The sequence below is a fragment of the Giraffa tippelskirchi genome, chromosome 4 (genome assembly GCF_054371585.1).
Source record: "Giraffa tippelskirchi isolate mGirTip1 chromosome 4, T2T-mGirTip1v1.2.pri, whole genome shotgun sequence".
NCBI classification, from domain to species: Eukaryota; Metazoa; Chordata; class Mammalia; order Artiodactyla; family Giraffidae; genus Giraffa; species Giraffa tippelskirchi.
The window spans coordinates 45,351,664-45,495,842 of record NC_137278.1 but is presented as its reverse complement, the minus strand read 5'-3'; positions in this window follow the sequence as shown (position 1 = coordinate 45,495,842).

The window sequence follows — 144,179 nt, the reverse complement described above, 5'->3', positions numbered from 1 at the left end:
AAATGATCAGAGATCATTCTGTCAATTTTGGGATTGCACCCAACTACTGAATTTTGGACTCTTTTGTTGACCATGAGGGCTGCTGCATTTTTCTAAGAGATTCTTGTAGACGGTAGTAGATGTAATGGTCGTCTGAATTAAATTTGCCCGTTCCAGTCCATTTTAGTTCACTGATTCCTAAAATGTCGATGTTCACTCTTGCTATCTCTTGTTTGACCACTTCCAATTTACCTTGATTCATGAACTTAACATTCCAGGTTCCTAGGCAGTATTGTTCTTTACAATATCGGACTTTACTTCCATCAACAGTCACATCCACAACTGGGCATTGTTTTCCCTTCATCTCCATCTCTTCATTCTTTCTGGAGTTATTTCTTCACTCTTCTCCAGTAGCATATTGGACACCTACTGACCTGGGGTGTTCATCTCTCAGTGTCATATCTTTTTGCCTTTCATACTGTTCATTCAGAAAACTAAGATCATAGCATCTGGTCCCATCACTTCATTGCAAATAGAAGGGGAAACAATGGAAACAGTGAGATGCTTTATTTTCCTGGGCTCCAAAATCACTGCAGATGGTGACTGCAGTCATGAAATTAAAAGACGCTTGCTCCTTGGAAAAGAAAGCTATGTCCAACCTAGACATCATATTAAAAATCAGAGACATTACTTTGCAACAAAGGTCTGTCTATTCAAAGCTATGTTTTTTTTCCAGTAGTCACGTATGGATGTGAGAATTGGATTATAAAGAAAGCTAAGTGCCAAGAATTGATGCTTTTAAACTATGGTGCTGGAAAAGACGATTCAGAGTCTCTTGGACTGCAAGGAGTTCCAACCAGTCAATCCTAAAGGAAATCAATCCTGAATATTCATTGGAAGGATTGATGCTGAAGTGAAACTGCAATACTTTGGCCACCTGATGCAAAGAACTGACTCATTGGAAAAGACCCTGATGCTGAGCAAGATTGAAGCCAGGAGGAGACAGGGACGACAGAGGATGAGAAGGTGGATTGCATCACCAATTTGATGGACATGAGTTTGAGCAAACTCCACTAGTTGGTGATGGACAGGGAAGCCTGGCATGCTGCAGTCCATGGGGTTGCAAAGAGTCGGACACGACTGGGCAACTGAACTGAGCTGAGCTGATTATCAGTTAGGGCTTCCCAGTTGTTCCTAGTGGTAAAGAACCAGCCTGCCAATGCAGGAGATGTAAGAGATACAGGTTTGATCCCTAGATCAGGAAGATCCCTTGGAGGAGGGCATGGCAATCCACTCCAGTATTCTTGCCTGGAGAGTTTCATGGACAGAGGAGCCTGGCAGGCTGTGGTCCATAAGGTCACAAAGAGTGAACACAATTGAAGCAATTTAGCATGCACACACTCAAAATAGTCATGTTTAAGTAAGTTCAAGTTAACTGATTAAGGAAATTAATTATATTGGAAATTTTCCTTCACCTCTACCATATAGTGTATCATGATCATGGGAGAGAAAACCATCACCTCTCGCATGTTTTATTGATTAGAAGAAAATTGCAAGTCCCTCCCTCTCAAGAGAAGGGAATAATAAAAAGACACATATCAGTAAAGTCCATCTTTGAATTCTATTAAAACAAAATAGTTGCAGCTTGTGAGTTATTGTGAAGTGGTAGAGGGAGGGCTATATGAAATTGGATAAAAAGTTTTAACACAAGATGTGAGTTAATGGGGCTTCCCTGGTGTCTCAAACAGTGAAGAATCTGCCTGCAATGCAGGAGACTTGGGTTCAGTCCCTGGGTTAGGGAGATCCTCTGGAGAAGGAAACAACTCCAATATTCTTGCCTGGAGAAATCCATGGACAGATGAGCCTGGTGGGCTACCATCTATGGGGTCAACTGGAATTATAACAGATGTAATGAACTGAGGCAGCTGGTAGATGTTTGAGGTTCATTAATGTGTGTACTTTGTATATTCCTACTAGCTGTCTCAGTTCAGATGTGTACAGCTTTCTGCATTCAGCTAGTATTTCTCATAGATGAAATTATGCATAAGTAAATGCAAAATTCATATTATGCTCAGATTGTTTGTTAATATATTAGCTGTGTTGAAACTAATGTGCATCTTTAAAACAAACATTATAGTAGAATGAACTATACGTATTTATCTTTCTATTGCCTTCAATGCCTAAAAGAATGTTGGCTTAGAATAAAAATTCTGTAGTAGCTTCTAAATTGAGTAGAATTGAAATAGCCTTTGGAATTTGGGAGAGATACACAAATGGACTTTATTTCAATCCATCAGGTCCTTGCTGAGCTGTGATCATGGCTCCAATGAGCCAAAGAAAAAGAGAAATGGGATGAGTATGTGGTTTATCTACATGAATATGCAGAGCTCATAGAGAACAAATGAGAAAAGTTCAGGAAAATATGTTGTAAAGGTAGAGCAGTGCACTTTGGATACTTGAGTTCTCATTTAAAGATAACCACTCTGATCTCTAATATGTGTGTTTTGCCTTGGTTTTAAAATATGTGTTTGGTACAAGAGAGTTTCTGAGAGTAAAAGATTTTCTATAACAGAAGCTTTCAGAAATATGTAAATAGATTTCTCACTTGATGTTTTGTAAATTGCTGCCCAGGTATCAAGGCTCCACTGTAGTTAAGACATTTCAGATTGTCCCCTCAATAGCACTTCCTCTGCAGAAAGACGATCAGGAACCTAAGCAAAAACAGGCTAAGTGTCAAAAAAAGCTAAGTCAAAAATATTTTATATCTCTGTAACAACAATACTAAAGATACCACATGTGCTAATGTGTGGGTCAGGCTTCTCAGATGGCTCAGTGGTAAAAGAGTCCACCTGCCAATGCAGGAGACAAGTGTTCAGTCAATGGGTCAGGGATCAGGAAGATCCTCTGGAGGAGGAAAGGACAACTGCACACTTCCCTATTCTTGCCTGGAGGACAGAGGAACCTGGAGGGCCTGTAAAGTTCATGGAGTCTCAAAGAGTCGGATGTGACTGAGCAAGCATGCATGCATGTGTGGACCATCTTATGTGACTATTTCAGGAATGTAAAAAAAAAGATAAAAAGAAATTTGTCTTTGAAATTGACTGATGACCAGATACTTAATCCAAACTAGCACCAAATTATCACTGACATAACTGAAGATATATGAAATAAGAATATTTCTATTAGCCTTTGTGAAATGAAGTAAGGTAATAGCATCAAAATAAGACAAATTTGAGAATTTTGTGCATAATACTAATATGGTGGGATTTGGCTAAATTAAGTGCCAAACAAGCTATAATTTAATAAATGCAAAGAAGAAGACTTCCTAGAATATATGGGGTATGCATGAGGTGAAAAAGATAAATTGTGCTCTGTACAAAAAGTATGGGGAAAAACATGCAGTGGTTAAGAAATGTAAGAATAAACATGAAAAAAAGAGAAAATTGTTTATAAATTATTGAAATAAAAGTGAATTCTGCAAATTTTTATTAATGAAAGTCAGTGAGTCCCAAACTAATTCAAAAGCAACAATTAAATGCTATTTGCATCTAAAAGAAAATGTCATTGAACAATAATATCAGAGGGATGAATAATTACATATATAGGTAATACAAACAGAAAAAATAATGCCACTGACAAACACTAGATAATTTAGACAAAATATAATTCTGGTGAAAAGCAGTTATATTTCCTTCTGAAAATAATTACAAAGTGCCTAGTATAGTCAGTAGTAGAACAGAGCTGAGCATCTAACCTATCAGATCCAGACAAGACACTTAGTGGTCTTAGCTTACGGTCAGTGATCGCTTATCTAGCAGTTTAGTAGCCAGATTTCATCACTTTGTCCAAACATTTCTGTCATAGTGGTCATGGAGTTATACCATAAGCATCCCCCTGCTCTCCAGAAGAAGCAGCTATAATCAGGAATAAACATGAGTTCAGTTCAGTTCAGTCACTCAGTCGTGTCTCACTCTTTGTGATTCCATGGCCTGAAGCACCCGAGGCTTCAATGTCCATCACCAACTCCAAGAGTTTACTCAAACTCATGCCCATTGAGTCGGTGATGCCATCCAACCATCTCATACTCTGTCGTCCCCTTCTCCACCCACCTTCAATCTTTCCCAGCATTAGGGTATTTTCCAATGAGTCACTTCTTTGCATCAGGTGGCCAAAGTATTGGAGTTTCAGCTTCAACATCAGTCCTTCCAGTGAATATTCAGGACTGATTTCCTTTAGGATGGACTGGTTAGATCTCCTTACAGTCCAAGGGATTCTCAAGAGTCTTCTCCAACACCATACTTCAAAAGCATCAATTCTTCTGAGCTCAGCTTTCTTTATGGTCTATTTCTCACATCCATACATAACTACTGGAAAAACCATAGTCTTGACTAGATGGACCTTTGTTGGCAAAGTAATGTCTCTGCTTTTTAATATGTTGTCTAGGTTGGTCATAGTTTTTCTTCCAAGAAGCAAGTGTCTTTTAATTTCATGGCTACAGTCACCATCTGCAGTGATTTTCGATCCCCCCAAAATAAAGTCTGTCACTGTTTCCACTGTTTCTCCATCTATTTGCCATGAAGTGATGGGACCAGATGCCATGATCTTAGTTTTCTGAATGTTGAGTTTTAAGCCAACTCTTTCACATTCCTCTTTCACTTTCATCAAGAAGCTCTTTAGTTCTTCTTCGCTTTCTGCCATAAGGGTGGTGTCATCTGCATATTTGAGGTTATTAATATTTCTCCTGGCAGTCTTGATTTCAGCTTGTGCTTCATCCAGCCCAGCGTTTCTCATGATGTATTCTGTATATAAGTTAAATAAGCAGGGTGACAATATACAGCCATGATGTACTCCTTTCCTGATTTATCCAGTCTGTTGTTCCATGTCCAGTTCTAACTGTTGCTTCCTGGCCTGCATACAGATTTCTCAAGATGCAGGTCAGGTGGTCTGGTATTCCCATCCCTTGAAGAATTTTCCAGAGTTTGTTGTGGTCCACACAGTCAAAGGCTTTGACATAGTCAGTAAAGCAGAAGTAGATATTTTTCTGGAACTCTCTTGCTTTTTCGATGATCCAGCAGACATTGACAATTTGATCTCCGGTTCCTCTGCCTTTTCTAAAACCACCTTGAACATCTGGAAGTTCATGGTTCACGTATTGCTAAAGCCTGGTTTGGAGAATTTTGAACATTACTTTACTAGCATGTGAGATGAGTGTAATTGTGTGGTAGTTTGAACACTCTTTGACACCGCCTTTCTTTGGGATTGGAATTAAAACTCATCTTTTCCAGTCCTGTGGCCACTGCTGAATTTTCCAAACTTGCTGGCATATTGAGTGCAGCACTTTCACAGAATCATCTTTTAGGATTTGAAATAGCTCAACTGGAATTCCACCACCTCCTCTAGCTTTGTTCACAATGATGCTCCCTAAGGCTCACTTGACTTTGCATTCCAGGATGTCTGGCTCTAGGTGAGTGACTGCAGCATCGTGATCATCTGGATCATGAAGATGCTTTTTGTATAGTTCTTCTGTGTATTCTTGCCACCTCTTCTTAATATCTTCTGCTTCTGTTATGTCCATACAGTTTCTGTCCTTTATTGTGCCCATCTTTGCACAAAATGTTCCTTTGGTATCTTTAATTTTCTTGAAGAGATCTCTAGTCTTTCCCAGTCTATTGTTTTCCTCCATTTCTTTGCACTGATCACTGAGGAACGCTTTCTTATCTCTCCTAGCTATTCTTTGGAACTCTGCATTCAAATGGGTATATCTTTCCTTTTCTCCTTTGCCTTTCACTTCTCTTCTATTCACAGCTATTTGTAAGGCTTCCTCATACAACAATTTTGCCTTTTTGCATTTCTTTTCCTTGGGTATGGTCTTGATCCCTGCTTCCTGTACAATGTCATGAACCTCCACCCATAGTTCTTCAGGCACTCTATCAGATCTAATCTTTTGAATCTATTTGTCACTTCCACCGTATAATCATAAGGGATTTTATTTAGGTCATACGTGAATGGTCTAGTGGTTTTCCCTACTGTCTTGCTAATGTGTTGTTCTAGAAATTGCAAGTTTTGTTAGCCAGCTTGTAATAGCCTCGTTGTACAGCCTTGAGCAATTGTTTAGCAGTATAATTCTCTGCCCACCTATGGCTAAAGCTACCATAAAATTCCTGGATTTTTAAACATTTTAAATAAACTTTGGAAGAAAATAATCAATTCTTAAAATATGAGAGTTAAATTTTCATGCTTGGTGTTTGGATGATATTGCAGAATGAATTTTTTCAGTTTGATAATAGCATTGTGGCTATATATATATATACATATATATTTTTTTAGTGTATGTATCTTTTAGAAATTCTGTAAACACAAGGACAGGAGAACCTGGCAAGTATGTGAGAGAAACTGGTAAGGGAGCACATGAAATAAGGGTTGTCTTTGTTGATAACTGACTGAGTGGAAGACTTTGAGGGATTCAATAATTTTTCTACTTTTGTATATGTTTGACATATTCTATGATGAAACAAAAAATGAACCTGATATTAATGAGCCATCAAGCACCTAGATCTTAATTTCCAATGTTCTTTTCAATAAAAAGACACAGGTCCTCTTGTGGAAATGGCTGATTATTTTGGGCTGGAGCAGTAATATAAAGATGAGCATGAAACATCTTGTAATGCTAGAAGATAAGGAAGTAATCAAAAATCAAAACAACTAGGGCATGTCAAGGGGACACAGAAACATGAAAGAAACCCAACTGCCAAATCTGGAACAATTTGAGCAACAGCAAAAAAATAATGTGACCTACAGTATAAAATCAATGTCCATGAATCTACACTGATATAAAGAAAACATTAGGCAGATGAACAAATGGGAGAAAGAGACAAATCTTCCAAACAAAAGAATTTCAATCCATTTATAGAGATATTGACCTGAGTTTGATCCCTAGGTTGGGGAGATCCCCTGGAGAATGGAATGGTTTCACCCACTCCAATATTCTTGCCTGGTGAATTCCATGGACAGTGAAGCCTAGGAGGCTACAGTCCATGGGGTCACAAAGAGTCAGACACAACTGAGTGATTAACACACACACACACACACACACACACACACACCTGCTCTAGGAGATGAAATGAGGACATTAGGTGAAAATAGTGAAATTTAAATAAAGTACAGAGTTCGGTTAATAATATTATACTGAGACTGGCTTCAGTTCAGTTCAGTCGCTCAGTTGTGTCCGACTCTTTGCGACCCCATGAGCCGCAGCACGCCAGGCCTCCCTGTCCATCACCAACTCCCAGAATTTACCCAAACTCATGTCCATTGAGTCGATGATGTCATCCAACCATCTCATCCTCTGTCATCCCTTTCTCCTCCTGCCCTCAATCCTTCCCAGCATCAGGGTCTTTTCCAATGAGTCAGCTCTTCACATCAGGTGGCCCAAAGTATTGGAATTTCAACTTCAACATCAGTCCTTCCAATGAACATCCAGGACTGTTCTCCTTTAGGATGGACTGGTTGGATCTCCTTGCAGTCCAAGGGACTCTCAAGAGTCTTCTCCAGCACCACAGTTCAAAAGCATCAATTCTTCAGCACTCAGCTTTCTTTATAGTCCAACTCTCACATCCATACATGACCACTGGAAAAACCATAGCCTTGACTACATGGACCTTTGTTGGCAAAGTAATGTCTCTGCTTTTTAATATGCTGTCTTAGTTTTTACCAATCTACTAACATAAGGTAGTAAAAATAGGGGAAACAGGGTGAGTGGTATATGGGAACTCTATACTTATCTTTGTACTACTTTTCCATAAGTCTAAATTTATTTTAAAGTAAAGCAAATATATTTAAATGGAAAACAATCAAAAAAGACACTAAGAAAAATGTTTCAAATATATGAATTAATGTTAATATGGTAGAGATATGGCCTAGAATAATGGTGTTTTGGCAAATGAAGTGGAAGGCAAAGACCGTTTGTTGAGAATTCATCAAAGGGCTGAGCTAGGTGCTTCGTTTTACATACCATATTTTACTTGCTGCTTTTCCATTCTTGTATATTTTGACATATAAGAAAACACCTCTAAACCAAAAACCCAGCTCTAAATAGCTACCAGCTGAGTCCCCCAAATTACAAATAAATCAAATTGACAATTTTTGAATGTTATTAGAGCTTACATATCACCAAATGTGGCAGGTATGAAAATGAAGTCTTCTCCAGGTTTTTAAACTAACTGCTAAAACCTCAATGTCATTCTTTTGCACAAGTGCAAAGCCTTCAGATTTTTATGGGAAACTAAACTTTTATTTCAAAACCAGGCATTCTCGACTGATTTTATAAGAATGTCTATAGTCTAAAACTGTGCTGAAGCACTGCAAGTATTGTGACAGAAACCTCACATTAGTTTGGATGTAAAGCAGCTTATCTGAAACTAGCAGGGAATATGTCAAATTTTATCCTTTTGAGGAAGAATGTTTTTATTTCTATTGAAAATGAAGAGAAAAAAGAAAAATGTGGAATGGCTACAAAATGACCATTTCCATCAAGACTACAATGTCATAAGTATCTTCTGCAAATTAATTTTTATTATGTAGATGGTAGAAAAGGATTTTGAATTGTTCTTTTGAAAGAGCTTTGTGACAAAATCTCTGGAATTAAAATTCAAAATATTTATTGAGAGTTCATTGTAGTAAAACAGTGGACCAAGTCAGAGGAAATAACATTTCAAGAAAGTATAAACGAGTGAAAAGATAATGCAAGTTTCTCAGAATTTTCACAGTGGAGTTATTGTGGTTATTGCATATTTTTAGCACTGGACAGAGGACCAGAAAAAGACAGGACAAGAAGACAGACTTTCTGTCATATTGACATTCAATCTTACAGCCAATTCTTATCAGAATATGCTTATTTTAAAAACATGTATGTTTAGAAACATATATATATATACTTCACATATATGTTACTGGGCTTCCCTTGTGACTCAGCTGGTAAAGCACCCGCCTGCAATGTGGAAGACCTGGGTTTTATCCCTTGGTTGGGACGATCCCCTGGAGAAGGGAAAGGCTACCCACTCCAGTTCTCCGGCCTGGAGAATTCCATGGACTGTATAGTCCATGGGGTCACAAAGAGTCAGACACAACTGAGCAACTGAACTGAACTGAACACATTGTGAACATTACTTTGTAATAGTAAATGTTCTTTGTAAAGAAGATTTACTCCTTTGTGATATTACATCAAATGGATATGCAATAATTTCTAATTGTTACCTTCATTTTGCAAATGTTGGGTTTTTTATTATTTCATTATTTTTAAAATATGCTGAAATGAACATCCTTTTCCATAGATCTTTGACTTCGTTCCTTATTTTAATTGGATTATTTGCTAGAAGTGCAATTGCTCATTCATTTATTCACAAACTATTTATAGAAAGTTATGATATACCAGGAACTATTCTATAATTTGGCATACAAGATAGAACAAAACAATGCTGTTACCCTAATAGATACATATATTAAAGTAAATATAAAATGTAATGCTAAGAATGACTATTATTATTATTTTTAATAAATTTATTTATTTTAGTTGGGGGCTAATTACTTAACAATATTGTAGTAGTTTTTGCCATACATTGACATGAATCAGCCATGGGTTTACATGTGTTCCCCATCCTGGACCCCCCTCCCACCTCCCTCCCCATCCCATCCCTCTGGGTCATCCCATTGCCCCAGCCCTGAGCATTTGTCTCATGCATCGAACATGGAATGGTGTTCTGTTTCACATATGATAATGTACATGTTTCAATGCTATTCTCCCAGAACGTCCTACCCTCACCTTCTCCCTCAGAGTCCATAAGACTATTCTATGCATCTGTGTCTCTTATTCTGTCTCGCATATAGGGTTATCATTACCATCTTTCAAATTCCATATATATGCATTAGTATACTGTATTGGTGTTTTTCTTTCTGGCTTACTTCACGCTGTATTATGGGCTCCAGTTTCATCCATCTCAATAGAACTGATTCAAATGTATTTTTTTAATGGCTGAGTAATATTCCATTGGAGAAGGCAATGGCACCCCACTCCAGTACTCTTGCCTGGAAAATCCCATGGATGGAGGAGCTTGGTAGGCTACAGTCCATGGGGTCGCTAAGAGTCGGACACGACTGAGCAACTTCACTTTCGCTTTTCCCTTTCATGCACTGGAGAAGGAAATGGCAACCCACTCCAGTACTCTTGCCTGGAGAATCCCAGGGGCGGCGGAGCCTGGTGGGCTGCCGTCTATGGGGTCGCACAGAGTCGGACACGACTGAAGCGACTTAGCAGCAATATTCCATTGTGTATATGTACCACAGCTTCCTTATCCATTCGTATGCTGATGGACATCTAGGTTGCTTCCATGTCCTGGCTATTGTAAACAGTGCTGCGATGAACATTGGGGTACACGCGTCTCTTTCAATTCTGGTTTCCTCGGTGTGTATGCCCAGTAGTGGGATTGCTGGGTCATATGGCAGTTCTATGAAGAATGACTATTATTTTGAAAATAATTAAACGAGATGAAGGAATAAAGACAGTGACTGAATTTAACAGCATGAAATGATGAGACTCTTGCTAGGTATTTTACCTCTCTAATACTTCAAAAGTCCATATTCTACAGCCACAAGAAAGTTATTAAAGAACATTCAAGAATTATATTTAGTATGGAGATCATGCAAAAGTTAGTGTTCTAAGTTCTGGAGATTCTACAGTGAACAATGATCTTGCTTTCATAGATGTTGCTATTTAGTGGATTACCATTTGTTATATTTGTTCCTGATATTTGACCCTACTTTTTCTGTTGCCTCTTAATTTATTCATTAATTGCTATAATGGTCAGAAGTTATAAATGCGTATGTAGTTAAACCTATCAATTGTTTCAATAAATCCATCTGTAATTTTAATAATATTCCTATTATTCACCATCCTCTCTGTTCCCTTATCTTCTTGTTTCTTCAATAACCCAGGCATGAGCTCACCTTAGGTGTTTTCCATTTCCATGTTTCCTCTTTGTGGAGTCTTTCTCCAGAAATGTTTAGGATTTATCCCTCACCTCTTTAAAGTCTTTGTTCATATGGCGTCTTCATAAGGCCTACCACGGACAGTCTATTCACAACTCTTAAACCATACACCATCCACATTTTTTATCCTTTCTCTCAGTAGTATTTATCATCTACTGTTATAAGGTACAGTGTACATAGACATGTTGTTTATTTGTCTTCCTCCCTTCCACTAGAATGTAAGCTCCTAGAGGACAAGTATTTGTGAAGTTTTGTTCACCTGTGTATCCCCAGCATCTCTCTCTGTATATATACATATTTGTTGATGAAATTATTGAAGTTCTTTTCTATCTTGAGTTTGTAAACATTCACCTATACTTCACTTAAATTTTTAGTTTTATTTCAAACTATTATTCATTTTGGTGTAAGGAGTTAGCTAAGAGTTTTATAGTTCTTCAAATGTGGAATTAACCAGTCTTTCAACACTGTTCAGTTCAGTCCAGTTCAGTCGCTCAGTCGTGTCCGACTCTTTGCGACTCCATGAACCGCAGCACGCCAGGCCTCTTTGTCCATCACCAACTCCAGGAGTCCACCCAAACCCATGTCCGTCGAGTAGATGATGCCATCCAGCCATCTCATACTCTGTCGTCTCCTTCTCCTCCTTCCCCCAATCCTTCCCAGCATTAGGGTCTTTTCCAATGAGTCAGCTCTTCGCATTAGGTGGCCAAAGTATTGGAGTTTCAGCTTCAACGTCAGTCTTTCCAATGAACACCCAGGACTGATCTCCTTTAGGATGGACTGGTTGGATCTCCTTGCAGTCCAAGGGAGTCTCAAGAGTCTTCTCCAACACCACAGTTCAAAAGCATCGATTCTTCAGTGCTCAGCTTTCTTCACCGTCCAACTCTCACATCCATACATGACCACTGGAAAACCCATAGCCTTGACGAGATGGACCTTTGTTGACAAAGTAATGTCTCTGCTTTTAAATATGCTATCTAGGTTGGTCATAACCTTCCTTCCAAGGAGTAAGCGTCTTTTAATTTCATGGCTGCAATCACCAGCAGCAGTGATTTGGGAGCCCAAAAAAATAAAGTCTGACACTGTTTCCACTGTTTCCCCATCTATTTGCCACGAAGTGATGAGACCAGATGCCATGATCTTAGTTTTCTGAACGTTGAGCTTTAAGCCAACTTTTTCACTCTCCTCTTTCACTTTCATCAAGAGGCTCTTTAGTTCTTCTTCACTTTCTGCCATAAGGGTGGTGTCATCTGCATATCTGAGGTTATTGATATTTCTCCTGGCAATCTTGATTCCAGCTTGTGTTTCTTCCAGCCCAGCGTTTCTCATGATGTACTCTGCATATAAGTTAAATAAGCAGGGTAGAGCAACAGCTGTGATGAATATCTTTAATTGACTAAGATGTAAGAAATTCAAGATTTCATCTTATTCTTTTTCACTTTTTATTCATCACATTTAATATTACATCTATTTACCAAAGATTAATAAAAGGTGATTTTGTTATAATGTTATATGCTCTGTAGAGAATACACACAGTGCACAAATTCCATGAGAAAATTCCACTTATGCCCAATAGACTTAGTAATAAAAATAAGTATTGGTTATCATACAAACTGTTACTTTATTTGACATATGAAGATGAAATTTGAGGTGTACAGGTATTGCATGACAACATATTTTTCTTCTATCCACTCACAAGTTTAAGTTTCAGAGAGCTAAATTTTCTCTACCTGCAGCACAGAAGGTAATTGCATTATCAAGCAACCTTTCCACACCATCCCACTACTCTGACCTGGATAAACAACTAAAATTCAGCTCAAAGCTTGCCTTCGGATCTCAGGTTGTCAGAGAATCTGGGCTCTTTCAGACTAATTAGTGCAATAACTGTAGAGTTGTCTAAACCACCACCTCCTTTTTGAAACAACCTAAGAGGGAGGGGCCTGGTAGGCTGCAGTCCATGGGGTCGCTAAGAGTTCAGACACGGCTGGGCAACTTCACTTTCGCTTTTCACTTTCATGCATTGGAGAAGGAAATGGCAACCCACTCCAGTATTATTGCCTGGAGAATCCCAGGGACGGGGGAGCCTGGTGGGCTGCCGTCTATGGGGTCGCACAGAGTCGGACACGACTGAAGTGACTTAGCAGCAGCAGCAGCAGCAGCAAGAATGTCTATCTTAGTTAAGTACACTGGGCACTCTCATCAGAATAATCTCTTTCTCAGATTCAAAACAATTAAAAATACAGACTCCACAGATTTCTTCTAATTTCTCTGTCTTGAATGTATAACCCATATTTTTTGTACAATGGCATTAGTTTATTAGAAATCGCTTTGTGTAATTATTTAGCTCTATCTTTTATGTATAACTAGTATTGCCAAATAATGTGCCTCTGGTACAAGAAACACATCATATAAACCATGTATAGCAATTATAGTCCTTAGAGTCATGTCAGAATGTGTCCAATAAACACTTGCTGTGAAATTAAAGGATTTGAAAATCAGACTGACTCTTAGAGATTTGATGAGATGACACTTTCATAAACTAAGTAAAATTATAAACAGATGCAGTTTTAACTAAAGTGATTCTCTTTTGCTGCTGCTGCTGCTGCTGCTAAGTCGCTTCAGTCGTGTCCGACTCTGTGCGACCCCATAGACGGCAGCCCACCAGGCTCGCCCCGTCCCTGGGATTCTCCAGGCAAGAACACTGGAGTGGGTTGCCATTTCCTTCTCCAATGCATGAAAGGGAAAAGTGAAAGTGAAGTCGCTCAGTTGTGTCTGACTCTTCGCGATCCCATGGACTGCAGCCTACCAGGCTCCTCCGTCCATGGGATTTTCCAGGCAAGAGTACTAGAGTGGGTTGCCATTGCCTTCTCCGGATTCTCTTTTGAGAAGACCCTAAATAACTGACATGTAACTTTTATATTTTGAACTAAGTAAACTTTTGCCAAATATAGCATACTTAATTTTTAAGATTTTTTGCCATATCATGAATAATTGTACCTGAGATAAGCCACATGGATTGTTCAAGCCTGACAACTTTTTTCACACAAAAAATAAAATTTTCAGTGCCCTTGCCAGGGTCAGGTAGAAATTAAAATGTCTATAATTGATGGAAACTGTTATTTTTATATATGAAACAATATGCTTTTTTTTACTTTAATTTTAACTAATTGTGACTGCATAGGTTATGATACTTTTTATCTAAATAATAGAGCAAGTGATTTTTTGGCCACCCCATAGGAAAAACATAACAGAGGCCAAACTATGTGTGTGTGAGCTGCAGAGAAACTCTAACCTAGTGTAAGGCATTTTACATACTCACATTTTTCTTGGAATTTTCCCATAAAGGATATTTTGTGGGGTTCATCTATGTAATAGATAATGATCTTTAACATCTTTGGGACAAGTCAAAGTGTTTTTCCAAGGACGTGGACTTGGCACTTATCCAACTCTGTATTCACATACACTAGCACACAAACCTGCTGAGCCTTTTATTTACCCTGTAAACCTGACAGATGTGATCCCAGTGAGGTTCCACCATATTATACAGCTGAGTGGAACCCATATGTTATTGAAAAAAGAAAAAGAAGAGAAGAAAATTAATTCAGTTGTCAATGTAAATAATTGGGGTTCTGTTGCTACCCTTCCTAGTCTGCCCAGAAGTTAACCATCTTCTTAATTACTCATAAAAAGAGAGAATTGGGCTTAAATCCACCAATATATTTTTGCATTGTGTTTGCCCCTATGGCTCTTTACATTCCATTCAGATGGAGTGATGAAGGCACAGATTGTTGTCTTAACTGTACAACCTGAAGAGTGTGCCAGGTTTAGAGACAGATAACGGACAGACCTAGAATTCAAGCAAAAGTAGAGAAGTATTTAAATCTCTAACAATATGTCTGCTTCCCTTTGTCAGAAAACATGACTGGAAGGGAAAAAAATTCTGAGGATTGCATTTTTTTCAATTACATACCCACTGACAGAAAGAATGAAAAATTTTAGCTTGATTTGTCACCAAGTCTGCCTTTGTTCTGAGAATCTATATCAAAATGAGATATTTGTGACTTTGATTTATAAATTGTATAGGCTACATAAATACCTCACAAAACACTATTTTTATTATGACCTCTTCTTCCTCTTTGATGGATAAATGGCACTGCAATGAGAATAGATTCACTAGTAAAGAACTTACAGGTAATTTATTTTGTAAAGTTTTTTTGAATATGAAGTATTTTTATCCCTAGCAAATCAGTCTACCATCTTCCAAAAGTTTTATATGGAGTTGGAATTATAACACAGAATGCTGTAAAAAGTATATAGGTTACAAATAGAAATGCAAATGAATTGCTAAAATTTTGTAGTGGGAAAATGTCTACCTGGCTCTTTTAAATCTGACTGTTTTTTTCTGACTGCATTGTTTGCCAAAGCATTTTTCTTTGTTTCATGTGAAAAATGGAATATCATTCTTTAATATTTGGTAAGTGAAATTTCTAAGGAGGTGAAAGTTGCAGGGTTGTAATTTATTTTAAGAGATAATATTATAAAGCTTAAATCAAGTGTCACTAATTGTCATTATTTTTAAACATCTAGTACAGCTATTTGTATTTGTGCAAATATATTGGATTTCCAATATATTGTTTATTCAAACAATGTCTGTGTGTGTGTACATATATATGCACCTATATATGCATATAAACTTATATACACATGCACACACATATATATATACGTGAAAGTGTAGTCACTCAGTCGTATCTGACTCTGCGAACCCATGGACTGTAGCCCGTCAGGCTCCTCTGTCGATGGTATTCTCTAAGCAAGAATACTGGAATGGATTGCCATTCCCTCCTCCAGGAGATCTTCCCAACTTAGGGATCGAACCCAGGTCTCCCACGCTGCAGGCAGATTCTTTACTGTTTGAGCCACCAGGGAAGCCAATATATATAAACATACATATATAACATATGTATGTATATCTCACACAACACAAATATTTATATATAGACATTTGTTAAGCAAGCTTACAGTCAAGTGTTTAAAACTGTTTGCTGAGTTGAATTGCTACTTTAATAAAAGAATAAAAAATGTAACCAAACTATTGCAAAAGATTTATAATAGTGATTTTTTAATAATATCTTCACCAAATAGAATTCAGTCTTACAAAAGAGTTAACACTTGGCCCATTTTGAAAATAGAAACATTAAGGTATTTTTCCAACAAGATGTTATTTAATTGCAGCCACCATATTAAAAATCAGGTGATCTGCTTCTTTGAGTTGTTGTAGCAACCTAACAGTCAAAGTTTCAATTGATTATGACCAAGCTAATTAATAAGATGAATTAAACATATTATCCTCAAATGTGGTCAGCTTAAAATCCATAAGCAGACACGGCCTCTGTCTAGATATAAAGTATCAAATGACTGAGTGCTTTCTACAAACAAGAATCAAAGAATTCCAGGTAATGAAATGTGATATGCTATATAGTCCAGTTATCCATCAGTGCCTGAATTCTTGCTAATAAAGTATTTTTATATGATTTTCTAGCATGTGAAAAAATAAACACTGTCTCTCAAGGAAACTGACTTCACTGTAAACACTCTTTGATTTTAGAAACAGCAGTTTTAAATAGCCAAAGTTTATCTCTCTTTAAATTCTGTCCACTGGTCATCTTTGCATGTCTTTAACAACAGATATTCGGAGAAGGCAATGGCACCGCACTCCAGTACTCTTGCCTGGAAAATCTCATGGACAGAGGAGCCTGGTAGGCTGCAGTCCATGGGGTCGCGAAGAGTCGAACATGACTAAGCGACTTCACTTTCACTTTTCACCGTCATGCATTGGAGAAGGAAATGGCAACCCACTCCAGTGTTCTTGTCTGGAGAATCCCAGGGACAGAGGAGCCTGGTGGGCTGCCGTCTATGGGGTCGCACAGAGTCAGACACGACTGAAGCGACTTAGCAGCAGTAGCAGCAGCAGCAACAACAGACATTAATAAAGACATATTAATAAAGATCATTTTTACATAAAATTAAATATTGTTTTTTCAGTATCAATGCACAATTGAATTTAATTAGGAGAGTTACAGTTGATTGGACCAGATGTACTGTAAACTTGCTTGAACTTAGACCATTTAAAATCTCAAATTTCTCACATGACAGATGACCCACATTTTATAGGGAAAAGTTGTTGACTGCAGGGTGGCTAATGACTAAATAATAAAAAGTATCTTTCTCCTTTCTAGTGTTAAACATGTGAAATGTACAAGCACAGTGCATACTAAATTAAAACAACTCTTTTGAATCTTAGAGTTGGGTTTTTGTTTCTTTTTTTTTAATGCTTGGGATCTAGAGATGAGTCTACAACTTTTTAATGGAAAAAATAAGGGCAGTTATTAGTTTATAAGCTGAAAAATAATTCAGCCAGAGTTAATGTATAAAGTAGATAAATAAAAATCCATATACTATTTTTAGAGTCACAATAAGAATTGATATACAAAAATGGAATGGCTATTTCAAATTTTAATGATATATTAGTTGTCTCTTTTGAAGGAGGGAGGTAGAATGGCAGGAATGAAGAACAGGAAAGAGCATAAAAATGTGTTCGATTTTGTGTATAAGAATTTGTTAACAAAAATGTTCTGAGCCAAATATGAAAATCGTAGGCACTATATGTTACTTTTGAGCCCAGGTGGTGCTAGTGGTAAAGAGGAATATCCCCTTGGGGAGGGCATGGCAGTCCAATCCACTATTCTTGCCTGGAGAATCCCATGGACAGAGGACCCTGAGGGGCTGCAGTTCATAAGGTTGCAAAGAGCTGGACACAACTAAAGCTACTTAGCAAGTACACACACATATACATACTAATTATATTATCTTTTGTGCTTTTTAAAATATGTGTGTCTCATTATTAGAGAAATGCAAATCAAAACCACAATGAGGTACCATTTCACACCAGTCAGAATGGCTGCTATCCAAAAGTCTACAAGCAATAAATGCTGGAGAGGGTGTGGAGAAAAGGGAACCCTCTCACACTGTTGGTGGGAATGCAAACTAGTACAGCCACTATGGAGAACAGTGTGGAGATTCCTTAAAAAACAGAATAGAACTGCCGTATGACCCAGCAATCCCACTGCTGGGCATACACACCAAGGAAACCAGAATTGAAAGAGACGCGTGTACCCCAGTGTTCATCGCAGCACTGTTTACAATAGCCAGGACATGGAAGCAACCTAGATGTCCATCAGCAGATGAATGGATAAGGAAGCTGTGGTAAATATACACAATGGAATATTACTCAGCCATTAAAAAAATGCATTTGAATCGGTTCTATTGAGCTGGATGAAACTGGAGCCCATTATACAGAGTGAAGTAAGTCAGAAAGAAAAACATCAATACAGTAGACTAATGCATATTTATGGAATTTGAAAGATGGTAACGATAACCCTATATGCGAGACAGAATAAGAGACACAGATGCATAGAACAATCTTATGGACTCTGAGGGAGAAGGTGAGGGGGGGACGTTCTGGGACAATAGCATTGAAACATGTATATTATCATATGTGAAACAGAACACCATTCCAGGTTCAATGCATGAGACAAATGCTCAGGGCTGGGGCAATGGGATGACCCAGAGGGATGGGATGGGGAGGGAGGTGGGAGGAGGGTTCAGGATGGGGAACACATGTAAACCCATGGCTGATTCATGTCAATGTATGGCAAAAACCACTACAATATTGTAAAGTAATTAGCCCCCAACTAAAATTAATAAATTTATTAAAAAAAAATAAAAAATAAATAAAAATAAAATATGTGTGTCTAAGGATAATGGATTCCTGGGTTGGGAAGATCCCCTGGAGAAGGAAATAGCAACCCACTCCAGGATTCTTGCCTAGAAAATCTCGTGGACACAGGAGCCTGAAAGTTTACAGTCTATGGGGTCACAAGAATCAAAAACAACTGAGCGACTAAGCACACACACAGCACAAGGATAATGGAAATTATAATTTTTTCTTATACCGTTATGCCTAATAGAGATTTTGTTGTTCAGTTGCGAAGTCATGTCAGACTCTTTGCAACCCCATGGACTGGAGCACGCAACGTTTCCCTGTTCCTCACTGTCTCTGGGAGTTTGCTCAGATTCATGTTTATTGAGTTGGTGATGCTATCTAACTACCTTTCAGTAAAAAAATAATAATTCATTTTAGTACATTCCCCAGGCCTTTAAACTAGCAAAAATTATTTAAAATTTTTTATCTTAATGCAACGATGCAATGTTTTAGATAGTTTTGTGTCTCTGGCAGTTAGATGCCCAGCACTAACATCGAGTACTTCATTAGCTTTTACAAGTGTTTTTTGAGTTGAGACATTTTAAATGAACAACTTTTTAAAATAAGGTGCTGATATGTCAAAAATCAATCCAAATCATACTCATTTCTCAGAAGAATACCTCCCATTTATTCTAAAATCTTTACCTATACTATGTTCTTCACTGTGTGTGTATATAATTATCTCTAGGGAAAGCACCAATTAGACTTTATAGAGAGTAGATTCCTTGGGGACTGCTAGAGAAAAGCTCATTAAATTTAATTATTGTGAAGATGGCAACAAGTTAAAAAATGAGGATTTTTTTTTTTTTTAACTCTAAACAGTATTCCAAGTTAGTAAATTCTCTTACTCAAAATGTTTTCCCATGTTGCTGCTGCTGCTAAGTCACTTCAGTCATGTCCGACTCTGTGCGACCCCATAGACGGCAGCCCACCAGGCTCCCCCATCCCTGGGATTCTCCAGGCAAGAACACTGGAGTGGGTTGCCATTTCCTTCTCCAATGCATGAAAGTGAAAGTGAAGTTGTTCAGTCATGTCTGACCCTTAGCGACCCCGTGGACTGCAGCCTACCAGGCTCCTGTGTCCATAGGATTTTCCAGGCAAGAGTACTGGAGTGGGTTGCCATTTCCTTCTCCGTTTCCCATGTTAGCACTACACTCCATTTGACGGTTGTTCAGCAGCAAGTTGTAGTTTTGGAGTTCTCACAGGAGAAGGTGAGCACACATCCTTCTACTCTGCCATCTTGAACGGATTTTGTCATAGTGTATGGTTGAAAATGTGTGTTTCTTTCCCATGTTAGCACTACTCTAAAGAAACACACATTTTCAACCACACACTATGACAAAATCCGTTCAAGATGGCAGAGTAGAAGGACGTGTGCTCACCTTCTCCTGTGAGAAATCCAAAACTACAACTTGCTGCTGAACAACTGTCAACTGGAGAATGTTGGATCCCACCAAAAAAAGATACCTCACATCCAAGGGCAAAGGAGGAACCCCAGCAAGATGGTAGGAGAGGCAAAATCACTTTTAGAATCAAACAACTTTCCTTCCAGAGACGCTCAAAGGGCTCAAACAAACCTTGTGTGCATCAGGACCCAGAGACCCCACAGAGACTGAGCCAGAACTGTGTTTGAGTGTCTCCTGCAAAGGTATGGTCAGCAATGGCCTGCCACAGGGGTAGGGGCTCTGGGTACAGCAGACCTGAGTATGGCATAAGCCCTCTCAGAAGAGGTCACCATTAACTCCATCACAGAGCTACCGGAACTTACACAGGACTGGGGAAACAGACTCTTGGAGGGTACAAACAGAAACTTGTGCACACCAGGACCCAGGAGAAAGGAGCAGTGACGCCACAAGAGACTTACCCAGACTTGTTTGTGAGTGTCCACAAGTCTCCAGTGGAGGTGTGGGTTGATGGTGGGCTGCTGCAGGTTCAGGGACAGTGAATTGGGCAGTGCATGCATGGAACCTTTTGAAGGAGGTCGAAATTATCTTCATTACCTCCACCTTAGTTTGGCCTCAGGTCAAACAAGAGGGAAGGAACACAAACCTCACCTATCAACAGAAAATTGAATCAAAGATTTACAAAAGAACTATACAGAAAAGATCTTCATGACCCAGATAACCACGATGGTGTGATCACTCACCTAGAGCCAGACATCCTGGAATGAGAAGTTAAGTGGGCCTTACGAAGCATCACTACAAACAAAGCTAGTGGATGTGATGGAATTCCAGTTGAGCCATTTCAAATCCTAAAAGATGATGCTGTGAAAGTGCTGCACTCAATATGCCAGCAAATTTGGAAAACTCAGCAGTGGCCACAGGAATGGCAAAGGTCAGTTTTCATTCCAGTCCCTAAGAAAGGCAATGCCAAAGAATGTTCAAACTACCACACAATTGCACTCATCTCACATGCTAGCAAAGTGATACTCAAAATTCTCCAAGCCAGGCTTCAACAGTATGTGAACTGTGAACTTCCAGATGTTCAAGCTGGATTTAGAAAAGGCAGAGGAACCAGAGATCAAATTGCCAACATCGTTGGATCATTGAAAAAGCAAGAGATTTCCAGAAGAACATCTACTTCTGCTTTATTGACTATGCCAAAGCCTTTGACTGTGTGGATCACAATAAGCTGTGGAAAATTCTTAAAGAGATGGGAATACCAGACCACCTGACCTGCCTCATGAGAAATCTGTACGCAGGTCAGGAAGCAACAGTTTGAACTAGACATGGAAAAACAGACTGGTTCCAAATAGGAAAAGGAATATGTCAAGGCTGTATATTGTCACCCTGCTTATTTAACTTATATGCAGAGTATATCATGATAAATCATGCGCTGGATGGAGCACAAGCTGGAATCAATTTTGCCAGGAGAATAATCAATAACCTCAGATACACAGATGACACCGCCCTTATGGCAGAAAGTGAAGAAGAACTAAAGAGCCTCTTGATGAAAGTGAAAGAGGAGAGTGAAAAAACTGGTTTAAAGCTCAACATTCAGAAAACTAAGATCATGGCATCTGGTCCCATCACTTCATGGGAAATAGATGGGGAAATAGTGGAAACAGTGTCAGACTTTATTTCTGGGGATTCCAAAATCACTGCTGATGGTGATTGCGGCCATGAAATTAAAGGACGCTTACTCCTTGGAAGGAAAGTTATGGCCAACCAAGATAGCATATTAAAAAGCAGAGACATTACTTTGTCAGCAAAGGTCCATCTCATCAAAGCTATGGTTTTTGCAGTAGTCATGTATGGATGTGAGAGTTGGTCTATAAAGAAAGCTGAGCACCGAAGAATTGATGCTTTTGAACTGTGGTGTTGGAGAAGACTTTTGAGACTCCCTTGGACTGCAAGGAGATCCAACCAGTCCATCCTAAAGGAAATCAGTCCTGAATATTCATTGGAAGAATTGATGTTGAAGCTGAAATTCCAATACTTTGGCCACCTGATGCAAAGTGGTGACTCATTTGAAAAGACCCTGATGCTGGGAAAGATTGAAGGCTGGAGGAGCAGGGGACGACAAAGAATGAGATGGTTGGATGGCATCACCGACTCAATGGACATGTGTTTGAGTAAACTCCGGGAGTTGGTGATGGACAGGGAAGCCTGGCCTGCTGCAGTCCACGGGGTCGCAAAAAGTCGGACATGACTGAGCGACTTAACTGAAATGGGAGCATCTAAAATTTATACTGTAGTCTACTTTTAATGAGTAACTAGTTTAGCAATCTATGTTAGTTTTACCACATCATCTAGTTAATGATATCTCAAGGAATTGAATATATTGAATTAAAAATTTTCTGTTTCTGCCATAATTATCTCTGCCTCCTGGTATTATTTCCACCTATTGAAAGGGCAAGAAGCGTGACTTTTTTCTAACTAGTAGAATACAGTAGTTGATGGGCTATTACACATGGTTGTAACTATTGCTTTGGTAACTAAAAGCCTGCTACTGTTTCATGAGCTGTGCTGTGAAGTGATCTGGGTTGTAAGGAACTGAGTGCTACCTCTGACATCCAGCAAGGAATTCAGTCTATATTCACACAGTGCCCAAGGATTTAATCCAGTCAATAGTTACGTAAGTAAATTTTCAAGAAGATTCTTCCCCAGTCAAATCTACAGATCAATCCTCAATACCTTGATTGAAGCCTTGTGAGAGACTCTGAAGCAGAAGACCCAACCAAGCCATTTCTGACCCACAGAAATGGGGAGGCAGAAAATGTTTGCTTCAAGCTGCTAATTTTGAGATAATCTGTTAAGCAACACTAGATAACTAATACAATTTACTTTTGAGTAAAATATCAAGGTACTGATCCAATGTTTAAAGGGGATAATCTTGTCTACAATCAAGAGAAAGTAGCTGCAATAAACAAACATTAAGCTTTTTCTCTACTTTGGAGTAGGTTAAAAATAGAGTCACGAAACCCCATTAAAATTATCATAAAAGAGTTACATAATTGTGAATCAATAAAAGTAATAAAAATGGAGTTATTAATAGAGGTAAATTACAATTACCTTCCAAAATGTCTTTGCATACAACAAATGGTTCGCTGAATGTCACTCTACTTGCTTATAGATCCCCTTATTGAAGTGCTCAGTGTCACCTCCAGGAAGCCACCTCTGATCTCCAGGGTCCACGTATGGTCTTGGTTTCATTTGCCCTCGCTGAGAACTTACTGTTTATGGCACCTACACAGCACTGAAAATATTCTACTGATAGTATCTTGTCCCTCTAATATGCACTTCTAAGTGAGTGAAACTTCCTGAGGGCATGTATAATATCTTTTACCTATCTACTACCAGCATAATATATAAACATTTATGACAGACAAGACGCTCAAAAATCTGTTTTTGAAGATTATGTAGCTGATGTTGCCAATAGAAATAATTTATGTCTCTTCTATTTCATAGTGTAGTGAAAGTTGCTCAGTCGTGTCCGACTCTTTGCAGCCCCAAGGACTGTAGTCCATGGAATTCTCTAGGCCAGAATGCTGGAGTGGGTAGCCATTCCCTTCTCCCAGGGATCTTCCCAACCCAGGGATCAAACCCTGGTCTCCCACATTACAGGCGGATTCTTTACCAGCTGAGCCACAAGAAGGAAAAAATTCAAGTAACAAAAGTTTTCAAGGCATAAGGAAACCCATTTGCATCATAGTAGAAAATTAGAAAATTTGTTTAGTATTTTCAGATCTAGACACTCCTCAACACTGGTACATTTCCCATCATCTAGTCAGTCACCTATGTATATGTAGCGTAGTTGTTAAACCAGCTCTGAAAAAAAAAATAGCTAGTTTCTCTCAGCAATTATTGACTTTTCCTCTGGCATTCAGGCTGGTAATTAGACTAACACTTTACCCCCTCTTTAGATTCTATGATAGCTTTGTGTAAGACACAAAGCTGGCATGTGTGAGACAAACATGTGCTACTGGGTGGCATTTTACTATGTGACCTTATTTTTAATCATCAAGGTATGCTGCTTGAAGTCACATATATTAATAGGTGAAGCATGGAAAACAACTTGATAGATTGATATCTTAGTCCTGATGCTAATGTATTTAAACACAAGTGAACTCATAAACAATGTACAGAATAAATTTAACTATTGATTACTTCCTCTGAAGGTCAATCCCCTCTAATCACTTGAATCGCTTGAAAATTTACAAGGTTAATTATTCCTAATTTAATAGCAAATCATGCTTGTTATAAACAAGATTTAATAAAAAATTAAAACCTAGAAAAAGTTATAAATACCAACCAAAAATCTACCTCCCACAGAGAATCATTTTTAGTATGCTGGAGTACTTTATAGAAAATTCAAATCATGCTGTAGAGGAAAATGTTTTTTTCTTTGGACATTGGCAAATAGTTTTTCTTCTGTATGGAACATTCTTCCAAACATTCTTTGTCTGCTGAAATCCTGTTTATACTTCGTGTTTCATCCTAGACAACCCTTGAGGAACTGCTGACAAACCAAAGTTGACTTTGACTCAGCAAACTTTACTCACCAAATTTTTATTCTGTTCTTTTAGTACTTTTTAATTTTATCTCAATACATACACACACAATATCACATTTAAATTGTTTGATTCATTGTTTAACTCTATAGCTAGGTAATAATCCTCACGAGGGCAAGAACAATGCCTTGCACACAGCTGTACTCCCAAACTAGATGTGTATCAAAATAGTAATAAACATTTCATAAATGAGTGACTGGACAAATAAATGGCCAGAGTTAATACATAAATTTTGAGTATATTTGATAGTTAATACATAAATTTTGAGTATATTTGATAATTATCAAATACTGAGAACAATATTTTGAATAGCTATGTAATATTCTATCATATAAATGGACCAAAGTTTACTGAGAAATTCTTTTTTGTTGTTGATCATTGACGTCGATTTAATGCTTTGATATTTTAGATAGCAATTCAGTGGTTGATTTTGTAATGTAATCTTAATCTCTATTTCTGATGATTTCTATATTCCTGTAGAATATATTCCTACAAGTAGAATATTTTTAACCTCTTGATACTACTGCCAGATTACTTTTTTTGCGAGATTAATGACTAGTAATATTAACAGTAGGTATGACCCTATGGACTGTAGCCCACCAGGCTCCTTTGTCCATGGAATTCTACAAGCAAGTATACTAGAGTGGGTAGCCATTCTCTTCTCCAGATTATCTTCCTAACCCAGGGACTGAACCCTGGTCTCCTGCATTGCAGGCAGATTGTCTACCACCAGAGAAGACCTTATTTCTTATTATTTAATTATTTTATAGGTGACATCCTCCAGTCTCATTTATAGTTATATGATGAAGGTTAAATATTCTGTTCATTGATTTGTCATTTATCTGTTATAATAATTTATATCTGTTCATTTATTATAATTATTTCTATTTCTCATTTATAGATTGTCTGCCAATATCCGTTGCATTACTGAAGTGGCATTTGATTTGTGGAATTTTTTTATGTCCATATATTCTGCTACACAATGTTGGAAACTAGAAGCTTCTGCATGACCCAAGTAGCATACAGGCTAAAATAAACATAAGTTCATAGTTCATTTATTTTTAATGATGCACACATAATGCCTCTAAATTACCAGGAAACCATCTTTGTAGTCTAACATCTAGCCCAAATCTAACATATTTTGTTGGAATAGTGAATGAATGAGTCAGTAAAGTAATTACAATGCATTTCCATCCACACTGTCATGCAGATAGTAGGAGTATAAGGTAATAAGAAAGCCAAATTTTGATGACAAGCAAATGTTAGGAAATATATAGACTCTGGCTTTGCCTGTTTCTCTATGTTTTCTAGAAATATCCATTTCCTAATTAAGCACGGCCATCAAATTATCATTCATAATTTGGAAAAGTTTGTTGTGTTTACATGGAGAGAGTAATTTTGCCTCCCATGACACATCAGATCTTCCATCACATCCTCAATGGAAACTGTAATTTTTGAGACAGTGTATGGTGAGAGTATGGGCTTCCCAAGTGGCACTGAAGGTAAAAACCCTGCTTGTCAATGGAGGAAACGTAAGAGATACAATTTCGATCCCAAACTCTGGAAGATCGCCTGGAGGAGGGCATGGAAACCCACTCCAGCATTCTTGCCTGGAGAATCCCATGAATGGAGGAGACTGATGGGTTATAGTCCATAGTGTTGCAAAGAATAAGGCATAACTGGAGTGAGTTACCACAAATGCACACACATGGTGGGAGCATAGGCAATTATTGTAGGCAAAATCTTACTTTCCTGGAATTGTGTCATATGCGTGTGTGCTAAGTTGCTTCAGCAGTGTCTGACTCACAACAGTTGTGTCTGTTTTGTCACAATGACAGCAGGCCAGGCTTCCCTCTCTATCACCAACTTCCAGAGCTTATTCAAACTCAAGTCCAAAGAGTCGGTGATGCCATCCAACCATCTCATCCTCTGTTGTCCCCTTCTCCTCCCGCCTTCAATCTTTCCGAGCATCAGGGTCTTTTCAAATGAGTCAGTTCTTCGCATAAGGTGGACAAATTATTGGAGCTTCAGCTTCAGCACCAGTCCTTCCAATGAATATTCAGGACTGATTTCCCTTAGGATTGACTGATTGGATCTGCTTGCAGTCCAAGGGACTCTCAAGAGTCTTCTCCAACACCACAGTTCAAAAGCATCAATTCTTTGGCACTCAGCTTTCTTTATGGTCCAACTCTCACAACTGCACATGACTACTGGGAAAACCATAGTTTTGACTAGACAGACCTTTGTTGGCAAAGTAATATGCTCTATTAACCACTATATAATGTTAGTCAAATCCTCAACTCCACTAACGCCCAGTTTCATCATCTATACTATTAAGATATTGGACTAGATATCTCTTTCATGCTAATGTTCTATTACTGTGCATCACATGCAGTAATTTTAACTTAATAGCAAATTTGAAAGAAGCATTTAACTGCTTAAGTGGAAGTTTTTTTTTTTCCTACATTTGCTACTCTACATTGTTGAAACAATCTTCGTTCTCTCCAGTATAGAATGTGCTCAGTCGCTTCAGTCATGTCTGACTCTTGCAACCTATGGACTGTAGCCCGCTGGTATCCTCTGTCCATGGGATTCTCCAGGCAAGAATACTGAAGTGGATTGCCATACCCTCCTCCAGGGGATCTTCCTGACGCAGGAATTGAACCCATATCTCTGGCGTCTCCTGCATTGCAGGCAGATTCTTTACCCACTGAGCCACCTGGGAAGCCCTGTATAGAATATGCCATTTTAAAATATGAGTAACCAAGCTGATGTTGCGTTGATTTTTTTTCAAAGATTTTATAATCTACATTTTACTGTGCTGTAACCTAATTGTGTAGTCTGTAAGGTGTAGAACTCTGTACACATAATCAGGAGCTGTGTCCCTGGATTCATTCAGAGAACAGAGATTAGTACAAAGTTAGGATGATTAAGTTGTGTATTATTAGGTATCAGCTGAGTTACAACATTTCCATGAAGTTTGGCATGTGCACAAATGGAGAAAAACAGATCTAAAAAGATAGAAAAGGAATTGACCAGTATTCTATTTAGCACTAGAAACAAAGATACTGGACAAAGTTCACTCACCTACAGTATACCTGTACTTGCTATCTAATCATTCCTAATTATTTTTTTTTCCCAAAGAAAATATTTTATCCTAAAAATTTCAGTTTTTCTTTCAGGAAATACTAGGGATGGAGCTTAAGGTGTTCTGACTATACTCATGCAATCGTTATTCAACAATGTACTGTCCTGCAGAAATCAGTGAGAGATGCCAGAGAGGGTTACAGTATCTCTTATTGTAGGATACAGCACACAACCCTTTTGAAAAGAGCTTATCAGGCTACTCAGCAGCTCTGCTGATCCAAATGTAAACTATATATTCTTCCTGGAGAAGGCAGTAAAAGGCATTGGTATGCAAAAATGCTGAACAAACAGTGAATACTGGAGGACTTCAGTAGGATACAATGTCATATGTCATTCTGGTGAAAAATAAAAAAGGATACTAGCTACTGATGAGCTTTAAAGATCCCAGGATACTTCTCCCAGGATGGAACTGTTAATCTATGCGTTCTGGCAATATTTCAGTTTGGGTAATTGTCTTCTGTCTCCCTAAATCTCTTTTTCTTTTTCACTTACATTGAAAATCTTCCACTTTCTGTCCCAGATAAATTAGACAATCATTCACTTGGAAAGGGATTTTATAAGAAAGCAAATGTAAATTTATCTGTAAAATGCCAAAAAATGTGCACACTTAATTGCCTTTATCATTACTATTATTAATTTATAGGTTGTTATCTGCTAGAATATTTTGTTGTCTTTGAGTGTTATTTTAGTTTGTAGCTTTCTTTCAGATTATCTTATAATCATATAATATAAACTTCAATTATATTTCCTAGGTTAAATAAATTCATTTTGCCTTTGGTTATATTGTATTTTGATTTGAATAGCATACATTTACTTATATCACACATAATATCAACCATGTTCTTAAGTATATCTTTAGTTGGCAGACAATTTTTTTTTAAGTTTCCCTCAAAGATCTGAACCTTTTTTAAAAAAATTAATCCTCTAGCCTTTCTCATCTCCCATTCATTCTTCAAATCAGTCTCAGAAAAAGCCAAACCATACCCTGTGACATTTCAGAGCTTTGCTAGTCTGCATTTATAAGGTTAGGACAAGCTTAATATAAAAAATAATACATGAAACTGGGGGCTATCCTGTTATGCAATTGGAAAGACAAAGAGAAGGCTCAGTCTCTTCAACTTGCTAGCTAAATGTGTCTTCGTTACCTTAAAGTTTTATTACTTTTAAAAATACAAAAACCCATAGAGATCAAATAAAACTGTAAACAATTGCATATGTGTAGGGTTAAGTAAATTCCCTATCTTTTCCTGAAAGCAATTTTGATAGGGTGGCCAGGGAAATTATAATGAAAATTGAGATACTTGGGAGTAGGATGAGACAAAGGATGATTTAGTGGGGGCGAAAAAAAAAAAAAGACTGCCCAGAAAAGATCAGAGATCTACTTCATCCTCTTTCATCTGGGTCTGACTCAATTTAATTTTTTATGCTTCTTTTTATTTAAGTGACTGTGTTCCCTCCTACATAATGCCTATTGCAAATCCACTGGATTTTTTTATTATGTTCCTAATGATACTTCTGCATAGAACAAGACAATGTGAAAATAGCTTGAACTTTTTTAAGTTGAGTGAGGGCTATACCAGGTTTTTTTTATTCTGCTAAAGACTTTCTCTAACATAATCTTAAAATAGCTCCTTGAAATTGCTGATAGATTCGTAGGAGTTTAAAGCATGTATTTGAGAGGAAAAATTAACCATGTACAGTGTACAAAGAACATTCTGATTGAAAGGTGCTATATAAACGAGAGATATTTTTTCATATTCTGTTCACACCAGAAAACATTTGTTGAAAACTGACTGTGGTGTGTCTATAGATAGAAGATACTGAAATTTTAATAAATGTGATTCAGATTCATGTAGGACTACAGACTGGATCTTAAATCTGATTCCTCCATGAGCTATTAAATTAATCAATCAAACAATATATAATGGTATCAGAAAAAAAATTAGCTTTGTTTTGAGATTTCTTAGATGAGAGTCTGCTTCTTAAAACTTACTGTAGATTGACTGAGTTCAGCTGAAAAAAATACCTAATTCCATCAGATGGCTTTATAATTTTTTCCCTGACTTTGATTGTGATGCTCCCATTAGCCCAATGTAAGACAGAACATCTACATCAACCACGAAATGTCCCCACACCTGAAACTGATTCAGTAGGATGGATTTTTTGTTCTTGTTAACTTGGCAGTAAGATTTAATGTTGTTCATGGGGTTCTCAAGGCAAGAATACTGAAGTGGTTTGCCATTCCCTTCTCCAGTGGACCACTTCAGTATTCTTGCCTTGAGAACCCCATGAACAGGCAAAAAGATACAAAACAGAAAGATGAACTCCCCAGGTTTGTAGGTGCCCAATATGCTACTGGAGATCAGTGGAGAAATAACTCCAGAAAGAATGAAGAGATAAAGACAAAGCAAAAACAATACTCAGTTTTGGATGTGACTGGTGACGGAAGTAAGTCCGATGCTATAAAGAGCAATATTGCATAGGAACCTGGAATGTTAGGTCCATGAATCAAGGCAAATTGGAAGTGATCAAATGAGAGATGGCAAGAGTCAACATTGACATTTTAGGAATCGGTGAACTAAAATGGACTGGAATGGATGAATTTAATTCAGATGACCATTGTATCTACTACTGACGGCAAGAATCCCTTAGAAGAAATGGAGTAGCCATCATAGTCCACAAAAGAGTCTGAAATGCAATACTTGGATGCAATCTAAAAATGACAGAATGGTCTTGTTCGTTTCTGAGGCAAACCTTTCAATATCACAGTAATCCAAGTCTGTGTCCCAACCAGTAATGCTGAAGAAGCTGAAGTTGAATGATTCTATAAAGACTTACAAGGCCTTTTAGCACTAACAACCAAAAAAATATGTCCTTTTCATTATAGGGGACTGGAATGCAAAAGTAGGAAGTCAATAGATACCTGGAGTAACAGGCAAATTTGGCCTTGGAGTACAAAATGAAGCAAGCAAAGGCTAATAGAGTTTTGTCAAGAGAAGGCACTGGTCATAGTAAATACCCTCTTCCAACAAAATAAGAGAAGACTCTACACATGGACATCACCAGATGGTCAATATTGAAATCAGATTGATTATATTCTTTGCAGCCATAGATGGAGAAACTCTAAACAGTCAGCAAAAACAAGACTGGGAGCAGACCGTGGCTCAGATCATGAACTCCTTATTGCCCAATTCAGACAAATTGAAGAAAGTAGGGTAAAACACTAGACCACTCAGGTATGGCCTAAATCAAATCCCTTATGATTATACAGTGAAAGTGACAAGTATATTGAAGGGATTAGATCTGATAGAAGAAGTGCCTGAAGAACTATGGATAGAGGTTCATGACCTCGTATAGGAGGCAGTGATCAAGACCATCCATCCTCAAGAAAAAGAAATACAAAAAGGCAAAATGGTCGTCTAAGGATGCCTTACAAATAGCTAAGAAAAGAAGAGAAGCAAAAGGCAAAGGAGAAAAGGAAAGATATACCCATTTGAATGCAGAGTTCCAAAGAGTAGCAAGGAGAGATAAGAAAGCCTTCCTCAGTGATCAATGCAAAGAAATAGAAGAAAAAAATAGAATAGGAAAGACTAGATATCTCTTCAAGAAAATTAGAGACACCAAGGGAACATTTCATGCAAAGGTGTGCACAGTATAGGACAGAAGTGGTATGGATTCGACAAAAGCAGAAGATATTGAGAAGAGGTGGCAAAAATACATGGAAAAAATATACAAAAATATCTTCACGACCCAGGTAATCACGATGGTGTGATCACTGACCTAGAGCTAGACATCCTGGAATGTGAAGTCAAGTGGGCCTTAGGAAGCATCACTACAAACAAAGCTAGTGGAGGTGATAGAATTCAAGGTGAGCTATTTCAAATCCTAAAAGCTGATGCTGGAAAAGTGCTGCACTCAATATGCCAGCAAATATGGAAAACTCAGCAGTGGCCAAAGGACTGGAAAAGATCAGTTTTCATTCTGATCCCAAAGAAAGGCAATGCCAAAGAATGCTCAAACTACCACACAATTGCACTCATCTTACAAGCTAACAAAGTGTTGCTCAAAATTCCCCAAGAAAGGCTTCAACAGTATGTGAACCATGAACTTTCAGATGTTCAAGCTGGATTTAGAAAAGGCAGAGAAAACAGAGATCAAATTGCCAACAAATTTGGATCATTGAAAAAGCAAGAGAGCTCCAGAAAAACATCTACTTCTGCTTTATTGACTATGCCAAAACCTTTGACTGTGTGGATCACAATAAACTGTGGAAAATTCTTAAAGAGATGGGAATACCAGACCACCTGACCTGCCTCATGAGAAATCTGTATGCAGGTCAGGAAGCAACAGTTTGAGCTGGACATGGAAAAACAGACTGGTTCCAAATCGAGAAAGGAACACGTCAAGGCTGTATATTGTCACCCTTCTTATTTAACTTATATGCAGATACAATGAGAAATGCTGGGCTGGATGAAGCCACTAGCTGGAATAAAGATTGCCAGGAGAAATATTAATAACCTCAGATATGCAGATGACACCACACTTGTGGCAGAAAGTGAAAAAGAACTAAAGAGCCTGTTTATGAAAGCGAAAGAGGAGAGTGAAAAAGTTGGCTTAAAACTCAACATTCAGAAAACTAAGATCATGGTATTTGGTCCCATCACTTTATGGCAAATAGGTGGAGAAACAGTGGAAACACTGACAGACTTTATTTTGGGGGGCTCCAAAATCACTGCAGATTGTGACTCCGGCCATGAAATTAAAAGATGCTTGCTCCTTGGAAGAAAAGTTATGAGAAACCTAGACAGCATATTAAAGAGCAGAGACATTACTTTGCCAACAAATGTCCATCTGGTCAAGGCTATGGCTTTTTGAGTAGTCATGTATAGATGTGAGAGTTGGACTATAAAGAAAGTTGAGTGCCAAAGAATTGACGCTTTTGAAGTATGGTGTTCGAGAGGACTATTAAGAGTCCCTTGGACAGCAAAGAGATCCAACCAGTCCATCTTAAAGGAAATCAATCCTGAATATTCATTAAAAGGACTGATGCTGAAGCTGAAACTCCGACACTTTGGCCTCCTGATGTGAAGAACTGACTCATTTGAAAAGACCCTGATGTTGGGAAAGATTGAAGGCGAGAGGTGCAAGGGACGACAGAGGATTGAGTTGGATGGCAGCACCAACTCAATGGACATGAGTTTGAGTAAACTCCGGGAGTTGGTGATGGATAGGGAGGCCTGACATGCTGCAGAATGTGGGGTGGCAAAGAGTCTGATATGACTGAGTGATTGAACTGAACTGAACTGAAGAATTAATAAGAAGTTCTCATGAAGCTAATCTCTATAAAATTCCTAGGGCTATAAGCAAATAAAACCTCAATCCTATGTATCTTGGGATTTTGGTGGTATTTCTATTGCTAATTAGAATGAAAAGAAACATATATACATGTGTGTACATGTGTGTGTTTTAGAAGGTACATGTCTTATAGAAAATATATTCTATTCCAGACAGCACATGCCCCATAGTGCCAAAAATTATTAATTAACAAGAGCAATCTATTTCAAAAGGTTAAAAAAATGTTAAAGTCAGTGATTACATATTGAAGTGGTCTTATAACATAAGGGGAAATATGAGCAGTGATGGAAGTACATTGTGCTTTTAGGATCTTTGTGGCATCAGTTGCACACTAAGATATTGGCAGATACCTCCTCAACTGAAAAAAAAATCTCTAAAGGTTTATAATAGTAGCTAACTTCTAACATTCATGTAAGGAAACAAACAAAAATTTAAACACTTGTCAACCACATCAAAGTTACCCAGAGGAAATAAACAGTGAAAGTGTTTCCAGCATTTTGGCTACACTCTAGGCATCTTTGGGCTTCCCCTGTGGCTCAGCTGGTAAAGAACCCACCTGCAATGCGGGAGACCTGGGTTTGCTTCCTGGGTTGGGAAGATTCCCTGGAGAAGGGAAATGCTACCCGCTCCAGTATTCTGGCCTGGAGAATTCCATGGATTGTATAGTCCAAGGGGTCGCAAAGTGTCAGACACAACTGAGTGACTTTCACTTCACTAGGTATCTTTAAATCATTTTATACTTGAACTTACTTGTACCCAATTTGGTTTGCAAACATGATCTGAAGGTTTTCATATTTGTATTCACAAGCAGCATCTGTTGTAAAACCTCAAAGAAACTTGTCCAACAAGCATCACATTGCATCCTAATGTTTCTTGTTCAGTTTAGTCCATCATTCTCACTTGTTCATTGACGGGTACATGCAAGGAGACAGGAGTTACCTAAAGTAATATGACACAATATGACACATAAATCAAGGATGTTTGAAAAAGGATGCAATTCAGAGTTTTCAAAGTTTTGCCTTTTGGTAGAGAAAGGTTTCTAATTTGTCTTAGGGGAAAAAAAAAAGATGAAGGGCCAATCCAAAATTGAAAGAGGAAAAAATATAATATTGATCCAATGCTGCTTGCTGAGTCATAAGGAAATTGAAATTGCTCTAAGGAAAGAAAAGTAACCAACAGAGCTGATGAAAACCCTGAGGAAAATGTTCAAAATGAGATCACTGCATCATAATCATTTCATGTTGGGAAGCTTGTCAAGGCTTCAAAGAGAAGGATGGTGGGAACTGAGATTGGTCCTCAATTGAATTGCATACAGATAGATTTAAATTAACTTCTGAAAAGTTCAGTGGTCCTCAAAAGGATTTAATTCCCTAACTTTGGAAAAATCTTGAAGGGAGATAGGTAACAAGGATTTTTCTTTGGCAAGAGCACTATATTGCTCTGAAAGGAATAGCACCAAGTTCCTCTATTGTATTTGCATTCAAGGATAGGGATACAGAATAGTACCAAGATTCCTCCCCACCTGCTCATATCATTCCAGCTGCTAAGTGAAGTTTTATGTGGAGTTTTATTATCACCCTAAGAGTTCAGTTCAGTTCAGTTCAGCCGCTCAGTCATGTCCGACTCTTTGCGACCCCATGAACTGCAGCTCGCCAGGCCCCCCTGTCCATCACCAACTCCCGGAGTCTACCCAAACCCATGTCCATCGAGTCGGTTATGCCATCCAACCATCTCATCCTCTGTCGTCCCCTTCTCCTTCCACCCCCAATCCTACCCAGCATTAGGGTCTTTTCCAATGAGTCAACCCTTCGCATGAGGTGGCCAAAGTATTGGAGCTTCAGCTTCAACATCAGACCTTCCAATGAACACCCAGGATTGATCTCTTTTAGGATGGATTGATTGGATCTCCTTGCAGTCCAAGGGACTCTCAAGAGTCTTCTCCAACACCACAGTTCAAAAGCATCAATTCTTCGGCGCTCAGCTTTCTTCACCGTCCAACTCTCACATCCATACATGACCACTGGAAAAACCATAGCCCTGACTAGACGTACTTTTGTTGGCAAAGTAATGTCTCTGCTTTTAAATATGCTATCCAGGTTGGCCATAACCTTCTTTCCAAGGAGTAAGCGTCTTTTAATTTCATGGCTGCAATCACCATCAGCAGTGATTTTGGAGCCCCCAAAAATAAAGTCTGACACCGTTTCCACTGTTTCCCCATCTATTTCCCATGAAGTGATGGGACCAGATGCCATGATCTTAGTTTTCTGAACGTTGAGCTTTAAGCCAACTTTTTCACTCTCCTCTTTCACCTTCATCAAGAGGCTCTTTAGTTCTTCTTCACTTTACATGCCTTTTTCAAAACAATTTAAATGATTTGAACAGGGGAATTTTGATATGCACAACATTTGTCATAATGTAAAATAGTATTCTAGACTCTAACCTTAATCCTCAGGGATCTAAAGATAAATTTCATTTAGTGTCTTACTCTCTATCCAGTAATATACAATGTGATTATGTGATTGTCCTAATACATCTTCCTTTTATATACTAAACAGGGTAATCACATGATAAAAAGTTTCTCTCTCTTTCTCCTTTAAATGTGTAGTCTTTGCCCTTTATTTAGTCAACATTTATGTCCTAAGAATGTGTGTTTCTGCTTGATTTATTCTTTAAACTAAAGTTTTATCTTAGCGATCTCCTTGAATCTAAAACATCGTTTAACTCTTGACTTTTAGCATTTATGAGAGGGAGCTCAAGATCATGTGATCCCAGATGCTTAGTGAGAAATTGGGCAAAAAGCCTCGAGAAACTGACCTCTTCAAATTAGCAATAAAAGTTTTATGAAACAATAATAACTTCTCTATAAAGTAACAAAGGTGGATGAAAACTGGGTACAAAAATGTAAAATGATATTTTGGAAAAAACTTTAATTTTATAAAGTGCATTCAAAATGACCATAGAGATAGCTGGAACATGCCCATTCCCTAGATCCCATGGTGGTGTTGGCACCAATACTATATTTGTCTTTAACTCTTTTTTTTTTTTTTTTTTTAACCAATGAGTATCCAGAAGTAGCTCCTGAAAAGGGGACTCTGGTGATTAATCAGCCAATAAATATTTATTGACTTCTTCCCCCATGGTGGGTAAACCATGAATATTAAGATGAACATGATCCTTGCCCCAGTGGTGCATATAGTCCAAAGGAAAAGAAAGAGTTTGAAAACACAGGCTAAATAACTTCTGAAAACAAGATGTGCAAAGTGCTACACAATGATTGCTTGTGCTGTGGGATAGTGGGGTGGGGCAACCTAACCTAACCAGGAACAAGGACAGAGAATGATGTCAGAGCCCTAGTAACAATTCTCTCCTACAAGAATATGAACAGCATAAATAAGTAATGATCAAGATTTAGATGGGATTATAAGCACTGTCTGACACTGAAGTCCCTTTTTAAAAATCATCAACAAATGGTTTTTAAATTTCTACATAAAAAATTCAAGAGGAGGAAATCTGTACCCCATGGGTATTTCAGTCTGTCTTATGCCAGCTTGGTTATACATTGAGAGGAAATTTTGACTCCATATTCTGCCTTTTGATCTGAATTCTACCACTTAAAAAACAAGGGGAATTTTTGTTCCACATGACTATGTCAAAATACTGCAAGAAGATTATCATATTTTCCCCAATACTTTTATTCTCTCAAGCAAAATTTCTTTGATGGTATATTCCCAATTTACATAGTTTATCCTTATCATCATCCTTAAAACGGGATATAGTTTGTTTGATTTCCCTTGCTAAAATGTGGTGAGAAAGTTTAAGTTAGTCTTCCCTGGTGGCTCAGTGGTAAAGAATAAATCTGCCAATGCAGGAGACATGGGTTCTTTCCCTGGGTTAAGAAGATCCCTTGTGGCAGGAAATGACAACTCACTCCAGTATTTTTGTCTGGGAAATCCCATGGACAGAGGGGCCTGGCAGACTACAGTCCATGGGGTCACAAAAGATCTGAATATAACTTAATGACTAAACAACAAAAATAAAAATTTTAGGCTAAGGTTTCTAAATCTTTTTAAGTCTTGCAGATTATTTTTTAAATCAGAATGCAGTGTTTAACATTCATTCTTACTAAATTTCATCATAGTTAAATGTTGCATGATATTCCAAATAGCTAAGAACTTTTAGGTCTCATTCAATAACCCAGTGTTTTTCAGATGCTTAAGTGTTAATGACTTGTGAAATATGATTCTCTTATCTTTTACAATATCAGAAAACTGTGAAAAATTAGCTTGTTAATAAATGTGTAAGGAAAATACCTTTATCTCTATATATATTTTCTATCAATTTCTGGGCAGAGTTTTAGTTATTTGTGTAAAAGTAGCATCTATTTATAATTGTTATTTGAAAAACTGTGGACTTGACCTTAGGCAATGAAAAGAGGAATCAGAGGTATATAAATATGAAACACATTTACCTTTGAAGAACAGTGAACACAAAGCAAATTTAGTGCCAGGCAATTTAGGATTCATACACTATATCTGCTCTACTAACTACGTGATCTAGTTCAGTTCAGTTCAGTACCTCAGTCGTGTCAGATTCTTTGTGACCCAATGGACTGCAGCACACCAGGCTTCCCTGTCCATCACCAACTCCCAGAGCTTGCTCAGACTCAAGTCCATTGAGTCAATGATGCCATCCAATTGTCTTATCCTCTGCCATCCCTTTTCCTCTTGCCTTCAATCTTTCCCAGCGTCAGCGTCTTTTCAAATGAGCCAGCTCTTCGCATCAGGTGGCCAAAGTATTGTAGTTTCAGCTTCAGCATCAGTACTTCCAATGAATATTCAGGACTTATTTCTTTCAGGATTGACTGGTTGGATCTCCTTGCAGTAAAAGGGACTCTCAAGAGTCTTCTCCAACACCACAGTTCAAAAGCCTCAATTTTTCAGTGCTCAGCTTTCCTTATAGTCCAATTCTCACATCCATACATGACTACTGGAAAAACCAGAGCTTTGACTACACAGACCTTTGTCAGTAAAATTATGTCTCTGCTTTTTAATATGTTATCTAGGTTTCTCATAGCTTTTCTTCCAAGGAGCAAGTGTCTTTTAATTTCATGGCTGCAGTCACCATCTGCAGTGATTTTGGAGCCCACGAAAATAAAGTCTGTCACTGTTTCCATTGTTTCCCGATCTATTTGCCATGAAGTAATGGGACCAGATGCCATGATCTTTGTTTTTTGAATGTTGAGTTTTAAGCCAGCCTTTTCACTCTCCTCTTTCACTTTCATCAAGAGGTTTTTTAGTTCCTCTTCACTTTCTGCCATAAGGGTGGTGTCATCTGCATATTTGAAGTTATTAATATTTATCCCTGCAATCTTGATTCCAGCTTGTACTTCACCTAGCCCAGCATTTCGCATGATGTTCTCTGCATATGAGTTAAATAAGCAAGGTGCAATAAGCAGTGTGACAATATATAATCTTGACATATTCCTTTCCCAGTTTGGAACCAGTCCATTGTTCCATGTCCGGTTGTAACTGTTGCTTCCTGACCTACATACAGATTTCTCAGGTGGCAGGTAATGTGGTCTGGAATTCCCATCTCTTGAAGAATTTTCCAGTTTGTTGTGATCCACAGTCAAAGGCTTTAGTGTAGTGAATAAAGCAGAAGTAGATGTTTTTCTGCAACTCTCTTGCTTTATCTATGATCCAACCAATGCTGGCAATTTGATCTCTGGTTCTTCTGCCTTTTCGAAATCCTGCTTGAACATCTGGAAGTTCTCAGTTTACATACTGTTGAAGCCTAGCTTGCAGAATTTTCAGCATTACTTTGCTAGAATGGGAGATGAGTGCAATTGAGCAATAGATTGGACATTCTTTGACATTGCCTTTCTTTGGGATTGGATGTCTTCATTTATTTATTTATTAAGCAAGGTATCTTCATTTATTAAAGTTGTGTTTTCTCTTTTAATTTCAATTCTCTCTTTTTTTCCCAATTCTTTGACTGCTGAGAAGATTTTATTTCTGCTGGCAATAATGCAGAAAGACACAGAAAGTTTAATCTTGAAGCTGAACTTTCAGAGGCATGGTTGCTCTAGTCCTGAAGAGCACTAAGCCATCCTGAACTTGGAGAGTCCAGGTTTAGGTATAAGAAATTATATGTGTTATAGTCACGATGCTGGAGATTCTTATATGTGTTGTCATATATGTCTTATATGTAGTGGCAATCCCTTTTCATTTCTTCCTGTTTATATAAGGAGAGAAACAGTAGAAGCAAGTCCTCAAAACACACCTGCTTCTAGTAGCACAGCCTTCAGCGGCCCAGCTCGTCCTTACAGCAGGAGAAAGAAGTCCACCATGGCCGTGATTCAGGCCTGGGCCAATTCTCCTTTATAGTCAACAAATATATGTGAATAAGAGTCTCATTTGCAGTTCTTACTTTGTTAAAGCATGAGTCAATAAAATTCAGTTTAACAGACAAACTGCATTTATAGAGCATTCCCCAGTATTATCATTGCTCTATTTTTGATACATATATATATATATATATATATATATATATATAGAGAGAGAGAGAGAGAGAGAGAGAATATGTATTATATATAATATATTACACATATAATACACGCATATATAATATTTCCCTCCCTCTCCTCAGAGTACAATCTTCTTTTCTTTTGGTCAGCAGTACGTGCTGCTCATGTCTATTGTGTCTGGTCCAGAACAATGACCTTCAGTTTAATCTTTTCAGGACAGTAGCATTTCTCAGCATTTTTTTCTCACCTGAGAAGTGGCAGCTGGCTTTATCACCCTTCCCAAGCACTTCTCTGAATGAAGAACAAAGTTCACAGCAATTTTAGGTAGAAACAACAAATAACAACTGATTGCTAGATTTCAAAAAGTATTTTCTAAGCACTGCTGTGAATTGCCATTTAATCTAAGCTTCCTCACTTCCCAAGGACAAACTCTCCACCTGTCACTGACTGTGCTCCAAGAGTACAAACAACAAGTACTACCAGGCCGTACCAGCCGCTTAAGCAGAGGACTACATGGCACCAAACGTTTCCTGCCAACTTAGTTTGTATGAACTGATATTTTAAGTTCCCAAATCCCTGGGACACTGAATAGTTCAAGTTTCTGGAATACCAAGACTGGTACAATCCCCAAGAAAATTTCTTCACATATGTGTCTTAGAAGCCAGTTTGCAGTTCTTCTCTGGCAAGAAAAGAACTGTGTTGTGGGGCTTCTTTAAACACAACGTACAGAAGAGTAACTGTTACTGAATTTATATTTAAAACATAGCTATTTATATTTTCCAAAGCAATTTTCTATATTAACAGCTTAATTGTACTTCATCAAAAAATTATAAAGCAGGAATGTGCTAAAAGATATTATATTTAAACTTAATGAGGAGGTGAAGGATATGGGTTGAGTGCAAGGGTATTGGAATCAGAAAGAGCCTGAATCTCAGCTTTGTCGTTTGTTCTTTCTCAAGGCTATTTATTCTGGCTTCCTGCAGTTCTACAGTTATAAAATAGAAACTTACTCATAGAGTTGTTTTGAGTAGTATATAATATCTGGTAAATACACAGAATACAGGCCACTATGTATTAGGTGCTCAATAAAAGTTTAATGGTGTTTATATTAACAATATTGCTTAGTAATGGGAAAATGAGACACAAAGTTCAAATGATGTACAAAAAACTGAAAGACATGATTAGTGACAAAGTGGGATTTAGAAGTCACTCTCTTTCAACTCCTGTGTAACTATCGTCAGTACTTCCCTGATATGTTATGGTGTAGGATTAAATACAAAATAAATAGAATAGATTAAATACAAAATAAATAGAATAAAAAGTCACATGGAAATACAGGATATGGACAATTGTATATGCCAGGTTTTCTGCCCCAGAAAATCAATAATTCTAAACTTTTGCTTGGAGTTTTTGAATTCCCAGAAACCATCCACTAGATTCAAATATTTGATATAAATGTATTCATATGAATATATGAATAAATATTACATATTTCTGTGTATACTATATTGATAACTTTGTAAATAAATATGCTTTAAACAAAAAGGGTGATGTAAACATATACTGGAGCAATAAAAGAAACATACTTATAAGACTGTTTGCTGTATATTTTTCTTTTGTTTTAACGATTATTTTAAAAATGAAAGACATGCTTATTTATTTTTCAAAACTTGGGAGGGGAAAGAGCAAATCAAGACAGCAAAGAAGAGAATTCATGCATTGACCAGTTCTAAATATGCTGTATCACTGCGTAAACTTTATTTCAGTTATATATATATATATATTTAATATTTTGATTATAGACATAAATATTTATAAAAACAGTATGAAGGTTTAAAACACGTTCAGCTTAATGCTATACAGGGACATTTTTACAAATAGTTTAATATGTATTTTTTCTTAATGGCAAATAAAGTGTCTTATTGATAAGTAAGTAATTTAAGTATTAACTTATAGTAAATATTTAGGTCATTTCCTATTTTTCTATTTAAAGGGCACTTGTACACAAATGACTCAAAAATAATATGAATCTTTTAATGGAAATTCCTAGAAATCAAATTTCTGAGGTAAATTCTAGGTGTACTATTAATGTTTTTGCTACATGTGGCTTCATATTTCTTACTAATAAATGTTCCTATTTCAATATTTACATTTACATATATAAGATATCTCTTAACCTGAACTTCAACTATTTTGGATATCATATCCAATTACATTATATTATTATAATATTTCTTCTTAATTTTTTTCTTAATTTGTTCTTTTTTCTTTATTTGTTTCTTTATTATCAGAGTAATTGAGTGATTACCAGAGTAGCCAATTGCAGTTCTTCTATGAACTGGTTATTTCAATTTCCCACCCTAAAAAAATCCTGAAGAGTCTTTATTTAAATCTACTATTTATTCTCACCCTTCAACAGCAGCATCATTTGTGCTTTCTCTTGAAGCTCCACATCCCACATGGGAGCCTTGTTATCAAGCTCCCTTAACCCACACAGTACCCAAATATGCCAACAGCAGGATGATTGCTCTTCTTCCAAGTTATCACCTCCAGATTCACTTTCTAGGCTGTCTTGCTGTTCACACTGTCCACGCTGTTCACTGAACCCAGGGTAGGCAAGGTGTGAGCTAAGAGACTGGAAGACAAGGAGCTGTAGGAACGGCAGACATGTTTATTCTCTCTTGGCTGGCATGGCAGCCATAACACAGCCTCTCTCCTGGCTGACGCAACAGCCACAGCATAACCATAACATAGCTATAACATAACCTCATATAACATAACCATGATGTCACTCCAATATAGCCCTGATGCAGCAGCAGCCAGGGCTTTCATGGTGAAGCTCATACAGATGTACCACACAAAGTAGCCTGTGACCGAGCGAGTACCTTGTGATGCACACGTGCAGTGTTATAAGTGACCTCAGCTGTTACATAACCATGCAAAGTCATCGTTTACAGAATATGGGGCGAAAAGGCATGGGGCGAGAGTGCCTGACTACGCCATCTTGGCTAATTTGCTCTTTCCCTACACTCTACCCCTTCAAGGTCTCTTGCCTCACAGTCTATACACAGCCCATCTTCCGGTATAGTTCCTCTCACCTGGAACTCATGTTACGATCCTTGCCCTCATGGGGCTAGAAGAGCCTCCCACTGAATGTGGAGTGCCTTTATCTTCCATGGCCAACTCCAGTCCATCGTCTACCTTGTGGATTGCAGGAAAGCAACCACAGGGGCAACTCCATCCCTGTAGGGTTTTTTATTAAGAACCCACAAAACCCCTCACAAGCGCCAGGCCCACCCCTTCAAGGAGGGGATTTTTTTTTTTTTTTTTGCACCATTCACAGCCCAACCACATGATTCCAAAAGCTTTCACACTGTTCTAAATCTGCAAGATAATCAGAGGTCAGCCACACATCATAGAACACAGCCTTTACAGCACACTGTTCTATTAAGTCTACATCACAGGTCACAATCTTTACAGTGCAATCTATATCATAGGACACAACCTTTGCAGTACACTGTTCTAAATCTAGGACACAGCTAAATCTTTGCAGTCTAAATATACATCATTTGGCCACAATAGCCATCAATGTGTGCACTAGGACCATGAAACTGCTCTGGCTTGCCATAAACAAGGTTGCGTTCGGCACCAGTATCAACCAGGGCCATTACTCTCTGTACATTAACTAGTGACAAGCGAATTGCAAGTTCTAGATAGGGCTTCTGGTCCCTGCTTGGGCTCTTCAGAAGGACACCTTGGCCTGAGTCCTATTCAAAGCGGAAAAGGACATCATTGAAGGAACATCCTCAGGCATCATGTAGTTTTCTAACTGAACCACCTGTATCTCTTGCTGTGGGTGCTTCCCAAACTTGGTAAAACTGCTGCTCCGATCTCAGTTGCCGCCACAGCTCTAGGAGCAGAGCATTCGGCTGTCTATCAATTTTATTTTGGTCAACTCCCACTGCCAGCAAATCAGCCCACATTTGCATTATCGTCATCAGGAAGAGGTTTTTACCAGCTCAGGCCCCCTTCACGGTCTTCACACTTCTAATTCCCTTTGCCTGCCCTCATCCCTCTATTTCTCCCAAGCTAGCCACCATTGAGGCCACTTCATAGATGGGACGCCCCATATAGGGGGCAAGAATAGTAGTCAGGGATCCAAAAGTAGTAGATGGGGCACTGTTCAAAATGGCGTCTTGAATGCCACCAGTAAAATGCTCGTCATATGAGCCTCGCGTATTTGGGTTAAATATTGGCTGCTTCATGTCCAGTTCTCTCATCACTTGGGTCAATTGGGCATACATATGCCATTTACTCACAGTATCCAGGAGCTCCCCTGCATTCGACCAGATGGTGTGGGTGGCAGCATTAATCCATTCCATGAGGGTTTGTGTTTGGTTAGGCACCCATTGCATGAGTCACCTAGCATTTTGCAGCCTTTGTCTCAATGAGGGTTAATGGTTATAGATGCCAACTGTTCTATTTCACCCCCAATACACATAATACTGTCCACCCCTGTGTCCCAAAGTTGTAAGAACCATGCTCCCAAGAGTTCCCCTTGGTTTTTCTGAAATTGAGTACCCAAGTCAACCAACTCTGCCTGAGAATATGGTCAATATGTTGTGAACTCAGTCACATGGAGGGCCCCTTGAGGATTCCCCCCACCCTGGGCCCTATGCTTCACTTTCTGCTGTACAATGGGCCTCGCTGCCAAGAGGGGACCTGCAGTCTCATAACATTTATCATCACCATCACTTACTACCTCGCTGTCAGAGATGCTGGGTTCTTCAGGGCCACAGGGTTCTTGCTCTAAGATCAATATACATTGCTCTAGTTCTTCCAAGTCTCTCTCCACAATGGATATCGATGCAGCATCGCAGACAGCACTATCCATATTTGTCTTCAGGGCAATCAGGAAAAATCCACCCCATGATGCTAGTGGCAGTCTGTGCTGTCATGGCAAATGGGAACTCACCACCTGTAACACCCTTTCAGTGCTATCCAGTGAACCATCTGCCACTTTCCAGTCTTCCACCAGAGCCCATGCTGAGAGGATTGCAGCCACACAGTACCACATGCTATATGGTGACCACTGGCTTCCTCCATCAGGTGGAGCCTCAGGCTCTTCTACTTGCTGGGTATCCTGCTGACTATGCCAATTATATCCACATTAAATATTTTCAGAATTTTTGCTTGCATTTTGACATACTGATGTTACTATATGCTGGTTTTAATTTTAATGTTGATTTAAAATGATCTGATTGTGTGTGTGTGTGTGTGTGTGTGTGTGGTTTCATTAAACAATGTGGAAGCAAAAGAAGAGACTCATATGAATGAAATTTATTTTCTCTACCAATAATCTATTTCCAGAATGTTTTATAATTTTTCTAGTTTTAAAAGAAACTTTATAAAATATTTTATATGATTTTACTGTTTGTCAAGTAAGATACAATTTCAGAATACATGTTTTCTTTCATAAAAAATGGAAAACTTTAAAAATTTTAACAGTTTTAGTTCTAACCATCACTTAAGGAGAAAATGTTTTCTTGTAGAATATTTTAAGTCCTAAGAGAAAATTGATCTCACAGAACATGAATTAACATTTAAGGACTGTCAAAGAGTATGAGGTCAGGCAGTCATAAATATCAACCTATGTCTTAGATATAGATCAGTAATTTTCTTCAGTTATTTCAGCAATGATGGTCAATGATCTAACAACTAATGACCTAAAAGTCCTCCCTGACCTGTTACATTTTTCTTTCTCTCCCTCACCTTGCTCCTGGTGACTCCTCAGTCAGGCCTCCCAGGCTTCTGAACAAAAACCTTTGCTCTAACAATTTTCCCTGCCTGGAATACTTTTCTCCCAGATATCTACTTGGCTAAGTCTTTCTTCTCCTTCAAATCTTTGGCCAAATGCTACTGTCTCAATCCATGTTATTTAAGACATCTAATTTCTTACTGCAATTTACCTCTTCTGGCCACTAAACTCTATATATCTTTACTCAGATCTACTGTTTCTTTTTAAAATAATACTTATCAACTTCTAAAATGTTATACAATTTGATTATATTATCTTTCATTGTTACTGAAATAATAAAGATAATTACTTGACTATCTTTCCCTTTCTTCTAGAATCTCACTTCCACGAAGGCAGAGATATTTTCTCTGTTTTGTACACCAATGTGTTCCAAATGCCTTGAATAATTTTTGACATGTGGTAGGTGTTAAATAAATATTTTTAAAATAAGTAGAAGTACTTTAAAGTAAGCAGTCTAGAGCAGACTTAGTAGTTCAATTTTAATCATCAGGTACCCATTTAATCATTAGGCAGTGGTGTGGTACATATTTAGTGATTGGTAATTTCAATCCAGCAATAATAGGAATGTTTATAACACTAAAATTGGTAAACAATACAAATCATTAATTATTTTATTCTCAAAAAGTGGATTATGAACCTCACTGGACCCAAGTTTTTCATTCCTTTGTTTCTACCATGCTTATTGATTCGGATTTGGATTATTGCACTTGCTACTTCATGATTGGAAGAAGATTGCCACTTCAACTGTATTACCACTCATTTTAAGATCTTTGTGTTGATAAGGGAAAGCAAAACCAAACTCTCAGCATGGCTCATCCTTCTATCAGACAGCCGAAGCTCATGCAGAAGCTCCCTTAAAGATTAGTGCTAACCTGTTGCTTCTGTTGTGTCTGATTCTTTACAACCCAGTGGGTTGTAACCTGCCAGGCTCCTCTGTCCATGGGATTCTCCAGGCAAGAATGCTGGAGGGGGTTGCCATTTCCTTCTCCAGGACATCTTTCCAACCCAGGGATTGAACCTACGTCCCTCATGTCTGCTGCATTGGCCAGCAGACCAATGCAGTGCCACCTGTAGTGGTCTGATTATTTGTCAAAGGATCATCTTTTAGTTACACGGGAGACTGTGACAGTGACTGTCACAATGGGAAGTAGTCTACCTCTATTGCCTTAGAGCAGTCATAACTCATCTACTGGAAATGTAATTTTATCCCTGAACAAAATCAAGAACTAGTTGCTAGAAAAGAAGTGGAATATGAAGGCTTTAAGATTGACAACTCAGCGTGGTTACTAATAAAGGCAGACCATGATTTTCTTAAGTAATGAATGTTTTAATGGATAGAAAAATGAGAAACTGCAATATTGAGGAGAGGTAGACACACATGAATATGCAATAATTTCTATAACTAGGCGATAAATGCAGCTAAACTTTGTGTCATTGAGAAAACATATTCTCTTAGATGCCACATATGGCAGGTCAGCCTCATGTGGGAATAACTGTAATACTCCCACTGTATCTGTCCTTGCAGAACGGCAATCAATTTTTTTATTTTTTGTTTTCTTTGCCCTCCGGAAAATGACTTCATCTGGGACTTAATAAATTTTTGATGTATTGTGTACCTGATATCCACTGTGGAAAAGAGTTTGAGTACTACTTTCAGTATCTTTTTTCTTTAGGATTAACTTTTTTTTCCTATGTACAAATATTTGCCACTTAACCTATTTTAAGTAGTATCAAAGGAAGTCAGTTTTAAGTATATGTTCTGGGTAGCATTTCTTAGACAAATTATCCACAACTGAACAGTGCTCCCACTCAAAGACAGCTTTAACATCCAAAGGGCAAAGATAAGTATTTGGCTTGTCCTAGAAAAAAAACAGCAAGAAAATTGATTTCTATTTAGATGGTGACAGGTGCTCTCAACAATTTGGCTGTTGAAATAAAGGTAGACTTATATTAAAAAAAAAAAAACAAAAAACTACCTTGGGGAACTGAGAGCCTATCTTGATTCAATCAGTTCTGTTGATTATATTTCTTGAACATCTCTTGAATCAATTTTTTACTTCTCCTGTTTCACTAGAACTATATTAGTGACAACAGTTCCTCCCGACGCATTCTCCATGCTATACCCAGCTTTATCTCTCCAACACCAAATTTTTCACTTCAAAGCTCTGCCAAACACCAAATAAAACTGAAAAATCTTCTTCATCTCCTAGGATAAAGCCCAGATTTTTCCACAAAGTATAAAGCTTTCAACAAACAGGTACCAAGTTTTGAGTTCTGTGTTATCTCTTTTTATTCAATTTGTTCTAATACACAGATTCCCATCCTTTTCTGAGAATATACCATTTTTGTGCTTGCATGCATCTTTTCTTCTAACAAAGTCCTCTCTTAATTGAAAGTTCAATTTCTTATAATCTCCAGTCTCCTCATTGATGCTTTCTCAAACTTAAAATACACTTCACAAAACTAATTTCCATATCTATTTTTATAATAATAGTTAAGGCAAGTTTAGTCATGAATTGTATTGGGGTGTTTATCTGAGTGTCTTGTTCTATAAATTTCTAAAATACTATCAATACTTTATCTTATTTGCCTGTTTCATAGCAAAGAAAGTTAAAATTTTATTGAATGAATGGATGGATTAAATAATAATTATTGCAAATCTTCTGTGTGGCCAGAAAAATATGCTTTTTTCAAAAAGCAGCTTGTAAGCAAACATAAATTTAATAAATAATAATATGCAAGAACAGAAAATTGCATCCAAAAGTGATACAGACAAAATTCCCTAAAAATATTCGGAAAGAGAGTTGATGGAATCTGATATAATTATTACTGAGAGTTCCTGATGAGGATTGCGATATCATTTGAATCTTAATGTAAGTGTAAGGCTTGCATAATCTAGGACAGAATGACAACAAACAATTCCAAAAAACATTGATGATTATGAGGAAGGAATGAAACTGAGATTATGGTAGGAATCTAGGTGGAATGGTGTCTCCAGTCTGTGCTGAGTGGTAGTAAGAGGCATGATTTAACAGAAAAGATATTATAAAAAGCTTCAAAGTTTGGAAGAAGGTCAGAGTTGCAATCCAAGCTCTGCTTACTCATTTGTGACCTTCAATAAAGCTGTTCTGATGATAACATTCAATAATGAAAGTAATGTGTAAGAAATAGTAAGTGTTCAAAATTATTAGTTAAAATGTGAATAGCATTAGAAGAAATGAGGTTTCCTTGGGACTTTAACATACATGCAGTATGATTCAACCTTAAGTAACACTGCATTATACTAAAACGCCACAGTCATGAAAGTTGTACTTTCCTTATTCCCTTTGCTTGTAGAAACCTAGAGACTATTTCTTATGTGATTAGCAAATGGGATTAAAATTTATAATTTTTATTGTAATCAGAATTATAACCTAATTCAGAATTAAAAAAAAAAAAAAAAAAAAACTCTGCTCAATTTGCCATATCCCAAGAAGATAGTTTGGAGAAAAACTCTTAAGAAAACATTCAGGATCAAATTAACAAATAAACAAACAAATTAACTAAGCATGCAAGAGTACACTCCTGGACTTTGAATGAAACTGAAGATGATCAACTTCAACCCTGTCAAATTCTTAAGAAAATTGAAACCTGCAGAGATTAAGCAACTGCCTAAATCTACAGTTAGTCTTGTGGGATTCTTTTAGAAGATAACTTCACAATCTCCATGATCTCTAACTCAGTATTTCCTTCTGACTGGTTCTAGGTGGGCATCTGTCAGCATAATAAATTAGGTCATGCATCTTTATCTTTAGATCTTTTAGGTAAATCACTAGTCTTCAATGAAAACCCATTTTTAAGGTATAAAAAAATGCCCAGACAAAACCCCAAATTACATTTTCAGCAAAACCCCTGCTACTTCAGTACATTAGCTACAGATCCAATAAATGTAAAGTGGTTGTTAAGCTTTTCAGCTTGAATGGCATCATTTTTTTTATTGCACTTGGAAAAAAATGTGGTGGCACCTACCCAAAATCATAAAACCAGGGCATCTAACAAAAGATGTTGTGAGCCTTGAGCTCCATTATAATTTCATATTTGGTGTGCTTCCCATTCTGTAAATCACCTGAAATTTACAGCTGCACCTGCAAACTCAAGCGTGAGTCTGAACTCTTAGATAAAGAGAATTGCTCACAGTGTTCCCTGAATATGCACTGTTAGCAAAACTGGGCCCTCGGCCCAAGAAGGGCTCTAGATTTAGCAAAACTGGCTGCTTCTATTTAGTCAAAATCAACTGGAACTTTGGAATTAAATATATTTAGAGATAGTCTCAATGTTTTAGATGTCTTAAAAGAGTCTATGATCAGTCATGTGGGAAAATAGACATTCATAGTTCATAAATGATCCATTTCCAACATTCTATAGTTTTTTCCATTTCCCCTTTCATTAATGCTGTTATTCAGTCACTCAGTCGTGTCTGATATTTTGCAACCCTGTGGACTGAAGCAGTCCAGATTTCCCTGTCCTTCATCACCACCCAGAGCTCGCTCAAACTCCTGTCCATCAAGTCAGTGACGCCATCCAACCGACTCATCCTCTGTCATCCCCTACCCTCATAGCTTCAATCTTTCCCAAATCAGGGTCTTTTCTAATGAACTGGCTCTTCGCATTAGGTGGCCAAAGTATTAGAGCTTCAGCTTCACCATCAGTCCTTCCAATGAATATTCAGGAATGATTTCATTTAGTTTGGACTGGTTGGATCTCATTGCTGTCCAAGGGACTCTCAAGATTCTTCTCCAGTACAATTCAAAAGCATCAAATTTTTGGCCCTCAGCCTTCTTTGTAGTCCAACTCTCACATCCATACATGACTACTGGAAAAATCATAGCTTTGACTATACAGACTTTTGTCGGTAAAGTAATGTCTCTGCTTTTTAATATGCTGTCTAGGTTGGTTATAACTTTTCTACCAAGGAGCGGGCATCTTTTAATTTCATGGCTGAAGTCACCATCTGCAGTGATTTTGGAGCCCAGGCAAATAAAGTCTGTCACTATTTCCATTGTTTCCCCGTTTATTTGCCATGAAGTGATAGGACCAGATGCCATGATCTCATTTTTTGAATGTTGAGTTTTAAGCCAGTTTTTTCCACTCTCCTCTTTCAGTTTCATCAAGATGCTCTTTAATTTCTCTTTGCATTCTGCCATAAGGATGGTGTTATTTGCATATCTGAGGTTATTATTGCTATTTCTCTCAGAAATCTTAATTCCAGCTTGTGCTTCATCCAGCCTGGCATTTCACATGATGGACTCTGCATATAAGTTAAATAAGCAGGTGACAATATACAGCCTTGGCATTTTCCTTTGCCAATCTGGAACCAGTTTGTTGTTCCATGTCCAGTTCTAACTGTTGTTTCTTAACCTGCATACAGGTTTCTCAGGAGGCAGGAAAGGTGGTCTGGTATTCCAATCTCTTGAAGAAGTTTCCAGTTTGTTGTGATCCACAAGTCAAGGCTTTAATGTAGTCAATGAAGCAGAAGTGGATGTTTTTCTGGAATTCTCTTGCTTTTTCTATGATTCAGCAGATATTGGCAATCTGATTTCTGGTTCCTCTGCCTTTTCTAAATCTAGCTTGAGCATCTAGAAGTTCTCAGTTCACGTACTGTTGAAACCTAGCTTGGAGAATTTTCAGCATTACTTTGCTAGCGTGTGAGATGAGTGCAACTGTATAGTAGTTTGAACATTCTTTGAAGTTGCCTTTCTTAGGGATTGGAATGAAACTGAACTTTTTCTGTCCTATGGCCACTGCTGAGTTTTCCAAATTTGCTGGCATATTGAGTGCAGCACTTTCACAGCATCATCTTGTAGGATTTGAAATAGCTCAGCTAGAATTCCATCACCTTCCCTACCTTTTTTCGAAGTGACACTTCTTAAGTCCCACTAGACTTTGAACTCCAGAATGTCTGGCTCTAAGTAAGTGATCACACCATCATGGTTATCTGGGTTATTAAATCCTTTTTGTATAGTTCTGTGTATTCATGCCACCTTTTCTTAATATCTTCTGCTTCTGTCAGGTCAATACCATTTCTGTCCTTTATTGTGCCCATCTTTGCATTAAATGTTCCCTTGGTGTGTCTAATTTTCTTGAAGAGATCTCTAGTCTTTCCCATTCTACTGTTTTCCTCTACTTCTTTGCACTGATCACCGAGGAAGGCTCTCTTATCTCTTCTTGCTATTCTCTGGAACTCTGCATTCAGATGGGTATATGTTTCCTTTTCTCCCCTGCCTTTAGCTTCTCTTCTTTTCTCAGCTATTTGTAAGGCCTCATCAGACAAACATTTTGCCTTTTTGCATTTCTTTTTCTTTGGGATGGTCTTGGTACTGCCTCCTGTACTATGTCATGAACCTCTGTCCAGAGTTATTTCGGCACTCTGTCTATCACATCTAATCCCTTGAATCTATTTGTCACTTCCACTGTATAATGGTAAGGGTTTGATTTAAGTCAGATCTGAATGGTCTAGTGGTTTTCCCTAGTTTCTTCAATTTAAGTCTGAATTTGGCAATAAGGAGTTCATGATCTCAACCACAGTCAACTCCTGGTCTTGTATTTGCTGACTGTATAGACCTGCTCCATCTTTGGCTGCAAAGGGTATAATCAATCTGATTTTGCTATTGACCATCTGGTGATGTCCACGTGTAGAGTCTTCTCTTGTGTTGTCAGAAGAGGGAATCTGCTATGACCAGTGTGTTCACTGGCAAAATCTGTTAGGCTTTGTCCTGCTTCATTTTGTACTCCAACGTCAAATTTGCCTATTACTCCATGTATCTCTTGACTTCCTACTTTTGCATTCTAGTCCCCTATGATGAAAAGAACATCTTTTTTTGTGTGTTAGTTCTAGAAGAGCTTATAGGTTCATAGAACTGTTCAACTACAGCTTCTTCAGCATTATTGGTTGGGGCATAGACTTGGATTACTGTGATATTGAATAGTTTGCCTTGGAAACAAACAGAAATCATGCTGTCATTTTTGAGACTGCACCCAAGGGCTGCATTTCGGACTCTTCTGTTGACTATGAAAGCTATTCCATTTCTTCAAAGGGATTCTTGCCCACATAGTAGATAAAATGGTCATCTGAATTAAATTTTCCCATTCCTGTTCATTTTAGTTCACTGATTCCTAAAATGTCGATGTTCACTCTTGTCATCCCGTTTTACCACTTCCAATTTACCTTGATTCATGGACTTAACATTCTAGATTCCTATGCAATATTGTTCTTTACTGCGTTGAACTTTATTTCCATCACCAGTCACATCCACGGCTGGACATTGTTTTTGCTCTGGCTCCATCTCTTCATTCTTTTTGGAGTTATTTCTCCACTGATCTCCAGTAGCATATTGGGTGCCTACTGACCTGGGGAGTTCATCTTTCAGTGTCATATCTTTTTACCTTTTCGCATTGTTCATGGGGTTCTCAAGACAAGAATACTGAAATGTTTTGCCATTCCCTTCTCCAGAGGACCACGTTTTGTCAGAATTCTCCATCATCACCTGTCTGTGTTGGGTGACCCCACATGGGCATAGCTCATAGTTTCATTGAGTTAGACAAGGTTGTGGTCCATGTGATCAGTTTGATTAGTTTCTGTGATTGTGTTTTTCATTCTGTCTTCTGGGAGGAAGGTGTCTAGGGCACAAATGTTAAGGAGGTTCTCATCATTGTTTTAACTTCCATAACGGAGAATTTTGAACATGCACATAAATAGCTTTGTATGAAAAATTCTCATCTACCTACCACTTGAATTCAGCATCATCAACATTGGTCAATCTTGGCCCAGACTCACCCTTATTCAACCTTCCTCCTTCAAATGATTTTGAATGTATCTGAGAAATTATACCACTTCATCTGTTAATATTTCAGTATGCAATTTCAAAAATGACAACCCATTGTTGTTGTTCAGTCTCCCAGTTGTGTCTGACTCTTTACAACCCCAAAGATTGCAGCACGCCAGGCCTCTTTCTATGTCGTGTCTTTTTGTCTTTTTATATGGTTCATGAGGTTCTCATGGCAAGTATATGGGGGTAGTTTTGCTATTCCCCTCTCCAGTGGATCATATCTTGTCAGAACTCTCCACTATGCCATGTCCATCTTGGGTGGCCTTACACAACATGGTTCATAGCTTCATTGAGTTACACAAGCCCCTTCACCACGACAAGGCAGTGATCTGTGAGGGGGAGAACTCATTAACTTTACCGTAATATTAATATTAGATGTAAAATTTTAAATAATTTATTATTATCATCAAATATCTATTCAACATGGATATTTCCAGTTATCCGTTACTAAAAACTTAAATTGAGGCCTTACTTTTCCTCTTACTGCTGTATGACTTCATTCTTCTTATCTGTAAAATGAAGTTAAAAGCCTCACCTGAAAGGGGTGTCAAGGATTAAATGAAATGAAGTAAATATATATATATATATTTTAAAGATATTTCATAATGCAATTTTAGATTTGTAGAATATATACTAAATCTAAGTCATCAGAAAGTCACCAAGGGCAAATATAAAAATAAAATTGAAACTGGAAAAACTATAAATCACACTCTGACCATCTTCAGATTCTTCTTTTATGTTCTCTCTTCCTCTTCCATTCAGAGCCATTGCTCTCACTCCTTCTTCACTCATATTTACCTATTTGCATCCCTCACAATGATGACAATTACCTCTTTGTCACTTGGAAATGAAGGTGAGCAAAGCTGCACTATGATACTGAAGTTATGATGCAAAAAAAAAATCCAAGAGTGGCAATGTATAAATTTTCTCACTTATTTTAGAGAACCGCTTTGAACCTATGTGGCCATTTCTAAGCAGAGAAAATATTTCTCTATATCTGAATTCATAGAAGTGACAGCTAACTCTAACTATATATTTATAAAAAGTAGCTAGTCTCCCATAATAAAGATATATTTCACAACTTACCCTAATCATTTTTCACTCATAAAAAAATAGAGTGCCAATTTCCTCCCTATTTTACTTTGTCACAGAATTTTCCTTATTTTGATATTATTTCAAATGAAATATGGGAAAGAGAAGTTTGAATTGTTGAAACTCAATTCAAAATACATTTTTAGTGATAAAAATGCTCAGTTTTTAATAATGAACGTTCAGGTTTTACCTCCTATAAGCAGTGTACGTGTGAGCATATTTTTTTCACAGTTTCACTAACACCTTTCTAAATTTTTGCCCATTTGATATGTAAAAATAATATCTTTTGGTTTAAGTTATGCACCTTTGGTTATTAGTACAGTTGAATATTTGATATTTTACTGGCTATTTCATTGGTTTCTTATTATATTTATATACTTTTTGATTTTTGTATTGGATTATTTGTCTTTTTTTATGTTGAATTTTTTTTATCATATGTACACAGTAGAGTTTTCATTTCCCTTTTTTACAGATTTCAAACTGGCTCTGAACTTTCTATAATTTTGACTGACATTGTGTACCTTGAATACTAATAATCACTGGAGTTGCATGGTATTTAAATGTTGAAGATTTCAAAGTATTCATTGAAATAAATTCCCATCACACCTCAGTATTACAAAGGTCTTTTAAAGATAATAAATTGAAAGTGACGTTTGCCTGGATACACAGTCAGAGAGATGGCAAACTTATGACCAGAAACAAGAATCCATATATCATTACCAACTCTCTCCTCTTTTCTTTTTTTTTTTTAATCTGTTACTATAGGAAATAGTATGTATGTATGGATGGATGGATGTGAGAGTTGGACGGTGAAGAAAGCTGAGCACCACAGAATTGATGCTTTTGAACTGTGGTGTTGGAGAAGACTCTTGAGAGTCCCTTGGACTGCAAAGAGATCCAATCAATCCATCCTAAAAGAGATCAATCCTGGGTGTTCATTGGAAGGTTTGATGTTGAAGCTGAAGCTCCAATACTTTGGCCACCTCATGCGAAGGGTTGACTCATTGGAAAAGACCCTAATGCTGGGTAGGATCGGGGGCGGGAGGAGAAGGGGACGACAGAGGATGAGATGGTTGGATGGCATCACCGACTCGATGAACATGGGTTTGGGTAGACTTCGGGAGTTGGTGATGGACAGAGAGGCCTGGCGTGCTGCAGTTCATGGGGTCACAGAGAGTCGGAGACGACTGAGTGACTGAACTGAACTGAACTGATAGGAAATAGAAAACTACATCTAGACAAGGCATCTGTGGAAGGCCAATCAATTGGTTTTTGTTTTGTTTTATATTTTGTTTTTGTTTTGTTTTATGATCCTGTCTTCTGTATGTGAGGAGCAGCAGATAAAACTCTGATATTCACCAATACCTCTGTATGACCTTGTCAGGTGATTGTGGACATTCCTCCATCAAGTAAACCTAAGCACTTGCTGGATGAATAAGTGAGAGATAGTCTCTCAGTTGTGTCCAAGTCTTTATGACCCTATGGACTATAGCCTGCCAGGATCCTCTGTCTGTGGAATTCTGCAGGCAAGAATACTAGAGTGGGTTGTCATTTCCTTCTCCAGGGGATCTTCTCAACCCAGTGATGGGTCTCCTGAATTCCAGGCAGATTCTTTACCATCTGAGCCACCAAGGAAGTCTACTGTTAAGAGACATTTCTAAGTATAAAGACAGGTCAACTTAAAAAGTATCAGCAGATACATGCTTGACTTCAGATTATAATCTATAGACAATACATTAGACTATGTATTGAATCCATAAACCTTTTCCAAAGGAATACCTGAGACAGAAGTAGCAATAAAGTTATAAAGGACAATCATCAATCAGATGAAATAATTTAGATGAAGCTTATCTCTCTCAAAGAGATGGTGACTGAGCAAGTGACCAGGAAGGAAATACAATGTGCTTAACTTTATATGAAAAATAATGTTCAGCTCCATGTTGCTGAATATAGTTCTGATTTTGCCACATAAATTCTCTACTTCAAGTTATTTGCTGGATAACCAGACATGTTCTGAGAGATAAAAGGGAAGGGGAGGAAAGCTCTTTTACTGGCAGGGAAAGGCTGGATTTGTGGAAGATGTCTTCTACCTTTGCTCAAATAATTTTAAAGTTATTTTTGCAATTTCCCTCAAAATTTGTTTTGCTCCCACTGTATTTTATTTAAACAGTAACTTTGAAAATTATGAATAATGACAACTTGAGCATTATGCATTTCACTAATATTAATTTAAAATAACAAATGGCTGTTAGTCCACTTTGTCTTTGTTCTATAACCCTCCTTACTAAGAAGTTCATTTTAAAAGGAGAAACAATGTTTTGTCATTATTGATGATATTCACTAGAACACCATTATCAGAACCTAAAAAGCAAAGTTAAAGGAGGGCCTTTCAGGAATAGAAGCAATATTTGGTCTCTCTTATTTATTATCATGTCCTCAGGGCCAGATCTTATGCCTGGCATATAATGTTAGTCACTCAGTCATGTCTGACTCTTTGCGACCCCATGGACTATAGCCCACCAGGCTCCTCTGTACATGGAATTTTCCAGGCAACAATACTGTAGTCGCTTGCCGCTTCCTTCAGACACCCAATAATTCTTACTAAGTAAATAAAAGAAAAATACAGAATTCCAGAACCACTTGATTAAACAAGAATTTCCTAGTGTGACACTGACATTGAGCTTACTCATACCTGTGGAACAAAGACTCCTTTGGGCAGTTTTACAAGATTAAGCATTTAAAACTATAAATTTTTGCTTAAAAATTACCTAAATTAACCAAATATGTTTATAAGCATAATAAACAATTATTTGACAAAGAAATTAGTTATATGATACATGCAAATCCACTTTCTACTATTAATAATAATGGAAACACTCTATTCCATTATGTGGGAAATATTGTGTTAGAATACTATTTTTCTGACAGTTTTCCAGAACAACCTTCTCCAGCAAACATGCATGATTAGTTGAAAATGACAGAATCAAAACAAACTATCAGAAGGGCTTATTATGCAGTTGAGGCTTACTATGTTAGAAAATATAATTACTTAATTATAAGGAAAATGGATATTTATAAATTGTCAAGTAAATGTACATTAAAAATAGTTCACCACTTTTTTATTATTTTAAGATTACTGCGTGAGGATTTAGAGAGAGCAAAATGTTTTTAGTTATAAAAAGGTTAATTAAGGATTTTTTTCTTTCTTCTATGAGTCTTATATTCTCTGAGATCTGGCTAGAACAATTAATACAATTTTGCATTTGTGCTTTGAGAACTTTCCTTTCAGAAATTTTCAATAGAGGATAAAATATCTGTATCTCTCTACTTCATTGACTCTCCATCTGTTGTCAGCAATTACTTGAGAGAGTGCTTCTTATTTTCCTCACACTGTCTCTTAATTTCTTTTTATCTTTTAACAGTTTCATAATTAACACTATATTATGGTAAATATCCTTGGGAAAAATACTACGAAGATATTTTAGTGCAGAGTATTTACATTACAGAGGACTTGAGGTGATCTGGCTCCCATAATGGGTATATAAATCCCCTTTAATTTTTTATTGAGAAATAGATGTTACACAATTTGTTGTTAGTATTGTTCTTGGTAAAAACAAAATAATTATGTAAATTAAAACAAATTGGATGGATGGGTTTCTTTTCAGAGCAAAAAGTAGGTATCCTGAAATAATTGATAAGTAAATCCAGTATAAATTGCTGAAATTTTCCCAGATCAAATCAAAAGTGATATTTGGTTTATTTAGCCCTTTAAGTCCATCAATGAGTTCTTGTTAACCAGTCCATGTTATCATAAATTCAAAAATATCATTTTATTAAAATATCACCTATTACTTAAAATGAATTGTCATACATTTCTGGATGTTTTTGGAGGTGTGATTCACAGAAGAAACTGTAACATTTCAGAACATGGTAAGTGTTAATAGCAGTTTCAAATAGAATGAGAAGCAAAATACCACTCTCTACTTCAATAGAGGTTGGGTGGGGGAATGGGAAATGGATTCTAAAACTAATTTGCAAAGGTATTTGAGGTAACAAAATTAGAAATAGTTTCCATAAGTTGAAATTCTTTTATGATGTCATGAAGAACAGTAGGATAGAGTCCAAAATTGTTATATTATTTGCTCCTACTCAATAAGTTATTCTTCTTGATTAAGGGTATACGTTAAACATAGCAGAAAGCCTTCTTATACAAAATAACTACAATCTTAGAAGTAGAAAAACAACTACTATAAATACTGTACAAAAAAAAACAAGTTGAAAATATGCTTCTGGATAGCTCAACCAAAATAATTTCTTATAGTAATATAAATTAAATGATAAATGCAATTAAGAATCTCATATATTAATTAGTTGAAGATTATGACACTTTTGAGACTATAAATTTGAGCAGTACTAAAAATGTGTCCCTTGGGCTGCAAGGAGATCCAACCAGTCCATCCTAAAGGAGATCAGTCCTGGGCGTTCATTGGAAGGACTGATGTTGAAGCTGAAACTCCAATACTTTGGCCACATCATGAGAAGAAGTGACTCATTGGAAAAGACCCTAATGCTGGGAAGGATTGGGAGCAGGAGGAGAAGGGGATGACAGAGGATGAGATGGTTGGATGGCATCACCGACTCGATGGACATGGGTTTGGGTAAACTCCGGGAGTTGGTGATGGACAGGGAGGCCTGGCGTACTGCGATTCATGGGGCCACAGAGTCGGACACGACTGAGCGACTGAACTGAACTGAAAAATGATTCGAATATTCCCAAATTTTTGCTTCTACCTTCATTCTTAACTTCAAGGGTGATATAGATGATCCCAGTTGAAGATTTCACCGCTATATACAACATGGAGAGAATCCTCTGATTTTGTGTATCATATACTATTTTTATTTACTCTAGCAATATAACTTAATATTAAAGTGTTCTTGGAATAGAAGAGAAAGACACACTAAAACGACTTCTATAGGACCAATCTTAACAACTCATGGTCAAACATATTTAGCCTCTGGTTATATTTTTCTCTCTACATCCTTAGACTTTGAGAAGCAAATTCTTTGCTAAATTGAGCAAGATCTTGGATTTTGGCCACATGTGGATTTGAATCTCAGCTGTGCTACTTACTAGTTGTGTAACATGGAGAAAGTACTTATCTTCAAAACTTTATTTTCTGTATGAGAATAAGGGAATATCTTTGGTAGATTTATCATATGCACTTGTTATTAAAATTAAGTGACATGCATGTAAAGCATTTATCACAAACTCTGGTGTATAGAAATTTTTCGTTAACTGCTAATTATCAATAGTATCATCACTGTGTCTTTACAAATTAAGATGGAACAAAAGGACATGATGGGGAGACCTGTTGGAAAGATGTAAGGAAGAAAACGAAAATGAGAAAGAAGACAGGAAGACATGGAGAATACTCTGGAGTAGGTGCTTGCAAATGTTGAAATGGGCATTATCAAAGTCACTAATTAAACAACAAAAAGGGAGGCTAATATTTATTGAGCAACTGCAATATACCAAGAGTCTTTGGAACACTGAAATTGAGGCTCAGAAAAGTTATGCAGTTGGACAAAAGTCATATTTCTAATAAATTATTCACAAGAAAGAATTAATATTGAGTATTTTGATCCCAATAAGCTAAGTTAAATCATTATTAGTCTCTTACATCCTGCTTATGATGTTACTATGGGAATAATTACTCTTGAGGAAGCATGTACATGAGACCAGAGTTAGACTATAAGGATCCTGACATTATTAGTTACCCCAAATAACCTGGTTTGCTAATCAACTAAATAGTAAATCTGCTGGTCACCAAATTCCAGCATGGAGGTGAAGGATTTCCCCATATCATAAAGCAATGCTAGACACCAGCTAATTGTTCTACAATTCAACACAGTTCTGACCCAATCTATCCAGAGATAATGACAGATTTCATAGGTTAAGGCTCAGTCCTGCAAGATTACCTCCCCTCTCCACTTTAGAGCCCAGTCACAATTCCAGGTTATCATTTGACTGACCTGCTACAGATTGGATGTTCCAATGACCCTTACTCTGAGCTTCCCTTTGATGCAATCTCAAAAACGACAGAATCATTTCTATTCGTTTCCAGTGCAAACCATTCAATATCACGGTAATCCAAGTCTATGCCCCGACCAGTAAAGCTGAAGAAGCTGAAGTTGAATGGTTTATGAAGACCTACAAGACCTTTTAGAACTAACACCCAAAAAAGATGTTTTTTTTCATTATAGGGGACTGGAATACAAAAGTAGAAAGTCAAGAAACACCTGGAGTAACAGGCAAATTTGGCCTTGGAGTACAGAATGAAGCAGAGCAAAGGCTAATAGAGTTTTGCAAAGAGAACGCCCTGGTCATAGCAAACACCCTCTTCCAACAACACAAGAGAAGACTCTACACATGGACATCACCAGATGGCCAACACCGAAATCAGATTGATTATATTCTTTGCAGCCAAATATGGAGGAGCTCTATATAGTCAGCAAAAACAAGACTGGGAGCTGACTGTGGCTCAGATCATGAACTCCTTCTTGCCAAAATCAGACTTAAATTGAAGAAAGTGGAGAAAACCACTAGACCATTCAAGCATGACCTAAATCAAATCCCTGATGACTATACAGTGGGAGTGAAAAATAGATTTAAGGGACAATATCTGATAGACAAAGTACCTGATAAACTACAGCTGGAGGTTCGTGACATTGTACAGGAGACAGGAATCAAGACCATCCCCAAGAAAAAGAAATGCAAAAAAGCAAAACGGCTATCTGAGAAGGACTTACAAATAGCTGTGAAAAGAAGAGAAGTGAAAACCAAATAAGGAAAGGAAAGATATACCTATTTGAATACCGAGTTCCAAAGAATAGCAAGAAGAGATAAGAAAGCCTTCCTCTGCAATCAGTGCAAAGAAATAGAGGAAAACAACAGAATGGGTAAGACTAGAGATCTCTTCAAAAAAATTAGAGATACCAAGGGAACATTTCATGCAAAGATGGGCTCAATAAAGGACAGAAATGGTAGGGACCTAACAGAAGCAGAAGATATTAAGAAGAAGTGGCAAGAATACACAGAAGAAGTGTAAAAAAAAGATCTTTGTGACCCAGACCATCATGATGGTGTGATCATTCACACTCACCTAAAGCCAGACATCCTGGAATGTGAAGTCAAGTGGGCTTTAGGAAGCATCACTATGAACAAAGCTAGTGGAGGTGATGGAATTCAAGGTGAGCTATTTCAAATCCTAAAAGATAATGCTGTGAAAGTGCTGCACTCAATATGTCAGCAAATTTGGAAAACTCAGCAGTGGACACAAGCCTGGAAAATGTCAGCTTTCATTCCAATCCCAAAGAAAGGCAATGCCAAAGAATGCTCCAACGACCACACAATTGCACTCATCTCACATGCTAGTAAAGTAATGCTCAAAATTCTCCAAGCCAGGCTTCAGCAATATGTGAACCGTGAACTTCCAAATATTCAAGCTGGTTTTAGAAAAGGCAGAGGAACCAGAGGTCAAATTGCCAATATCTGCTGGATTATCAAAAAAACAAGAGAGTTCCAGAAAAATATCTATTTATGCTTTATTGACTATTCCAAAGCCTTTGACTTTGTGGATCACAATAAACTGTGGAAAATTCTGAAGGAGATGGGGATACCAGACCACCTGACCTGCCTCTTGAGAAACGTGTATGCAGGTCAGGAAGCAACAGTTAGAATTGGACATAGAACAACAGACTGGTTCCAAATAGGAAAAGGAGTACATCAAGGCTGTATACTGTCACCCTGCCTATTTAACTTATATGCAGAGTACATCATGAGAAACGGTGTGCTGGATGAAGCCACTAGCTGGAATCAAGATTGCTGGGAGAAATATCAATAACTTCAGACATGCAGATGACACCACCCTTATGGCAGAGGGTGAAGAAGAACTAAAGAGCCTCTTGATGAAAGTGAAAGAAGAGAGTGAAAAAGTTGGCTTAATGCTCAGCATTCAGAAAACTAAAATCATGGCACCCAGTCCCATCACTTCATGGTAAATATATGTAGAAACAGTGTAAACAGTGGCTGACTTTATTCTTTGGAGCTCCAAAATCACTGCACATGGTGATTGAAGTCATGAAATTAAAAGATGCTTACTCCTTGGAAGGAAAGTTATGACCAACCTAGACAGCATATTAAAAAGCAGAGACATTACTTCGCCACAAAGGTCCATCTAGTCAAGGCTTTGGTTTTTCCAGTAGTCATGTATGAATGTGAGAGTTGGACTATAAAGAAGGCTGAGTAGCAAAGAATTGATGCTTTTGAACTGTAGTGTTGGAGGAGACTCTTGAGAGTGCCTTGAACTGCAAGGAGATGCAACCAGTCCATCCTAAAGGAGATCAGCAGCCTGAAGTGCTGCAGTTCATGGGGTCGCAAAGAGTCGGACACGACTAAGTGACTGAACTGAACTGAACTTCCCTGGTGGCTCAGCTGGTAAAGATCTGTCTGCAATGTGGGAAACCTGAGTTTGATCCCTGGGTTGGGAAGATCCCTTGGAGAAGGGGCTGGCTACCCACTCCAGTATTCGGGCCTGAAGAATTCCGTGGACTGTATAGCCCATGGGGTCGCAAAAAGTCGGACATGACTAACTTTTGCTTTCACTTTGGGTTTAATTAATTTTCTAAAGCAGTTCACAGAACTCAGAGAAACATTGTACCTTTTAGATTATTGGTTTATGACAAAAAAGATATAACTCAGGAATAGCCAGATGGAAAAAACAAATAGGACAAGTTATGGAGAAAGTGTTCGGAGTTTCCACGCCCTCTGAGTGCTCCATTCTCCCTGCATCTGCATTTGTTCATCAGCCTGGGATCTCTCCAAATCCTATCTTTTGGGGGTTTTATGGAGGCTTCATTATAAGCTTAATTAGTTAACTTAATGGCATTGGTGACGTAACTCAATCTTCACTCTCTCTCCTCTCCCAGAACATCAGGAATTTGTACTGGAAAGCTCCAGCTATTCGTGGTTCCTATCTAGGGGCCCATGCATCCAAAACACAGGATGTTTCATCCTAAATTCCTTTGAGGGTGTTTTGTGGTCAGCAACCTGATCCATGTAGAATTGGGATGATATCCAGCAACATTCTTTATTTACACTCATTTGACATGTATTCAACTATTGCTGTGTAGCACTGTGCATAGTGTTTCTTCTGTTCTTCTTGAATTTTATATATAAAGTACTTTTCCAAAGAGATCTATACATTTTATATATGCATCATCTATACAAGTATAATATAAGCCAACAAATTAAATATTTTGATATTTCCACAAATCCTAGTTCAGAGTTGAAAAGCAATCTTTCAATAGGAATTTGAATGATTGACCATGGAGAAAGCATACACATGCCAAATGACATATTCTCTAAAATATGTGATGAATATGATTATGATGAAATGATATATTGCTCAGAATAAAAGCAAACAGAATGGAAATGGGTGAAGAGGCTGTTAATTCTACTCTGATCTTAAAACTACCTTGTACAGCTATTAAAGACATCTGCTCTTTAAGGCCATGAGCAAAAGAATCAATCACTTACAACTTTATATACATCCATAGAATCTGGAATTATCTTCCGTGATTGCAATAATGTGAACCAAGAGCCTTAAGTACACCAACAAGTCTTGATTCACTATTCTAATTCTAGGAATATATTCAAAGAGAAAACTAATTGAATTTTAAGGACAAATACTCTCATTGAAGTATTAGAGTAATTGATATTTGGAAATTGCTCTAGTCCAAAAATAAGAGCTCGTTCAACTATATCATGGTTATCTAGTCAATGAAGTATCACATACACTGTAAAGACTTGCTTATATGAAGGATATTTAATGCCACTGAGGAAATGAGAAGATAAAAAATGCAAAAATTATCTTTGTTACTCATAATTAAATAGAACAATATATATTTAAAATATAGACATGTCAAATATTATCCTTTTATTTTCTCTAAAAAGAAATTATTTTTAATTTTTATAATTTACAATTGTCTCTATTCTTAAAATTTTTAATACTGGGCATCCTAAACATTTTATAATCACAATAACTTTAAAGAATAATACAATTAAGCATTATTGTGTATTTACTAACAACATCACTTATAATTTATTATGCTTATTGATAATATATATTGACTAACATAAGTTTATAAGTGGATATTCTAATACATAGTTAACTTAACTGAGAAAGTCAACAATCAACCTTATTCTACTAGTTTTTATAGTGATTAGACTATCTTATACTTGACGGGTGCATTGTATACAAGGACAGCTAAAGTGTTTTAATTTTTTTTTAATTTACTTTCTCCAATGCTGAGATAAAATATGTTGAGTATAGCTAAGTTTATGGATTCAACTACTCTGACTCACTTAGAACATCCATACAAAGTTGGAGGACAAGTGGCATATTTACAATCTAAATTTGGTGCATGGATGTGGATGGGTAAGTCACAGCGAATTCTTTTAAAGGAAAATAAGAGCTTTAAAATAAAACTCTTCACCCTTTATGATCACTCTCTTGCAGAGTTCATTTACTTTTATGGTTTCAACCATTAGTTCTATGTCATACAACCCCCAAATCTGTACTTTCAACTATGCTCACTCACCCAAGTTCCAGATCCATACTTTATACACAGTTCCACTTAGATGTCTAACAGTCACTGCAGACTCACAAAAACACACAATAACTTTTCCAACTCAAAAACAGGTTCTATTTTATAACTTTCTAATGTTGCTAATACCATCAAAATGTGTCTAGTGTACAATACCATCTCTCTTATCTCAGCATTAAAAACTTGATGTTTAAATTCCTCTGGGCACTTCAGCTACTGAGTTAGATAAATCAGCATGTTCTATTGACATTTTTCCTAATCTTCTGGAACTTTCTATTGCAATACCTTGAACTTTAATCAGACCTTCGTCACATCACACCTAGAGACTTGCAGTCATCTTTGTCTTGAGCATCTTTAAGAGCATTAAAAGAGTTATCAGTTCACTTCAGTTAAGTCGCTCAGCTGTGTCCAACTTTTTGCGATCTCATGGACTGCAGCACACCAGGTTTCCCTGTCCATCACCAATGCCCAGACCTTGCTCAAACTCATGTCCATTGGGTCAGTGACGCCATCCAACCATCTCATCCTCTGTCATCCCCTTCTCCCCTGCCTTCAATCTTTCCCAGCATCAGGGTCTTTTCAAATGAGTCAGTTCTTCACATCAGGTGGCCAAAGTATTGGAGCTTCAGCATCAGTCCTTCCAATGAATATTCAGAACTGATTTCCTTTAGGATTGACCGGATTTATCTCCTTGTAGTCCAAAGGACTCTCAAGAGTCTTCTCCAACACCACAGTTCAAAAGCATCGATTCTTCAGCACTCAGCTTTCTTTATGATCCAACTCTCACATCCATACATAACTACTGCAAAAAACATAGCTTTGACTATATGGACCTTTGTCAACAAAGTCATGTCTCTGCTTTTTAATATGCTGTCTAGGTTGGTCACAGTTTTTCTTCCAAGGAGCAAATGTCTTTTAATTTCATGGCTGCAGTCACCATCTGCAGTGATTTTGGAGCCCCCCAAAATAAAGTCTCTCACTGTTTCCATTGTTTCCCCATCTATTTGCCATGAAGTGATGGGACTGGATGCCATGTCTTAGTTTTCTGAATGTTGAGCTTTAAACCAACTTTTTCACTCTCCTCTTTCACTTTCATCAAGAGGCTCCTTGGTTCCTCTTCACCTTCTGCCATAGGGTGGTGTCATTGGCACATCTGAGGTTATTGGTGTTATTCCTAGAAATTGTGATCCCAGCTGTGCTTTATCCAGCCCAGCATTTCACCTGGTGTACTCTGCATATATGTTAAATAAGCAGGGTGACAATATACAGCCTTGACATTCTCCTTTCCCAATTTGGAACCAGTCTGTTGTTCCATGTCTGGTACTAACTGTTGCTTCCTGACCTGCATACAGATTTCTCAGGTGGCAGGTTAGGTGGTCTGGTATACCCATCTCTTGAAGAATTTTCCAGTTTGTTGTGATCCATAGAGTCAAAGGCTTTGATGTCATCAATAAAGCAGAAGTAGATGTTTTTCTGGAATTCTCTTGCTTTTCCTATGATCCAACGGATGATGGCAATTTGATCTCTGGTTCCTCTGCCTTTTCTAAATCCAACTTGAGCATCTGAAGTTCTAGGTTCACGTACTGTTGAAGAATACACTAGCTTGGAGAATTTTGAGCATTACTTTGCTAGTGTGTGGAATGAGTGCAATTGTTCAATAGTTTGAACATTGTTTGGTATTGCCTTTCTTTGAGATTGGAATGAAAACTGTCCTTTTCCAGTCCTGTGGCTCCAGTCACTGCTGAGTTTTCCAAATTTGCTGTCAGGTAGTTTTTAGTCAATCTCACTTTCTCATTCATGAGTTGAGGTTAATTTAAAATGCCGAGACTTAGTAATTAGATTGTTGTCATTTAAATTCTGTCTGTTAATATTGAAATATACTCATTCTAAAACATTTTGTTATAATAAATTGAATATACATTGAGAAAATTCAAACATTATAGAAAAGGTAAAAATATTAATTCACATTTTAACAGATTTTCATCCAGCATCTAAGCATTTCTTAGTCTTCTCTACCCTAATAAGCAGAGTAGATAAAAGAATCACTTCAAAGACCCACTAAAATGATGTATTAGAAAACAGACTATAAGAGAGACTATATTCTATCATAAGATTGGCAATCCAGGTGGTTTCAGGGAAACCATGTGTATGTGTGTGTGTGAATGTGTGTGTGTGAAGTTTAATCAACTTGAATACAGTTGATTCAAGTTGTGTAAAGTACCTGCTTCACATTCAACATATTTTATGCTCAATACGGATGCAAAGAAGCCTAAGATAAACTTCCAAATGGTTTACAATTAAATTGGTGATAGGAAACTCAGACATGCTAAACAAAAGCAATACAATAAAGCAGAACACAGACATCTCTAAGTATCAAAACCTAATTTGTGTCTGCCAGTGTGTTGGAGAGCAAATTTTCAGACAGTAAGACCCTATATTACATTATTTTAAATTGAAGGAAAAGAATGGGTTCCAAGTGTATCCAAACCCCCAAACATCTTCCTGGAAATCACTAAACTGTTTTTAACCACTAATATAACAATCCACAGAGGATTTCTGCAAAATAGAATGTTTTTAATGTTACCAATTCTAATATTACTTAATATTTAAAGAAGCCAAAATGATACATCTACATGTAAAATACAAAGATACAATACTGTGTCAGCTATAGATTGCACTTAATTTTTGCTCTACAACAAACATGTACCAACATATAAATTCTAAAAAAAGAAGAAACATGGTAAAGATACTAAAGCTAATATCTGAATTGTACCCACATTGACAGTGTCCACAGGTGCTTGATATTTGCAATATTAAGGCCTATTAAAGGCTAAATTCTCAGGAAAGATGGGGAAATGGTTAGTAACAATAGGATGTCACGAGAGGAGTTGAACAAAAATGCTAGCATTCTAACATCCTTTCTTTCAGACATCAAAATTTTCACTGATATATGAATGTATTTGTTGGAGCATATTCGTTGGATCATGAATTTGAGGTAAACCATTTTGCAATCAGGTATGACATAAATCAAATTCAGAGTGCCTGAAGAAATATGGATGGAGGTTCATAACATTGTATGGGAGGTGCTGACCAAAACCATCCCCAAGAAAAAGAAATGCAAGAAGGTAAAATGGTTGTCTGAGGAGGACTTACAAATAGTTGAGAAAAGAAGAACAATGAAAGTCAAAGAAGAAAGGGAAAGATATACCCAACTGAATGCAGAGTCCCAGAGAATAGTGAGGAGAGATAAGAAAGCCTTCTTAAGTGAATAAGGTGAAGAAATAGAGGAAAACAATAGAAGGAGAAAGTCTAGAGATCTCTTCAAGAAAATTAGAGATACTAGGGGAACATTTCAAGCAAAGATGGGAACAATAAAGTACAGAATGGCAACAACCTAACAGAAGCAGAAGAGATTACGAACAGGTGGCAAGAATATACAGAACTATACAAAAAAATAAAGTCTTAATGACCCAGATAACCATGATAGTGTGGTCACTTACCTACAGCCAGACATTCTGGAGTGTGAAGTCAAGTGGGACTCAGGAAACATTACTATGAAAAAGCTAGTGGAGGTGATGGAATTTCAGCTGAGCTATTTCAAATCCTAAAAGATGATGCTGTTAAAGTGCTACACTCCATATGTCAGCAAATTAGAAAATCTCAGCAGTGATCACAAGACTGGAAAAAAATCAGCTTTCACTTCAATCCCTAAAAAAGGGCAATGCCAAAGAATATTCAAACTACTGTACAATTACACTCATTTCACATGCTAACAGAGTAATGCTCAAATCTTCAAGACAGGTTTCAGCCAAATGTGAACTGAGAACTTTTAAATATGAAAGATGGATTGAGAAGAAGCAGAGGAATCAGACATCAAATTTCTAACATCCATTGGATCATAGAAAAGACAAGAGAATTCCAGGAAAAAAATCTACTTCTGCTTCATTGACTATACCAAAGACTTTGACTGTGTGGATCACAATAAATTGTGGAAAATTCTTTAAAGAGATGGGAATATCAGATCACTTTACCTGCCTCCTGAGAAACCTGTATGCTGGTCAAAAAGTGACAATTAGACTGGACATGAAACAATAGACAGTTTCCAAATTGGGAAGGGAGTACATAAAGGCTATATACTGTCACCCTGCTTTTTTAACTTATATGCAGTGTACATTATGCAAAATGCCAGGATGGTTAATCATAAGCGGGAATCAAGATTGCCAGGAGAAATATCAACAACCTCAAATATGCAGATGATACCTCGTCAATGGCAGAAAGCAAAGAGGAACTAAAGAGCCTCTTGATGAGGCTGAAAGAGGAGAGTGAAAAAGCTAGCTTAAAACTCAACATTCAAAAAACTAAAAAGATCATGGCATCTGGTCCCATCACTTCATGGCAAAAAGATGGGGAACAAGTGGAAACAGTGACAGATTATATTTTCTTGGGCTCTAAAATCACTGTGGATGGTGACTGCAGTCACAAAATTAAAAGACACTTGGTCCTTGGGGAAAAAAAGCTATGACAAACGAAGACAGCATATTATAAATCAGAAACATCACTTTGCTGACAAAGGTCCACACACTCAAAGCTATGGTTTTTTCCAGTAGTCATGTATGGAGGTGAGAGGTGGATCATAAAGAAGGTTGAGCACCAAAGAATTGATGCTTTTGAACTGTGATGCTGGGGAAGACTCTTGAGAGTCCCTTGGGACTGCAAGGAGCTCCAACCAGTCCATCCTAAGGGAAATCAGTCCTGAATATTCATTGGAAATACCGATACTAAAGCTGAAGCTCTAATGCTTTGGCTACCTGATGCAAAGATCCAACTCATTGAAAAAGACCCTGATGCTGGGAAAAACTGAGGGCAGTAGAAGGGGGAGACAGAGCATGACATGGTTGAATGCATCATCAACTCAATGAACATGAGTTTGAATCAACTCCAGGAGATAATGAAAGAGAGGGAAACCTGGCCTGCTGCAGTCCATGTGGTCGCAAAGAGTTGGACACAGCTTAGTAACTGAACAAAAACAGTTTTACAAGTCATTATAGCAAAAGTTGATAATTGAATGATCAGATATCAAGGAATACATCTTTTTAGCTAATGAATTGTATATTTGGGATTATATATGCTATAGAAGGAATTAAATAGTTGAACAAAGCTATAAGGCTAACAAGTTTAAATTTTCTTTCCAGTGTTAATTTGTCCTTTCATTTTTTTTTTTTTGGCAGAAAATAAAAAAAATCCCTGAAGGTGAAACGTAAAGGATAAAAATTGAGTAGATACAGGTGAATTAAATATAAGATAGCATAAGTTTATAGAAATGTGAATACTTTGATGATGGTAAGAACAATGTTCCATGGGCATGAATGAATTTGAGGTCTCTAAGATTCTTCCATGAAAGAATAGTAGCCCTGGTAATCAAATTACTGTTACTTCTGCCATGTAAAATTATGAGATTTGTTTCTATTCTGGGCAGTTTTTATTGTGCATTGGTCAGTTTAAAACTGCTCAGAGTCCTGCAATATATGCATCTGGTAGTCTAAGTTTAGCTAATTAGATAGACAATTAATCTTTAGTCATCTTCAAGGATGCTGTGGATTCCCGCCAAACAAAGGGAGTAAACTGAATGGTCATTCATGTTTCTTCACTCTCCATGATTCTATTATTCAAAAAATAAATCAACTTAAACTGTATAAGTGAATTCTATGAAGTCTACAATCTTGATGAATTAAAATGTAAGGCAGTGGGATGGCCCAGAGGGATGGGATGGAGAGGGAGGTGGGAGGGGGGTTCAGGGTGGGGAACACATGTAAACCCATGGCTGATTCATGTCAATGTATGGCAAAAACCACTACAATATTGTAAAGCAATTAGCCCCCAGCTAAAATAAATAAATTTATTAAAAAAAAAAACATAAGAGGTAAAATCAGAGGGAGCCAATGGCACATTTTAATGTGTTACAAGTAATAATAAACGTCCCTAAAGGTCAAAAAAATAAATAAATAAAATGTAAGGCAGAGGTCCAGTACTCTAGGGGAGTCAAGAATAAAATGCTGCTAGAACACATTACTTTTACTTTTCCTGGGTACATTAATAAAATCAACAATCCAAAGAAAAATAGAAGAGGAAATCAGATTAATTGAAACATATACCTTGTTCTCTATATTTTGTATAACAAATTGAACTCAGTAACTAATATATGCATGATAGTGTACTAAGCAGTAAATACAATTTGTATATGATTACAAGGAGTAGGGAGAGTCCACAACCAATCAAAAAGCAATCACATGACAGTCTATAATCAAGGATCAGATTGTAGTGCAGATTCTATGAACTCAGATATCATAGGTGTGAGTTTCTCCATTAAATAAAATGACCAATTAAGTTAACTAATGGTAGAATTAAACAGAACAGTCTAGGCAGGAACAACCCTCATATTTGTGGGATTGAAGAAAGAGTACAATTGGACACACCTAGTTTCCATCCTGCTTGTCTTCTTTTCTTATTTCTAGGTCTTCCTGCATTCAAGGAGCAACATACACATGGTATGGACACACTCAACCCATAACTTTTTCAGTCCCAGCCATCAGTTGCTCCTTGGCTGTTTATTAAGCCTGTGTGCCTGATATCCAGTGGAAATGAAATTTGGGGTTATTTGAGCAGAGAATTCAAGATCTGGGTTCTGAGGTTTGGACCTTTGAAGGACAGCACAGGCTTCAAATGGGCTCATTTCCTTAGTTCCACAGACGCCAGTCACACGGGGAAGGTCATAATTAGAATAAAAATAGAGGTAGGCTCTTCAAAACAGAAGATCTGGGGAAAATATAAGTATATTTTGTGGTAATAAATTACAGAAGAAGCATCTCAAGGCCTGATGACTGACTAGATATCACAGACCAAGAATTACAGGGAAATTTACATCAAAGTTGAGGTTTTAAAGCAGAAATTAGGATTGAAGGTGGGAATGACTAAGCAAGACTGCAAAGGTAAATTGGGATAATTGATTGGCTTTGTACTAGGCATATTAAATTTGCTCCATTCTTCTACAGCTGCAAAGTGAAAACTATCTGGGAACTCAAAGATGAATTTGCTTTCATTTATATGAGGAGGCAGTAACTATAGTAGGCGCTATATTCATTCAAGCTTAAATTAGTTCAAAGCATGTTTTGCAAATAAAGAGGCAAGGTCTGTTTTTGAAAACACAAAAGAAAATTCAGTCATATATTTGTGTTACCCACAATGTCATAGAAGTAGCAAGAAATTGTTATCTCCCTAATGGATCTGTACACTTTCCTCCTATCCTCTCTTAAAGGGCAGCATTGCACTGAATACTTCAGAAGAAATTTTTCAGATTCTTCATAAGTGTCATCAATTCATTATATGAACACTTCAAAGGATAGGAAGTCAAGAGAACTAGCACTGTCTCTTTGAAATATGCATTACAATAATATCACTTCCATTTCATATTACTGCTCCATTTTTATAGACTACACGTATGGCATTTGGACCCAAATAAGATGCAATTATGGAAGAGTTGAAATGGAAATGACCTTTGCCTCTTGAAGTTTTAAGAGCTTTCCTACTTTACTGCAATTTTGGAGGGAGCAGCAACACTTTAGAGTGTTCAGTAGTGTCCTAAATGGCATGCTTAGGCAATCAGGCAATCACTTACAACAGATCAGCCAATGTTAAAGAGAAACTCACAAGAGATAATTCTATCCCCCAAAAATAGCAATGATAAAGGAATGATAAAAGGAATGATTGTTCTTTTCATTAAATCTGATATGTAAACACTTGGAGAAGGAAATGGCAACCCACTCCAGTATTCTTGCCTGGAGAATCCCATGGACAAAGGAACCTGGTGGGCTATATAGTCCACGGGATTGTGAAGAGTCGGACACGACTGAGCAACTAACACATGTAAACACTTAGGCCTAAGCAAGACTTTTCTAACAGACAGCAAATATTTTTTCTCTCTCACTATTTCCCAAGAATAAAAGCAAATGGCATTTTCCTGTGTATTCTGAAAATAACATTTCATTTGTTCTATTGTGTTCCCAAACTAGGATACTATATTTAGAGTAAGTAACTGTGGAAAATGGAAAATCTGATTCCTAAGAAAACAATAATAACAGTAGTATTATTATAACTATCTAGTTCCCATGAAGAGAGAGCTTTGAAATCAAGCACAAGGCATCTTAATAGCTATTAATATTTGCAAAAACTAAAACAATGTATTTTTAATTTTATCAGTACTCAATATGTCAACCTTAAAAATACAATCTGTGAAATAAAATTATTTGACTGATTTCATTATCCTCATGTACAACTTTTTATAGATGAATCTTAAATATGGTCAATTTAAATGACATATTTTCAGAAATCAGATGAGAAATTTCTCAGTGCCATGGACTGCATGTTAATTCATAAAGACATCAAGACACTAGCATGAACTACATGCTAATCCATCCAATCATCACAGTGTGTAGTTGTTAGTATCACCATGATCCTTAGATCGAATCTGAGCAGCATTCAGAGGAAAGAATGAAGCAGTATGTGCTTTTGTTTTAATGAAGACTCACAATCAGTAACCAGCAAGAAAGGTGAATTGTAAGAGCAAACCTCTGGCATTTGATGCTGCTCTTTTAAGACTCAAAAACTATCTCTTCAAGTACATGGAAACGATTAGGTCCTGAGAGACTATTTCAGAAGTCTACAGATTTGAAATACCTGGTAATGCCATAGGACCTGGAAATACTTAAATTCAACTTAAATTAGAATATTTAAATTCAAAAATATGATTGGCATATTTTCTCCTTTGCCATCCAGTGTAATCAGAAGCTAAATCAAAATCAACAGCCAGTTTATTGATTTACCACAAGAACTAACAGTCTCAAGACAGAGAAATACTCAAAGGTCCATCACATCAGCCCTTTCTCTTCATGAGCTAGATGTGTATAAGAGCATGAGGGCAGCTTTGTGAGCGTGGAAACAAAACAAGGGAACAGGATCAATCAAGCTTAAAGTACCTGCTTGTAAATATTAGAAGCCATACTTGCGATTATGATGAGCTTCCTTTCAAGACTATAAATGTACATCCTCTTGGCTACAGAAATGTGTAGTTATTTCTACTCCAGATATGGACTTTCCATAGGAGACAGAGATGTTTTGGAGTAATAATTAATGTACACTTATTTCTGCATCATTCTTGAATCATTGTGATTAGCACCTTTCCCAGTGACTTTCCTTTTATTTCTACTTTAATGACTGACAAAATCTTTCTTCTGGGTAACATATGATTTTTTAAATACTTTAATGCAATCCATTGAAGGTACTGTTAAATCCTGGATTTTAGCTATTGTATTGCCTACAGTTGAATTTCAAAATACACCATATACACGTACATACATTATCAGTTCAGTTCAGTCGCTCAGTCATGTCCGAATCTGCAACACCATGAATCGCAGCACGCCAGGACTCCCTATCCATCACCAACTCCCGGAGTCTACCCAAACCCAGTCAGTGATGCCATCCAACCATCTCATCCTCTTTCGTCTCCTTCTCCTCCTGCCCCCAATCCTACCCAGCATTAGGGTCTTTTCCAATGAGTCAACTCTTCGCATGAGGTGGACAAAGTATTGTAGTTTCAGCTTCAACATCAGTCCTTCCAATGAACACCCAGGACTGATCTCCTTTAAGATGGACTGGTTGGATCTCCTTGAAGTCCAAGGGATTCTCAAGAGTCTTCTCCACACTACAGTTCAAAAGCATCAATTCTTTGGTGCTCAGCTTGCTTCACAGTCCAACTCTCACATGCATACATGACTACTGGAAAAACCATAACCTTGACTAGACTGACCTTTGTGGGCAAAGTAATGTCTCTGCTTTTTAATATGCTGTCTAGGTTGGTCATAACATTCCTTCCAAGGAGTAAGCGTCTTTTATATTCATGGCTGCAAACACCATCTGCAGTGATTTTGGAGCCCAAGAAAATAAAGCCTGACACTGTTTCCACTGTCTCCCCATCTATTTGCCATGAAGTAATGGGACCAGATGCCATGATCTTAGTTTTCTGAATGTTGAGCTTTAAGCTAACTTTTTCACTCTCCTCTTTCACTTTCCTCAAGAGGCTTTTAGTTCCACTTCACTTTCTGCCATAAAGGTGGTGTCATCTGTGTATCTGAGGTTATTGATATTTCTCCCAGCAATCTTGATTCCAGCTTGTGCTTCTTCCAGCCCAGCATTTCTCATGATATACTCTGCATATAAGTTAAATAAACAGGGTGACAATATATAGACTTGACGTGCTCCTTTTCCTATTTGGAACCAGTCTGTTATTCCATGTCCAGTTCTAACTGTTGCTTCCTGACCTGCATACACGTTTCTCAAGAGACAGGTCAGATGGTATGGTATTCCCATCTCTTTCAGAGTTTTCCACAGTTTATTGTGAACCACACAGTCAAAGGCTTTGGCATAGTCAATAAAGCAGAAATAGATGTTTTTCTGGAACTCTCTTGCTTTTCCAATGATCCATCGGATGTTGGCCATTTGATCTCTGGTTCCTCTGCCTTTTCTTTTCTTTTTTTTTTTTTTTATGGTTTTTTTTTTTTATAAATTTATTTATTTTAGTTGGGGGCCAATCACTTCACAACATTGCAATAGTTTTTCCCATACATTGACATGAATCAGCCATGGGTTTACATGTGTTCCCCCTCCTGGACCCCCCACCCACCTCCCTCCCCATCCCATCGTTCTGGATCATCCCATTGCCCCGGCCCTGAGCCCTTGTCTCATGCATCGAACATGGAATGGTGTTCTGTTTCACATATGATAATATACATGTTTCAATGCTATTCTCCCAGAACGTCCCACCCTCACCTTCTCCCTCAGAGTCCATAAAATTGTTCCATGCATCTGTGTCTCTTATTCTGTCTCGCATATAGGGTTATCGTTACCATCTTTCAAATTCCATATATATGCATTAGTATACTGTATTGTTGTTTTTCTTTCTGGCTTACTTCACTCTGTATAATGGGCTCCAGTTTCATCCATCTCAGTAGAACCGATTCAAATGTATTTTTTTTAAAGGCTGAGTAATATTCCATTGTGTATATGTACCACAGCTTCCTTATCCATTCGTCTGCTGATGGACATCTAGGTTGCTTCCATGTCCTGGCTATTGTAAACAGTGCTGCGATGAACATTGGGGTACACGCGTCTCTTTCAATTCTGGTTTCCTCGGTGTATATGCCCAGCAGTGGGATTGCTGGGCCATTTCTAAAACCAGCTTGAACATCTAGAAGTTCATGGTTCATCTATTGCTGAAGCCTGGCTTGGAGAATTTTGAGCATTACTTTACTAACATGTGAGATGAGTGCAATTGTGTGGTATTTGAGCATTCTTTGGCATTGCCTTTCTTTGGGATTGGAATGAAAACTGACCTTTTCCAATCCTGTGGCCACTGCTGAGTTTTCCATATTTGCTGGCATATTGAGTGCAGCACTTTCACAACATCATCTTTCAGGATTTGAAATAGCTCAACTGGAATTCCATCACCTCCACTAGCTTTGTTTGCAGTAATGCTTCCTAAGGCCCACTTGACTTCACATTCCAGGATGTCTGGCTCTAGGTGAGTGATCACACCATCGTGATTATCTGGGTCATGAAGATCTTTTTTGTACAGTTCTTCTGAGTATTCTTGCCACCTTTTCTTAATATCTTCAGCTTCTGTTAGGTTCATAACATTTCTGGCCTTTATCGAGCCCATCTTTGCATGAAATGTTCCCTTGGTATCTCTAATTTTCTTGAACAGATCTCTAGTCTTTCCCATTCTGTTGTTTTTCTCTATTTCTTTGCATTGATTGCTGAGGAAGGCTTTCTTGTCTCTCCTTTCTATTCTTTGGAGCTCTGCATTCAAATGGGAATATCTTTTCTTTTCTCCTTTGCTTTTCGCTTCTCTTCTTTTCACAGCTATTTGTAAGGCCTCCTCAGATAGCCATTTTGCTTTTTTGCATTTTTTTTCCATGGGGATGGTCTTGATCTCTGTCTCCTGTACAATGTCACATACCTCTGTCCATAGTTCATCAGGCACTCTGTCTATCCGATGTAGTCCCTTAAATCTATTTCTCACTTCCACTGTATAATTGAAGGGATTTGATTTAGTTCATACCTGAACGGTCTAGTGGTTTCCCCATTTTCTTCAATTTAAGTCTGAATTTGGCAATAAGGAGTTCATGATCTGAGCCACAGTCAGCTCCCAGTCTTGTTTTTGCCTACTGTATAGAGCTTCTCTGTCTTTGGCTGCAAAGAATAAATCAATCTGATTTTGGTGTTGACCCTCTGGTGATGTCCATGTGTAGAATCTTCTTTTGTGTTGTTGGAAGAGGGTCTTTGCTATGACCAGTGCGGTCTCTTGGCAAAACTCTGGTAGCCTTTGCCCTGCTTCTTTCTGTACTCTAAGGCCAAATTTGCCTGTTACTCCAGGTGTTTCTTGACTTTCTACTTTTGCATACATTATATTATATATATATACACGTACATATATATACAAACATTATATATTATATGTATATACTGTGTATTATATGTATATATTATCCATTATATGTATAGTACATATTATACATAATTTATATGGTATATATTTTGCATATATAATATATAAACAAATTTATTTATTTTTTTCCTGAAATAGTTTATGTTTCATAAAGTTCATTGTCTAAATTTCCAAATTCTTTTTTTTTTTTTTTTTTTTTTTTTTTTTTAGGTTTAAAATTATGTCATGTTTTTATTGGAATGAAATGATGTTATGATTACATTGAAGGAAAAGTTTTAAACAAATCATCCACAAGCCCTCAAACATAGCAGCTAGTTTTACTTTTGCAGTTTCCTTTCTAGTCTGTGTCCAAATGCATAGGCATCTTAACTTTGTTTTTTAATTTTATTTTTAAGAAAAATTATATATATTGAAGGTGCACAACATGATGATTTACTATACATGTACATGGTGAAATGATTACTACAGTCAAACTTAATATATCATCTTCTCACGTAGTTACCACTTTTTTTTTTTTTTTTTTTTTTTATAAATTTATTTATTTTACTTGGGGGCTAATTACTTTACAATATTGTAATAGTTTTTGCCATACATTGACAAGAATCAGCCATGGGTTTACATGTGTTCCCCTTCCCGAACCCCCCACCCACCTCCCTCCCCCTCCCATCCCTCTGGATCATCCCACTGCCCCGGCCCCGAGCCCTTGTCACATGCATCGAACATGGAATGGTGCTCTGTTTCACATATGACAATACACATGTCTCAATGCCATTCTCCCAGAACGTCCCACCCTCACCTTCTCCCTCAGAGTCCATAAAATTGTTCCATGCATCTGTGTCTCTCATTCTGTCCCGCATATAGGGTTATCGTTACCATCTTTCAGATTCCATATATATGCATTAGTATACTGTATTGTTGTTTTTCTTTCTGGCTTACTTCACTCTGTATAATGGGCTCCAGTTTCATCCATCTCAGTAGAACCGGTTCACATGTATTTTTTTTAATGGCTGAGTAATATTCCATTGTGTATATGTACCACAGCTTCCTTATCCATTCATCTGCTGATGGACATCTAGGTTGCTTCCATGTCCTGGCTATTGTAAACAGTGCTGCGATGAACATTGGGGTACACGCGTCTCTTTCAATTCTGGTTTCCTCGGTGTATATGCCCAGCAGTGGGATTGCTGGGTCATATGGCAGTTCTATTCCCAGTTTTTTAAGGAATCTCCACACTGTTCTCCATAGTGGCTGTACTAGTTTGCATTCCCACCAACAGTGTAAGAGGGTTCCCTTTTCTCCACACCCTCTCCAGCATTTATTGCTTGTAGACTTTTGGATAGCAGCCATTCTGACTGGTGTGAAATGATACCTCATTGTGGTTTTGATTTGCATTTCTCTAATAATGAGTGATGTTGAGCATCTTTTCATGTGTTTGTTAGCCATCTGTATGTCTTCTTTGGAGAAATGTCTGTTTAGTTCTTTGGCCCATTTTTTGATTGGGTCATTTATTTTTCGGGAATTCAGCTGCAGAAGTTGCTTGTATATTTTGGAGATTAATTGTTTGTCTGTTGCTTCATTTGCTATTATTTTCTCCCATTCTGAAGGCTGTCTTTTCACCTTGTTTATAGTTTCCTTTGTTGTGCAAAAGCTTTTAATTTTAATTAGGTCCCATTTGTTTATTTTTGCTTTTATTTCCAATATTCTGGGAGGTGGGTCATGGAGGATCCTGCTGTGATTTATGTCGGAGAGTGTTTTGCCTATGTTTTCCTCTAGGAGTTTTATTGTTTCTGGTCTTACGTTTAGATCTTTAATCCATTTTGAGTTTATTTTTGTGTACGGTGTTAGGAAGTGTTCTAGTTTCATTCTTTTACAAGTGGTTGACCAGTTTTCCCAGCACCACTTGTTAAAGAGGTTGTCTTTTCTCCATTGTATATTCTTGCCTCCTTTGTCGAAGATAAGGTGTCCATATGTGCGTGGGTTTATCTCTGGGCTTTCTATTTTGTTCCATTGATCTATATTTCTATCTTTGTGCCAGTACCATACTGTCTTGATGACTGTGGCTTTGTAGTAGAGTCTGAAGTCAGGCAGGTTGATTCCTCCAGTTCCATTCTTCTTCCTCAAGATTGCTTTGGCTATTCGAGGTTTCTTATATTTCCATACAAATTGTGAGATGATTTGTTCTAGTTCTGTGAAAAATACCATTGGTAGCTTGATAGGGATTGCATTGAATCTGTAGATTGCTTTGGGTAGAATACTCATTTTCACTATATTAATTCTTCCAATCCATGAACACGGTATATTTCTCCATCTGTTTGTGTCCTCTTTGATTTCTTTCATCAGTGTTTTATAGTTTTCTATATATAAGTCTTTTGTTTCTTTAGGTAGATATATTCCTAAGTATTTTATTCTTTTTGATGCAATGGTGAATGGTATTGTTTCCTTAATTTCTCTTTCTGTTTTCTCATTATTGGAGTATAGGAATGCAAGGGATTTCTGTGTGTTAATTTTATATCCTGCAACTTTACTATATTCATTGATCAACTCTAGTAATTTTCTAGTAGAGTCTTTAGGGTTTTCTATGTAGAGGATCATGTCATCTGCAAACAGTGAGAGTTTTACTTCTTCTTTTCCTATCTGTATTCCTTTTATTTCTTTTTCAGCTCTGATTGCTGTGGCCAAAACTTCCAAAACTATGTTGAATAGTAGTGGTGAAAGTGGGCATCCTTGCCTTGTTCCTGACTTTAGGGGAAATGCTTTCAATTTTTCACCATTGAGGATAATGTTTGCTGTGGGTTTGTCATATATAGCTTTTATTATGTTGAGATATGTTCCTTCTATTCCTGCTTTCTGGAGGGTTTTAATCATAAATGGATGCTGAATTTTGTCAAAGGCTTTTTCTGCATCTATTGAGATAACCATATGGTTTTTTTCTTTCAATTTGTTAATGTGGTGTATTACATTGATTGATTTGCGGATGTTAAAAAAACCTTGCATTCCTGGGATAAAGCCCACTTGGTCATGATGTATGATCTTTTTAATATGATGTTGGATTCTGTTTGCTAGAATTTTATTAAGGATTTTTGCATCTATGTTCATCAGTGATATTGGCCTGTAGTTTTCCTTTTTTGTGACATCTTTGTCTAGTTTTGGAATTAGGGTGATGGTGGCCTCATAGAATGAGTTTGGAAGTTTACCATCTTCTGCAATTTTCTGGAAGAGTTTGAGCAGGATAGGTGTTAGCTCTTCTCTAAATTTTTGGTAGAATTCCGCTGTGAAGCCGTCTGGTCCTGGGCTTTTGTTTGCTGGAAGATTTCTGATTACACTTTCGATTTCCGTGCTTGTGATGGGTCTGTTAAGATCTTCTATTTCTTCCTGGTTCAGTTTTGGAAAGTTATACTTTTCTAAGAATTTGTCCATTTCTTCCAAGTTGTCCATTTTATTGGCATATAGCTGTTGGTAGTAGTCTCTTATGATCCTTTGTATTTCTGTGGAATCTGTTGTGATCTCTCCATTTTCATTTCTAATTTTGTTGATCTGATTCTTCTCCCTTTGTTTCTTGATGAGTCTGGCTAATGGCTTATCAATTTTGTTTATCTTCTCGAAAAACCAGCTTTTAGTTTTGTTGATTTTTGCTATGGTCTCTTTTGTTTCTTTTGCATTTATTTCTGCCCTAATTTTTAAGATTTCTTTCCTTCTACTGACCCTGGGGTTTTTCATTTCTTCCTTCTCTAGTTGCTTTAGGTGTAGAGTTAGTTGATTTATTTGATTTTTTTCTTGTTTCTTGAGGTACGCCTGTATTGCTATGAACCTTCCCCTTAGTATTGCTTTTACAGTGTCCCATAGGTTTTGGGTTGTTGTGTTTTCATTTTCATTCGTTTCTATGCATAATTTTATTTCTTTTTTGATTTCTTCTGTGATTTGTTGGTTATTCAGAAGCGTGTTGTTTAGCCTCCATATGTTGGAACTTTTAATAGTTTTTTTCCTGTAATTGAGGTCTAATCTTACTGCATTGTGGTCAGAGAAGATGGCTGGGATGATTTCAATTTTTTTGAATTTACCAAGGCTAGATTTATGGCCCAGGATGTGATCTATCCTGGAGAAAGTTCCATGTGCACTTGAGAAAAAGGTAAAATTGATTGTTTTGGGGTGGAAACTCCTGTAAATATCAATTAAATCTAATTTGTCTATTGTATCATTTAAAGTTTGTGTTTCCTTGTTAATTTTCTGTTTAGTTGATCTATCCATATGCGTGAGTGGAGTATTAAAGTCTCCCACTATTATTGTGTTATTGTTAATTTCCCCTTTCATACTTGTTAGTATTTGCCTTATATATTGTGGTGCTCCTATGTTGGGTGCATATATATTTATGATTGTTACGTCTTCTTCTTGAATTGATCCTTTGATCTTTATGTAGTGTCCTTCTTTGTCCCTTTTCACATCCTTTATTTTAAAGTCTATTTTATCTGAAATGAGTATTGCGACTCCTGCTTTCTTTTGGTCTCCGTTTGCATGGAATATGTTTTTCCATCCTTTCACTTTCAGCCTGTGTGTGTCCCTAGTTTTGAGGTGGGTCTCTTGTAGACAGCATATATAGGGGTCTTGTTTTTGTATCCATTCAGCAACCCTTTGCCTTTTGGTTGGGGCATTCAACCCATTTACATTTAAGGTAATTATTGATAAGTATGATCCCGTTGCCATTTACTTTGTTGTTTTGAGTTCGTGTTGAAACATCCTTTCTGTGTTTCCTGTTTAGAGAAGATCCTTTAGCATTTGCTGGAGAGCTGGTTTGGTGGTGCTGAATTCCCTCAGCTCTTGCTTGTCTGTAAAGCTTTTGAATTCTCCTTCATATCTGAATGAGATCCTTGCTGGGTACAGTAATCTGGGTTGTAGATTATTCTCTTTCATTACTTTAAGTATGTCCTGCCATTCCCTTCTAGCCTGAAGGGTTTCTATTGAAAGATCAGCTGTTATCCTTATGGGGATCCCCTTGTGTGTTATTTGTTGTTTTTCCCTTGCTGCTTTTAATATTTGTTCTTTGTGTTTGATCTTTGTTAATTTGATTAATATGTGTCTTGGGGTGTTTCGCCTTGGGTTTATCCTGTTTGGAACTCTCTGGGTTTCTTGGACTTCTGTGACTATTTCTTTCCTCAATTTAGGGAAATTCTCAACTATTATCTCCTCGAGTATTTTTTCATGGCCTTTCCTTTTATCTTCTTCTTCTGGGACTCCTATGATTCGAATGTTGGGGCGTTTCATATTGTCCCAGAGGTCCCGGAGGTTTTCCTCATTTCTTTTGATTCTTTTTTCTTTTTTCCTCTCTGCTTCGTTTATTTCCATCATTCTATCTTCTACCTCACTTATCCTATCTTCTGCCTCCGTTATTCTACTGTTGGTTCCCTCCAGAGTGTCTTTTATCTCCTTTATTTCATTATTCATTCTATATTGATTCCTTTTTATTTCTTCTAAGTCCTTGATAAACATTTCTTGCATCTTCTCAATCTTTGTCTCCAGGCTATTTATCTGTAACTCCATTTTGCTTTCAAGATTTTGGATCATTTTTATTATCCTTATTCTAAATTCTTTTTCGGATAGATTCCCTATCTCCTCCTCTTTTGTTTGGCTTTGTGGGCATTTCTCATTTTCCTTTACTTGCTGAGTATTTCTCTGCCTTTTCATCTTGTTTAGATTGCTGTGTTAGGCGTGGCCCTTCTGTATTCTGGTAGTATGAAGTTCCTCTTTGTTGTGGAGGTTCCTCACTGCGGTTGGGGTTGGACAGGTGGCTTGTCAAGGTTTCCTGGTTGGGGGAGCTTGTGTCGGTGTTCTGGTGGGTGGAGCTGGATTTCTGCTCTCTTGAGTGTAATGGAGTGACCAGTATTAATTTTTGAGATGTCTATGGATTTGGTGTGCCTCTGGGCAGCCTGTATATTGATGCTCAGGTCTATGTTCCTGCGTTGCTGGAGAATTTGCGTGGTATGTCTTGCTCTGGAACTTATTATCTCTTGGGTGGAGCTTGGTTTCAGTGAATTTATGGAGGCTATTGGATGGTCTCTTATTAATTAATGTTTCCCCTGGCTTTCAGTCTTATTCTTGCAGTAGCCTCAAGACTTCTCCTTCCATACAGCCTCAATAATAAAACTTTTAGGTTAATGGTGAAAAGATTCTCCACAGTGAGGGATACCCAGAAAGGTTCACTGAGTTACATGGAGAGATGAGGTGGGGGGGGTGGGTTGAAGTGACCAGGAGGGGAAGAGGGGAATTCAAATGTGGAGAGAGCAATCTAGCCAGTAAGCACTTCCCTCCGTGCTTTCCACAGTTTGGAACCCTCAGAGTGATTCACAGAGATACATAGAGAGGGGGGAGGAAGGTAACAGAGGTGAGCATGAGTAGAAAGGGAGGAATTAAGAGGGGAGAGAGAGATCTGGGCAGTATCCTATTCCTGAAGTGTTCTCCGGTACCCAGAACACCCTCAGAGATTCACAGAATTGGGTTGAGAAGAGAAGGAGGAGGGTGGGAGATAGAGGTTCCCTGGGGGAGAAGAAAGAGCATCAATAGGGGGAGAGAGTGATCAGGCCAGTGATCACACTCCTGAGTAAAAATGGGTCCTAAAGATTGGGTTCTTAAATGTACAAAGTTGATATCAAATATGTAAAACACAGATTAAAAATCTAGAGTAGAGGTTAGACTCTTATAAAACTTACAATCTAAAAAAAAAAAAGAAAAAAAAAAAAAAAGAAAAAAGGGAACAGTGTAAAAAGAAAAAAAAAACAGTAAAACAGTAAAAAAAGAAACAGTAAAAAAATGTAGAACAGGAAAAAAACATTAAAAAAAAAAAAACACAAAAGGTATAAGATATATGTATGTAGTTTGCTTCAAAAATAGGGTTTTTTTTTTTTTTTGCAAGTTAATAGTGTGTTATGAAAATGAAAGTTAAAGGTGTAATAGAGGACTCTTTTGAAGATAATGCGCAGTTTTTGTGAAAGCCTGACGTCCTCAGCCAGCCTTCAGAAGTAGTTTTGTGAAGTTTGGTCAGCGTTCAGATGTTCTTTCGATAAATTTGTGGAGGAGAGAGTGGTCTCCCCGTCCTATTCCTCCGCCATCTTCTGCTCCTTAATCCTTCCAAATTCTTATGGAGTATATCAGTGTATATCAGTGTAGTCCTTAATATTGTCAACTTTACTTTTTTCCTTTTTGAATTACTGGATAATGCTGAATTTGTTTATGTATCTTATTTAAGATGTGTGCAGGGTGCAGATACTTGGATTCAAAATTAGCTGTTCCTAATTCTAAATTCTTTGCTGCTATATTCATGTTTTTTTTGGTAAACTTCTCTTCTTAGTTTTGCTAATTTTTTGTGTCATTAACAGTTAGTTACATTTGATAATCATCTTCATTTTAAACATTAAGGAAAAATGTTTCTGTTCAGTTTTACCATGATATTTCTTTGGTCTTTTTCATGGCAAAACTTTGGATAACATTTTGCTGGCATGTAATCACCTCTTTCTAATTTCTCATTGTCTCTTCAAAGATGTAAGTAGACTTCAATTCTGTTCACTTCAGTCACACAGTCATGTCTGACTCTTTGCAACCCCATGGACTGCAGCACACCAGGCTTCCCTGTCCATCATCGACTCCCACAGCTTGCTCAAACTCATGTCCATCAAGTCAGTGATGCCATCCAACCATCTCATCCTCTGTCGTCCCCTTCTCCTCCTGCCATTAATCTTTCCCAATATCAGGGTACTTTCCAATTAGTCAGTTCTTCACATCAGATGACCAAAGTATTGGAGCTTCAGCTCCAGCATCAGTCCTTCCAATGAAGTGGACTTCATTCATGAAATACAGTGAAACTTACTTTTAACAGAAGTATCAATTACTCTAGACTAGCAAATTCAGTGCTCACTTTCTTGACTTGTTTTAATATACCCAGAAAAATTAAATACTTCCTTTATTAAATAATTTCTGCTTTTGGAAGATTACAACTCCATAGGCTCTTAATTTCCTCCTATTTTAATGCCTGCTCTTTCTCATACTCTTTTTGTAGTATTTTCTCCTTCATTTAACCTCTTAATGTTTTAATGCTCCAGGCTCAGTCTTAAGCCTTCTTCATCTCACCTCCTGCATTCTCTCTCTAGGTAACTTCATTCAATAAGTGTTTCTAGCTCTGCTGCCGCCCAAACAGTGTATTCAGAAGCCAGAAATCTATCCAGCATTTTATACTTAATGTATACAAAATGGACTTTTTGACCATCACCCTAAAATCCTCGTTCCTGTATCTCTCTTAGTCATTTCCTTTCACTAAATGACATCATCATCCACACAGTTGTTGAAGTCAAATAAGGTCATCAGTGATATCATTCTCTCCTCATCTTAGCCAATCCAGCAGTTTATCAATTAACTTCATGTTCATAATATGTTCCAAATCAGAACATTTCCTTGTATTCCCACTACTCCCCACTCACTACTCTACATACTTAGTGCTGTCAGAATGGTCCAATCAGCTATTATCTCTAGCTTGGATTGCTGCAGTAACTTAATTGTCCTCTTTGCTTCAACACTTAGCCCCTTAATCCAGTTCTACATCCAGCATCTAGAATGTCTTATAAAAATATAAAGGAACAAGATAATTCGCCAAAGGTAAACAAAGACCTTGAAAGACTATCCTATATAAATGATTTAGATCACCTCTTTACTGTGCTCCTCCTCATACACTTACTCTCCCAACGTGTATTTCTGCCTTGCGCATGTGTGCATGCTTGGTCTTACTTCAGTCTTATATCAACAAGTTTAAAATAAACAAGCGCTCTCCCAAAAAAAAAAAATATATATATAAAGTAGATCATTTTTTCCTCCTTAATCTTCTCTGCTTCCCTCCATTCTCTCTTTTATAATATTTAGTATTAAATATAAATGTTTTATCATCTAAAATACTTTAAAAATATCAAATTCTCTCTGACTCCTGCCTACCTCTTATAAGAACACTAGTGATTACATTGGGTCCACTCATATAATTCAGGATAATCTCCACATCTCCTGATTCTCCATTTAATCACAGCACAAGTTCTGGGGGCTGGGACATGAACATATTCGAGGGGTTGTTACTAATCTTACAACAAATCACTACCTTCCTCTCTGAGAAGGGGATTTCCCCACTCAATTTTGCACTACTTTATGCTGCTCAACACATACTAACTATTCTCCCTTGTTTATATTCTGGTCATGATCATTTCCCATTGTGTCTTTACACTTTTCAATTTTCATTTACTCTTTGTTACTTCTCATCATTCAGACCTCAGATAAAATTCCCTTCTTGGGGAAACTTTCTTGACTGTCTAAAGCTTCATGGACATCTTTAAAAGCCATTGCCTCTAGTCATTCTCCACTCTATTACTTTATTTTCTCTACTATATAAGACATAACCATTCTAAAAGTATCTGGTGTGTTTATTTTTTAAAGTTTACTTTTTGTCTGCCTTTCTAGAGACATGGGACTTTTTTTATCTAGCTCACAGCACTAAGGCCTTAATTCCTGGAAAAGTTTCCTTTAAACAATATAAATGTTTAGCAAATATGTCTAAATAAATACATTAATAAAAAGTAACCTAAAATAGAGGCAATGGGTATGTTTAAAGTGTCATTTCATGTCTACCAGGTACATTCTGTGAAATCTGTCTTGATCCATTTGTTCACAGTTTCCCTATTTGGAAACCACTCCATCATTCTCCATAACTATTCATATCTTACCCAAACTTGATGGTCCAGTAAATTCAATCCCAAACACCTATCTTTTCATTAAAAACTTCTGTGACCAATCACATTCGTCTGCCTCTGAAATGCCAGGAAACAATGCTAAAATATTCCTGTGGTATTTTATCATTAACTTTTATTAACTGGAATCATTATTAACTGATAATTCATTTAGCAAGTATTGTAAAACTATCTAATATGGACAGATAATAATTAATAACTAAGATTGAATGCAGGAGGAGAAGGGGAATTACAGAGGAAGAGATGATGGATGGCATCACCGACTTGATAGACATGAATTTGAGGAAGCTCTGGGAGTTGGTAATGGACAGGGAAGGCTGGCATGAGGCAGTCCATGTGGTCGGAAACAGTCAGACATGACTGAGTGACTGAACTGATTTAACTGAATTTCCTAATTATATTCTAAATTCCCCTAGGGAAAGGATTATGTTCTGTTACTGACTGTCTACCTTAGCATTAGTGATACAAGCATAAGCAATAATTAAAGTAATTTGATGGTTAATATAATGAAGTAAATGTATTGGTACCACTCAGAATAAGAATTTATTAAATGGTTTGAATTTATTTAACATGAAAACACTCCAAAGAGAACATGAAAATATTATATTTGTAAGAATGTATGAGTATCAGCTGAAGAAAAACAGCTTTTATTCCCTGAAGTAAATGTGTCATTGTTGATTTTATTTAAAAAAAGATAAAATTATGACTAAAATGCAGATATAAAATATACACATTCTAAATATTTTATACTCATTAATTTATGAGAAAACCAGGCAGCTATTATAACTGGTCAAAAGGATGCAAAAGACAGACATAATTCTAGATAACAATACTGAAAGATTATACAAATAGAAGCAAAAACTGAAAAGGTATGTTGGGAAGAGTCAACTGAATATCCACCAGAGAACAGAATTTGCATGTCTATGAAAATAATTATTTTTGTACTACTATACAAGACCTTCTAGAACTAACACCAAAAAAAGATGTTCTATTCATCATAACTGACTGGAATGCAAAAGTACAAAGTCAAGAGATACCTGGAGTAACAGGTATATTTAGCCTCAGAGTACAAGATGAACCAGGGCAAAGGCTAGCAAAGTTTTGCCAAGAGAATGCACTGGTCATAGTAAACACCCTCTTCCAACAACACAAGAGAAGACTCTACACATGGACATCACCAGATGGTCAACACCGAAATCAGATTGATTATATTCTTTGCAGCCAAAGATGGAGAAGCTCTATACAGTCAGCAAAAACAAGACTGGGGGCTGACTGTGGCTCAGATCATGAACTCCTTCTTGCCACATTCAGATTTAAAATGAAGAAACTAGGGAAAACCACTAGACCATTCAGGTAGGACCTAATTCAAATCTCTTGTGATTATAGGGTGGAAGTGACAAATAGATTCAAAGGATGAGATCTGATAGACAGAGTTCTTGAAGAACTATGGGCAGAGGTTTGTGACATTGTACAGGAGGCAGCAATCAAGACCAACCATCCCCAAGAAAAAGAAATGTAAAAGGCAAAATGGTTGTCTGAGGAGGCCTTACAAATAGCTGTGAATAGAAGAGAAGCTAATGGCAAAGGAGAAAGGGAAAGATATACCCATTTGAATGTAGAGTTCCAAAGAATAGCAAGGAGAGATAAGAAAGTCTTCCTCAGTGTTCAATGCAAAGAAATAGAGAAAAACAATAGAATGGGAAAGACTAGAGATCTTTTCAAAAAAATTAGAGATACAAAGGCAACATTTCATGCAAAGATGGGCACAATAAAGGACAGAATGATACGGACCTAACAGAAGCAGAGGATACTTTACAAAAAAGATCTTCATGACTCAGATAATCACGATGGTGTGATCACTCACCTAGAGCCAGACATCCTGGAATGCGAAGTCAAGTGGGCCTTAGGAAGCATTACTGCAAACAAAGCTAGTGGAGGTGATGGAATTCCAGTTGAGCTGTTTCAAATCCTAAAAGATGACCCTATGAAAGTTCTGCACTCAATATGGCAGCAAATTTGGAAAACTCATCAGTGGCCACAGGACTGAAAAGTTTTGGTTTTCATTCCAATCCCAAAGAAAGGCAACGCCAAAGAGTGTACAAACTACCGCACAATTGCACTCATCTCACACGCTAGTAAAGTAATGCTCAAAATTCTTCAAGCTAGGCTTCAACAGTATGTAAACAGTGAACTTCCAGATGTTCAAACTGGATTTAGAATAGGCAAAGGAACAAGAGATCAAATTGCCAACATCTGCTGGATCATCGAAAAAGCAAGAGAATTCCAGAAAACATTTATTTTGCTTTATTGACTATGCCAAAGCCTTTTTGTATATCACAAAAAACTGTGGAAAATTCTTCAGGAAATGGGAATACCAGACCACCTTACCTGCCTCCTGAGAAATCTGTATGCAGGTCAAGAAGCAACAGTTAGAACTGGACATGGAAAAACAGACTGGTTTCAAATCGAGAAAGGAGTCCATCAAGGCTGTATATCGCCACCCTGCTTATTAAAATTATATGCAGAGTACATCATGTGAAATGCCGGGCTGGATGAAGCACAAGCTGGAGTCAAGATTGCCAGGAGAAATATCAAAATCTTCAGATACCCAGATGACATCACCCTTATGGCAGAAAATAAAGAAGAACTATAGAGCTTCTTGATGAAAGTGAAAGAAGAGAGTGAAAAAGTTGGCTTAGAACTCACCACCCAAAAAACTAAGATTATGGCATCAGTTCCCATCACTTCATGGCAAACAGATGCGGAAACAATGAAAACAGTGACAGACTTTATTTTGGGGGGCTCCAAAATCACTGCAGATGGTGATGGCAACCGTGAAATTGAAAGACATTTGCTCCTTGCAAGAAAAGCTATGACCAACCTAGACAGCAGAGACATTACTTTGCCAACAAACATCCATCTATTCAAAGCTATGGTTTCACCAGTAGTCATGTATAGATGTTAGAGTTGGACCATAAAGATAGCTGAGTGCTGAAGAACTGATGCTTTTGAATTGGGGGTTAGAGAAGACTCTTGAGAGTCCCTTGGATTGCAAGGAGATAAAACCAGTCAATCCTAAAGGAAATCAGTCCTGAATATTCATCTGAAGGACTGATGCTGAAGCTGAAACTCCAATACTTTGGCCACCTGATGTGAAGAACTGACTCATTGGGAAGGACCCTGGTGCTGGGAAAGATTGAAGGTGGGAGGAGAAGGGGACGACACAGGATGAGATGGTTGGATGGCGTCACTGAGTTGATGGACATGAGTTTGAGAAAGCTCCGGGAGTTGGTGATGGACAAGGAAGCCTGGCGTGCTGCAGTCCATGAGGTCACAAAGAGTCGGACACAACTGAGTGACTTGAAACGAACCGATCTGAACCTTTGTTGGCAAATATTTCTGCTTTTAAATACGCTGTCTAGGTTTTTCATAGCTTTTCTTCCTATGAGCAGCAAGCATCTTTTAATTTCATGGCTGCAGTCACCATCTGCAATGATTTTGTAGCCCCCCAAAATAAAGTCTGTCACTGTTTCCATTGTTTTCCCATCTATTTGTCATGAAATGATGGGACCAGATGCTATGATCTTAGTTTTCTGAATATTTTGTTTTAAGCCAACTTTTTCACTCTCCTCTTTCACTTTCATCAAGAGGTTCTTTAGTTCTTCACTTTTTGCCATAAGCGTGGTGTCATCTGCATATCTGAGGTTATTGATATTTCTCCTGGAAATCTTGATTCCAGCTTGTGTTTCATCCAGCTCGGCATTTCACATGATGCACTCTGCGTATAAGTTAAATAAGCATGGTGGCAATATACAGCCTTGACGTGTTCCTTTCCCAAATTGAAACCAGTCTGTTTTTCCATGTCTAGTTCTAACAGTTGCTTCTTGACTTGCATACAGATTTCTCAGGAGGCCAGTAAGGTGGTCTAGTATTCCCACCTCTGTAAGAATTTTCCATAGTTTGTTGTGATCTACACAGTCAAAGGCTTTGGCATAGTCAATAAAGCAGAAGTATATATTGCTATATAATAATTTATTCCAAGATTTAGTGTCTTCAGACAGTAAATATGCAGTATCTCACAATTTCTCTAGGTCAAGAATTCAGTAACATATAAACTGGATGTTTCTAGCTGATGGTTTCTTACATGGTTGCAGTCAGAGTGCCGTGAGGGATGGCAAATAACCCAAGGTGTATTTGGTGCCACAGGATTCATTTCCAAGATGGCTTTTTCACATGGCTGAATTCTTCACTTTGAGAGCCTCTCCAAGACTGCTTTAATATTCTCATATTAGGGCAGCTACCTTCTCCTACAACTAGCAGTCTGAGAAAATGTGAATCATACAAATGCAGCAATGATTTTTATGACCTAGTCTTCAAAGTCACACACTGTCATTACTACTTTGTTCTATTAGTTAAGTGAGTTATTAAGTCCAGCCAACTCATAAAAGGACAGGAGAGAGCAATATCAGGGAATCTGTGAATATATTTTAAAATCACCGTATTTTCTCTGAGAAGCTTTTCTTTTAACTGAAGTTTTTAGCCAATTTAGTTAAAAATATGTTCATATTTTGTCATCTTAATTCTTTCTGGTTTGTTTCTTTGTTCTCTTCTACCTGGGTATATTTTCCCCAGTATTTTGCTATATGGACAAGGTATTTTTTTAAATTTCCTCTTGTGATTTATATATAGTGTAATATGTTTTTAATTATTCTATGCTAGTTTTCTTTATTACCTGATTGTTTCATTTTGTAATCATTGTATCAAGACTAATACATGACCTTTTCACTCTTTTCAATATAAAATAACAAATAGTATATCTTGTTACACTTCTGCTTTTCTTGTTTCCTCATTATTGTTTTTCTAAAGAATTTTTTCTGAATATATGATGTTTGTTTGAATCTGGACTATCATCGCTATCAAAATTTTACTGAATATTTTCATGGGCCAATTTGGTTTTATATTTTCACTCATTTAATTGTAAGAGTTTATTTAGCTTCACTATTTTCCAAAATCAAAATAATATATTTGATATTTCCTAAAAAATAGTTATTAGACTGTTCCAGTACACACTAGGCAGTATACTCCATGGATGGGCAATAAGTTAATTCACTGGTACATTTTTTGCCCTCATGTTTGGTAAAATTTTTGTATTTTCTTTATACTCTCCTTTCTTAATGTGGAAATGAAGCTATTTCAGGGGAAAACCCCACCTCTCCACTTCTCCTACTGTGATAGGTATTTGTTAGATATACTAGCACTTTATCTCTTTAGTATTTCTCTTTTCAAATTAATTAAAACCTAGAAGACTGAGGAGTCAAAGGAAACGATCCATGCCAGGTGCTGCAAAATTATGTCAATTTGTGTTATTTGTTTTTATATCACTGTATTCCTGATTTTCCATTGCAATGGATTTGGTCTCAGATCTTCTTTTAGTCTGTTTATGTAAGCTTTATACCTAGAATACTTTTGCATTTCAAAAATTATGAAGGCTAAACAAACAAACAATAGCAGCAGTTACATTAGAACTCAGGGCAGAATGTCTAACACCCAGGGATGCACTCCATCTTTCTTCCATTTTAATCTAATTTTGAAGATGGGACAAGAAATATGAATTATCCTACTCATTTTTTATGATTTTTCTCAAGTTGTTAAACCTTAGGTTCAAGATGCATTTAAACAAAGCAAAAGGATGATTCCATCCTTTTTAAATGTGTGCTTCCATAAATGTTTGGCCTTATTTTGCTACACGATTGTATGACACATTAATTATGTTGTAGGAGCAACTCATTTTTTCTTACCCTGGACACAGACTTCTCAAAATCAGTCCCCATTTATTTCTTATGTTCATTGACACCTCTTATTTATTTTCTATCTTCATAGTGTTGGTGGGATATAGTGCTTTGCTCAGTACGCTGACGTATCCCATGATTTTACATCAAAACATATATCTAATCACCTCACTTTTAGTTCAAAAATGAATGTCAATACATTAGGTGATGTCCTACCAGTTTGTCCTTATTTTCAGTATCCAGAGGATGGATATAATGGAGAATTAAGATATTGCAACTGCTTCTAGTTCCTTTTTTGCCTCAGTGATTTTTTACTTTATAAGTGCAATAGTAGCATTCAGAATTTTAAATAGTATTAAATTATAAATGCACATTACCAGTATTGCCAGCTTGATACGTAAGCTTAATTTTTCTATTATTTTTAACAGAGAGTTTTGGTATCTTAATATTTTTGATAATTGACTGTATTATAAGCAGTTCTCTATAAGCAAAAAATACAAAAGATAATCACATACAGTTGAATAGGTTAATCTTAAAGATTAACATATCTATAACATAGTCCATTATTTTTATGACAAATTTCTTGCAATGATTCTGCCTCCCAGTAACTAAAGCTAAAAATGAAGCAATAATTTATCCTAGATTTCTCTTTTGCTTTTACTCCCACTCCCATTGGAGCCTGGAGCAATCTTTAAACTCTGCATTTTCCTCCAGTCCCACTAAATTAGCTATAGCTCTGGCCCTGATCTGGCCTTCAGTCTTGACTTTTCTAATTTGATGCAGCAGGAAATTAGAGAGTCTAGAGAGAAAATGTTAAACAAGAACACTGGAGTGGGTTGCCATTTCCTTCTCCAGTGCATGAAAGGGAAAAGTGGAAGTGAAGTTGCTCGGTCATGTCCGACTCTTAGCAACCCCATGGACTGCAGCCTACCAGGCTCCTCTGTCCATGGGATTTTCCAGGCGAGAGTACTGGAGTGGGTTGCCATTTGTACTATTCGCCTGAAATGAGCCTTTTCTTCCCTATAGAATTCTTGAATAAAATAGACACACATAAATCCCACAGGTAAAAATGAAACCCTAAGGAGGCAAAATACTAAACTTCTCTAATCTCACTGAATCTGGATTATGTATGTATCTGCCTCACCTGCTAGGCTGTGCTACACTCCATGATGCCTATGTTTAGCATAAATTTGCTATTCCATAAATGTCTACCAAGTGCAATTGCATTAAGTGATAAGTCAAAGCATTAGGTGATTTATTGTGTGCTCTGTTATTTGGTTTATAAGATGCTTTTCTCTATGACAGGTAGGGTCAAATTGGCAGCCAGAAATCACTAAGTGGCCTAGGGTGAAAAACTTTCTGCTAAAATGGGAGAAAAATGAAGAAGGAAAGAACAGGGAAGAGTTGCTTTCAAGGACACATATGACACACTTTATAATTCTGTCTGCCATAAACTCACACCATAAAAATCACTTGGTATTAACCATTACTTCATGGGTCTCTTGGCCATCTGTATGTCTTCTTTGGAGGAAGTCTTGGAAATCACTTTGCTGTACACCCGAAACGAACACAACGTTGTTAATCAACTATGCTCCAATATAAAGAAAAGTTGAAAAAAAAAAACAAAACACTTTGTGATGTCAACATCAGAGGTTTCCTACCTCTCACTTAGAGACAGTATACATTATTGTTCTTCAGTCGCTCAGTCATGTCCAACTCTTTGCAACCCCATGGACTGCAGCACGCCAGGCTTCCCTGTCCTTCACTATCTCCCAGAGCTTGCTCATGTTCATTGAAGGGGTGATGCTGTACAACCATCTCATCCTGTGTCCTGTTCTTCTCCTGCCTTCAATCTTTCCCAGCATCAGGGTCTTTTCCAATGAGTCAGATCTTTGCGTCAGGTGTTGGAGCTTTAACTTCAGCATCAGTGCTGCCAATGAATATTTAGGATTGATTTCCTTTAGGATTGACTGATTTGATCTCCTTATAGTCCAAGGAACTCTCAAGAGTCTTCTCCAACACCACAATTCAAAACATCAATTCATCAGTTCATTTTTTGAATGCTGTTTTAAGGTAGATTTTTCACTCTCTTCTTTCACTTTCATTAAGAGGCCGTTTAGTTCCTCTTCCTTTCTTCCATAAGGGTGGTGACATCTGCAATCTGAGGTTATTGAAATTTCTCCCAGCAATCTTGATTGCAGATTGTGCTTCATCCAGTCAGGCATTACACATGATGTACTCTGCTTATAAGTTAAATAAGCAAGGTGATAAGATATGCCCTTGACATACTCCTTTCCCAATTTGGAACCAGTCTATTATTCCATGTCCGATTCTAACTGTTGCTTCTTGACCTGCATACAGATTTCTCAGGAGGCAGGTAAGGTGGTCTGGTATTCCCATCTCTTTAAGAATTTTCCACAGTTTGTTGTGATCCACACAGTCAAAGGCATTAGCATAGTCAGTGAAGCAGAAGTAGATTTTTGTTGGAGTTATCTTGCTTTCTCTATGATCCAATGGGTGTTGGCAATTTGATCTCTGGTTCCTCTGCCTCTTCTAAATCCAGTTTGAACATCTGTAAGTTCTCTGTTCATATACTGTTGAAGCATAGCTTGTTGGATTTTCAGAATTACTTTGCTAGATTGTGAGATAGCCTTACAGGGCATAGTTCATAGTTTCGTTGAGTTGGATAAGGCTTTATCCATGTAATTAGTTTGGCCAGTTTTCTATGATTGTGGTTTTTATTCTGTCTGCCCTCTTAAGGATAAGGATAAGAGGCTTTCGGAAGCTTCCTGATGGGAGGGACTGACTGTGGGGAAATCTGGGTCTTGCTCTGGTGGGCAGGGCCATGCTCAGTAAATCTTTAATCCAATTTTCTGTTAATGGGTGGGGCTGTGTTCCCTCCCTGTAGTTTGGCCTGAAGCCAAACAGTGGTAGGGGTTAATGGAGTTAGTGAGGACCTCCTTCAAAAAGACTTTTGCTAGCACACCCAGGGTCTCCCAGGACTGCTGTATTCAGTGCCCTTGACCCTGGGGCAGGCCACTGTTGACTCACACCTCCACCAGAGACTCCTGGACTTGCAGAGGCATGTCTGTCTCAGTCTCTTCTGGGGTCACTGCTCTTTTCACCTGGGTACCAGCAAAGAGATCATTTCCCTTCTCTCTCTGTGGCCAGGCCTGCATATTTTAGGTTGTTGATATTTCTCTTGGCAATCTTAATATCAGCTTGTGCTATATCTATCCCTACATTTCCCATGATGTACTCTGCATACAAGTTAAATAAGCAAGATGACAGTGACAGCCTTGACATACTCCTTTCCCAATTTTGAAACAGTCTGTTGTTTCATGTCCAGTTCTAACTGTCACTTCTTGACCTATGTACAGGTTTTGCAAGAGACATTATACATTATAGGGATTGCTTATTTCTCATTTTTCTTTAGTTTACTTGGTAAATATACTATTTTTTTTCAACAAAGGATTTATGGATGGGTCCCAGAATTTGTCAATATTCTCATAATTGGTGAGAGAATATTCTTTCTCAATATTCTCGTTATTTGTGAAGAAACATATATGAAATAACTGGGTAGTAGAGGTGTTACCTCCTTTTTATCATCACTTGGAGAACACTTTAATACCAGTAGGAGTTGATGTAAAGGGTGAGCAGAAATTGAGACACATCGTTTTCATCAAAGTCTCTGCTTGACCTTTAACCAGAGGGATGATAAATTTACATTTCCTTGGATGTTTAAGCCTTTTTACTATTTTATGACTATTGTATTATTACAAAATATATACCCATGTCAAAGTGATACTAAGAGCCAACTGGAGAGCTCCCAATGATCAAAGCTGGAACAACTTGAACAACAAAATAAGCATCATAGATTGTAAAGCAAAGCATAAAATAAATATCCATGAGTCATACCAATATTAATGAGTGATTAAGTAAAGAGATGAGAAGGAATAGAAAAATGTCACATGTAGAATTCCAAATAACTGAAGTTGATACTCCTCCTCAAGAAGAAAGATCACAACTCCCTATTCTGGAAGTGTTGCTGGGCATAGTGATTTCTTCCACAAAACACAGAATGGAAAAGGGGTGAGAGTAAGGAGTAAGTTTATGATGTATAAATATAAAGACCCTACCTGAAACTGGTGATACAAATTAACATCACCAGTGATATCATGTTGACAGTATGTCCCCTTGATAAATTTGATGAAAATGACACTTTCCCCTCTGTGATCTTCCTTCCCAAATCCCATAATTCCGATATAACTATGAGAAAAACATCAGAAAAATCCCAGTTGAGGGCATGCTACAAACACCTGACCAGTACTTCTCAAAACTGTCAAGGTCATTAAAAATAACGAAAGTTTGAGACATTGTTACAGCCCAGAGGAGACTAGGAAGACGTGAAGACTAAGTATAATGCAGGGTCCTGGAACAAGAAAAAAAATTAGGAAAAAAATTAAGAAAATCTTAATGGATTTTAGTGACTAATAGCATGTAAATTAACTGTGATAGTGTAATACCAGTGTTTCACTACTGTAAGATGTTAAGAATAGCAGAAACAGGGTGTGCAGAATATGAGAACCCTCTATACTATCGTTTTTGGCAAAAAAAATTCTTTTTTTTTGGTAAATCCAAAACTAATATTTGAAAAATTTATTTAAAAGAATAACATTCCCTCTCTCCTCCTTATCTGCCCCATGCTACTGCTGCAGAAGTAATAAAATTTAAAGCTTGTCAACCAACCCTACCTAATCTGAAATTCAAAAAGGAAGAAATGTACCAAAAACTGATTTGAATTACTTTATTTTTGCTGTATTTTTGTCTTTGAATGCAATTCTTCTAGGATTGTTTATTCTACTGCTCACACAAATGAATAGCTTACATCCAAAACACGTGAATTATACATTTTAATGGAAATAATATGAGAAGTTATAAAGAACAAAGTATTAATAGTTATTTTCATACTTTATGTCTTATAGATTTCATGTTTTGAGACAGAACCAGGGCTTTTATATTCCCCTGACATGAGGGAAAGTCAAGAAAGCCCAGGGTTGATGAAAGACATCTGATGAAATGACTAATAAGAGATAGTCCTTGTATGACAGAAGTAAGATTATACCATTCATGATTTAAGTAAAGAAAAATAGTTCCTATAAACAATTCTCAACTGAGGTGATTTCATGTGCACACCTTTCCAGATGAAATATATACACATATTTGTCCTTTAATGGATCTGAGTATGTTTTTTAGCAAAAACAAATGCAAACTTTCTCTAAATCTGACTTTGGAAAAAACCTATTTTAATGGAGAAATGCAGTAAAGCATTTCAGATCAAATACTTATCCCATCTTCAGCTTAGGCACAAAAAGGCTGCCTTATTGAAAAACATTTTCTTCATGTCTCCTTCACAGGAAAGCATTGGGGCTGGAGCCAACCCATCTATAACTGAAAAACAATAATCACTCTGAGTTAAGTGTCTCTTAGTGATACAGGCTCTAATCAAGCTTGTGCAGAGCCTATTAGATCTCATTTCAATCCTAACAAGTATTCCCAGTCAATTTAAACCACAGTTTAGCAAGCTGCTTCTCTTTTTTCCAAAACTCTCTTAAGACAGGAGAATTTACTGCCAGACCAGACATTTGTTAACCACTGTCCCTTTTCACAGAACATTTCATTGGTTGGCAGCCAGGAAAACACTCAATGAAGTTTTCATTCTGTTGGTATTTCTATAGTACCAAGCACACACATAATATAATTAAATGTCAAAGAAGTTTATGTGGTGTTTAAGTGACTAGAATGGATCCTAGATCTGAAAATTGGATTAGATATACGAGATGGGAGGACGTATACATTGTTTCATTCCTTCTTCCAGACCTCAAAGACTTCCACTAACTGTGTTTATTATTCAGTTACACTATAAATTTTTTCTTAGTGCTTTATGAAGTTCAAATAACTCCATTTATCAAAAGGAGTATAAGTTATTTTAAAGTTTTATTGCAATAGAAAAAAAGCTCAGTGTTTGAAATTTAATTCTTATGAAACATATTTAGTAGTATAACGGAAGTCAGGAAAATTGGAGATTAACTTAAGAAAAGTAAAGGAGTAAACATTATACAATAAAAACAAAAAAGATGACCAAGGAAGAAAAAATACAGCTTGTGTGTGTGTGTGTGTGTGTGTGTGTGTGTGTGTGATTTTTCCCATTCTGTTGCTGTTTTTCAGTCACTCAGTTGTGCCTGACTCTGCTACCTCATCGATTGCAGCATGCCAGGCTCCCCTGTGCGTCACTATCTCTAGGAGTTTGCTCAAACTCATGTCCATTGAAAATGATGCCATCCAATCATCTCATCCTGTCACCCCCTCCTCCTCTTGTCCTTAATCTTTCCCAGCATAGCTTTACTTCCAAGAAGCAAGTGTGCTTTAAGTTTGTGAGTGCAGTCACTGACCACAGTAACTTTGGAGCCCAAGAAAATAAGTCTCTCACTGTTTCAACTTGTTCCGCATCTATTTGCCATGAAGTGATGGGACCTCTTGAGAAATCTGTTTGCAGGTCAAGAAGCAACAGTTAGAACTGGACAGGGAACAACAGACTGGTTTCAAATCAGGAAAGGAGTATGTCAAGGCTGCATATTGTCACCCTGCTTAGTTAACTTATATGCAGAGTACATCATCATAAATGTTGGGCTGGATGAAGCACAAGCTGGAATCAAGATTGCCAGGAGAAATATCAATAACCTCAGAGATGCAGATGACCCCTCCCTTATGGCAGAAAGGGAAGAAGAACTAAAGAGCCTCTTGATGAAAGTGAAAGAGGAGAGTGAAAAAGTTGGCTTAAAACTCAACATTCAGAAAACTAAGATCATGGCATCTGGTCCCATCACTTCATGGCAAATAGATGGGGAAAGAGTGGAAACAGTGACAGAATTTTACTTAGGGGGGCTCCAAAATCACTGCAGATAGTGTCTGCAGCCATGAAATTAAAAAATGCTTGCTCTTTGAAGAAAAGTTATGACCAAACTAGACAGCATATTAATAAAATGAGACATTACTTTGCCAGCAAAGGTCCATTTAGTCAAAGCTATGATTTTTCCAGGAGTCATGTATGGATGTGAGAGTTGGACCATAAAGAAAGCTGAGCATGGAAGAATTGATGCTTTTGAACTGTGGTGTTACAGATGACTCTTGAGAGTCCCTTGGACTGCAAGGCAATCCAACCAGTCCATCCTAAGGGAAATCAGCCCTGAATATTCATTGGAAGGACTGATGCTGAAGCTGAAACTCCAATACTTTGGCCATCTGATGTGAAGAACTGACTCGTTGGAAAAGACCTAATGCTGGGAAAGATTGAAGGCGGGAGGATAAGGGGACAACAGAGGATGAGATGGTTGGATGGCATCACTGACTTGATGGACATGAGTTTGAGTAAGCTTCGAGAGTTGGTGATGGACAGCGAAGCTTGCATGCTGCAGCCCATGGGGTGGCAGAGTCGGACACAACTGAGCAACTGAACTGAACTGATGGGACCAGATGTCATGATCTTAGTTTTTTGAATGCTGAATTTTAAGCCAGCCTTTTCACTCTCCTCTTTCACTTTCATCAAGAGGCTCTTTAGTTCCTCTTCACTTTCTGCCATTAAAGTGGTATTATAAGCATATTTGAGATTATTGATATATCTCCCGGCAATCTTGATTTCAGCTTGAGCTTCATCAAACCTGACATTTAGCATAATGTACTCTACATACAAGTGAAATAAGCAGAGTGACAATATACAGTCTTGATGTACTCTTTTCCCAATATTGAAGCTCTGCAAATTCCTACCTTTCAAATCAAATGAAGACTCACTTTTAACCATTGAAATTTGGATTCTAATTCTCTGCCACCTTGGTGTTTAGGAACAGTAAGATGAAAACGTAAGGCCTTTGTTCAACAGCTAATTAAAAGAGCAACCTTGAGGCCCTTCCAAGTGTGTGAGACACAGTTACACATGAAGTTGGTTCTGTTGGTGTTCAATTTTCTCATGTTGATTCTTACAGAAACACATTCATCTACTAGACAAACACATTGCAGAAACAAAGGCAGACAACTCTAGCTCAAAGGATAGCCACAAAGGTTTTCTCTTCAGATGGAAAGCCTGAAGTAAATTCACAATGTAGGAGAGGTGATTGTGTGGCTGCTCCCTTTGGCTCTCAAGTTGTCAGTGTCCATTTGCTTTTTTTTTTGGATGCCCAAGAGGCTCCAACCATGTTGTTCCATCCTTGTTTAACGTTTACTCTTCAAAATGTCTATTCATCCATCTTTAGGCCTTCAAGATTCTGCAAGCTGCTTTGTGAAAACTATGACATTAGATAAAATACATAGGTTTAAGGGGTTACAGAGTACTAATATTTATTTTTTATTAATAATATAGATTCATGAATATTCAAGGAAACTTGAAGGTGCCTACAAGGTGTCAGGAAGTGTGTATTCAAGGATGTTGATAATAGCTTTTGGATCAAAGTCATAAAAGAAAGAAATGCCTCTAACCATGGAACTGTCAAAGTCTGTGGCTGGCACATTAAGGAAAGGATGGAGATAAGGTGGGGATGATGTGGTTGGAGGAAACTTTGTAATAGTAAGAAGAAGCACTTTTAATTTCCATATCTCTTTCAAATGAGTCATGTCCAAATATCTCCTGATTGTTTTCAGTGATATAGTTACGAGTATTTTAACCAATGATTACAACATTACCACATAAAATAACATAAAGTTTTTATAAATGCTAAGATGGAGTTTGTAATATTGAATAATAACTAGAACTAAACCTCTGGAATTTTAGTGCCTAGAGAAAACGCATTCATGCCTAATCAGCATGCTTTTGTAATATGGTTTATTCATTGATCTAAAGGCACAGTTTTCATTAAGAGGCTAATAATCTTACTGAAGCAGGGACAAGTATTTTAGTGATAACAATGAGAAACTCAGGCAAGTTGTTGCAACAAGCTAAAAACTAGTCTTTTATGTTTGAAATATAATTTCTCTAGATTCTAAGACTTTTTAGAGAAACAACACATTTAGAAATTTTTTTTAAGTTACTAACCTGTACTGATAGCTCACTATGTAGCAGGATGTTTACATAAATGATCTCAAAGCAGTTTCAATAGTAATACCTAAAATTTGTGAAAACAATACCTTGCCTCACAAGTAAGTGGAAAATATAAGAGAAACAGTGTCCATTGATTATAGGAATATTAGGTATTCTCATTCCCTGTTAGTGGAAGCATAAATTAGAACAACCAGTTATTAAGAAACATTCTGCAAAATATTAACATCTTTCAAATGATGCAATTCACTTCTTAGGGTTTACTATTAAATTATAATTAAGGATTAAAATCATTGTCTGTAAGAGAAAATAAAATTTGTACAGTTAAAGGAAATTGGTTTAATCTATTTATAAGTGACTATTGTGTGTCAGTTACTTTGAAAGTGATGAGTATATAGCAATGAACAAAAATGACAATGCCCCTATCTTTATTCAGTTTGCATTCTAATGAAGAATATAGAAAATAAGTAAAACAAGTACATAAATATATAACATATCAGCTGGTAATAAATGCTCTGAAGAAATATTAAAGCAAAATGTAGAACAGCAAGTCAGAGGTGGTATTTTTTACAGGTAGATATTTGAGGTGAGAACATTTGAATAGGACTTAATGGGGTGAGAAAAGGAGCCATGAGGGTCTGGGGAAAGGTCTTAAGGCCAGAGCCAAGGCTCTGAGAAGCAAGTACAGCATGTTCAAGGGTCCTTAAGAAAGCAATTGTGGCTGCAGCCCAGTGAGAGAGGGAAAAGGATAAAGATTGATCAAAGAGAAGCCACAGACAAGTCATACAGGTTCTTGCAGGCCAAAGCATGTATTAAGAGTCCCTCGTGGCTCTGACCATAAAAAATTTGCCTGCAAATGGAGGATGCAGGTTCAATCCCTGTGTCAGGAAGATCCCCTGGAGAAGGGAATACCCACTCCAGTATTCTTGCCTGGAAAATTCCACAGACAGAGGAGTTTGGCAGGCTTCAGACCTTGGGGTCGCAAAGAGTCAGACACCACTGAGCAAATAACACTTCACTTTCACTACCAGTGTGAGGAAGAGCATTGTTGGAGTCTGAGTAGAGGAGTATGTAGTCTGACATATTTAACCAATGGTAGGTGTTGGCAAGGGCTTCCCTGGTGGCTCAGATGGTAAAGCGTCTGCTTGCAATGCAGGAGACCTGGGTTCGATCCCTGGGTCAGGAAGATCCCCTGGAGAAGGAAATGGCAACCCACTCCAGTACTCTTGCCTGGAAAGTTCCATGGATGGAGGAGCCTTGTAGGCTACAGTCCATGGGGTCGCAAAGAGTCGGACACAACTGAGCTACTTCATCTTGGTTCTTGGTTAAGTGTGGCAAAGCAGAAGAAGAGAGGCTCCTCTTGTCAACTAGAAAATTAAAAAAAAAAAGACTGGCTAAGGAGTTAGCAATGGAGGTTGGGAAGTTTATAGATTATGGTTGAGGTAGTTATTAGGATGACTAGATGTGGGTTGTGAATTAAAGAGTAATGGACCAGTCCATGGTTGTTATTGTTGTTCAGTCGCTACGTTGTGTCTGACAGTTTGCCACTCATTGTGGTTTGACTGCCACCGCCAGGCTCCTCTATCCTTCATTATCTCCCAGAGTTTGCTCAAATTCATGTCCATTGACTTGGTGATGCTATTTAAACATCTCATCCTCTGTTGCCCCCTTATCCTCTTCCCCTGAATCTTTCCCAGCACAATATTTCCAATGTGTCGGCTCTTCACATCAGGTGGCCAAGATATTGGAGTTTCATCTTCAGCAGTAGTCCTTCCAATGAATATTCAGGGTTGATTTCCTCCAGGATTGATTGGTTTGATCTCCATGAATATTCAGGGTTGATTTCCTTTAGGATTGATTGGTTCGAACTCCTTGCTGTCTAAGGGACTCTCAGGAGTGTTCTCCAACATCACAATTTGAAAGCATCAATTCTTCAGTGCTCAGCCTTCTTTATGATCCACATTTTACAACCATACATGACTACCAGAAAAACTGTAGCTTTCACTTCCATACAGACCTTTGCCTGCAAAGTAATGTCTCTGCTTTTTAATATACTATCTAGGTTTGTCATAGCTTTTCTTCCAAGGGGCAAGTGTCTTTCACTTTCATGGCTGCAGTCACAATCTGTAGTGATTTTGGAGTCCAACAAAATAAAATCTGTCACTATTTTCACTTTTTCCCCTTCTATGTGCGATGAAAAGATGGGACTGGATGCCATGATCTCAGTTTTTTGGATGTTGAGTTTTAAGCCAGCTTTTATTTTTTATTTTTTTTAATTAGTTTATTTTCTATTTTTTAACTTTAATATATTGTATTTGTTTTGCCATACATTGACAAGAATCCACCATGAGTGTACATATTTTCCCCTTCCAGAACCCCCCACCCACCTCCCTCCCCATCCCATCCCTCCAGGTCATCTTGGTGCACCAGCCCCGAGCACCCTGTATCATGCATTGAACCTGGACTGGTGATTCGTTTCACATATGATAATTTACATGCTTCCATGCCATTCTCCCATATCATCCCACCCTCGCCTTCTCCCATAGAGTCCATAATAGTGTTCTATTTATCTGCGTCTCTTTCGATGTCTCGCATACAGGGTTATCTTTACCAATTGACTAAATACCATATATATGTGTTAGTATACTGTATTGGTGTTTTTCTTTCTGGCTTGCTTCACTCTGTATAATAGGCTCCAGTTTCATCCACCTCATTAGAACTGATTCGAATGTATTCTTTTTAATGGCTGAGTAATATTCCATTGTGTATACGTACCACAGCTTCCTTATCCATTCATCTGCTGCTGGGCATCTAGCCTGCTTCCACGTCCTGGCTATTATAAACAGTGCTGCGATGAACACTGGGGTACAGGTGGCTCTTTCAAGTCTGGTTTCCTCAGTGTGTATGCCCAGCAGTGGAATTGCTGGGTCATATGGCAGTTCTATTTCCAGTTTTTTGAGGAATCTCCACACTGTTCTCCATAGTGCAAGCAGACTTTTTTAAAATTTATTTATTTTTAATTGAATAATAATTGCTTTACACTGTTGTGTTGGTTTCTACCAAACGTCAACATGTATCCACCATAGGTTAATCCATGTCCCCTCCCACTTGAACATCCATCCTATCTCCCTCTCTATCCTACCCCTTTAGGTTGCTATCAAGCCCAGGTTTGAGTTCCCTGAGTCATACAGCAAACTCCCATTGGCTATCTATTTTACAGATGGTAATGTATGTCTCCACGTTACTCTTTCCATACCTCCCACCCTCTCTCCCCCTCAGCCATTTCCATAAGACTGTTCTCAATGTCTGTGTCTCCGTTGCTGCTCTGCAAATAGGTTCATCAATACCATCTTTCTAGATTCCATATATACGCATTCAGTTCAGTTCAGTTCAGTCGCTCAGTCGTGTCCGACTCTTTGCGACCCCATGAATCGCACCATGCCAGGCCTCCCTGTCCATCACCAACTCCCGGAGTTTACCCAAACTCATGTCCATCGAGTCAGTGATGCCATCCAACCATCTCATCCTCTGTCGTCCCCTTCTCCTCCTGCCCCCAATCCTTCCCAGCATTAGGGTCTTTTCAAATGAGTCAACTCTTCGCATGAGGTGGACAAAGTGTTGGAGTTTCAGCTTCAACATCAGCCATTCCAATGAACACCCAGAATTGATCTCCTTTAGGATGGACTGGTTGGATCTCCTTGCAGTCCAAGGGACTCTCGAGAGTCTTCTCCAACACCATAGTTCAGAAGCATCAATTCTTTGGCGCTCAGCTTTCTTTATACTCCAACTCTCACATCCATACATGACCACTGGAAAAACCATAGCTTTGACTAGACGGACCTTTGTTGGCAAAGTAATGTCTCTGCTTTTAAATATGCTATCTACGTTGGTCATAACCTTCCTTCCAAGGAGTAAGCATCTTTTAATTTCATGGCTGCAATCACCATCAGCAGTGATTTTGGAGCCCAAAAAAATAAAGTCTGACACTGTTTCCCCATCTATTTCCCATGAAGTGATGGGACCAGATGCCATGATCTTAGTTTTCTGAACGTTGAGCTTTAAGCCAACTTTTTCACTCTCCTCTTTCACTCTCATCAAGAGGCTCCTTAGCTCCTCTTTGCTTTCTGCCATAAGGGTGGTGTCATCTGCATATCTGAGGTTATTGATATTTCTCCCAGCAATCTTGATTCCAGCTTGTGTTTCTTCCAGCCCAGCGTTTCTCATGATGTACTCTGCATATAAGTGAAATAAGCACGGTGACAATACACAGCCTTGACGTACTCCTTTTCTTATTTGGAACCAGTCTGTTGTTTCATGTCCAGTTCTAACTGTTGCTTCCTGACTTGCATACAGGTTTCTCAAGAGACAGGTCAGATGGTCTGGTAGTCCCATCTCTTTCAGAGTTTTCCACAGTTTATTGTGATCCACACAGTCAAAGGCTTTGGCATAGTCAATTAAGCAGAAATAGATGTTTTTCTGGAACTCTCGTGCTTTTTCAATGACGCACTGGATGTTGGCAATTTGATCTCTGGTTCCTCTGCCTTTTCTAAAACCAGCTTGAATGTCTGGAAGTTCACAGTTCACGTATTGCTGAAGCCTGGCTTGGTAAATTTTGAGCATTATTTTACTTGAGTGTGAGATGAGTGCAATTGTGCAGTTGTTTGAGCATTCTTTGGCATTGCCCTTCTTTGGGATTGGAATGAAAACTGACCTTTTCCAGTCCTCTGGCCACTGCTGAGTTTTCCATATTTGCTGGCATATCGAATGCAGCACTTTCACAGCATCATCTTTCAGGGCTTGAAATAGCTCAACTCTTGGAATTCCATCACCTCCACTAGCTTTGTTCATAGTGATGCTTTCTAAGGCCCACTTGACTTCACATTCCAGGATGTCTGGCTCTAGGTGAGTGATCACACTATCGTGATTATCTGGGTTGTGAAGATCTTTTTTGTACAGTTCTTCTGTGTATTCTTGCCACCTCTTCTTAGTATATGATATATTTTTTCTCTTTCTGACTTACTTCATTCTGTATAATAGCCTCCAGGTTCATCCACCTCATTAGGACCAACTCATATGCCTTCCTTTTTATGGCTGAATAATATTCCATTGTATATATGTACCACAGCTTCTTTATCCATTCATCTCTTGATGGACATCTAGGTTGCTTTCATGTCCTAGCTAGTTTAAATAGAGCTTCAATGAACATTGAGGGTACATGTGTTTTTTCAGTTTTGGTTTCCTCTGGGTATATGCCTAGGAATGGGATTGCTGGATCATATGGTGGTTTTATTTCTAGTTTTTCAAGGAATCTTCATACTGTTCTCCATAATGACTCTATCAATTTACATTCCCACAAACAGTGCAAGAGGGTTCCCCTTTCTCCACACCCTCTCCAGCATTTATTGTTTGTAGATTTTTTGATGATGGCCATTCTGTCCAGTATGAGGTGACAACTCATTGTAGTTTTGATTTGTATTTCTCTAATAATGAGTGATATTGAGCATATTTTCATGTGTTTATTAGCCATCTGTTTGCTTTCTCTGGAGAAATGTCTGTTTAGGTCTTTTGCCCACTTTTTGACTGAGTTGTTTGTTTTTCTGGTATTGATTTGTATGAGCTCTTTGTATATTTCTGAAATTAATCCTTTGTCAGTTATTTCATTTGCTACTGTTTTTTCCCATTCTGAGGGTTGTCTTTTCACCTTGCTTTAGTTTCCTTTGCTGTGCACAAGCTTTTAAGTTTAATTAGGTCCCACTTGTTTATTTTTGTTTCTATTCCCATTACTCTAGGAGGTGGGTCATAGAGGATCTTGCTGTGATTTATATCATAGAGTGTTTGGCATAGGTTTCCTTTAAGAGTTTTATAGTTTCTGGTCTTTAATCCATTTCAAGTTTATCTCTGTAGATGGTGATAGGAAGTGTTCTGATTCATTCTTTTACATGTAACTGTCCAGTTTTCCAGCAACACTTATAGAAGAGATTATCTTTGTCCCATTTGTATATTCTTGTCTCCTTTGTCAAAAATGAGATATCCGTAGCTGCATGGGTTTATCTCTGGGATTTCTATCTTGCTCCATCAGTCTACATTTCTGTTTTTGTGCCAGTACTAAAAGGGCTTAGCTTATAGCTCAGTTGGTAAAGAATCCACCTGCAATGCAGGAGACCCTGGTTCAATTCCTGGGTCGGGAAGATCCCTGGAGAAGGAAAAGGGTACCCACTGCAGTATTCTGACCTGGAGAGTTCCATGGACTGTATAGCCCATGGAGTCGCAAAGAATTGGACACAACTGAGTGACTTTCACTTTCACCATACTGTCTTGAGGGCTATAGCTTTGTAGTATTGTCCGTTTTCTCACTCTCCTCTTTCACCCTCATCAAGAGGCTCTTTAGTTCCTCTTCATTTTCTGCCCTTAGAGTAATATCATTTGCATATCTGAAGCTGTTGATATTTCTCCCAGGAATCTTGATTTCAGCTTCTGATTCATCCAGCCTGGCATTTCATATGATGTACTAAGGCTTCTCTGTTGGCTCAGATGTTGAAGAATCTTCCTTCAATGTAGGAGACCCTGGTTTGATCCTTGGGTCAGGGAGATCCCCTGGAGAAGAGAATGGAAACACAATCCAGTATTCTTGCCTGGAGAATTCCATGGGCAGAGGAGCCTGTTGGGGTCACAAAGAGTTGGACGTAGCTGAGTGACTAACACTTTCACTTTTTCACTCTGCATACAATAAGCAGTGTGACAATATACACCCTTGTCGTACCCCTTTCCCAGTTTTGAACCACTCTGCTATTCCATGTCCAGTTCTAACTGTTGCTTCTTGACCAGAATATAGGTTTCTCAGGAGACAAGTAAAGCAGCCTGTTACTTCCATCTCTTTAAGAATTTTCCACAATTTGTTGTGACACACACAGTCAAGGGTTTTGCATAGCAATGAAGCAGAAGTAGATGCTTTTCTAGAATCCGCTTGCTTTCTCCATGATCCAACAGTTGTTGGCAATTTGATCTCTATTTTCTCTGCTCGGGAAAGGTATGAAGTTGGCATAACTGATGAGGGAGGTGCTGAGAAAGAAAGGTGGTTGTAGGGGAGCAACAATGAACTATAGATATTAATGTTCATACTTTAGAAGAATCTGTAACAAATTTGGAAGCTTAATGCTGTAGTATATAAATGGTATAAAACAATATGTACAATGGGATTGTACTTGTATGTGTATAGAAAAATTACTAGTGATAAAAAGATGTTAACATTATTTTTCACTGGTTAGTGAGATTATAGCTGACTCATTTTCTTCACCATTTCATTCTCCATTTTCCAATTTTTTTTTACTATAAACATGTGTATTGAATCAGGGGAAAAATCATTTCAAATGGCTTTGAGATCATGGAGAAATATAACTGGGATAAGATATGTCTGAGAAAGCCCAGCTGTTTGAAAATCGCTTGAAACATTTAACAAACACAAAACACAGCTGGTCTAGAAGACAGAGATATTATGTAATTTGAATTCTTTACTGTCTCAGCTAAAATAAGAAAGAAATGGGAGAAAACATTCTTTAAAATAAGATTGCCGTCTATTTTCTGAGTCAAACTTAAAAATTCCAGCAAAAAATTCAGTGCAATCCATCACATGTTTTAGTTTCTTGACTAAATAAGTTGCAGGAACAATCACTGGTCATGCAACATTCTACGTCATTGTTGCACATGATAGTAGATACCAGAATCATTCGGCACCAGTTCTGGCAATTTGGTAGTGGCCTTCAAAATACTGGTTTCTAATTTTCAGGAAAATGAAAATACATAACAAAATGATGTCAAAAGTAACTTGGCAAGTTTTAAAACAGCATAAAATATACTTACTCATCAAGAGACAACCAAAAAAGGCAACTCTTGACTGAACCTCATGTGATTCTTTTCTTTATAAGTTTATGTATTGTTTCTTTCAAAAACAATGTACATATATCAGGGGCTTCCTTCATAGCTCAGTGGGTAAAGAATCTACCTGCAATATAGGAGACCGCGATTTGATTCCTGGGTCGGGAAGATCTGCTGGAGAAGGGATAGGTTACCCACTCCAGTTCTTGGGCTTCCCTGTGGCTCAGTTTATGTATTATTTCTTTCAAAAGCAATGCACATATATCAATTATGTAGACAGAAATTATTGTGAGAAATCAATGAAAGTGCATTAGAGATAATTGATAATTTAGGAAAATAAAGTTAGAATAAAATGCAAGAATAAATAGAAACTATTTTTAAAATGGAAAACCAAGTCTATGACATACAGGAAAAAAAATCACCATAATCAAGATTTTAGACTCCCATAGAGAAAGCAAGTTTTTAGGATAAAACATACTGTTTATATCTAAGTACTCCAATAGGGGGAAGGGTCAAGGAGACATGAACAAATATGAAGCATAACAATAGGAGAATGATTTCCCTGAAACCTAGAGAAAATGGCATAAGCCATTCATCTCATTACACAGGACCCTGAACCCTACTTTCCTAAAAGGTTGAGTGTGAATGCTAACTCATACTTCCATGTCCTGTGTGAAATTCAGGAAGTTATTTGAAATTGATAAGACTTTGATTTCTTCACCAGCAAAGGACAAATTTCTTCTTCTAAGAGTAGTATAGAATGAATGAAGACTTTTAATTTCCATTAAGATGGAATGACAGAGATAGGTTCTACCCTCCCACTCAGAACAAATAAAAATCCAGAAAAAATATATAAAACAAGGGTTCTTGAGACACTACACATCAGGCAATGGCAGTATGGTGATTCACCAGATATGGAGACAAATAGGGTAAAACTTATGACTGCTCTGGCTTACTGCCTTGAATGAGTTTCCAGGTCACAGTGCAGGGAGGGAGGACCCAAGCGAAGCCCAAATGACTCTGTAAATTGAGGAGCAGAACTAAAAGTATGTAGTTACTGGCACTTACAGTAAAAAGTAATAGCAAGTGCAAAGTTACATAAATAGAGAATTCCAGAGATCTGTAGAGCATCCCCATGAAGAATTCAGCAGAAGAGTGAGCATTCACAGCATCAACACTGGCTACTCAAGAGACAGTTTTTCTTCCCTGGAAAACTGTGTTCTCTACTAGCTACTAGAGATTTAGCAAAACTTACCTTGTGCCATCACACATACACACACACACACACACACACACACACACACACACACACACATCTTTCCTAGTATACAGTAATTTTCAAAGGAATGGAGATATGTCTTGTTATTTTTGGAGCAGCCATGTATCCTCTATTTTCTACAGAGTATATGCCAAATAAATGTTTCTTGGAGTTGAACAGTAACATTCTATTAATATACCACGTGGCAGAATTTCTATATATACCCGATCTCTGGCATTTAGTATTTAACTTAATGTATGCAGTGACTTCCTTCTTGCACAGAAAGGTGTCATAATTACAGTAATTTGTTTCTTTCTGAGATGATACTAAAGATACACACTAATACAGTCAGCAAAGACAAGATTGGGAGCTGCCTGTGGCTCAGATCATGAACTCATTATTGCCAAATTCAGACTTAAAATGAAGAAAGTGGGGGAAACCACTAGACCATTCAGGTATGACCTAAATCAAATCCCTTATGATTATACACTGGAAGGGAGAAATAGATTTAAGGGACTAGATCTGATAGACAGAGTGCCTGATGAACTATGGATGGAGATTCATGACATTGTACAGGAGACAGGGATCAAGACCATCCCCATGGAAAAGAAACGCAAAAAAGCAAAATGGCTGTCTGAGGAGGTCTTACAAATAGCTGTGAAAAGAAAAGAAGCGAAAAGCAAAGGAGAAAGGGAAAGATATTCCCATCTGAATGCAGAGTTCCAAAGAATAGCAAGGAGAGATAAGAAAGCCTTTCTCAGTGATCAATGCAAAGAAATAGAGGAAAACAACAGAATGGGAAAGACTAGAGATCTCTTCAAGAAAATTAGAGATATCAAGGGAACATTTCATGCAAAGATGGGCTCGATAAAGGACAGAACTGATATGGACCTAACAGAAACGAAAGATATTAAGAAGAGGTGGCACGGATACACAGAAGAACAGTAAAAAAAAGATCTTCATGACCCAGATAATCACGATGGTGTGGTCACTCACCTAGAGCCAAACATCCTGGAATGTGAAGTCAAGTGGGCCTTAGAAAGCATCACTATGAACAAAGCTAGTAGAGGTGATGGAATTCCAGTTGAGTATTTCAAATTCTAAAAGATGATGCTGTGAAAGTGCTGCACTCAATATGTCAGCAAATTTGGAAAGCTCAGTAGTGGCCACAGGACTGGAAAAGGTCAGTTTTCACCTCAATCCCAAAGAAAGGCAATGCCAAAGACTGCTCAAACGACCGCACAATTGCACCCATCTCACACGCTAGTAAAGTAATGCTCAAAATTCTCCAAGCCAGGCTTCAGCAATACATGAACCGAGAACTTCCAGATGTTCAAGACGGTTTTAGAAAAGGCAGAGGAACCAGAGATCAAATTGCCAACATTTGATGGATCATTGCGGAGAAGGCAATGGAACCCCACTCCAGTACTCTTGCCTGGAAAATCCCATGGACGGAGGAGCCTGGTAGGCTGCAGCCCATGGGGTCGCTAAGGGTCGGACACAACTAAGCGACTTCACTTTCATTTTTCCCTTTCATGCACTGAAGAAGGAAATGGCAACCCACTCCAGTATTCTTGCCTGGAGAATCCCAGTGGCGGCGGAGCCTGGTGGGCTGCCGTCTGTGGGGTCGCACAGAGTCGGACACGACTGAAGCGACTTAGCAGCAGCAGCAGCAGATGGATCATTGAAAAAGCACGAGAGTTCCAGAAAAACATCTATTTCTGCTTTATTGACTATGCCAAAGCCTTTGACTGTGTGGATCACAATAAACTGTGGAAAATTCTGAAAGAGATGGGCATACCAGACCACCTGACCTGTCTCTTGAGAAACCTGTATGCAGATCAGGAAGCAACAATTAGAACTGGACATGGAACAACAGACTGGTTCCAAATAGGAAAAGGAGTACGTCAAGACTGTATATTGTCGCCCTGCTTATTTAACTTATATGCAGAGTACATCATGAGAAACGCTGGGCTGGAAGAAACACAAGCTGGAATCTAAATTGCCAGGAGAATAATCAATAACCTCAGATATGCAGATGACACTACCTTTATGGCAGAGGGTGAGGAAGAACTAAAAAGCCTCTTGATGAAAGTGAGAGAGGAGACTGAAAAAGTTGGGTTAAAGCTCAACATTCAGAAAACTAAGATCATGACATCTGGTCCCATCACTTCATGGGAAGTAGATGGGGAAACAGTGGAAACAGTGTCAGACTTTATTTTGGGGGTCTCCAAAATCACTGCTGATGGTGATTGCAGCCATGAAATTAAAATACACTTATTCCTTGGAAGGAAAGTTATGACCCACCCATATAGCATATTAAAAAGCAGAAACATTACTTTGCCAACAAAGGTCCGTCTAGTCAAGGCTATGGTTTTTCCAGTAGTCATGTATGGATGTGAGAGTTGGACTGTGAAGAAAGATGAGCATTGAAGAATTGATGCTTTTGGACTGTGGTGTTGGAGAAGACTCTTGAGACTCCCTTGGACTGCAAGGAGATCCAACCAGTCCATCCTAAAGGAGATCAGCCCTGGTGTTTGCTGGAAGGACTTATGTTGAAGCTGAAACTCCAATACTTTGGCCACCTCATGCGAAGATTTGACTCATTGAAAAAGACCCTGATGCTGGGAAGGATGGGGGCAGGAGGAGAAGGGGACGACAGAGGATGAGATGGCTGGATGCCATCACCGACTCGACGGACATGAGTTTGGGTAAACTGTGGGAGTTGGTGGTGGACAGTGAGGCCTAATGTGCTGCGTTTCATGGGATAGCAAAGACTCGGATATGACTGAGCAACTGAACTGAACTAAATACAGCATGTGAGTGGAATATTGTATCAAAAACAAATCTGATCTTATTTTCTTACACTGCAAGTCCTCTGTCTTATAACTAGGAAAAACCCCTTTTATTAAATGTGGACTTTTGTATTTTAAGTATTCTGCCTGTGTCCAGTTTTGTATTCTTAGATAAACAAAAGATGACTTTCTTTCTGAAAAAGAACACTATAATAGATTTTTGTGTTAAAATTAAAACACATGTAATAAAATTTATGACCCAGATCTGATACAGAAACATGAGTGGATGATAGGTTAAGCTAATTAAGGATTTTTTCTTTGGTTGTTATTTTTTGCTTTCCCCAAACATTCACTGGCATTTGAAAGTCGATTTCATATTGGAAACTAGCTTATTACAATGTTTTGAGTCGATTTCCTATGACAAAATTTGTTTTCAAAATAAATAAATACACCCCTGAAGTGCCTTTCTATTGTGTATCCATAGAATGTGTAGCTCTGCATAGCTGATTCTGTCACCAATTTGTATTATGACATTTCTCCTTATGATAACATAAAATTTGATATATGTATATATTGTTAAAAAATTGCTACAATAAGTCTAAAACCCATTATCGTGCATAGTTACATTTTTTCCTGTGATAATAACTTTAAATATCTACTCTCTTAGCAACCTTCAAATATAAAATATAGTATTTTTAACTATAGTCATCATACTGTACATTATAGCCATCATACTGTATATATAGTCATTGTACTGTACATTAAACCCTCAGGACTTACTTATCTTATTCCTGAAATTTTGTACCTTTAGACCATCTTCACCCTTACTCCTTGCCTCTAACAACAAATTTTATCTCTTTTCTATATTTTCTTTAATTTTTGATTCCATATATAAATGAGATCATGCAGTATTTTCTATTTGACTTATTTCACTTAGTATAATGCCTTCAACATCTACCCATCTTGTCACAAAAGGAAGAAAATCTTTCTTTTTTCTTGCTAAATAGTATTCTACTGTATATTTGTATATACAACATTTACTTTATCCATTCATCCACTGATAGACACATAGATTGTTTCCAAGTCTTTGCTATTGATAATAGTGGTGCAATGAAAATGAAGGTATAGATATTTCTTTGGCATAATGATAATCTTTTTTGGATGTCATACCTAAAGCACAAACAATGAAAGAGAAAATTAACAAGTGGGAGTACATAAAAATGAAAGCTTCTGTAAAGCAAAGTAAATGTTCAACAAAATAAAAAAAACAATCTAAGGAATGGGAGAAAATATTTATAAACCATGTATTTGATAATATACAAAATATGTAAGGAATTCATACAACTCAATAGCAAAAATCAAATAATTAGGTTTAAAAATTGGCAAAAGGCATTATTAGACATTGTTCCAAAGAAGACGTTCAGGTTGTCAATAGGTACATGAAAAGGTGCTCAGCATTCCTTAGGAATTAGGAAAATGCAAATCAAAACCAAAATAAGATAAAATCTCCTATTTGTTAGATTGTCTGTTGTCAAAAAGACAAGAAAAACATGTGCCATTGAGAATGTGGAAAAAAGGGAACCCTGTGCACTATTGGTGGGAATTTAAGTTGGTGCAAGAAAATAAAATGGACAGCAGTATGGAAGTTCCTCAAAAAATTAAAATAGAACTATCATATAATTCAGCAATTCCTATTCTAGTTGCATAACTGAAGGAAATGAAATCACTATCAGTTTGACTTTAACCCCTAGCCACAGAACAGGAGTCTAGTGAATTATTCTCACTTTTGTGGATTTCCTCCACTGAATCTGGAATAACTGCTTTTGTACTTCTAAAGGTAAATCAGAGTCTCTGATGCTAGGAAAGGTCTCCTGATAAGATGAAGGAGTCTAAGAGCATGAAGAACCAATCGAAAGGATACACCCAACTCTCCACAGCAAAGATATCCTAGGTCATTTGTCTCAGACCACTCATCCTGTGAACTTGTCCTTTATCCTGGTAACTTCAAGACAGAATCAATCTATCTATAAGTGAAATATTGAAAAAGCTAGAGCTAAAAAGAAGAGAGTTTGGGCTTACTCTAAAGCAAATGAGTCCAAGTCATCCCTCAACCAAGAAACACAGAAAAAGAGAGAATGGAAAGAGATCATGCCCTTGGGCTCGATGACTTTGAAACTTTTATCCATAGGCTTGAGAACCTAGAATTTGGCTATTTCAGATCAACTCTCTTTCTTCATGACCATAAAGAAGATGTTGTTATAAACTCCTCCTGAAATTTAAGTTCTCACCAAACTAAGAAAAATTATAAAAAATAATAAAATAAAATTATATAAAGTTAGAATATCACTAACTTCTAATAGAACATCAAGGCTGTATATTGTTACTGTGCTTATTTAAATTCTATGTAGGGCATATCATGAGAAATCCAGGCTGGATGAATCACAAGCTGGAATATAGATTCCTGGGAAAAATATCAACAACCTCAGATATGCAGATGATACCACTCTAATGGCAGAAAGTAAAGAGGAACTAAAGAGCCTCATGATGAGGGTGAAAGAAGAGAATGAAAAAGCTGACTAAAAGCTCAATATTCAAAAAATGAAGATCTCCAGTTTCTTCCCTGCTGTGTATGTTCTCTTTCATCACCACCTTTGCTAGCACATACAGTATTTTAGTGTGAATAAAATGAGTGAGCATCTCCTCTAAATAATTGCAGCAACTCCAGGAGGGTGCTCCCCTTGGGGAAGAAAGCGTGGGTGGAGTGTGGGCTGGAATTGAGCTCCCTCATTTGTTTGGTTTGGCATTTCTGAAGGGCACAGCGTGACAAATCCTAGGTGGTATTTCTGCAAGTTGATAAATTCATCAATACACCAAGCATGCAGCATCTAACAATGGCCCAAGCTGAATTTGAGGAAAAAACTGTCATTCTGGGTCCTATACAGGAAAATAAACAAGAAAGTTATAGGCTTATACTACACAGTTTTCTTTGATAAATATTACCCTTATTGAAATTAGTATGGTTATATAGGATTTGTTAAGATTTTCCTTGATCTTTACATGTTTTCTGTAACCTTGTGTCATTTTTTTAAAACAAAAATGCATTTCTTTTAGAAGGCAAAAAAGTAAGCTAAGCATAACAGTATTGGGATAAACTATTATAACATGAAATTCTTTATTGCCTCCAGGTATCATAGACTGAGGGTAGGATAATACCGGGGGATAGCCTAATTGGTTCCTCTGCAATCTCTGTCACACCCATGTTTCTGGCAGTTAAAGAAGTTAGAAATTAGGGACAAAGCTCTAGCACCTGATTCTGATTTCAAATTCTATCCTAACCCCTAATGTGTCCTCAGCCCTGAACCCTGTGACCCCAAAACATCTCCAGAGCATAGGATCCATTTTTACTGAGAAGCAACTTGTAGCAGAAAAAGCACAGAATGCAGAACCGGAAAATCAGGGTGCATGTACTTTCTGTTTAACTTGGTATAAGAAAATATGTCTCTAAGACTCAGTTTTCTCATCTTTAAGATGTGAAAAATAAAACTTCCTTTTCAAAAGCAGTTAGGGAATTAAAGGAAATGCTGTATAGATAAACTACTTTGAGATCATACACTCCATGTACATAAAAGCATTTATCATTAGTATCACAAATCTTAGCATAAAAACTTCTCTATGTTTGAGTCCTCAACTAGAAAATTGTTAATATTCTCTTCCTCAAAGGAATTCACAGTATCTGTTTTCTAAGTTTGCAATGATATAATAGATATAACAGACATGGAACAGAGACACAGTGCATCAAATTTGCATTTCTTTTTTTTCTTAAGTGATTTCCACCTTACATGATTTCCCTCTATGATTACCCTTAAAAAAGGTTGGCCTCAAATTTTTACCTAAACTTAACCTTGCTTTATAAGCTTCATTGTACTTATTTTTTAATTATCTCTTTTATTTTTCCTTTCTATGATTAATTTCAGCAACTGCAAAATCTACAGTTTAGAGAACACTTTATATTCTTGCTGACCTCCTAATATTAGTAAATGTGACCTTGTGTTCAAGCTCATTTTAGTTCTAAGGAACCAGAGATCAAATGCCAAAAGCCACTGGATCATCAAAAAAGCAAGAGAGTTCCAGAAAACCATCTACTTCTGCTTTATTGACTATGCCAAAGTCTTTGACTATGTGGATCACAACAAACTGTGGAAAATTCTTAAAGAGATGGGAATACCAGGCCACCTGACCTTCCTCTTGAGAAATCTGTATGCAGGTCAAGAAGCAACAGTTAGAACTGGACATGGAACAACAGACTGGTTCCAAATCAGCAAAGGAGTACATCAACGCTGTATATTGTCACCTTGCTTATGTAACTTATATGCAGAGTAAATCATATATACATCATTTCTCAAATTCCAGACTAAATGAAGCACAAGCTGGAATCAAGATTGCAGGGAGAAATATCAATAACCTCAGATACACAGATGACACCACCCTTATGGCAGAAAGTGAAGAAGAATGAAAATAAAATGATGAAAATGAAACAGAAGAGTGAAAAAGTTGGCTTAAAACTCAACATTCAGAAAACTAAGATCATGGCATATGGTCCCATCACTTCATGGCAAATAGATGGGAAAAAATGGAAACAATGACAGACTTTATTTTGGGGGGCTCCAGAATCACTGCAGATGGTGACTGCAGCCATGAAATTAAAAGACACTTGCTCCTTGGAAGGAAAGTTATGACCAACCTAGACAGCATATTAAAAAGCAGAGACATTACTTTGTCAACAAAGGTCTGTCTAGTCAAGGCTATGGTTTTTCCAGTAGCCATGTATGGATATGAGGGTTGGACTATAAAGAAGGCTGAGCGCCGAAGAATTGATGCTTTTGAACTGTGGTGTTGGAGAAGACTCTCGAGAGTCCCTTGGACTGCAAGGAGATCCAACCAGTCCATCCTAAAGGAAATCAGTCCCGAATATTCGTTGGAAGGACTGATGCTGAAGCTTAAACTCCAATACTTTGGCCACCTGATGTGAAGAACTGACTTATTGGAAAAGACACTGATGCTGGGATAAGGCGTGAGGAGAAGGGGATGACAGAGGATGAGATGGTTGGATGGCAACACCGATGCAAAGGCCATGATTTTGAGTAGGCTCCGAGAGTTGGTGATGGACAGGGAAGCCTGGCATGCTGCAGTCCATGGGATCGCAGAGTTGGACATGACTGAGGGACTGAACTGAAGTAAAGGAGAGTTTATACACTCATTGCCTTTGTCCCGGGTTCTGTGTTTAATATTGCAAAGTTTGATTACAGTTATTTATCAAGGATAGCTAGGGGCAATAACATGATTGGCTAAGTTCATTTCTAATCTGAGTTTCAACCATTGCCCCACCCAAAACCCATTTTTCTCTAGATCCCAAGGCAGAATCACTTGCTGTTCTATACACATTTCTATAGTACCTTACACTTACCTCAATTACATTTCTTTACCCACTGGACTGCAACTATCCATTCTATTGACTTTCACTATACTCTGACCTTCAGTTTTAATCATAACTATGTCCAGCATGTAGAATAAAGAACACTGGCTCACAAAAATAATACCAAAACTGCAACATTTATTCATCTCTCCTTATGTCAGACAAGGGTCCAACTGTTTTTACACATATTACTCTGCAAAAAAAAATTTTTTTAAATGGTAAAATTATGAACCTCATACAGACAAAATGAACATGTGTTAAAGATATTATTTAACTCATAATGAAGATTTCAGTCAGCTGTTAAAAATTGTTCAAAGTTAAACAAGCACAAATTTATGTAAAGAACTGATGAAATGAATTACAAAGAGAAACTGGCTTTTTCCATGGAGAAAAAGTAATCGAACCTCCCTCTGAAAGAATATCTTCATTGTCTATAGATAAGAATTATTTTTCATAGCAGTAAATGATCTATGGGATCAGGATCAGATAACCTGGAAAAATATACTGTGGAAAATGCATAATTTCCAACCAAACACATTTTTCCCTGTAATTCTTTTAATTTTCACAAAATAGGTAATCTTTGTTAAATTTAACCAAAGCACTAAATTTTCCTATTCACCCCATAGAAGAGTCCTTTTATTTTCCTTTTGTATGTTTTTACTCCCACTCTCTGTTTTCAGCTGAACACTTAATCATTAAATATTTTGCTCTGAACCTAATAGATAATGGGCATTCTACCTGTTAATCTTGAATTCTGGAAGTGTAGACATTGGGGAGAATACATAGAGCGTCTGCATATGTCAGTACAGGAAAGAAAACAAAGAGACAAAGATCAGCATTGGCTGAAAATTTGCTAATAATGGCAAGCTACATCTTATTAGTGTAAATACAATCTCCTTATACCAGTTGTGTAGTCTTTATCTCTGAAATAATCTTTCTCCATCCAACCATCATGTTTCCCAAATCATTTTTGTTTTCCATATCAATTATGTCTTTTCACAGGACACCTCACAGATCACTGCTTCCATTATAGCATGGATACTGCCCTTCTTTTCCCCTGCTACATGCTGTCTTTCTCAACTGTGTATAACAAGGTGGGAATTCCCCAAGAGCACTCATATACTTTCCCTTCAATATGCCTTTGTCCCCCCAAGTCACCTGGCCATGGAAGGAAATAGAGTTAACAGTCAGATTTGCTCCCCAACATGTTTTCACTACATTCAGCCAATCAAGATGTCAGGAACTTGCTGACTAGAATGGCTTCACTTTGATGCTATCAGAATGAAGGGGGGAAAAAAAAAAACAGCAAGGGAAGCAATTTGAAAATCCTGTTTCCTCTGTATTTTTTAAGCAAGCTATTTTTAGTTTGTCAGCCAAGAAAATTATGTACTCTTTTTCAGAAATCTTATAGCCTGTTGACACAAGATACAAAAATTGAAAGGGGGCCACTTAGAGCAGGAATCAAAGTGGTAGAAACTGTCTGAATGCATCTCCACCTCCCCTAGATATTTTTAAAACTAAATTACCTCTCTGTTCTTAGGTCTCTTGTTATTTTGCTCCTCTATAGGATAAAGTGGAGAAAAGGTAGAGGAAAATTGAATCAGACAATTCCCTCAAGGATTAAAAGAGCTACATGACAAACTTTCAAAGTTTTCATTAAATTTAATAATTAATTTTTTATTTTTAGAATGTTATAACAATGAAACATATGATAGAATTGAAAATATTATACAAATACCGCTAAACAAGTGTTAGCGATGTTGGGGAACAAAACAATCATTTATGTATTTATAATTTATATTTTCTTGATTTTTTCCCACATGTTATAAATATTCACAATCAATGTACTCTCTGCCATTTTCAAACTTATAATCTAAGGAAAATTGATCACTTGGAAAAGGTTGTTTTAAGTATAGCTTATTTTTAATGGCTTAAATTTCATTTGGAAGATAAGATAGAACTTTCTTTATTGCTCTATGAATAGGAAAAATTCCATACTTCTTTTCAAATCAATTGTGGCAGGTTTCCCAGATGAAGTTGAATTTGAGGTGAGGGTTGAAGATACAGCTTGCCAAGAAACTCATATAATTTATATTTTCTGGGCTCACAAACTATTAAAAAGATAGGGAAGGCTAGATATCTTTCAGCTAAAGTGCATATTGTTCAGAAATCAATCAAGTGCACTGTCATTGATTAACTGTTGTTGAAGATATTTCTACTCATGGTTCATTTTGCTTCTGATTGACCAACAGGTAATAATTTTTCTTCCTCATCCAACTTTGTAGATTCTATCTGATTGGTCTTTGTTTTTCAATAAACTTCATTATAACCAAACTCAAAAACATGATTGATTTAAGCCATACTATCAGTTTAAATACAGATTTGTTAAATTTCTTATTCATCAATGTCAATTTTATTTTCTGCCAGGTATTTGCAGCATTTCAATTATATAAATATAAGAAGGGTAAAACATTTTTTATTTTAATATTTTAATATATACCATACAACCATTTACTCTAGTTCTATCTTTTTATGAAGAAGATTATTAATTATGTTACATAAATTAAATTACTGGTAGACACATAAACACTTAAAACACATTCTAAATTAAACAAAAAAGGATAATTCCAGGATTACCAAGTGAACAGTGATTAGTGATGATCTGATATAAACTATTTGGTTTTCCAGCCGACATTCACTCTCATGAAATTTGGCTTCATTAGAAGTTTTACTGAGCCACTTAAAAAAAATCCAATTGATAATATGAAGCACATCATTAGAAATTAATACTCTGTTTTTCTTAGTCCTTCAAATTATTAATTTTATCAGAGCACTTGTTCCACATACTTAACTTAAGAAAGGAAACTGTAACAGACATTTTAGAAAAGATTCTTCTCATTACAATATTGCAATTCAAATATTTAAAAAGTTCTCATTCCTAAATTTTATACAGACTGTTTAAAATATAGTTACCAATGTAAACACAAGATCAGAATTTTCAAATAGTTGTTTATACTGACTTCTTTGAGAATACGTGTAGCAAGATATCTTTGGAGGACCAACACCTAAGAGTCTATTTTTAGCTGCAGAATTAATTGAATGTTGATATAGTCATATTGTAAACAACTAGAGAACACTACCTATAAGGAATTAGGATAGGACAGAATACAATGACAAAGTCCCAAGTTGCTACAGTGCATTCTAGAGTGCAGTCTGCCAGTCAGTTATTGTGAATCTTTATTTGAATTGAATTAATTTTGTGTGAACTAATTGATTTAAGGAAACATCTCACTACATCTGGGCTGGGTAGTTTTCTGTAAGTTTTGTTTACTTAACTGTCTTAGTATTTCATATTTGTGAAAAATGAGTAAATAAAAAATCACATGGAAGGAAATTCAGCCTTAACAAAATTACTGGCCAACACAGTTACTATTATTTTAAGAAGTTATTCAGATATGGAATTTGATATTAATAAGATTGTGGGAAGCTCTTCTTGCATGAAATGAAGAGAATATTATACTTATCATTTCAAAATCTAGGGTACTTAGTAATAAAAACAAAATAAATAAATGAAATTATGTAGAATACCTAACTTTAAAAAGATAGCATTTATTCATATTACATGTTTATAAAAGAAGAGCATAAAACCCAGCTTAAATTAATCACCCAGTGAAAACCAAAACATTCATATGTGTGCATAGGCATATGTGCTACATTTATTTTAATGAAAGTATAGTAATTTATCAAAATTTTTCATTTGACATATATATATATACGGTTTTTTTGACCTTAAATATGTTTTCCATCATAATCTTCAAAGTCTAAATAGTATTACAATACATAAATTAAAGTAGTATAAGTTTTTTATTTGAATAACTTCTTAACTAAAGAAACTGGTATTCTTTTTCAGAAACATTAATCTAGTGGTACCTATGCATCTATTTTGTGATACAGCTATATTTAGGACTGAACATTATCTATTAACATTAGATAAATCTGAATATATCATGAACATTAGGGATATTTAGTTCAAAATATTACAGCTTATTTGACAATGAGCTTCTAAAAATATATAATTGTTTGCATTTTCTCACTTTAACAATTAAATAAGGTAAATGCAAGAAAATTTTAATTAAAAAAATCAAACATTTTGTTAACCCTCCAGCTCTACATTTTTCCTAATGAATAATCTAGATATTACTAATTACTTTTGCTGTGATTCCTTTTAGTATATGCTCATATACATATTTCTTACATCATATTCTAAAATGTTAATTGAGCATTACAGTTAAAGTACCCCAAACACACATACACACATGAATACACACAAGTACTGTCACCTTGGATTACTTTCAAAAATGCTATTGTGTTCTCTTGCCTCATGACTTTGCACCTGTTTTCCCTCTGCCAGAAATGTCATCTTCCCAATCTGACCATTTACTTGGTCATATAATATCAGTGTGTAAGACAGAAACCCTGCCTGTATTGACTAATATGCATCAATCTCCTGAGTTCTGATTGTGAAAAGTGCAATTAAATACTTGTTAAATAATATATTTGTTAAACCTGGCAGGGAAAAAAGAATATATGGATTAGCACAATAAAAATGTATTATTTGTCATTATTTTATAGCAGTTTTCAGAGAAAAAAATTAAATGATTAATAATATTTAATTGTTTTATATTAGTCAATAATTTGTTAAGACCCTTCTTGAGACATCTTTTTCTCTCACAGATTTATTTCATTATCTTGTAAAAATTTGTTTTAGTTTCTCAAAGCAAATGTTTAGTTTGCTTATTTTTAGTATTTTAATACCAAAAGAATTAAGATTCTATTAACACATTTTCCTCTAAATGAAAATAATGCAATTTATTTATTCATTCCATGTTGGTGGGATTTGAATTGTTTCCAACAGTAATTAACATTGGTCATTTTGTAAACAATGTTCTCCTGCACCTAAGTATGCATATCTCTAAGATACATATTAATATATATTTAGAGAATAAAAAAAGGTTAAAGGTTAAAAGACATTTATAAGTAATTTGTAAATTTTGATACAAGCTTAAGTATTGCTATGTATTTAATAAAACCTCAACTCTAGAAATACACCCCCTTCACAGTTTAAATTGTTTCCCTGGCAGCAATTAAAAGTTTCAGAAATCATTAACTAATTTAAAATTAGTTAATACAGTAAATGCAACCATATTAACTAATTTAATATGGTTGCATTTACTGTATTATTCATTTTTTCTTCTGAACAGCTGTAATTATCTTAAATTCAACATTTACTTGACAACAATAGAATTTAAGAATTCTGAAAATGTATTACACCTAGTAAATAAACATTGATTCCAAGATTAAAGTTTTTACAACCTTTATTTTTTCCACATGGTCTATGAAAAACTGAAAGGAACTATTCAGTTTCTCTTTGGATTTCTAGTGATTTTTTCCCCTAAAATATTTTGATTTTATATATTTCTTTGATGCATTATTCTGTGTAAATATCACGTTTGAGAATTTAAATTTATATATTTAAATGTTTTGTATTTGATTTATTTTTAGTTGTTTCTTTCCTTTAAATCTACTTTGGAATTAGCATTCTTTCTTTTCATTTCAACTTCTATAGGAAATCACATATAAAATGGTGATGACAATAATGAAAAATTTATCTTTATACTCACCCACATATATGGTATATGGCCCATACTATACATAGCTTTTATTGAAGCTGTATGGGTTTTGTCAAAGAAAAATTCCACTATACAGACTTAAATAGGCAAGAAAGATTTTATTAAAGATGATTGCAATAAGTAGGAGATTGAACTGAGATGCTCTGCTGAAACAAGGCTGGACAATGATTAAACCCTTTGTGAGCTAGTGGAAAGTCACTGGATGCCACTGGGGCAAAGATGATCAATATGATTAGGCCATTTGTGTTGCTAATTGGTGCTTCTTGACCACAGAGACTAAGAGATAGGGATGCTATTTTTTTAATGATTCCTTGTCAAAGGTCTTTGAGAAAGATATTCTTGGGTTGTAGAACTGCAAAGAGGCTGGGAGAAGACTTAGCTCTTACAGGGGAAGAGAAAGTATTTATAACTGCAAGTTTTCTAAAATAAATGTTGTAAAAAAAAAAAAGATAGAGTAGAGGTCAATAGCTGTGAAAAGCAGAGAAGCAAACAGCAAAGGAGAAAAGGAAAGATATTCCCATTTGAATGCAGAGTTCCAAAGAATAGCAAGGAGATATAAGAAAGCCTTCTTCGGCGAATGCAAAGAAATAGAGGAAAACAACAAAATGGGAAGAAAGACAATGCCAAAGAATGCTCAAACTACCGCATAATTGCACTCATCTCACATGCTAGTAAAGTAATGCTCAAAATTCTCCAAGCCAGACTTCAGCAATACATGAACCGAGAACTTCCAGGTGTTCAAGACGGTTTTAGAAAAGGCAGAGGAACCAGAGATCAAATTGCCAACATCCGATGGATCATCGAAAAAGCACGAGAGTGCCAGAAAAACATCTATTTCTGCTTTATTGACTATGCCAAAGCCTTTGACTGTGTGTATCACAATAAACTGTGGAAAATTCTGAAAGAGATGGGAATACCAGACCACCTGACCTGCCTCTTGAGAAACCTGTATGCAGGTCAGCAAGCAACAGTTAGAACTGGACATGGAACAACAGACTGGTTCCAAATAGGAAAAGGATTACGTCAAGGCTGTATATTGTCACCCTGCTTATTTAACTTATATGCAGAGTACATCATGAGAAACGCTGTGCTGGAGGAAGCACAAGCTGGAATCAAGATTGCCGGGAGAAATATCAATAACCTCAGATATGCAGATGGCACCACCCTTATGGCAGAAAGTGAAGAACTAAAGAGCCTCTTGATGAAAGTGAAAGAGGAGAGTGAAAAAGTTGGCTTAAAGCTCAACATTCAGAAAACAAAGATCATGACATCTGGTCCCATCACTTCATAGCAGATAGATGAACAAACAGTGGAAACGGTGGCTGACTTTGTATTTCTGGGCTCCAAAATCACTGCACATGGTGATTGCAGCAACGAAATTAAAAGACGCTTACTACTTGGAAGGAAAGTTATGACCAACCTAGACAGCATATTAAAAAGCAAAGACATTACTTTGCCAACAAAGATCCATCTAGTCAAGGCTATGGTTTTTCCAGTGGTCATGTATGGATGTGAGAATTGGACTATAAAGAAAGCTGAGTGCCGAAGAAGTGATGCTTTTGAACTGTGGTGTTGGAGAAGACCCTTGAGAGTCCCTTGGACTTGCAAGGAAATCCTACCAGTCCATCCTAAAGGAGATCAGTCCTGGGTGTTCATTGGAAGGACTGATGTTGAAGCTGAAACTCCAATACTTTGGCCACCTCATGCGAAGAGTTGACTCATTGGAAAAGACCCTGATGCTGGGAAGGATTGGGGGCAGGAGGAGAAGGGAACAACAGAGGATGAGATGGCTGGATGGCATCACCGACTCGATGGAGTTTGGGTAAATTCTGAGAGTTGGTGATGGACAGGGAGGCCTGGTGTGCTGCGATTCCTGGGGTCGCAAAGAGTCGGACAGGACTGAGCGACTGAACTGAACTGAGAGGTCTATCTTCATGAAATTTTAAAGTTTAGTCCAAGTTAGGGGAAGGCAAACGTTCTCTTAGTCAGTTTATTGTTGCTTTTACCTATTTGTCTCTTTCAGTAATTATGCTTCATTTTTTCTTTTTTACTTAGTACACCATCAACAGGCTTCCCAGGTGTCTCAGTGGTAAAGAATCCTCTTGCCAACACAGGAGACAGAGGAGATGAAGGTTCAATCCCTAGGTGGGAAAGATCCCCTGGAAAAGGAAATTTCAACCCACTCCAGTATTCTTGCCTGTAAAATCACATGGACAGAGGAGCCTGGCGGGCTACAGTCTGTGGGGTCGCAAAGAGTCAGACACGACTGAGCGAGCAAGCACACACACACATCATCAACATTTATTTGTGCTAAGTCGCTTCTGTCATGTCCCACTGTTTGTGACCCTATAGACTGCAGCCCACCAGGCTCCCCTGTCCATGGGATTTTCCAGGCATGAATACTGGAGTGGATTGCCATGCCCTCCTCCAGGGGATCTTCCTGATCCAGGGATGGAACCTGTGTCTCCTATGTCCCCGCAGTGGCAGGCAGATTATTTAACACTAGGGACACCTGAAAGGATATCTATTTACTGCCTGATTTTCAATAAATGTTTTTAAAATTGTTTTGAAATTGCTTTCTTATTTTGTTTTTATCCTGTTCTATCTACATGCAATAGTAGTGCTTTAACTTCATGGCAAATAGATGGGGAAACAGTGGAAACAGTGGCTGACTTTATTTTTCTGGGCTCCAAAATCCCTGTAGATGGTGATTGCAGCCATGAAATTAAAAGATGCTTTCTTCTTGGAAGGAAGGCTATGACCAACCTCCATAGCATATTAAGAAGCAGAGTCATTACTTTGCCAATAAAGATCCGTCTAGTCAAGGCTATGGTTTTTCCAGTATGGATGTGAGAGTTGGACTGTGAAGAAAGATGAGCGCCAAAGAATGGATGCTTTTGAAGTGTGGTGTTGGAGAAGACTCTTGAGAGTCCCTTGGACTGCAAGGAGATCCTACCAGTCCATCCTAAAGAAGATCAGTCCTGGGTGTTCATTGCAAGTACTGATGTTGAAGCTGAAACTCCAATACTTCGGCCACCTGATGCGAAGAGCTGACTCATTGGAAAAGACCCTGATGCTGTGAAAGATTGAGGGCAGGAGAAGAAGGGGACGACAGAGGATGAGATGGCTGGATGGTATCACTGACTCGATGGACATGAGTTTGGGTAAACTCCGGGAATTGATGATGGAAAGGGAGGCCTGGCGTGCTGCGATTCATAGGGTCGCAAAGAGTTGGACACGACTGAGCGACTGAACTGAACTGAACTGAACTGAACTGAATCTCCCCTGCAAATATATATGCCTTCTGTTCATGGTTTCTGAAACTTTAAAAACCTTACGTATTGAGAATTTCAATTGAGCGAGGGCATATTTTAGTACAAATAGTTTTTAGATTTGTCAGGTAGGTTTATTTCTCTTCTCAGTTCTTGCCTCGTAGCAATAAAAATTTGGAAAAGTGGACTAAAGTGTTTAAAACAGCAGACAAGTTACAGCTCAGTTCAGCCCAAGTGAACAGATCTTTTATTTAGACATTGCTAACTTTCTGGTTCTCTTTGCCCACAACTTTTTTCCTATTCTTAAGTAATTTCCTGTAAATTTTTGCATTTGTCTCACACCTGCCCATCTATGTTTTGATGTTTATTTTGTTCTTTTTTCTCTCTCTTTCAGACATGAGAAAAACTCTGGCCTTCAATTTCCACCAAAATCACCTGGGTGGGTTTTCCTCTGATCCCCCATTTCTCCCATGGACAGTATAAGTGTCTTTCTGGATATTAAGTGGAAGGCACTCAAAATTCAGAATCCTAGAACTTTAGAGGCAAAGGAAGAGTTTAGTCCCTGTGGTCTGTCAAGAGAAAGATCCTCTCAGTGTTGATTTGGACTCCTATACTGTATTTGTCTTGAGGTATATTCCAGGTTAGTCTTAAACCAAACTGTTCCAGTTCATCTGGAAATGATTCAGGGTGCGACACACACCCTTCCTGATGCTCTAGGGAAGTAATCTAGCCAAAGCTGTTTGAGGTGACAGTACTGGACCTCAGGCCTTCCTGGCAGCTACTTAAGACTACTGAGGAAACACAGTGGTCAAAAGGATTCCACATGGAGGCTTTGCTGCTCCCCATTTCCCTTCCATTCCCCATTCTTATGAATAAGATCATTTTAGTCATATTTTGCCTCAGTCTCAACTAAATCAGATTGAGTAGTTCTGAGCCAGCCATTGTTTTCCTTCTTCTAGATGGTTCTTACTGCGTTAAATTGCTCCCCAAATCCTCTAAGGTGATGGCAAAAGGGTAATACTTTATACTGTTGCCAAATTACTGGTACTGCAATTCCAACCCCTGCATGCAGGTGCACATGTGCTTGCGTGCCTGCACACACACACACACACACACACACACACACACAGAGCATATTTTTCACGCTTTAGTCATTTCTTTGAGTTGAAAGTGAGACAAGATGAAGATTAGGCATTTGTAATCATATCACTGTATTTTCAACAATTCTTTGTCACAGTTTTTTGTTGTTGTTGATTTTTGTTTTGTTTTTCAGGATTGAACCTGAGAAAAAAAGAAATTATTAGAGAGCTAGGAATAATAATGTTAATAAGAAATCTAATAACTTCAAGGGCTTACATTTGACCAAGAGTCAAATTTTTCCTTGGATCTTTTCAAACTATTGTATAAATGAGTAGCATTTGCTAGCAACCTGTATTTTGAGGATTAGAGAGTGAAACTAACTTGGACTCTTGGAACATGTAACACAGTGTGAGTACTTAGTTGACCTAGAAAAGCTCTCCAAGGGACACAGAAACAATTACAGATTTAAATGGATGAAAATGGAGACATATTTTATGTATGCCAAATGTTTCAATTGTACTACTGGGGGGTAAAAGACCTTCTGTGACTTTGTTGGTAGATTTTTTAATACATAATACATAAAAGGAGAAATTCTTAACACAGCTTACTTTTAATCAGATGACTTCAATGTATTTTATAGGTAGTTATTCATCTTTAAGCAAAATAAGACGGCTTCTAAACCAGGGAAATAAATAGGACTTTTCAAACAAAACTTTAACAAATAAATGGAAACACATTTAGACAACAACTGTATCCCAGGTAGGGGGCTAGATGGCTGAGGGCTACATAGATATGAGACCAAGTATCTACCCTCTCAAAGTTTTATATTTGAAGAAATCTCCCAAGAGTCTTTGTACAACTAGTGGGGATGAGGGGTTCAGAATGGCAAAACAATACTGTTTAGGATACATGGGCTCTGTAAAGGAGCTAGCGTTTTATGAATTTTGAAGGACAACAATTTATTTAGAGTTGAAGAAAATATAACAATCATTGTGCATTCCACACACATTATGTTACAAATTCCTTAAAACATGGCACTGTTTATGGAAATATGTCCTTTCCCTCTAAGCCTCTTTTAGGAAATTTTGTTTAATTATTTGGTAACTCCGGTTAACTGTTTTTCAGCCTGATTACCTACGTCTAATAACACTTCAGCTCCCATTCTCAAAGCCATATTGTGCATTAGAATCACCTGTAGGGTCTGTTCAAACAGATTCCTGGGTCCTGAACCCAGAAATTTGATTCAGTAGATCTGAGGAAGGGTAAAATTATTTGCATTTCTAGCAAGTTAATACAGGTCATGCTGCTGTTGCTAGTCCAAATAACCACTTCTGTGGGATCTACAAAAAAAAATTATTTTTTTCTTTTGATTAAATTTTGGATCTAGGCACAATGGAAACATTGGGTTCATCTAGTAGAAATACCATCACCATGCTGGTAGGTGATTATTGTGAAATAACTGATCTGCTAAAGCAGTGTATCAAAACTTGAACACGCATATGAAGCATGTAGAGGCCTTCTTGAAATGCTAACTCAAATTCATGAAGTCTGGGGTGAGACCTGAGATTTTGCATTTCCAAGAAGTTTCTAGGTGGGGTGGACTGCACTACTACAAGTGAGATATTAAAGGATCTTGTGCATAGCACCTTAAAATGATTTTTTTTTTCAGTAATAAATGAGCTCCTTTAAGGAACATCTCAAATCCCAAATTCATCTAATTAATTTCACCACTTGTTATATTATCATTGTCAACCACTCTCAACAGAAAAAAAATTGTATTCACAGAAAACACAAAATAAGTCAAAGTGTCAGTAGCTCAGTCGTGTCTTACTCTTTGCAACTCCATGGACTGCAGCCAGGCTCCTCTGTCCATGGAATTCTCCAGGCAAGAATACTGGAGTGGGCTGTCATTTCCTTCTCCAAAATAAGTCAAAGTAGACCTTAAATATATTCCAAATTAATCCCTTCATTTTACTTATATGGACATTTTTCTGGTTCTACATGTGATTAGGAATAAGAACAGCATAGAGTAATTATTTGAAAAAATTTTTTTTGTTTTTTCAGGGTAGATTTAGTCATTTAAATAAAGAGAAATCTCTTAAGTAGCAGTGACAGTTTATGAAACCAAGGTAGCAGAATGATGTTTCAAGTCCCATGGAAATGTTAATGATCTTCACCTGCCTCTTTTTATGTCTATTAAAAGAAATACTTTATAGCCTGACTGTCCCTGAAACTAGTGGGGATTATGATCAACCCTCCAAGAAACATGAGTCATTTCTTAAGCAGTGCCACAGGATGTTTCATTTGATATCTTTGTTCAAACTACTTTATAACACTAATTAGATGCATAAAAAGAAGAAATTTCTCTGTGTCAGTTTCATGTGAATTTCAATATAGTTTATCTCCAGCACACTCTGTTCCCTGCAGAGAATGAACAAGGCAATTAATCTCTCCCAATTCTTCAGTTATTCAGGATAGTTTTAGGCAGGAGGAATCACATCCTGATTTCAGTTAAATTTCCAAAATGTCATGATAATGCTTTGCTTTTGAGTTGTGAGAGTGTTATTTACAGAGAAAATTGCCATAAGAAATAGTGTGGTTTGTTTTCTTATTTCTGAAGGTTACTTTCGTCCATAAGAAGACCAAGTAGAAGAGCACTTTGAATTTACAAACATGAAGTTCCATTCTTAACTCTTTCTATATGTAATTTTAGGACAAGCATGTTGTGCATTGCTCTCAATCCACCTGCAATGCAGGAGACCCTGGTTCAATCCCTGAGTCGGGAAGATCTCCGGGAGAAGGGATAAGCTACCCACTCCAGTATTCTTGGGCTTCCCTGGTGGCTCAGATGGTAAAGAATCTGCCTGCAAAGTGGGAGACCTGGGTTCAATCCCAGGGTTGGGAAGATCCTCTGGAGAAGGGAACAGCTACCCACTCCAGTATTCTGGCCTTGAGAATTCCATGGACAGAAAAGCCTGGCAGGCTACAATCCAGGGGTCGCAAAGAGTCCAATGCAACTGAGCAACTTTCACTTTCACTTTTCAGTCATAGAAATTAGAAAAAATTATTCCCCTAGGAAAACATAACTTGTATATTAGAAAGAGTATTCAAATTTCTTTTAAAAAAACATTGATTCCTTGGATGCTATAAATTCCTAATTAACTTAATAAAAATCCAGTATTTCCTCTAAGAAAAATCTTATTTCATTTATCCACCAATGTATCTATTTTCATAGTGTCAGGCGAACTCGGCTTTTGATGTTAAGCACTGTACATATTTATTGTGAAAAATGGATGGAATAGGTTCCCATGTTAGGATAACTGCATATAAAATATCAGGTATACTTTTTCCCTTACTTTCATAATTCCTTAGAGAGTGAATCAACTCGACCACTTTTAAAAGGTATTTTCAGAGAGACTACTACTTTTAAAAGTCAGCATTTTATATTTTCAAACCAAAGCCCTTATGAAAATAAACTACACCTTTTAAAAAAAACTTCGTATCTCTATATAATACGTATATAAATTAAAACCTGATTTTTCTGGGTTTTTTAAATAGAGACTTTAAGATTCAGTTGATTATATAACAAAAATTCCTTATATTGTTGCTTTAAGACACTAGCACTTGGAAAACTAAAGTTTGATTTTATACTTAACATTTCATTAAATCTTGCAAATAGCCTTAATTAATATTTCATACATTCTTTCTGTTCCTAATGGTTTGAATGCTATTCTGACTAAAAAATGAACCTAGTTTATTTTAGCATTTAGGTACCAGAGGCAGACCTAAGTTTTGTTAAAACAGGCAAGGAGGGAACAGTGGGAAGTGAAGAGGCATGCAAGAAGAAAAGGAAAAGAGAAACAAAAAGGAAATGAGAGGCAAGAAGAAAGTAGGAATAGAGAAATAAAGAGAAAAAAAAAAAGGATGTGCAGAGTGGGAGTATAGAATGCTCCCAAGAGTTGCCTTGGATGCTACTCTGACAATTTCTTTGTGATTATTTGAATGATTCATACCACCAACTATGACTTTTTATGTTGCAGATATTATAGAGCTTTTTTCTGAAGTGCACTGCCTGAGGTAAACACCCAGGCTTGAGAGCCATTTTCAATATGTGACCTTGGGCAAGTTATTTCCCCCATGTGCCTCAGTTTTACTATCTTCTAAATGAGAATCATATTAGCATCCAAATCAAAGAACTTTTGTGAACATTGAGTTGATCATATCAAGCACTTATAAAGATGAATGGTCCAGAGACAACACTCCATAACTTCTACAAATTAGTACTGGTGGAAGTTTGCCATCCCGCTTAAAATTTTAAGCAAAATGAACATGATGTTTAATGTTCATATCAATTGCTACAAGTAAAACAAATTCTGTCACTTAGAGTCCTACAGAGAAACACTGCCCACCAAAATTTTAATGAAAGAGAGTTTAATGAAGGGAATTGTACAGAGATGAGAGCAGCATTAAGGGGAGAGCTACAAAGCATAGTGAAGAATTTAAACAGAAACAGCAGGAAGCTGCTCCTGACCTCTCACCACCAAGGCCTGAAGGGATAGAGGGAAGACATAGTGTGCTCAGATCCAAGTAGGCATAATAGTTGTGAAAAACAAAAGAGAGCTCCTCCACCTAAAAGGAGCTGTAAGTACAGCACAGGGTACCTTAACAGTGGCACTGTGACATTAAATCAGATGATCCTCTTCAGTTCTTAGGTATGTCTTGTGCGCTGTAGGATGTTTAGTGGCCTCACTGGCCTCTAACCACTGGATACCAGAAATAGTTCAGACTTGACAATCTCTTAACTTGACTACTTCAATCTTGATGTCAGACATGCCTTCAGATAATAGTTACTAAATGTTCCTCTACCAGGGGTGGGGGGAAGTGCAAAATTGCTTCAGGTTGAAAATCACTGCTGTAGAAGAACCAGCAACTGTAGAACTATAGCGAGGCCAGAATGTTTGGTAAGTTATAAATACTCTGGCCTACCACTCCCATTACCACTGGGTGCCTCTCATGACTGAAACCAATCAAATGTGGAAAGAAAGTGAGCTGGTGAAGCAGTCTAGTTATAAAATTGAGACTATTTGGGTACTGTAGAAAGAGGTCTGAGGGGACAAAAGGAGAATAATCAACATGCAATCCAAAGACATGTATTAAACCAGAGTTACCTGGTCCCTTTTGCAATAGTCATGAGCCTCTGAGGTAACATGAAAAGATAAGGAATGCCATGACTTGTAGGTTCCTAGGAAAGTGTACTGATGTCAGGTCTCCTGCTGGACACTATGAGAACTACAGCTTGCAGGTATGCTCAGTTGTTCAGTTGTGTCCAACCCTTTGTGACCCCACGGATGTAGAGCACCAGGCTCCTCTGTCCATGGGATTTTATAGACAAGAATACTGGAGTGATTACCATTTCCTTTTCCAGGGGATCTTCCTGAACAAGGGATCAAACGTATGTCTCCTGTGTCTCCTGCACTGCCAGGAGGACTCTTTACCACTGCGCTGTCTGGGAAGCCTCAAGTACAGCTTAAATGTATACAAATGACTTCAGCGTATATTCCAAGTGGATATTAGAAATAAGGAGCAAGTAAGAAAAAACAAATCCCCTCATGTATAACCCTAGCTCCATTTAAAAAGTAGAAAGATTAACATTATAAAATGGAGGATGGGGGAAGATGTTAAAAAATATATATATATAAATCATAATGCTCCTATTATTTCTGTCCTAAACTCATAGATACCTTTTTTTCCCCATGAGGGAGATCTCAACATCTTGTGAGAGTCAATACATTGATATTTGCAGTCCTGCATTGATAAATTAAATAAATACCAATAAAATCCATGCACTCTGCCATTAAATAGCAGGATTTCACTCAGCTCTCTTAAGAAATTTTTTTTTCTGGAATTCTACAGAAGAACAACGGACTGATTCCAAATTGAGAAAGGAATATGTCAAGGCTGTATATTGTTGTCTTACCCATTTAATTTAAATGCAGTGTACATCATGCGAAATGCTGGGTTGGAGGAAGCACAAGCTGGAATCAAGATTGCTGAGAAAAATATCAATAACCTCAGATATGCATATGACAACACCCTTATGGCAGAAAGTGAAGAAGAACTAAAGAACCTCCTGATGAAAGTGAAAGAGGAGAGTGAAAAAGCTGGCTTAAAACTCAAAGTCAAAAAACTAAGATCATGGCATCTGGTCCCATCACTTCATGACAAATAGATGGGGAAATAATGGAAACAGTGACAGACTTTATTTTCTTGATCTCCAAAATCACTGCAGATGGTGATGGCAGCCACAGAATTAAAAGACACTTGCTCCTTGCAAGAAAAGCTTTGACACATCTAGACAACATATTAAAAAGCAGAGATATTACTTTGCCGACAAAGGTCTATATAGTCAAAGCTATGGTTTTTCCAGTAGTCATGTATGTATGTGAGAGTTGGATCGTAAAGAAAGCTGAACGCCAAAGAATTGATGCTTCTGAACTGTGGTAGCGGAGAAGACTCTATAGAGTCCCTTGGACTGCAAGGAGATCCAATCAGTCCATCCTAAAGGAAATCAGTCCTAAAAATTCATTGGAAAGACAGATGCTGAAGCTGAAGCTCCAATACTTTGGCCACCTGATGTGAAGAGCTGACTCATTGGAATAAGACCCTGATGCTGGGAAAGATTGAAGGAGGGAGGAAAAGGGGACGACAGAGGATGAGATCGTTAGATGGCATCACCAACTCGATGGACAGGAGTCTGAGCAAGCTCCAGGATTTGGTGATGGACAGGGAAGCCTGGTTTCCTGAAGTCCATGGGGTGTCAAAGAGTTGGACATGACTGAGTGACTGAAGTGAACTACAGAAGAATTAACAATATTTTTTCACAAAATGGTTCATCAACCACAGCCATATTTCTTCTGTCACTGTGAAAGCATCCACCCTCCTTCATGCAAAACAACCTCACCATTCTGTGATGATGGTGCCTATACTAGTCAGCTCAAGCTGCCATAAAAAAAATGCCACAGGTTGGGTGACTTAAACAATAGTTCTGAAAGCTAGTAAATCAAATATGCTGGCGAGGTAAGTTTCATTCTGAGGCTCCTTCTCTTGACTTGTAAGTAGTCATCCTCTCACTGTGTGTGCACATGACCTCTTCTTCATGTGCACATGGAGCGAGAGAAAGCCCTCTGGTATCTCTTCGTATAAGGACATTAATCTTATGAAATCAGGACCCCAATATTTATAACCTCATTTGACCTTAATTAACCTTAACATAAACTCCCTACCCAAAAGGTGGTAGAGGTAGGAACATGTATTATCTACATCCATGAGTAAGTTAGTTAAACACAAATTTCCTGTTTCACTCAATGAAGACCACTATATTTCTCTAAATGCTATATAACTTAGAATTCACATTAAGTGATCATCTTTTAGTCTCAATCAATGAGGTTTTACTAGATGCTTAGCTAAAAAGATAGTGGGGCCTTTTCATGGTTTCAGTTAGTTAAATACAAGTATCCTGTCATGCTGGAAAAGAGTACTTTAGGTTTCCATGTATAAACTATATAAAATTAACATATCCAAGAATATTTTGAGTTCTTTTTCTACCAAATTTTCAATGTTAGACTGCATTCCAAGCATATGGAATCTTTTCTCTGAGGCTCTAAATTCATGATGAAATAGTAAAATAATTTATAACATATTAGTATGTTATAAATAAGCTTATTTATAACATTATTATAAATAAAAAGTATTATTAACATTCAATTCAATTCAGTTCAGTTCAGTTCAGTCGCTCAGTTGTGTCTGACTCTTTGCAACCCCATGAACTGCAGCACACCAGGCCTCTCTTCCCATCACCAACTCCCAGAGTTTACTCAAACTCATGTCCATTGAGTCGGTGATGCCATCCAACAATCTCATCCTCTGTTGTCCCCTTCTCCTCCTTCCCTCAAACTTTCCCAGTATCAGGGTCTTTTCAAATGAGTCAGTTCTTCAAATCAGGTGGCCAAACTATTGGAGTTTCAGCTTCAACATCAGTCCTTCCAATGAATACCCAGGACCGATCTCCTTTAGGATGGACTGGTTGGATCTCCTTGCAGTCCAAGGGACTCTTAAGAGTCTTCTCCAACACCACAGCTCAAAAGCATCAATTCTTCAGCACTCAGCTTTCTTTACAGTCCAACTCTCACATCCATACATGACTACTGGAAAAACCATAGCTTTGATGAGATGGACCTTTGTTGGCAAAGCAATGTCTCTGCTTTTGAATATGCTGTCTAGGTTGGTCATAACTTTCCTTCCAAGGAGTAACCATCTTTTAATTTCATGGCTGCAACCACCATCTGCAGTGATTTTAGAGCCCAAAAAAATAAAGTCAGCCACTGTTTCCCCATCTATTTGCCATGAAGTGATGGGACCGGATGCCATGATCTTTGTTTTCTGAACGTTGAGCTTTAAGCCAACTTCTGTGATCAGAATTCAAGAAGGCAGGGTAGAATTTTTTAGGAAATGTAGAAAAGCAATTTGGGTTGGGAAAAAAAAAAAAAGACTGTTTTAGCATGGCATAAAGTGGGTTTAGAATCCCAGAAAAGGTTAGATTTTGGGTGTTGGCCCAAAAAGAAAAAAATAAATAAATAAATGAAGTGCAGCATGATGGATTCACCCAACTCCTCTGGAGTGTGTCAAACAATTCAACTACTCAATTTAGCTTCATTCTAAAGTAAGACTTATTCCAAGACAATAGAAATAAAAACAAAAATAAACAAATGGGACCTAATCAAACTTACAAGAATTTGCACAGCAAAGGAAACCATCGAAAAATGACAACCAATGAAATGAGAGAAAATATTTCCAAATGATGTGACAAATCTTAATCTCCAAAATACACAACAGCTCATACAACTCAACAACAAAAATAGCAATCAAAAAATGGGCAGAAGACCTTAGCACACACTTCTCCAAAGATGACATACAGATGGCCAGTAGACACATGAAAAGATGTTCAACATCACTAATTATTAGAGAAATGCAAATCAAAACTACAATGAGGTATCACCTCACATTGATCAGAATGACCATCATTAAAATGTCTACAAATAACAAAATGCTGGAGAGGATGTGGAGAAAAGGGACCTCTCCTATACTGTTGGTGGGAATATAATTTGGTGCAGCCACTATGGAAAATAGTGAGGAGGTTCCTTAGAAAACTAAAAATAAAATTATCATATGATCCAGCAATTCCACTCCTGAGCATATACCAGACAAAATTATCATCAAAAAGATACATGTACTCCTATGTTCATAGCAGCACTATTCACAATAGCCAAGTCATGGAAACAACCTAAATGTCCATCAACAGATTAACAGATTAAGATGTGGTCCACATAAGCAATGGAATAGTACTTAGCCCATAAAAGAGAATGAAATAATGCCAGTTGCAGCAATGTGGATGCAACTAGAAATTACCATATGAAGTGAATTAAGTCAGAAAGAGAAAGACTAATATCATATGATAGGACTTAGACGTGAAATCTAAAATATGGCACAAATGAACCTACCAACAAAACAGAAACAGACTCACAGACATAGAGAACAGACTTGTGATTGCCAAGGGGGAGGAGGTTAGGTGAGGGAAGGACTAAGAGTTTGGGATTCAGTTCAGTTCAGTTCAGTTCAGTCGCTCAGTCGTGTCCGACTCTTTGAGACCCCCATGAATTGCAGCACGCCAGGCCTCTCTGTCCATCACCAACTCCCGGAGTCTACCCAAACCCATGTTCATCGAGTCGGTGATGCCATCCAACCATCTCATCCTCTGTTGTCCCCTTCTCCTCCCGCCCCCAATCCTACCCAGCATTAGGGTCTTTTCCAATGAGTCAACCCTTCGCATGAGGTGGCCAAAGTATTGGAGCTTCAGCTTCAACATCAAACCTTCCAATGAACACCCAGGATTGATCTCTTTTAGGATGGATTGATTGGATCTCCTTGCAGTCCAAGGTACTCTCAAGAGTCTTCTCCAACACCACAGTTCAAAAGCATCAATTCTGCGGCACTCAGCTTTCTTCACCGTCCAACTCTCGCATCCATACATGACCACTGGAAAAACCATAGCCTTAACTAGACAGACTTTTGTTGGCAAAGTAATGTCTCTGCTTTTAAACATGCTATCTAGGTTGGCCATAACCTTCCTTCCAAGGAGTAAGCATCTTTTAATTTCATGGCTGCAGTCACCATCAGCAGTGATTCTGGAGCCCAAAAAAGTAAAGTCTGACAGTGTTTCCACTGTTTCCCCATCTATTTCCCATGGAGTGATGGGACCAGATGCCATGATCTTAGTTTTCTGAACGTTGATCTTTAAGCCAACTTTTTCACTCTCCTCCTTCACCTTCATCAAGAGGCTCTTTAGTTCTTCTTCACTTTCTGCCATAAGGGTGGTGTCATCTGCATATCTGAGGTTATTGATATTTCTCCCGGCAATCTTGATTCCAGCTTGTGTTTATTCCAGCCCAGCGTTTCTCATGATGTACTCTGCATACAAGTTAAATAAGCAGGGTGACAATATACAGCCTTGACGTACTCCTTTTCCTATTTGGAACCAGTCTGTTAGGAGATGTAAACTATTAGGTACATGATGGGTAAGCAATAAGGTCCTAATGTATAGCACAGGGAACTATATTCAAATCCTGTGATAAACTATAATGGAAAATAAAATTAAAAAAAAAGAATGTCTATATGTGTATAACTGAGTCACTTTACTGAACAGCAGAGCTTGGCACAATATTATAAACCAACTGTATTTTAATTAAATATTAAATTAAAAACTAAATAAAGTAGAGACCCATGAAGGTAGTCTGTAAAAGTAGTCCTGGGGAACTATAAGCATGTGGACATGGTAGCCCTTGGTAGAACATGGTAGTAAGATTCAAGTAAATAAATCCTGTGGTCTTTAGGACGGGTGGCACCGAGTGCTGGTAGTGGTGGGTGGAGGAGCTTCTTCAAGCTGGCGTCTGTAGTCTCACATCAGCAGATCACTTCCCCCCATTATTTGCTACAACAGATGGTGAATTTCATCAATTATAAATCAGTTCTTAACAAATTTCATGGAGAAGGCAATGGCACCCCACTCCAGTACTGTTGCCTGGAAAATCCCATGGACAGAGGATCCTGGTAGGCTGCAGTCCGTGGGATCGCTGAGAGTCGGACACGACTGAGCGACTTCATTTTCACTTTTCACTTTCATGCATTGGAGAAGGAAATGGCAACCCACTCCAGTGTTCTTGCCTGGAGAATCCCAGGGAGAGGGGAGCCTGGTGGGCTGCCGTCTATGGGGTCGCACAGAGTCGGACACGACTGAAGTGACTTAGCAGCAGCAGCAGCTAATTTCAGTGGCAGAAGACACCCTTTGAGAGTCCCCTATGTACTTGAATATCAGGTTGTTTTAAAGCAAAGATGAATTTAATGATCCTTCCCAAAGTTTTTTCCTAGTCATTATTGCTTACTTGCTAATACTTTGGAGTTATAATTCTTTTTCTTTTATTTTAAATTTATCACTTGATGGAAATAATTGGGAGGTGTGAATATTTTTCAACAGTGGGAGCCTTTATTAGCTTTTAAGTAGATAAAAATAGCCTTTCTTCCCCATAGTGCAAAGTGGAATGGGCTATTACTACCATCTCAGTAAATTAAATGACTTTAAAAAAAAAGAAATAGATTGTGAAAATGTTTAGCCAAAGGAGTTCTCCAGCTGATTGAACATTTATGGGCACTTTACCATCAAGGCAAAGTAAATTCACCTACAAGTAGCTATTTAAGAAACATGTGCATAATGATAGTTGTTAAACCTACCCAACTGAATTCCACCTAACTTTAGACAAAATAGTAGAACATACACATTACTAAATTGGTGATAACTAAAAGGATGGTAGAATGGGCCAAAGAACTAAACAGACATTTCTCCAAAGAAGACATACAGATGGCTAACAAACACATGAAAAGATGCTCAACATCACTCATTATCAGAGAAATGCAAATCAAAACCACAATGAGGTATCATTTCACACCAGTCAGAATGGCTGCTATCCAAAAGTCTACAAGCAATAAATGCTGGAGAGGGTGTGGAGAAAAGGGAACCCTCTTACACTGTTGGTGGGAATGCAAACTAGTACAGCCACTATGGAGAAGAGTGTGGAGATTCCTTAAAAAACTGGGAATAGAACTGCCATATGACCCAGCAATCCCACTGCTGGGCATATACACCGAGGAAACCAGAATTGAAAGAGACGCGTGTACCCCAATGTTCATCGCAGCACTGTTTACAATAGCCAGAACATGGAAGCAACCTAGATGTCCATCAGCAGAAGAATGGATAAGGAAGCTGTGGTACATATACACAATGGAATATTACTCAGCCATTAAAAAAAATACATTTGAATCGGTTCTACTGAGATGGATGAAACTGGAGCCCATTATACAGAGTGAAGTAAGCCAGAAAGAAAAACAACAATACAGTATACTAATGCATATATATGGAATTTGAAAGATGGTAACGATAACCCTATATGCGAGACAGAATAAGAGACACAGATGCATGGAACAATTTTATGGACTCTGAGGGAGAAGGTGAGGGTGGGACGTTCTGGGAGAATAGCATTGAAACATGTATATTATCATATGTGAAACAGAACACCATTCCATGTTCGATGCATGAGACAAGGGCTCAGGGCCGGGGCAATGGGATGATCCAGAAGGATGGGATGGGGAGGGAGGTGGGTGGGGGGTCCAGGAGGGGGAACACATGTAAACCCATGGCTGATTCATGTCAATGTATGGCAAAAACTATTGCAATGTTGTGAAGTGATTGGCCCCCAACTAAAATAAATAAATTTATTAAAAAATAAAATAAAATAAAAAAAATAAAAGGATGGTAGAATAATCACCTACAAGAATATGAAGAAGGCCAAATGAAGAAGCCTAAATTTGTGAGACAGAATAATTAGCAATAATGTATTGAACTTAAGAAAAACTTAATTGGAAAGTAAACACACACACACACACACACATGTACACATGTTTGGTAACTTCTGATTGGGAAATAATAGCTTTGTTTGGAGCCAGGCGGTCTCCAGGAAGGTATGGGAAATTAGGTAAATCATACTGTGTACTCCCTGCTGGGCCTAATTATTTAAAGGAAAGTCATCTAAATTTAACAAGAAGCAGTGTTCTCAAATGTAGTTGCACATTTGTAACACCTAAGTTTCTTGTTGTTTGCTTTTTAATAGACCATACCCTAGAAATTCTGAGTTAGTTGATCTGGGGTAGGGATGAGACAGAAGTATTTAAAAATCCCCACAGATATCAAAGTTTCAGCCAAACCTGAGAACCACTGTTTAAGTGCAGTTTTGTGGCTGATGAAATCCCAAATGACAAAGGAAAAGGAGAACAAAGCACTCTGCTTTTTGGTTTCCATTAAGGGTGGCATGGGTTGATTGTTTTGTTTCTCAGCAACAGCTGAGAAAGCAGCTGTAGCAATGCCCTGTCTCCTCCATATCCCAGAGGCATGATAAGTCTCTACTGCTTAGCATAACTTGGAGATGCTTCATTTGCAATACTTCATTTGAAACATTGGCCTGAGAGGTGTGGGCAATAGCTAAAGAGACTGAGGGTGTATAATTCATTCTGTACAAGAACAAGTTGTGGGTAAATTTGGTAAATTTTTAAAAGAGTAACTTTTTGATACATACCACCTGGGCAGTAGGTTCTTGATGGCACTTAGGAAGCCATGTGCCATGGCGGCATTAACAGATGTGCTGACTGTATATCTATGCTACATGGGCACCAGACTTTCTCTTGGTGATTTCATTAACATTTGTTCTTTGAATCAGAAACCAACTGATGAGCGTCTTATTCCATCTTCTTTCCTTCCTTGTCATTTTCATACACGTCCAGTATTGGATTTTATCACAAGTGACGTTACATTGTAAATCTGCTCACATTTGTTTTCCATATTGAACTATAGATCTCTTAAGGTCATGGATACCTATAGTCACTCACATACCTTCAGCTATCAGCAAATGCCAGGCACGCAAATTGTTGTAGACAGAAATGTTTGTGGGCTATGCTAAATCCCCTTTAGATTCAAAGTCAGACATGGATGAAAGACAGTAGAAACAAAACAAAGGAAAGGGAGGAGTTCCACCACCACACACTTTCTGAGGCAAACCTCTT